The sequence below is a fragment of the Xenopus laevis genome, chromosome 2L, assembly GCF_017654675.1.
Source record: "Xenopus laevis strain J_2021 chromosome 2L, Xenopus_laevis_v10.1, whole genome shotgun sequence".
Lineage (NCBI taxonomy): Eukaryota > Metazoa > Chordata > Amphibia > Anura > Pipidae > Xenopus > Xenopus laevis.
In genome coordinates this window covers 179,645,504-179,781,042 of record NC_054373.1, presented here as the reverse complement: position 1 = coordinate 179,781,042, position 135,539 = coordinate 179,645,504, and the positions used below count along the sequence as shown (strand labels likewise).

The 135,539-nt window shown below is 45.1% G+C and overlaps 5 protein-coding genes across 6 annotated transcripts; 3 read left to right on the top strand and 2 right to left on the bottom strand.

Moving 5' to 3' along the window:
• Positions 1 to 1,640: 1,640 nt before the first annotated feature.
• Positions 1,641 to 5,331, top strand: LOC108706086 (transmembrane O-methyltransferase homolog; the record flags this gene model as incomplete). The annotated part of the gene is made up of 3 exons (XM_041581309.1): positions 1,641 to 1,940; positions 4,524 to 4,709; positions 4,850 to 5,331. Coding segments are annotated over 3 exons (639 nt in total), but the record flags the coding sequence as incomplete, so codon positions are not given.
• Positions 5,332 to 6,639: 1,308 nt separating this feature from the next.
• folr1.L (folate receptor alpha L homeolog) lies at positions 6,640 to 11,346 on the top strand. Of its 2 annotated transcripts, none has more exons than XM_041581000.1 (5): positions 6,640 to 6,858; positions 9,064 to 9,208; positions 9,654 to 9,842; positions 10,158 to 10,293; positions 10,536 to 11,346. In XM_041581000.1, exons 2-5 carry the CDS (start codon positions 9,083 to 9,085, stop codon positions 10,814 to 10,816), a joined length of 732 nt encoding a protein of 243 aa, XP_041436934.1. In that variant the 5' UTR covers positions 6,640 to 6,858; positions 9,064 to 9,082; the 3' UTR covers positions 10,817 to 11,346.
• Positions 11,347 to 18,565: 7,219 nt separating this feature from the next.
• Positions 18,566 to 49,031, top strand: inppl1.L (inositol polyphosphate phosphatase like 1 L homeolog). The gene is made up of 28 exons (XM_018247799.2): positions 18,566 to 19,203; positions 26,693 to 26,756; positions 28,908 to 29,052; positions 29,789 to 29,894; positions 30,424 to 30,564; positions 30,893 to 30,983; positions 31,257 to 31,346; positions 31,872 to 31,970; positions 32,340 to 32,484; positions 33,161 to 33,267; positions 33,414 to 33,516; positions 34,787 to 34,983; positions 35,945 to 36,062; positions 36,323 to 36,419; positions 36,650 to 36,788; positions 37,111 to 37,210; positions 37,946 to 38,034; positions 38,853 to 38,934; positions 39,322 to 39,411; positions 39,506 to 39,619; positions 39,826 to 39,914; positions 40,244 to 40,331; positions 41,141 to 41,296; positions 42,780 to 42,861; positions 43,011 to 43,160; positions 43,541 to 44,267; positions 45,516 to 45,649; positions 46,826 to 49,031. The coding sequence occupies exons 1-28, from the start codon at positions 19,031 to 19,033 to the stop codon at positions 46,914 to 46,916; spliced, it is 3,807 nt and encodes a 1,268-aa protein (XP_018103288.1). The 5' UTR covers positions 18,566 to 19,030; the 3' UTR covers positions 46,917 to 49,031.
• Positions 49,032 to 50,327: 1,296 nt separating this feature from the next.
• Positions 50,328 to 55,700, bottom strand: phox2a.S (paired like homeobox 2A S homeolog). Its single transcript, NM_001090916.1, is given in 3 exon segments — positions 50,328 to 50,840; positions 51,294 to 51,481; positions 55,295 to 55,700. Coding segments are annotated over 3 exon segments (846 nt in total). The 5' UTR covers positions 55,518 to 55,700; the 3' UTR covers positions 50,328 to 50,405.
• Positions 55,701 to 71,721: 16,021 nt separating this feature from the next.
• clpb.L (caseinolytic mitochondrial matrix peptidase chaperone subunit B L homeolog) lies at positions 71,722 to 122,711 on the bottom strand. Its single transcript, XM_041582738.1, has 16 exons — positions 122,292 to 122,711; positions 119,656 to 119,707; positions 118,929 to 119,015; positions 115,202 to 115,305; positions 111,344 to 111,472; positions 104,480 to 104,577; positions 98,139 to 98,253; positions 86,503 to 86,580; positions 84,882 to 84,937; positions 84,282 to 84,326; positions 83,372 to 83,533; positions 81,307 to 81,479; positions 76,860 to 76,917; positions 74,118 to 74,237; positions 72,853 to 72,957; positions 71,722 to 72,422 (listed from the first exon to the last, which is right to left on the bottom strand). Exons 1-16 carry the CDS (start codon positions 122,629 to 122,631, stop codon positions 72,177 to 72,179), a joined length of 1,968 nt encoding a protein of 655 aa, XP_041438672.1. The 5' UTR covers positions 122,632 to 122,711; the 3' UTR covers positions 71,722 to 72,176.
• Between the last annotated feature and the right edge of the window lie 12,828 nt (positions 122,712 to 135,539).

Genomic DNA, 135,539 nt, shown 5'->3' with positions numbered 1-135,539 from the left:
TGCTTCACTAAAAATCTTTGTTCAGAAAACACCCCAGTACTCAGATGTTCCTGGGAAATGAAAGACATACCACTGTTATCTTTTTTGTTGAAAGTGGAGTAAATTATTATGAATGCTCAGAGTGGTTCCCAAACTTTTTCATATGACTGTAATTATAATCTAGAGCTGCTAATAACCCCCCCTGTCCTAGTATGTAGGGGGCAGTGCTAATATGACAGAAGTTGGGGGGCCATGGAGGGGTTGGGGGGATTCCTAGATCATTGCACTTTGTCCCCCTGGGCCCATTCTTTGTGCTGTTGGCCGGAGCTGTGGCCCCTGTGTAATCACAGTGACCCCTGGAATGATTGGGGGATGTTATGGGGGGCTGCGCTAGGGCCACTACAGGGCCAGTAATGTGATTTTCCAGAGCAGGGGTCAGGGTTTGTCAGTGTGATGCACAATATTAAGGGGCGTTCCATACACTCACTTTATACAGTGTGGCCCCTGGTACATTGGCATGACAAGCTAAAACTGTCAGTTGCCCTTTGACTCTGTAGTTAATTTATCACAAGTGCCCATTGGGCAGAGCTGGGGGCCTCCTACAAAGGGCACAGGTGTAATAAGCGTCTTTAATGGGCACAAGATATTTAGGGGTTTAGTTGTGCCCAGTGGCAGCTCCAGACTCCATTACTCCTGAGGGGCAGGTGTTTCGCCCCTTAGAAGCCCCCGTCTCACCCCCAGTACCCAATATACAAAATATAGTGTTGCTTGTGTGTGGGGCAAGAAAATGCAGGATTTGGGGGGGGGGTTGTAATAAATGAACCCCTGGGACTTACACTCTAGAAAATGCACTTATATTTGCTCACACAGTTTGCCCATTTGCAATGAGAGATCTCCCCTCCCAAATTCATATTGGTTTGGTCCTTAAAGGGATACCGTCATGGGAAAAAAAATTTTTCAAAAGCCATCAGTTAATAGTGCTGCTCCAGCAGAATTCTGCACTGAATTCCATTTCTCAAAAGAGCAAACAGATTTTTTTATATTTAATTTTGAAATCTGACATGAGACTAGACATATTGTCAGTTTCCCAGCTGCCCCCAGTCATATGACTTGTGCTCTGATAAACTTCAGTCACTCTTTACTGCTGTACTGCAAGTTGGACTGATATCACCCTCTTTCCGTCCCAGCAGCCTAACAAGAGAACAGTGGGAAGATAACCAGATAGCAGCTCCCTACCACAAGATAACAGCTGCCTGGTAGATCTAAGAACAGCACTCAATAGTAAAATCCAGGTCCCACTGAGACACATTCAGTTACATTGAGTAGGAGAAACAACAGCCTGCCAGAAAGCAGTTCCATCCTAAAGTGCTGGCTCTTTCTGAAAGCACATGACCAGGCAAAATGACCTGAGATGCACCTACACACTAATATTACAACTAAATACACTTGCTGGGTCAGGAATGAAATTTTATATTGTAGAGTGAATTATTTGTAAGTGTAAACAGTGTCATTTAGAAATAAAAATTATGACACAATCCCTTTAACTGTTTTCCTGACCCCCCCCCCCCGGAAAAATTGTCTCCCCCGTCATAGCGTTGGTCTTCACCCCCCTCCTCATCACACTGATAATCCGGAGGCTCCCCCCAAACTTCACTCTGTAATACTTTTCCCCAGGGAAGATTCTGGACCAGCTGATCTATACGAATGTGCCACTCAATGTGCTGGAGCTGGGCACCTACTGTGGCTACTCCACCATCATCATCATTGCCCAGGCCTTACCCCTTGGTGCCCGACTCTACACCATCGACATCAACCCAACAAAAGCAGCAGTGACAGAGAAGGTGATAAGATTGGCTGGATTTGATGATGACACAGTGATGACATTTGATGATGACACTGGGGCTCATTTATCAACACTGGGCAAATTTGCACATGGGCAGTTACCTATAGCAACCAATCAGTGATTAGCTTTTTGAAGCCAGCTGCAAGTAGAACAACGAATGCAGCAATCTGATTGGTTGCCATGGGTTACTGCCCATGGGCAAATTTGCCCAGTGTTGATAAATGACCCCCAGTGAGTGATGCTATTGGCAGCCATGATTGCACAGAGGGAACTTGTGATCCAGTGTTACATCAGAGCTGGTCAGGAGGAATCTGATTTTGATTGACAGTTACATCTATTATATATTTCGGGGGCTCCTTTTCCTATGAGATGTATTAGAGCTGAGGAAATCCTGTCTCTCTACATGTAGGATTGTGCTGGAGTCAGTTATGTGAGTCAACTCTGATACATCTGCTACTGATACTCTGCTGAGTGAAGAGAGACAGATGCTGAGAGGGAAAAGAGCAACTTGATTATTTCAGAAACGAGACAGGATTTTTAACTGAATTTATTTAATGAAGCTGAAATTAAGTACCCATTTGACCCAAGCAAGGTGCATGCAATCGGTAATGGCTAATTAGTAGCCTGCATTAGAGAGGTGTCCACATTTACTTTACATTGACATATTTACCCACACCAATATGGGACTTAGCCTCTAAATGCGAATAAACAATACTAGATAACCAAGGCCATACATATGATATTTGTAATATTTCTAGTAATTTTGGCATGGTGATAATAAATATTGCTTTTTAATATCATATGTATGGCCTTGGTTATCTAGTATTGTTTATTTGCATTTAGAGGCTAAGTCCCATATTGGTGTGGGTAAATATGAAGCTGAAATTAAATTAAATTCTAATTTTTGCTGTCGTTTTACTTTAACTTCCCCTTTTCTGCTGTTAAAAGAGATGAGATCCCCAGATAAACACACCCCTGATTTTATCACTGAAAAACTGACAACTGATATACTCTAGTGTTTGATTTAATGGGCCTGTGCCAATTTGTTAGTGACCCCATCCCCCCAGTGAGCAAAATCCATAACCTTCTGCACAGGCAGCTCTGTGATAATGTACCCCCTACTGTAAATGATAAGGATATTAGAAGTCACTGAGGGGTTGTTCTGTGACCATATAAAGACACAAGGCTGCAGGCTGAGTTATACAAGGAACTCTGAGTATCACTCATGTATTATAAAGGATAATGTACCCCCTACTGTAAATGATAAGGATATTAGAAGTCATTGAGGGGTTGTTCTGTGACCATATAAAGGCACAAGGCTGCAGGCTGAGTTATACAGGGAACTCTCAGTATCACTCATGTATTATAAGGGATAATGTACCCCCTACTGTAAATGATAAGGATATTAGAAGTCACTGAGGGGTTGTTCTGTGACCATATAAAGGCACAAGGCTGCAGGCTGAGTTATACAGGGAACTCTGAGTATCACTCATGTATTACAAGTGTAGAGACCCTGAGATTTGGGTGTATTTATCTCAGGCATTCCCCTTTAGTATTTGGGCACCTAAGGGTCCTTTAGTTAACTCAGGCAGCTATGTCCCTTGCTGGGTCCAAATTAGTTCACGGAGATTGTCCACTAGATGGCACTGTTTGTCAATATAAAAGGGTTTAGCACCATGTGGTCTGGGTCTGTCCTGGGACTTTGCCTCAGGGTGAGGTACTACAGGTCCAGGTCTGCCGGGAAAGTTAGTTAAGTGTAAGATAGTGATAGTGATACAGTAATAGTCGCTCTAGGAGTGAAAGTCAGCACAGGGTAGCTATTGAGCAGATGTGGCTCCAACGAGGAGAAATAGTGGGGTTAGGACCCCGTGGTATTTGAACCACTAGCGCAGGGACTACAGTGGGTGAGTTGAGGACCAGATAGGATACCAAGATCCAAGATCCCAGGCTGAATACAGTGGGTGAGGTGAGGATCAAGTCCGGTGCCAAGATACAAGATCTCAGGCTGAGAAACCCATGCCTTAGTGCAGTGATCCCCAACCAGTAGCTCGCGAGCAACATGTTGCTCACCAACCCCTTGGATGTTGCTCCCAGTGGCCTCAAAGCAGGTGTTTATTTTTGAATTCCAGGCTTGGAGGAAAGTTTTGGTTGTATAAAAACCAGATGTACAGCCAAACAGAGCCTACTGTAGGCTGCCAGTTCATATAGGGGCTACCAAACAGCCAATCACAGCCCTTATTTGACACCCCCATGGACTTTTTCATGCTTGTGTTGCTCTCCAACTCTTTTTTACATTTAAATGTGGCTCACAAAGTAAAAAAGGTTGGGGACCCCTGCCTTAGTGCTTCACCAGAGGGATAGTACCCAGTGAGAGTGGTAACTATTCCCCAAGTCTATTGTTGCTGTAACTTTGATATATATTGAATATTAGCCGTCTGCTGCACCTTGCCTCCCTGGAGGGAATACTACTGTTTGAAGCTACTCTATGATTACTGTGAACATCGAAGTGCTTGTGAACTACAACCTTGCCACTGTTCTCTGTTAATAAACAAGTTATAGTTTACTGCAAAGAAACTGTCTGGCTGAATATCCTGCTGCATTGATCTACTCCAGGTACCGGGAGTTGCAGGGAGTTGCACGGGTACACTGGGGGTCTGGGGCACACTACAAGCAGTGTTAGCCTGGTCACACACAGCCTTAATACACAGCAAAAGTACACTCAAGGGTGTGCTACACAAGGAATAATGTCCCCAAACTGCAGGTGGGACCCTCTGATGAACTGATTTCGCTACAGAAAGTGGACTTTATTTTCATGGATCATGGCAAGTGTTGTTACCTGCGGGACCTGAAGCTGCTGGAGGAACTGGGGCTCCTGCAGGAGGGAAATGTAGTGATAGACGGCACCAGTCATTGGTTTGTTATCTTAAAATGCCTTTATTGGGACATAGGCTCTGACCCCAAACACCCGGCAATGTTTCAGACCTCTCACGGTCTTTCTCAAGCCTGTGAAAATTGCTCCTGCAGGAGGGAACCATCATCCTGGCTGACAATGTCCTGTTCCCTGGGGCCCCCCATTTCCTCCAATACGTCAAGACCTCAGGCAAATACAACTGCAGAATGCACAGAAGGAACCTCGAGTATTTCCGTTATATCCGGGACTCCATGACGGTGCTGACATAAACTAAACTCAAATAAACCCTTTATACACAGGCCGGGCACATGGACTTCCTACTTGTCATTAGACTTGTACCTGAAGGTCCAGGTGGGATCTGGGAGGGGTGATTGTAATGTATGAAAGCTGCCCGACGACCCCCCTCACAGCTGTAATGATGCCATTGTACCCCATTCTGAGCAATGAGCCCCACCCCCAGCCCCTTCTGGGTACCACTAGTTACAGTCAGAGGACATAAAATGAATGGTGGTAATAAAAGGTTTTGTCTCTGATATTAAACTGTGTTTGTGCATCCGGGGTGAGTGTGGGGCAGATCAGAGGCATTATTGCCCCCATAGTGGGAAGCAAAGGTGTATATATATACTGTATGTATATATATATATATATATATATATATATATATATATATATATATATATATATATATATATATATATATAGTGAATAAAGTACCCCCTCTTGTAAAATATAAGGAGTCACTGAGGAGTTCCATGACCATATGAAAGCATGAGGCCGAAGGTCACGGAACTCCGGGGTGACTTCTAATTTCCTCATATTTTACAACAGGGGTATATATATATATATCTCATTGGTACAAGAACTGGGGCAATAATTCCTATCCAGGACAAGGCCCCCCAGGGAAGGTAACCTAATTGTAGGGGGCAACATCATCAATAACTGCCCCTTATTTCTTCATTCTGTAGTTGCCCAGCAGTCTCACGCTGCTAACAGACCACGCCCACTGACCAGGACTCCACCTCCCACACTCTCAGCCAATCCTGTATTATACAAGCCATTCTCTATTAGTACAACTGGACAAACCTCCCACTGTTCCTAATTGCAAAACTGGGCCAATTGAGGCACCGATCTGCCTTGGCCACACACAGTTGCCCCTACTATAATCCCACCCATTTTTGGGTTCTTGACTCAGGACTGTCCTTTGTAATTTCTAATGGGGGAGGTAGTTGCTCAGAAGTCTATGTCTCACAATACATACACACACACACATATATATATGTATATATAGACAAATACAATACTAACGTGCTGACCAAGCGCACGGGGTCCCCTAGGTATTAATGCACCACATGGGCCCTGGGGCCCCTACAGCACCCATTTCATAGTCACAGGGCAGGTGAATCCAAAATGTATCCTGTTATTAAAGGGGTGAGGTATAAACTCTCTGGGATTAATTTACTAACTGCCCTTTAACCTTGGATATAATGTAGAAGGGTCTTGTAAATAAATGCTCACACATTTGTTTTTAGAGGGGGTCAGTGACCCACATTTGAAAGCTGGAAATAGTCAAAAGATAAGGCAAATTATTTAAAAAACTACAACCAAGAAATAATGAAGACCATTTGAAAAGTTGCTTAACTGAAACTTAACTGAAAGGTAAACCAACCCCTTAAATGGATCTAATCTTTCAGGGAGGTTTGTCTGGTTACTACACCATTGCAATACATTGTATATATAGTTGGGAAATTGCCCCTGACCTATTAATTAAACACAAAGTAGAAATTCCGCTTGGCCAAACAGTAATTGAATGAGACAGATGCTGCAGCCTGCACTGATTTCCTTACAGCCATGCACTTTGCCTCTAAATTAATTGCCAATTAAGCATTCAGCGTAAGGATTCCTGTGCATGCAGTTGTTAAAGTGTAAGCTCCTGTATCCCAGCAGGACAACAGATACCCCCCCCCCCAGTGAATTTACTCTCCCTGCTGCAGGCTGCACTGGCATCTGCCCCTGACTTTGCACATTTTACAATGCTGGGAAGATCCAAGTGCAATTTCTCATAGATATTCGTTTAATGATTAAATGTGAGTGTGACCTTTGCCTGTGCTGTGGAGTGTGAGACAAGGTAAGTACCTGCCAGTCATTTATCTGCCTGTTCTGCGCTGGGAGACGTTGCGACTCTCTGAGTTCGTCTCGGTCTTCGTCTGTGGGTTGCGACTCGGTGAGTCCATTCTGTATCATTAATTCAGGGTCTTGCTGAACTACTATACATTAAGCACCTCTAATTCATGGGCCTGATCTGTTATTGGACTACAACTCCCAGTACCCTTGATTTATAATATAATCTCAAATTTGGGCCCTAACCTTAATAGAGCAGGGCCCCTCTTCTCTGCCCTCCCCTCCCCCAGGCACATGGGGTTGTGAGGTTCTGATCACATAGGATTGACCCTTGTGACTCCCTGTACTGCAGGGCTGATGCCAATAGATGCGGAGACGAGCCCTGGGCATTATTGCTTTGGCCTATTTACTTATTAGTCCTTCAGAAAATGCAGTAATTGCCCCTATGCTGCATGGCCACATGGAATTCAGTGTAGTCTGAAACCTGCGTCTCAATGAACTGCCAACAAGCCATGAGGGATGTGGATTTGGGCAACTCTAGTGTCCCCTGTGGCTGCGGTGCTGCCCCAGTCCATTCTGCTACATATTCCCTGGGGGTTCATTACCCGGAATTTCTTTCTAATCTGCTCTTTGTGCCCATCCATCCCCTTTTTATTCCCAACTTTCTCCTCAAATCCCCTTTATTGTGAATTAATAATGTGCCCCCCTAAATGTCACTGAACCTGCTGTTTCCTATTCAGTCTGTGGGGGTCTCTCCCCATAATCCTTGTGCCTCTCACTGGTTCAGTGCAAGTTCCGGGGTCTCCGTGGATTTGTATCAGTTTGAAGGAGGATTTATCAGATATTTCATCCGTTTTTTATTTTGGGTCTAATCACTGGAATATTGGGTTCCTGGGGGTCTTTCTGTAACATGGGGTGATGTAACATGAGGCTCCAGTATTAAATAATGGAGTCCCAGTGCTGTATTTTTGGGTTTGTTGAAACCACACACAGTGTTTAAAGGTGCAATGGACTTAAAAAAGTCTACGTTCCAAAAATCCAGGTCTCCAGGCCAAAAAGTGCAAAAGGATCTCCGGATTCCTGCGCCAAGGCTTGGGGGAGCCCCTTTATCTCTGACCCCCAGCGGCCAAAAGACACCAATGGGGGGCTCTTCTCTGCAAGGCTGGGGGGAGTCCCTTTGGGGCCAGGGTTCAGGGAGGGAAGGAGCCTAATCCCCCCCGGCTTGACCCAGAAGTCTTACACCGCAAAAAATACCTAAGTGATAAAAGGATATATACTATAAATATAAAAAGGTGCAGCAGTGAATTGCCCCAGCCTAGTGGCCACAATTATAAAAAAACTTCTTGTATCCCTTGCCAAAAGTCTGGGGGTTATGAGTGAAATGCAAAAGAAAGTGATGCGGTGGGCTTAAAGTGCCAGTGCTTCATGTGATCTCCCACCAGCGTTCATCTGGCACCCCAGGTTTGCAAGGCCTGGGGCTCTATCTTGAGCTTCATTTCTTGAGCAAGCCTTTGGCCAGAGGATCAAGTGTTTCTCTGCCTCACCAGAGCAGTGGCCCCAACTCACCCCCATAAGCTAGAGAGTGCCCCCTCCAACTGATAAGAACAGATACACTTGATATTAGCCAAACGGCTGAGAAGCGATTTGCAGGGTAACAGATTTCACCTATTTCCAGTAACCCCCGGCGTGTGCCAGGCTCTCCCCCCAGAAAACCATGGGTGACTGTATCTGCCTTTCCTCCTTCTATAAATATGTATAAAATTATCATTATTGTACAGCTATGTAACCAGGTGCCAGGCTGTGCCAGGGGAATCTCAATGCCAAAAACCTCTGAGAGTCACACTGACCTGGTGTAGGGACACTCCTTATTGGCTGGACTCTACCTCCCTGCCTGTAATTGGATGTTTATTGCTGTTACTGGGAAGATTAATAGACAAATATCCCAGAGACACTTGCCCTGCACCCTCTTATATGGGCCCCTATCTCCCCATTGGCACTTGATTAGAAGGCTTGGGCCATGCTGTGCCCAGATTTCCAGTGACAAGGTTATTTATTACTGTGGGATTCTCAACAGTTTATCCTGATGCCACATAATGTTGCAGGCAGTTAGGGTGGCATAGAGTTGCCGCCAATAGTTGCCACTTTTTGCAATTCCTTAGACAATTGCCCATTTCCTATCCTGCCAATTCACTGAGCCTCTCTGTCTAACCAGTGCCATATTGCTTGTAACCATGTTACGGGGGGCCCTCCTGCTGGCCTGGGTGCTGAGTGCAGCCTCTGAGAATTACATGGATGTCTGTTTGGATGGGAAACACCAGAAAGTTGATCCAGGCCCAGAAGATGATTTACATGGGCAGGTAAGTGCTCCTCCGTTTGGCCCAACTAGACTAGAGACACGTGAGCTCAGGGAAGGGGGAAGTGTGTCCGGTATAATGTGCCCAAACACAGCCACATTCACACACGTTGGCTTCTTCCCCCTATGGCCTGGGCACATTCAACCGATTAGCAATTGAATACAAGCAGCTCCCCCAATTCCTGCAGATCCAAAAAACTGGAGAATGAATTTAACTTTTCATGATTTAGTAAATCTTGCCCTAAATATACCGCAATGTACTGAACTAAAAAGCACCTGAGTGAAAGCGCCACCCATAGTATATAATGTGAGGCAGGTGATATCTTCACTACCATGAATTCATTAACCCCCCCTTTCTGGCCCCATCAGTAGCAACACAGCCAGATCCAGTTCCAGTCCCTGTTGGTGCCTTAGTTGGTTTGTCCCATTCTATTGCTCTTGCCCCACAGTGCACCCCCTGGAAGGAGAAATCCTGCTGCTTCACGAATACCAGTCAAGAGGCCCACAAAGACCAGTCATACCTGTACAATTTCAACTGGGACCACTGTGGGATCATGTCTCCTGCCTGCAAGACCCATTTTGTCCAGGACACCTGCTTCTATGAATGTTCCCCAAACCTTGGGCCCTGGATCCAGAAGGTAATTGGAAGGGGGTGATGGTGACAATTCTACTGCTCTTTACTCTTCAATGTCCATTGCCTGGTACCAGTCTGCCCCAACCAGGCCCAATAATGCCCAGACACCCCTACAGTCTACCCAACCTAATTCCCTGTAGGCCCCAGTCCCTTTTGGATCTGCCTAAATTGGGACCACTGAAGGGTGTGTTGTACCCACTGAGGCCTCAGTTGCAGGTGTATCTTCTATTGGCTGTGGCCTGCCAGGTTAGTGACCTACATAGAGTTTTACTGGGGGGGGTTCTATTGGGTGGGCTCCTCACTCACTGTCTCTGCTCAGGTTGATAGCACATGGAGGAAAGAACGGATCCTGGACGTCCCTCTGTGCAAGGAAGACTGTGAAGGTTGGTACAACGACTGCAAGAAGGATTATACCTGCATGGAAAACTGGCACAAAGGCTGGAACTGGACCTCAGGTAAGTGCACCACACTGCCCAACATATCAGCTATATGCTAGAACTGTGCCTCTACTACTGGGGCCGGTAGCGGGGTTCCCTGGGTATCTGGGGTAGGTACATTCTGTGCAGGTACATTCTGGTAAGTATTGGGTGGCATTGACTGTCCAACCAGTGGAGCCCAAGTTTCATGTAGATTGGGTTACCCTGTAGCTCCCATTCTTCCTTATTTCATCTCATAATATTCTTTTGTTCTGTGCCAGGAACCAACCAATGCCCGATTGAAACCAAATGCCGACTGGTCTCTGACGTCTTTCCCAGTGCCAGGGATTTCTGTGAGAAGATCTGGAGCAATTCGTATAAATACACCACGAGTGTACGAGGCAGCGGCGTGTGCATGCAGATCTGGTTCAATGTGACCAATGGGCGTGTCAACCCCAATGTGGCCGTGGCTAAGCGATACGCCGACCGCCTGAATTCTGCCGGGAGCCTCCAGGTTGGCCTCCTACTACTGGTTCCTCTCTGCCTAGCATGGGCAATATAAGCCGGGTCTCATCACTCATGAAGCATCTCCAGCTCTGCCGCCTTGTCCATGCAAGTGAGACTCCAATATGGTGTCCACCCTCCCCATCTCTAGTTCCAAGGAACCTTTTGAGGTTCTAATAGAAACCCAGTGGCAAGGCCAAAGGACCTCCACCTAATGTACTTGTATCACTCCTGAAATACAGACGGCAGCTCCTTCCTGAGGTATCAGACTGTTGCTATGGAGACCCCACCGTAACGCAGCCACTTTCCACTCCAGTAACCCATGGGGACCAGTTAGAACCTTCCATTACTCTGTCTCTGCTAGACCAGTTAAAGCTGAGGTGGAGCAAAACGTAACCCCTTTTAGACCCCCAAAGCCACTTGTTCCCCTGGAAATGTCTCCTTGCGGAGTTGCACTCAATGTAACAACATGGGACCTGCACTGCTGTGACCAGACTCAGTATAACGCACTGTAGCTCAATATCACATGGGGAGGGGGGAGCCTGTTTGTGCCAAACCCAATAAAGTCCAGGGTGGGGAACCATAAAATCTGTATTTGTGTCTCCTTCTCGCCCCCCAACTTCTGAGTCCACGTGTCCTGAATCCAGATATTGGGAATTGGCCTTGTGTGGAATTCTGGGGGGATGGGAAGGAATTGTTCATGTCAATCCAGCACTCCGGCCCGGCACTCAAATGGTTAACTGGCTGGTTGGGTTTAACATGTGGGCAAAGGGGTGCTCCCATAGAGAATAATCGAATTACCCTTCTACATAGTCTTTACCCCAGTGCACTGTGGGGCAGATCTAGTAGATCCAATCAGAGGAGTTGGAGACAACACTGGATCACACAGTGGTGGGGGGGGGGTTGGGCTGGTACCATCAGGCAAGGACTGTACTGAGACATTTTGGGCAGATGCCACAGGCACATAACTTGTAGCCAGTCTGGAGGGGCCAACGGGCATGCACTTATTGTTCTTTACATGCTGCAGGCTTCTTCCCATCCCCAGGCAAAACTCTGCCTCATATTGGAAATAAAAAGAAAACAAAAAAAATTTGGTGCGCAATGACATTTGTTGACCACACCCATTTTTGTGGCCACACCCCCTAATTACCATGTTCATTTTACAAAATTTGGCAGGTTAGGAAATTTTGAACATATTTCTGTGTTTTTTATTTTTTAGTTATTGCAGTTTTGCTAATGAAGGTGAATTGCCCTTTAAGGGCAGATTCGGGGAGATTTAGTCGCCTGTCGACTAATCGCCTCTTTTTCGGGGCGACAAATCTCCCTGAACTGCCTGCTTCCTGCCTTCCATCTTGTAATGAAAAATCGCCTGGGGCAATGCACTCACGGCGCTTCGTTTTCTGAAGTAAGGAAGTTTCCTCATGAGGCAACTTCGGAAATCGAAGTGCCGCGAGTGCCATTGCGGTGGTGTTTTCTCATTATAGCAGGTGAAAGTATTGTTGCTACCTGGCCAATATTTTACCACCAATTTCCCACAGGACTGCAAGAGAACAGCACCGCTATCTGGTTTGTGCTGCAAACACTAACAAACAGCAGCTGCACATGCCTTTGGCTTGGCCCGGGGGCCAAATGATCAGATGTAGGGGGGCAGATAAGGCAAAGTTGAGGCTGTTTATTATGTGCATCGGTAACTTTACACTGTAACACACTGCCATCTAGTGGTGCTTTGCTATATCTGCACCCCTAACTCAATGCATCTACATTTAAAGGGCAAATATTCCTGTGAACTGTGACCAGGGTTTAATCACATACAGCTAAGTCTTTCACTGCACTGGCCTCAAATCAAGGGGCCGTAGTACTGACGGAATTCAGGATTTTGTGTTTTATACTCTGAACTGTTTCTGCTGGAGGGATCCGGACCACTAGCCGGGAGCCTAAACCTGCCAAGCGTCTCCACAGTGGGACCACAGAAGCTGCTGTATATAGGAAGTATCATAGTATCATAGTAACATAGTAACATATTAACACAGTAACATAGTAAGTTTGATTGAAAAAAGACACATTTCCATCAAGTTCAACTGTTTCAACCGTTTCTATAACCTGCCTAATTGCCAGTTGATCCAGGGAAGGCGAAAAACCCTCTGAACCCTCTGAACCCTCTCCAATTTGCCTCGGAAGGGGAAAAAATTGCTTCCCATGACTGTATCTGATCCCATATAAATAGATCTGTTCAAGTTAATATTTAGTATGTTATGAGCAACTTTTCAATTGGTCTTCACTATTTATTTGTTGTAGCTTTTGAATGATTTGCCTTCTTTTTCTGACTTTTACCAGCCTTTAAATGGGGGTCACTGACCCCATCTAAAAAACAAATGCTCTGTAAGGCTACAAATGTATTGTTACTTTTAATTCCTCATCTTTCTATTCAGGACTCTCCTATTCATATTCCAGTCCCTTATTCAAATCAGAGCATGGTTGCTGGGGTAATTTGGACCCTAGCAACCATACTGCTGAAATTGGAATCTGGAGAGCTGCTGAATAAAAAGCTAAATAAGTCAAAAACCACAAATAATAAAAAATGAAAACTACAATTGCAAATTGTCTCAGAATATCACTCTAACAGTTAATTTAAAGGTGAACAGTGGCTCCAACGTTTCAGGGGGAGAGCCCTGACCATTTTTTTAACTTTAATGGGGGACCCTAGCAACCATTGGTTTTTTTTTAACTTGTGGGGGGCTCCCAGTTGGCTGCCAATGTGGCACATTTATATGTTTTTTGCCAGGGCTGTTTTTAATCTCAGTCTGTCCCTGGCTACGATGGTTCTGATTGGAGAAGCTTCTGCATAGGGAATGAGTCCCGGCTGTTATAATCCTTTATCTATGCGGGAGCTGCCACACTGACTGAATCGCCCCTTTTCTCTGGGTGCTTCGGAGACTTTCACTGTGCCCACCCCCTGGCAACCCACACTTTCCGCCGGCAGTTCATAAATAAAAAGCAGAAGTGAAGCAGCTGTGAAATACCAACTATGCCCAAAATAACCTCCTGCAGTGCCACAAATATCACTTCTGCTATTGTCCCCAAATGTGCTGCTGTTCTTTGGTGCCCCATATCAGTTCTATACAGAACAGCCAATCACACTCCTGATTAAGTATCAGTTCTATACAGAACAGCCAATCACACTCCTGATTAAGTATCAGTTCTATACAGAACAGCCAATCACACTCCTGATTAAGTATCAGTTCTATACAGAGCAGTCAACCCCACTCCTGATTAAGTATCAGTTCTATATAGAGCAGCCAATCACACTCCTGATTAAGTATCAGTTCTATATAGAGCAGCCAATCACACTCCTGATTAAGTATCAGTTCTATACAGAGCAGTCATCCCCACTCCTGATTAAGTATCAGTTCTATACAGAACAGCCAATCACACTCCTGATTAAGTTTCAGTTCTATATAGAGCAGCCAATCACACTCATGATTAAGTATCAGTTCTATACATAGCAGCCAATCACACTCCTGATTAAGTATCAGTTCTATATAGAGCAGCGAATCACACGCCTGATTAAGTGTCAGTTCTATATTATGCAGCCAATCACACTGCTGATTAAGTAACAGTTGTATGTAGAGCAGCCAATCACACTCCTGATTAAGTATCAGTTCTATACAGAGCAGCCAATCACACCCCTGATTAAGTATCAGTTCTATATTATGCAGCCAATCACGCTACTGATTAAGTTTCAGTTCCATACAGAACAGCCAATCACACTCCTGATTAAGTATCAGTTCGATATTATCAGAAGCTCAATGACAGTCTATGAGCTGATGGCCAATGCCAGTGTGGGTAGGGTTGCCACCTGGCAGGTATTTTACTGGCCTGGCCGTTAAAGATGATGCTTGATGCCAATGTTATTAATAGGAAAAAAAAGGCAAGAATAGAAGACCGGTATTTTTTTCCAGAAAAGGTGGAAACCCTGAGTGTGGGTGATTCAGTCATTGGCAGCCCCAGTAGCAGTCACTTACTCTTCAGTTTGGGCTCTGACTGATTTGTCTAACAAATCCCTATGCAAAACAGCTGGGGGTTGCCCAAATCTTGTTAAAGGCACAGGTTTAGCCAATTTACACCATTGTGGGGACTAGAATGAAGGACAATCAGATTAAAGATGTAGGGGTTGTTGGTTCTAGATCAATAGCATGGTGATCCAGGGGTGTAACTATAGGGGGAGCACTTGAGAAAGAGCTCAGCTCGAAACATGTCGTGACACAATAAAGCACTTGAGTTTTGCAGTAAAGTTATTGGACCTATTATTAACCACCACCTTTATTGTTTGATTATATTGCTTCACTGGACGGAAGCAGTGGTTATAGGTTTACCTACTGAATCTATCGTTACTTGGTGTTCTATAGGGGGAGCAGACCCAATGGCTATTGTGGGGGTAGTCCTTCCTCATCATCACCCACAGCACTACTCACTGGCTGATTAATTCTGTCCAACAGTCTAGAGATGTGATCGGCGCCCGATGCCTGGCTTGTCTATAGGAATTGTACAATATTGAGATGCCTGTCTCACTGGGTTGTACCCAATTCCCATACAGACTCTGGGCAGCGCAATTGGGCATCAGGTTTCTGAGGGTCCAGTTGGTGCTGAGTCAGTGGGGCTCCAGTTACTCCCCCATAAGTCATGGGACACCCATCATGTGACCCTGAGACTGATTATGCAACATGGTCTGCCTTATATGGGCATAGGGTGCCAGATATCTGTAACACAGGGAGCTGCCAGTGTCACAACCAAACAGTGTGCACATGCCCTCGGGCACGATCTATCAACCTCAGGCAATGAGACCCCAGCATTCCCTTTACAGCTCCCAGCATTCCCTTTTACAGCTATCAGCATTCCCATTACAGCTCCCAGCATTCCCGTTACAGATCCCAGCATTCCCATTACAGCTCCCGCCATTCCCATTACAGCTCCCAGCATTCCCATTACAGCTCCCAGCATTCCCCATTATAGCTCCCAGAATTCATGCTTCATTCTCTGCAGTACACATGGGGTTAACTCCTGTTTTGTGCAAGAAACAGCAACGTCTTCTATCCAGGATACATGGGGTTAAGTTGCTTTGCCCCATCTATAGGCAAATATAATCCCTACAGTCCCTTTCACATGGCTGCACATTGCAACTCCCAGCAACCTGCAGATTCATTAGTTACCATATAGGATGTCTGTATCTGCCTGGCATGCAATGGGTTAAAGGGGAAGACGCTCCTAAAGCCATATGAGTATGAAGTATCTGGCTCCATTATACAGGTATCCCCAGTCTGCAAACACTTGTTGATGTCATTAAAATCAAGGAAGATATATAATTATAAACAGTGCTCAGTGACGTCATCAGTTATAATGTGTGCTTAATGATGTCATCTGTCACATGACATGAGAACGTTTTGTGTCAGAAAAAATTATATATAACCCTCCTCCTGTGACTGAGAGAAGTTGTTTCCTTGGCACGTACATGTGTTACTGGCCCCGCCTGTGTCAACTCATACTCTGCAACAATTGGACAGTGACTCCCAGCATGCTCTGTGTGCCAGTGTTATTAAGGGTTTAGTGGACTAAATGGTAAAAATTTTGGGATCCTAAGGAAATCTGGAAACTCTTCCTATTGATTGTTCTGCATCTCTGGGGGCCAAAGTAACTAAGGGGCATATATTTTGTAACTAAGGGCAGATACAGTGTATCTAAGGGGCAGATACAGTGTAACTAAGGGGCAGATACAGTGTAACTAAGGGGTAGATACAGTGTAATTAAGGGGTAGATACAGTGTAACTAAGGGGCATATTCAGGCATATACTTTGTAACTAAGGGCAGATACATTGTAACTAAGGGGCATATACTTTGTAACTAAGGGCAGATCCAGTGTAACTAAAGGGTAGATACAGTGTAACTAAGGGGCAGATACAGTATAACTAAAGGGTAGATACAGTGTAACTAAGGGGCAGATACAGTGCAACTAAGGGGCAGATACAGTGCAACAAAGGGGCATATTCAGGCATATCCTTTGTAACTAAGGGCAGATACAGTGTAACTAAGGGGTAGATACAGTGTAACTAAGGGGCAGATACAGTGCAACTAAGGGGTAGATACAGTGCAACTAAGGGGCAGATACAGTGCAACTAAGGGGCAGATACAGTGCAACTAAGGGGCATATTCAGGCATATACTTTGTAACTAAGGGCAGATACAGTGTAACTAAGGAGCGTAGGGATACAGTGAACTAAGGGCAGATACAGTGTAACTAAGGGCAGATACAATGTAACTAAGGGGCATATACAGTAACTAAGGGGCAGATGCAGTTTAACTAAGGGGCAGATACAGTGTAACTAAGGGGCATATACTTTGTAACTAAGGGGCATATACATTTTAACTAAGGGGCATATACATTGTAACTAAGGGGCAGATACAGTGCAACTAAGGGGCAGATACAGTGCAACTAAGGGGCATATACAGTGTAACTAAGGGGCAGATACAGTGTAACTAAGGGGCATATAGAGTGTAACTAAGGGGCATACACATTTTAACTAAGGGGCATATACATTGTAACTAAGGGGCAGATACAGTGCAACTAAGGGGCATATACATTGTAACTAAGGGGCAGATACAGTGTAACTAAGGGGCAGATACAGTGTAACTAAGGGGTAGATACAGTGTAACTAAGGGGCATATTCAGGCATATACTTTGTAAAGGGCAGATACAGTGTAACTAAGGGGTAGATACAGTGTAACTAAGGGACAGATACAGTGTAATTAAGGGCAGATACAGTGTAACTAAGGGGTAGATACAGTGTAACTAAGGGACAGATACAGTGTAATTAAGGGCAGATACAGTGTAACTAAGGGGTAGATACAGTGTAACTAAGGGACAGATACAGTGTAATTAAGGGCAGATACAGTGTAACTAAGGGCAGATACAATGTAACTAAGGGGTAGATACAGTGTAACTAAGGGGCATATTCAGGCATATACTTTGTAATTAAGGGCATATACAGTGTAACTAAGAGGCAGATACAGTGTAACTAAGGGACATATACAGTGCAACTAAGGGGCAGATACAGTGTAACTAAGGGGCAGATACAGTGTAACTAGGGGCAGATACAGTGTAACTAAGGGCAGATACAATGTAACTAAGGGGCATATACAGTGTAACTAAGGGGCAGATAGAGTGTAACTAAGGGGCATATACAGTGCAACTAAGGGCAGATACAATAAGGGGAGATACAGTGCAACTAAGGGCCAGATATAGTGTAACTCTCAGAATCCTGTGATTTGGGGAGTTGTAGTTCAGAAACAGGGGACTCTACATGCAGCCTCCTATGAAGCAGGAAGCAAAGTGTGCAATAAAATACCATTCCCACAGCCCATGACGTGTATTAGGGTCGCTCTGTACCCCAGTGTTCCCATTGGTTGATGCTGATTACAAGACAGAGCTCTCTAAGCAGCAGGAAGTGGAGGGTGCATAGGGAAAGACTTCCCCAGCCCGAGGAGTACATGATGAATCGGCTCGGGTTATTCGGTCCCTGTGATCAGCAGGAAGTCAAGGTGCAAGAGAAAAGCCTTCCCCGGGGCTGCGGGATAAACTTTAGGAAAGTTGTGAGTGAGGAGTGTAATGCAGGGGCGGGGGTCGCTGAGTGTAGGGGGTCGCTGAGTCCTGGGCAGAGAGAGGCGTTAGGGAGCAGAAGACTAGCCGAAGGGTCGGGTTGGGCAGAGGGGGGAAGAGGAGGAGGAAGAGGAGAGGAGGAGGAGGAGGAGGAGGGAGGGGAAGTCTCGGGGTTTCCTCTTTCAGTCAAACACCAGAGCCGGAGGAAAGAGACGGAGGAGAGAAGAGCATGAGGCCCCCGGACAAATCCAGACTCCCCCGACCCTGAGACTCAGCGACTCGTCGGCCGGAGGAAACTTCTGGAGACGCTTCTGTCCCGGATCTGTTATTGGCCCCTCCCACTCTAGGGCCACAGTCTGGGCTCCTCCCACTCATTTAATACCCGGGGCCCCACATTCCTGATCTTGTGACTGAGCTGAGGGGAGACCCTGCTGGGCACTGACTCACACGAGCTGCCTGGGGCCCTGAGTGTGGGGCCCTAGAGAGGGAACTGCTGGATGTTGTACAAGGGGCCCAGCTATTGGCACTTTCTCACTCACTTTGTGCCCCACTGGGACTTGGTCACATTGCCCCTGTCTGGGGGGTATTTACATTGGTGCCTCTGGATTTGACCCCAGGAGCTGACATGTCGTCTGGCTGTGGGGGTCCCTCCCTGGTTACTAATATGTCATTCCCCTGGTACCACCGAGATCTGAGCCGGGCAGCAGCCGAGGAGTTATTGGCCAAGGCAGGGAGAGATGGCAGTTTCTTGGTGCGTGACAGTGAGAGTGTTACTGGGGCCTATGCCCTCTGTGTCCTGTGAGTATCACCCCTCTTATATCCTTTTTATATATCATTTTATATCTTATTTTATATATCATTTATTGTATGTTATTTTATAAATATGTTAGTGAGGATATGGCACCAACATACAGTACGGCACAGGCTCACTCACAGCTGCAGGGACTGGGAACCAGTGGCTTTTGTCCAATTTCAACTCCCAGGACCCCCAACCAGTAGCTGTCAGGAGTTGCTGAAAATGCTTACACAACAATAACTAATTCACTACAGATCCCTGGCACAATATAACAGCATTCCTATCTGATCCCCATTGTAAGCAGCAGTCCCTCCTTGCTTTATGGCAGCTGAGATTCTAGCTATCTGGATAACAGAGCATTCTGTCTCAGTAGCTGCACAGATCCTATCTGATCCCTTTTGTAAGCAGCTGAGGTTTTAGCTATCTGTATAACAGAACATTCTGTCCCACTGGCTGCACAGATTATATCTGATCCCCATTGTAAGCAGCACTCCTGCCCTGCTTTATGGCTGAGATTCTAGCTATCTGTATAACAGAACATTCTGTCCCAGTGGCTGCCCAGATCCTATCTGATCTGCATTGTAAGTAGCAGTCCTGCCCTGCTCTATGGCTGAGATTCTGGCTGAGATTCTAGCTATCTGTATAACAGAACATTCTGTCCCAGTGGCTGCACAGATCCTATCTCATCCCCATTGTAAGCAGCAGTCCTGTCCTGCTTTATGGCAGCTGAGATTCTAGCTATCTGTGTAACAGAGCATTCTGTCCCAGTGGCTGTACAGATCCTATCTGATCCCCATTGTAAGCAGCAGTCCTGTCCTGCTTTATGGCAGCTGAGATTCTAGCTATCTGTATAACAGAGCATTCTGTCCCAGTGGCTGCACATATCCTATCTGATACCTATTATAAGCAGCAGTCCTGTCCTGCTTTATGGCAGCTGAGATTCTAGCTATCTATATAACAGAGCATTCTGTCCCAGTGACTGCACAGATCCTATCTGATCCCCATTGTAAGCAGCAGTCCTGTCCTGCTTTATGGCAGCTGAGATTCTAGCTATCTGTATAACAGAACATTCTGTCCCAGTGGCAGTACAGATCCTATCTGATCCCCATTGTAAGCAGCAGTCCTGTCCTGCTTTATGGCAGCTGAGATTCTAGCTATCTGTATAACAGAGCATTCTGTCCCAGTGGCTGCCCAGATCCTATCTGATCTGCATTGTAAGCAGCAGTCCTGTCCTGCTTTATGGCAGCTGAGATTCTAGCTATCTGTATAACAGAACATTCTGTCCCAGTAGCTGCACAGATCCTATCTGATCTGCATTGTAAGCAGCAGTCCTGCCCTGCTCTATGGCTGAGATTCTGGCTTAGATTCTAGCTATCTGTATAAAAGAACATTCTGTCCCAGTGGCTGCATAGATCCTATCTCATCCCCATTGTAAGCAGCAGTCATGCCCTGCTTTATGGCTGAGATTCTAGCTATCTGTATAACAGAGCATTCTGTCCCAGTGGCTGCGCATATCCTATCTGATCCCCATTGGAAGCAGCAGTCCTGTCCTGCTTTATGGCAGCTGAGATTCTAGCTATCTGTATAACCGAGCATTCTGTTCCAGAGACTGCACAGATCCTATCTGATCCCCATTGCGTATTGGAGTAAGGAAGCTAAGCAAGACAAAGGAAACACACACAGTAGGAGTATTGTGTGTGTGTGTGTGTGTGTATATATTTATATTTATATCTATTATTATATATATACTATATATCTATATATATATATATATATATATCTATTATCTATCTATCATCTATCTATCTATCTATATATATATATATATATATTATAATATATATATATATATATATATATATATATGTATATGTGTGAATTGATTTAGTTACAGTTAAAAGAGATAATTATATACATTTTGGGCTGACCATGTTCTGGTGTATGACACTGAGTGTACAGCAGGCCAATATAAAGCAATAAAGTATTGTAGTCTCTCTCCATATGAACCAACCCAGTCTCCTTGTAGCCAGGAATCCTCTCTCCTCACTTCCTTCCCCTGTGTCCCACTTCCTGTCCCCCCCCTGCTTACTGTAAGACTTAGTACAGTGACCCCGGGGCCATGCTCTGACCCCTGTGCTGCTGCTCTTACAGGAAGAGACTGTGCGTCACGGCTGGGAATATGGAACAGACTGATGCCCGTGCCCAGAGCCTGCCAGCCAGTGGGCATTTATATTTATATATATATATATACACTGGGTCTGTACTTCCTTTCAGGTAACTTTTCAGCTGCAAAATAATAAGAAATAAAGGGCAAGTTTCCCTTCAAGTCTATGCCCTGGGGACGTGACATCTGTTCCAGTTATAGGCAGAACAGACAGTGCATATTGGGTTAATGTTGGACTGGAGTCGCACCGAGCCAGTCACAGTGTAGGGACATTTTATATTGCCCTGGGGGCCACATTACTCTCCAGACTGTACCTGTGTCCTATGGGCCCATGTGATGAGTCCGACACTGAGACTGGAACCCAATGAGGCGACGCACAAGATCAGGAAACCCCCCGACTTTATCTGATCAGGTTGGGATGTTCACCTTTTAGTATGTTATAGAATGGCTAATGCTAAGCAACTTTTCAATTGGCCTTCCTTGTTTATTTTTTTTATAGTTTTTTAATTATGTGCCTTCTTCTTCTGAATCTTAGACCTTTCAAATGGGGTGTCACTGACTCCATCTAAAAAAACAAATGCTCTGTAAGACTACAAATGTATTTTATTACTCATCTTTCTATTCAGGCCTCTCCTATTCATATTCCAATCTCTTATTCAAATCAATGCATGGTTGCTAGGGGAATTTGGACCCTAGCAACCAGATGGCTGAAATTGCAAACTGGAGAGCTGCTGAATAAAAAGCTAAATAAGTAAAAAACCACAAATAATAAAAAATGAAAACCAATTGCAAGTTGTCTCAAAATATCCCTCTCTACATTATATTAGTAGTTAATTTAAAGATGAACAACCCCTTTAAATCTCCTGTTGCCACCACCAGTAAAAGTAAATGTAGGAAGGCCGGGATTTTTCCAGAAAAGGTGGCACCCCTAGTGATATTGTTAGTAGGGTCCAGTGGTGACCCTGTACAGGGACATAATATCCGAGAGGAGCTGCCATACGGTATACACTGACATGAGACAGCGCCCCCACATTCCTGTGAGAGCTGATTGTGCCAATTGGGATATTCAGCAGATGAACCCCAGAGTGAAACTGGGGAGGGCAGGCCCCCAAGCAGATTTTTGGTAACTGAAAAGAGAGAATTTCAGATATATGCTTTTGATAAATACGGGACAGAATTCTATGTTCAACATTACCAGAAGGAGCTGCCATTATGGTTGCTGTGCTCCCCTCTAGCAGATCAGTCTCCCATGTATTAGAGGCATCTGTCGATCAAGCGGAGTTTCAAGCACAGGACATTGAGGAGGGGTGTGAGTTGAAACTATGGCCCTCCAGCTCATGCTGAACTACACTTCCCATCATCCTCAGCCACAGCATTGGGGTGAGAATATTGTGAGTGTTTAGAAGTGCCCATGTGCCCCTGGTTAAGTCCTGTGTGGCATGTGAGGGGTTAAGTGTTTGGCAGGGGGGCAGCCTGTTAGTAAATAGCGAGGGGGGCAGTCACTGGAGGGGTTAATGGCGGGTGCCAGAGCCGGAAGCCAGTGGTTGGCGTGGGCTCAGTCCAGAGCTGGTGAGAAGTCAGAGTGAGTCACAGCAGTGCATCTGTGTGCCAGTTAACCCCTTCCTCTACTTGTCACCAGTGTCAGGTTACAGCGGGAGTTACAGTTTCACACCTACAGCAAATGCTAGTGCCAACCCACTGCCCTCTGATGGGCCCAGCACGGAGCTGCTCACTTATGCTGCTATAATACTGCAACTCCCAGCTTGCTCAGCCAGCTGTTCTGCTGTAGAGAGGGCTGCTGGGAGTTGGGCCCTCAGTGCTGGGAGCAGGCAGTGCTCCCTCCCTTCTCTTGTGTATAATGTAAACACAGGGCAAAGTGTACAAAACAGTAGCCAGTCCCAAAGGTTCCTAACCGCAGTGCATGCTGGGAGTTGTTTACAGCACAGCAGTGAGGAGAGGGCTCATTAGATCTGGAGAGTCACATGACTGGGGCAACGACTTGTGACCCTTCCCTTTGTTTCCAGACTCCTGAATGAAATCCAAGCCCGGGAGTCAGGGATAAAGGGGAGTTGTTGGAAAGCGCTGCAGGGAGTTGTTGCACTCGTGCGGCTGCAGAGTCAGTGTGTGATGTAACAGAAGCAGCTGAATAGTGGAGAGGAAATCTGACTCGTGCTACAGTGTTTCAGCAGTCAGAACCAGCAGTGCAGAGAGGGACAGACCAGCACATGGGTATAGAGAAGCTACATAGCGTAGCCATCAAATTGCAGCCCGGGGCCCCCCATCTTAAAATTACGTCACTAGTTATGTATCCAGCTCTTGCTTTAGCAGTGGGGCCCTTGTAAGCAGTAGGGCCCATTAGTTATCCACCTCCTGACATATAAACTCTTCCTAAACTGTCAATAAATATGTGCCGGAGGCTCAGCATGGAGCACCCACTCAATCCATAAAGCAATGGGGCAACAGCAATGTTGTGTGTGGTGTGTTATATATATATATATATATATATATATTATATAATATAATAATATATATATATATATTAATTATTTGTGTGTGATACCTCACCCAGTTGCACGGTTAAAGTTTACATATATTTTCCAGAAAAGAACCAGCAACACCGGGATATTTGTTTCTGAAAAATATCCCGGCGTTGCTGGTTCTTTTCTGGTGTGTGTGTGTGTGTATATATATATATATATATATAATATATATGTTCTCATTGTTTGGTGGACTGGGGGAAGGTATTTCTGGAGACACTGGTCATTTTATTCCTTGGGATAATGTCATATGATCTGCCAGTGGTTTGTATCCATGATTTTCCTTGGGAAGTATCCGGTGAGATAAGTCAGGAGTCGGTGCCTGTTACAATGATTATTTCAGTTAATGAGCAGAAGTTGCGGAGGTGCAGGGAGTACAAAGGGCCCGTGTGTAACAGTGACAGGGGGTTGTTTATCTCGGCCAGAGAACAAACACAACTGTGTGGGCATTTCCAGTGCGTAGGACTCGGGGCACAAATATCACAATTATAATGTAGCCAGTGTTTGTTTTTATTAACTACTTATGTGCTCTGCTTGGGCTTGAACTACAGTTCCCAGCAGCCCTTACCAGCCTGTAATAGACTTGTACAATTAGTAGTGTTTCTCCCCAGTGAGTGACTGCTCATATGGCAGCTCCCTTGTCCCAGACACGCGCCTCTGAGCTTGAATTGAGGAATGTGACGTGCCCGGGCTGGTCGGCTTTGTACTGTTGCACCCGTGTGTGTCTCTCCCTCCTGTCTCACTAGTGCAAACAACTGTCTCATCCGCTTCACTACACTCTCCTTACTTGCCCTTTAAACGAAACATTTGGGATCTGTATAGGATAAACTGACTCTGTCCCTGGGGAGATGCCCCTTGCTGCTCAGGCTTGAGTATCGCTGCCAGCTACCCAACTGCCACCTCCCGTCCAGCCTGGCTGCTCATACCCAAAATATGTTTGTTGTGGGTTAGACGTGTGTTTGTGCAGGTGTGTGACTGGAGCCTGTCATTGTCACCTGTTGGCTGAAACCTCCAGACTGGGCAAATCTCAGCCGACAGTTGGGAGAAACTTGGGATCCAATCAGATCCAGCAGCCCCAGGTGAATTTGGGTACTAGGGGTACTGTAGTCAGGGCCCCAAGAAATGTAAAAATGTGGTGACAGGGTTTGGGTCCAAGGTGACCAGTGAGTTATTAATTGGGGCCCGTTAGTGGGAAGGACCTTGTTAAATTAGCAGAATAGAGCCCCATGACGGATGTTGCAGAAGTCTGTTCTGTTACATGTCTGTGAATCAAACGGCTTCTGCTACATACACATGTCTATGGTTAAGGGATTGAATCCCGAAACACGTAGGATCGCTGCAGGAGTATGCAATAAACCTGCTTCCCTTTTGATCGGAGTTCCGTCCAATTCTTTGGTGTTGATGTGGCTTCTGCTACATAGTTGCCGAAATATAAATTCAGTGAGGAATGAATGGATATTGGGAAGTTGTATCAGGAGTCAGAGGCAGCAGTGCAGAGAAAGGGACAGACACAATGACAGTTACACAGAACTATAAACCCAGTGAGAATGAGGAATGAATGGATATTGGGAAGTTGTATCAGGAGTCAGAGGCAGCAGTGCAGAGAAAGGGACAGACACAATGACAGTTACACAGAACTATAAACCCAGTGAGAATGAGGAATGAATGGATATTGGGAAGTTGTATCAGGAGTCAGAGGCAGCAGTGCAGAGAAAGGGACAGACACAATGACAGTTACACAGAACTATAAACCCAGTGAGAATGAGGAATGAATGGATATTGGGAAGTTGTATCAGGAGTCAGAGGCAGCAGTGCCGAGAAAGGGACAGACACAATGACAGTTACACGGAACTATAAACCCAGTGAGAATGAGAAATGAATGGATATTGGGAAGTTGTATCAGGAGTCAGAGGCAGCAGTGCAGAGAAAGGGACAGACACAATGACAGTTACACAGAACTATAAACCCAGTGAGAATGAGGAATGAATGGATATTGGGAAGTTGTATCAGGAGTCAGAGGCAGCAGTGCAGAGAAAGGGACAGACACAATGACAGTTACACAGAACTATAAACCCAGTGAGAATGAGGAATGAATGGATATTGGGAAGTTGTATCAGGAGTCAGGGGCAGCAGTGCAGAGAAGAGAAAGGTACAGACACAATGACAGTTACACAGAACTATAAACCCAGTGAGAATGAGGAATGAATGGATATTGGGAAGTTGTATCAGGAGTCAGAGGCAGCAGCGCAGAGAAGAGAAAGGGACAGACACAATGACAGTTACACAGGTTTATAAACCCAGTAAGAATGAGGAATGAATGGATATTGGGAAGTTATTAGGTAAAAAAGTCAGTTTTTGGGTGAAGTTCCCCTTTAATGTGCAACAAAGTTACTGAGACACTGTGAGTGAAGAGCCCTATTTAAATAAAGCCTCTCATTCTGTGCCAGTGATACTGCTGCTGCCTGAGGCCTGTTGAGCCCAGTGGCCCGTTTGCCTTCAGAGCTGGCCATTATCAGATGGGAATCTGGACAACGGGCAACTTTGCTGTTACTGGGGCAACATCCAATGAGTAATAGGAATATCTTCCCTATAGAGAGGCCCTAAGGCTGCACACAGCACAATTCAGCAGGTGCCGCGGGGAGGGATTATGAGAGAAGCAGAACCCCAAGTCCTATAGAAACTCTCGTGAGTGGTGGGTACCCCAATTTATATACAGAATTGTCTCTGGTGCAGCAGCTTATAATGTCATAAAGATTCATCAACTCACAGTTTAATCCCTTGTTCCTGTAGGTACCAGAAGCACGTGCACACTTACCGGATCCTGCCCGATGAGGAGGACTATCTGGCTGTACAGGTACTTGCCCTGAATCTCCAGCCTCACACGGAACCCCCAAACCCCCAAACCCACAGTGCCATTATTTATTTGAAACGTGAGTGGAAACAGAAATGTTAAAGAAAGGAATATCTGTAGCTTTAAATGTTTCCTGTACACTGAGACTGCAGCAAAGGAAATCTCACCATCTGTAAGGACAGACAGGTTATGGGATTCCCTACCAAGAGAGAGGGAATGAATGATTCATTGGTGGGGAGGAAAGGAGATCTCACCATCAGCATAGGAAGGGGTTCTTTACTGTAAGGGCAGTCAGGTTATAGGATTCCCTACCAAGAGAGAGGGAATGAATGATTCATTGGTGGGGAGGAAAGGAGATCTCACCATCAGCATAGGAAGGGGTTCTTTACTGTAAGGGCACTCAGGTTATAGGATTCCCTACCAAGAGAGAGGGAATGAATGATTCATTGGTGGGGAGGAAAGGAGGTCTCACCATCAGCATAGGAAGGGGTTCTCAGGTCAGTGCTGGGAGGCTGGTTGGCAGTGGGAAGTGACTGTAGCCAATGGAGCTGAGACTTGTAGTTCATCCTGGAGAAGTGAAGATAATCTGAGTCCCTCCTGCCCCTGTAAGACTGCAGCTAATCAGTAGCAAAACAATTCAGTCCCAGGTTTGTTGTGTAGTTTTTAATCAGTTCAGCTGATAACACACGGGGGTGAGTCTGTGGCAGATGATTTTACATTTTGTACCACAATCATAGTGTCAGTTCCCAGGCCAATGCCTGTCAGTGCAGACCCAGGAGGGAACAGAGGCAGTGAGTTCCCAGTCTGACAGGAGCCTAAACCCAAACACGTATTGTATTTTCTGTTCATTTGCCCACTAGAGGCAGTGTATGAGCTCATGTTACTCACCAGCAGGACAAGCAGCATGGCAGCTCCCCAGCACTCCTGTGTGTTCTCTTCATGCGAAGTCAGTGTCAGTCAGTCTGTCAGTGACATGTGTTTGTGCAGCTGTTGGTGTTGGGGTGGGGCAGCGGAACAGTCAGTTCATGAATGTGTGGGGGGGAGGGGCAGGGGCAGATTGTGAGGGGCAGTAACAGCTGCAGTGTCTGTATCCCCCGAGCATCAGTCTAGACAGTGGGGGCAGCCCAACAACAGGTGTCTGTGTGTCACACAGAACAATGAGTCTTATGTACAGGGACAGCTGGAGCTGCTATTGGCCGACTGTGGGGGTGACTGCGTTCCTGCTGTAATGCCAATCCCCCCAACACAGGCTCTGTACCTGCCATTCATCTCTGCCACTCCCAGCACCCCTGAGAATCCATATCCCAGCACTCCCCGCACTCTGTACTGTAGTATGTAATGTTACTCCCAGTAAGGGATAATGTACCCCCTACTGTAAATGATAAGGATATTAGAAGTCACTGAGCGGTTGTTCTGTGACCATATAAAGGCACAAGGCTGCAGGCTGAGTTATACAGGGAACCCTGAGTATCACTCATGTATTATAAGGGACAATGTACCCCCTACTGTAAATGATAAGGATATTAGAAGTCACTGAGGGGTTGTTCTGTGACCATATAAAGGCATAAGGCTGCAGGCTGAGTTATACAGGGAACTCTGAGTATCACTCATGTATTATAAGGGATAATGTACCCCCTACTGTAAATGATAAGGATATTAGAAGTCACTGAGGGGTTGTTCTGTGACCATATAAAGGCACAAGGCTGCAGGCTGAGTTATACAGGGAACTCTGAGTATCACTCATGTATTATAAGGGATAATGTACCCCCTACTGTAAATGATAAGGATATTAGAAGTCACTGAGGGGTTATGTGACCATATAAAGGCACAAGGCTGCAGGCTGAGTTATACAGGGAACTCTGAGTATCACTCATGTATTATAAGGGATAATGTACCCTCTACTGTAAATGATAAGGATATAATGTGTCATTGAATGGTACAACTTGTGACATCATTACAATTATTAGTCAGTAGGGGTTGTGCCTCCAGGTGATAATACCATTCAGTTGTTGGGGGTCATTGGGTTTGGGAATTGAGGGAATGTAATGCAAGTGTGATAGGGGGGGCTCTAGGTGGGGGGTGGATCAGTAGCGCTGGTGCTGGTGGGATTATCAAGACATATATGAGTGACCGGTGGATCTTGTCTCCCCACAGACCTCTCAGGGGGTGCAGGTGCGACGCTTCAAGACTCTGGGGGATCTCATTGCTCTGTACCTGCAGCCCAACCAGGGAATGGTGAGCCCCCTGCTGTACCCCGTGGAGCGAGAGAAGGAAGTGGCCGAGGACAGAGATTACTCAGGTGCCCCTCCCCCTCTTCTCTCTCTGTGTTCAGTCCTATAGGGGAGATTCACCCTTATATGATCATGTAGCAACTTGCAGACTGGACTCCACACCCTGCACTACCCTCATAATGTAATGTCTGCTCTAAAAGAATCAGTATGGCAGCGCCGCATCCGGAATCCCTGCTGTCGAAGGGAAGCAATGAGGCTTGAAGTAGGGAATGCTGGGAGTTCTAGTTCAGCTGCAGGAGGAATGATGTGTAGATTATAAAGAATTAGAATTATTAGCAGTTTATCAAAGTCGTGTGCAAGAGGCTACAGGAATGTGATGCCGGGGGGGCCCCGCAGCTGACGCTCAGCACTGACTGACTAATAACTGTGTGCAGCCCCCTCAGGGCACGTCCTGTGTTACTCAGAAAAATTGATAAGTGACACATTAGTGACAATCAGCTTCTTATCAATAAATTACCATTTGCTCCTCCCCATTCATTAACACTGATGTGCTGAATATGTCACACTTGTGTGTTAATTATCTGTGGGAGGAGCCAGCTAGAGCAGCAGCGTGACCAATGGTATGAGAGAGGCCCCTCTGCCCCCCTAATTAAAAGTGTAACTGCCCCAGTATGGCAATTAATGCAGTTACAGGGGTAAATATATAATAAATAAATATTGTGGTTTCTGTGCCCTCCTTGACTGTTATTATATTCTGTTATTATGTTTATCACATCATAGAGATTATTTCCCTTTTTCCTCCAGATGGTGAAGATGAGAAGCCGCCTCTCCCCCCGCGCTCGGCATCAGCAAGTTTCAGTTTGGCTCAGAGCCCCCCAGCATGTGCCCAGGATTCCAGTTTCAGTGACAGGTATTGTCTCTGTGCCGTCTCTTACTGGGGCTACTGGGAAGGAGGGGACTAGGGACTGGCACTGCTACTGGGCAGTTTGTTATGGTTGTCCCTTATGTTGGATCACAAATGATTTTTGGGGCAGTGGCTACGGGCTCCACATCTCAGTATCAGCAGCTGATGGTCTTTTCTTTGTACCATTAATAAAGATGAAGGGGTTTTCGGGGGTTCCGGAGTCCCCTTGGAATTGGTTCTGGAACTATTTGCCCCTCTGAAAACCTCCTGCTGGGTGTGAGGTTAAAAGCTGTAGCCCATTTCCTGAGATTTGATTGTGTTGCTGGGCTGCTCTTTTCCCTTTGTTCCTGTCCTGGGTGAGAAGATGCCGGGTCTGAATGGGTCAATGGGATTTTATTTATTTAAAATGCAGAGAGACCTACCTACTCTGCCCCTTGTACCACTGGAAAGAGAGCAGCCCTGGAGCAAAGCTCTGTGCCAGGTTGGAGTTGCAGTTGGTCCCCATGAGCTCATATTCTCTCTCCTGATCTCCCAGTTGCACCAATGGGCTGAGCAGCATCTCGCACGAGTACCTGAAGGGAAGTTACTCACTGGATCTCGAGGCCGTCCGATCCGGAGCCACCAACCTGCCGCACTTAAACAAGACTCTGGTGGTCTCCTGCAAGCGACTGCACGGGTAGGTACCATGGCGCCACAGACCAACACTAGATAAAGAGGTCTCGCTGCCCTCCAGCAGTTTTGGACCGCTGTTATTTGCACCCTTCTAATGACAGTAAGTTTGAGGGTATACTCCAGTCAGGGGTCCTGAGGAAGTAGGTGGGGTTTGCATACTGAGTACATCTGGACAGATAGGGGTGTGGCCATTTTGTGGGATTTTTTTTCCCCTTGTTAACAGGACTCTGGGTGTGCAGGTGGCCAGTGCATTAATGATTGGGACCCCCATGAGCCCTGCCCACATGAGAAAATAATTGATTGTTCCTTGAATTTGTTATTCTGTGCAACAGGGAGGTGGATAAAGTCCTGTCTGGGCTGGAAATTCTCTCCAAGATCTTCGACCAACAAAGTCCCTCCACTGTCTCAAAGATCCTCCAGCAGGTGAGGAACTCCTGGATTGTGTCCCTCTTTCTGGATGATTTAACGTTAATTGCCCCACCCACCTCTTAGGTGTCTCTAACAGTCTAACTAAAGGCGTTAAGATGAGCTAATTGGCCAAACAGCTACCTACCTGCCTCCCTAACAACTTTATGACCATGGGTCCACCTACGGAAAATGAGACTACCTCTGCTGACTTCTGTTCCCTGATGGACCCCAGTATCTGCTTTAAACCCCAGAGTTCTCATGTCCATCTCTTCTATCCTTTTTGAGTAGAGTGCCAGTCAGACGGGGGAGCAGGAGCTGGAGAACCTGGTCATGAAACTGTCTGTCCTGAAGGACTTTCTGTCCAACATTGAGAAGAAGGTGAGTTCCCAGGAGGGATAGTGGGGGCATCTGGGACCTGAGCTCCTTCTAGGATGATGGACCCTAGGACACAAGTATGATGGCACAGGGGGTCTAGAATGGTTGTGCTCTAGTATGATGGACCCTAGGACACAAGTATGATGGCACAGGGGGTCTAGAATAGTTGTGCTCTATTATGATGGACCCTAGGACACAAGTATGGTGGCACAAGGGGTCTAGAATGGTTGTGCTGTAGTATGATGGACCCTAGGACACAAGTATGGTGACACAAGTATGGTGACACAAGGGGTCTAGAATGGTTGTGCTCGAGATGCTGGTGTACAAACCAGGGGCATTGCTCACAAATTAAGTGGTATTGGGGTGTTCCTTAGGGAGTGTAGTGAGAAAGCCAAGGAGTGCATGTTTGTAGCGCTAGTTCTCATTGCTCCTCACTTGTGGCCTGGCAGATATGTGTATGAGGCTGTGATTTATGGGTATAACATTCTGCCTTTGTCTCTCCTCTCTAAATATTGTGCCCCCCGCCAGGCACTGAAAGCTCTGCAGGACATTAGCACCTCTGCACAATCTGCCCCAACCTCCCAGTCCTCCCGGAAGTGCAAGAGTGTCCCGGTGCAGTCATTCGAGGTGAGTCTCACCCCCATCCCCTGTACTCTGCGCCAAACTGAGTGAGCTGTCAGGGATGGGGGGAAAAGTGAGTACACTAGTTAATTGTGAGCAGATATGGAGTGAGTAGATTAGTTTAGGTTAAATTACAAGTACAGTGGGATAGTGAGTACACTATTTAATTGTGAGTAGCGATAGTAAGTACATTAGGCAGGGATGAGTATAGGGGAATAGTGAGTACACTAGTTAATGGTGAGTGGGAATAGTAAGTACATTAGGCAGGGATGTGTATGGGGAATAGTGAGTACACTAGTCATGGGTAAGTATGGGCATATAGTGAGTACACTAATGACCGTTACTATAGAAACCGATGGCCTTGCTTGTCCACAGGTGAAACTAGACATGGCCGACCTGACCAAGATAGTCAAGTCACAGAAGTACTCGCTGAACGTGGATGTGGACGGGGGGAAACTGGTGGTGATGAAGAAGGTGAAGGAGTCTCAAGAGGACTGGAACACATTCACACATGAGAAAAGTGAGGAATTGGTTTTGAGGGCCCCATGTCGAGTGCAGGGGCCACTTCCGCAAACTGCTATACCCCCCACACACACACCTTTCCTACCCAACGCTTCTGCTCCATCCCCTCATTGTGGGACCTGCAGTACTACTTTCCACCTGGTCCCAGGGGCACATTTCTCCCATAGATGGCAATAGAATAGCGCCTCCTCCTATAGACAAGACACATAATACTGTGAGCTGTGAATGAGAGTCACATGGAAATGGCACGGCCATCGTGTTAATGGCTCGCTGAAGAGTTTAAAGGGGATTTTCCTGCACGTTTGTGTAATGTTGGAATTCCATTTCTGGGCAGGGCATTTTATGGTTTATACCTGTAGCTCCCCATTAGCTTAAAGGGCAAGGCAGCAAGGTTCTACAATTGACCTGTTCAGTAACATGTTTATTAAAGGACCAGTAACATCAACTTTTTTTAAAATAAAAATGAGTTCGTATACAACGGAAAAAAAACATGAAGACAAATGAAACTTTGAAATCGTATGTATCATAGGCAGGAACTCTTTGGTGCTACAGGATGGTGTTACAGTGGATGGGTTATTGCAATGCTGATTAGTGGCAGGAGGAGCGTATTTGGGGGCAGAAGCTGATTGGTCTGTTCTGTGCAATTTGCTGATCTTCTCCCTCTTCTGTTCCAGTCCGACAGCTGATAAAGTCCCAGCGGGTGCCCTGCAAGCTTGGCATCGTGTTTGAGAAGGAGAAAGACAAAACTCAACGCAAAGACTTCATCTTTGTCAGCGCCCGGGTAAGAGGCATGACAGTATAAGGGAGCAGTATGGCAGCTCCATCCCATAAATATTACAGAGGGAATGTTCCATCACACTATACTGATGGGGGAGGGAATGGCAGATCCTGTTGAAGTCTCACTGGGCTGTTCCATCTCTTGTACAGAAAAGGGAAGCGTTTTGCCAGTTGCTGCAGCTGATGAAGAACAAACACTCCAATCAGGATGAGCCTGACATGATCTCTGTTTTCATTGGAACCTGGAATATGGGTATGTGGGAAGGGCTTCTGTGTGGGAAGGGCTTCTGTGTGGGAAGGGCTTCTGTGTGGGAGGTCCAGAGACTTTGGGTTCCATTGGGTCAGGGGCTGCTGAGCATCAGGGCAGAGGGGCACCAGAGTTTAACCCTTTCCCTACCTTGTTCTTTCTGCCTAGAGGAGAAAGTGTCTCCCCGTACTTATTGTGTTGGGATGTAAATGGTGAATGGGTGGCGATTGGAGTAGATTGGGGGTGTAACTGAGCTGTATTGGGCTGGGGGTGTAACGGGGCAGGACAGAGCATTATAACTTGCTTGGCACACACATTACCTGTAACTAGTAGCCGGCATGGTACTGACAGGGCTGGTAAAATATATGAAGACCCATCTCCTGCCTCCACAGCTTATACCAAATCCAGTGTTCTGCCTTTGTCCCCTACATCTTATCTCCATGGAAAAATATCTGTTTGTAACAAGTAGGTAGGGGTGGGGAACCCTAAACTCACTATTACCCCACTTTTATGTACCTCAGACCCAGTATATCAGGTGCAATTCCCAGCAGGGCACATGTTGTTACAGGTGATTTTCCTTCTCACTTGGCCCTCACTGTTACTGTTGGAGGAAGGGTCACCGATGCTGTATCTCACGCTGTATCCCAAGCTGTACCCCACGCTGTACCCCTCTCTGTATCTCACGCTGTACCCCACCATGTTCCCCACACAAACTGAAAAAACTTGGGTGCCCGGGGTTCTTTAAAGGCAGATGGAACACTTGATTGATGGATGATTCAGATCAGTACAGATCCAATCAGTAAATGGTTCAGTCTCAATCAGATGGTCCACACTCAGTCTGTGACAGCACTCACAGGTGGGAGTCACTGCTTTGTTCAGACAAATCCCACCACTAGGAAAATGTTACAGGGTCTGTCACTACTGGAATCTCCTGTCCCTATACTGACTGCACTAACACCGCAGACACTTATTAACTATTTGTTGGAGCTTCTGACTGCTCTACTAACTACCCTAACTCCTACACTCACCATTACACATCTATCCCAGCACTCCCTTCTACTTCTGGAACGTCCCGGGCTCCCAACACCTCCTCCTCCTCCAGTCAGTGGGGGTAGCAAAAGAAGCCAAATACTTGGGGTCACATTACTGAGGGAATGTCCCCCCATCCCTGTACAGTAATAAATGAGCCAACACTGACTGACAAGCCTCCTACAGGTTCTTTATGGTTCTGATGCCATGTGACTTGTCATGTGACCTTCTCCCCCTTTGCCCACAGGAAGTGTCCCTCCCCAGAAGAACATCACTTCCTGGTTCTGTTCCAGGGGGCTGGGCAAGACGCTGGATGACATGGCAGTGACCATCCCCCACGACATCTACGTGTTTGGGACGCAGGAGAACTCCATGGGGGACAAGGAGTGGGTAGACTTCCTGCGGGGGGTGCTGAAGGACTGCACTGAGATTGAGTATCGGCCTGTGAGTGTGCACTCATACTTCCTCTCAGCTCTGCTCACTGTCACTGTGTTCATAGTATTTAGGCAAATGTAGTGTGGACTCGCACACCCTACTTGAGAGCAGGTATAGATAAGCCTGGTGCACACGGGTGGAGGCTCGGCCACATCCCAATGCAAGTCTGTGCATTGCACTCCGCTTTAATAAATACTAGAAGTATTCATGCAGTCCCAGGTGCCATTGGGTTTTGTCTATCATAGTATTTAGGGCCAGGGTATTGACTTATTTACCACTCGGCTACCCCATGCAGTTACCCATAGCAACCGGCCAAAACTTATGACCATAAATCTCTGTGGCAGGTTGCTATAGTAACTGTACCAGATGATGCCACTGACAGTTCCCATAGTGAATAATGAAACTATGGATATTGTCTGCTGTATATTTCCTTAAGATTTTGGGGCTCAGACTCCCCCTTGTGACACTGCCTTAAGGAACAACTTGTTGGCCATTGATATTTGCCTTGCAGAGCAGAGTAGCTGTGAGGGTGAGTGAGGGAAGGCAATTCCCTTGCACACCTCATTATTCTTCTACAGGAACTTGCTGGCACGGGTACTGTATTCCCTGGCACACCTGCTTTCTGTACTTCCTCCCGGGCAAACTGATACCTGCACACTTCTCTAATGGCTGACATTGTAGATGAAATCACTCTGGATTATATATGATGACTCACAGAGGAGTCACTTATGGGACAGGAAGCAACAAGTGCACAGTAATTTGCTTCCCCCCAGGATCTTATGCAGCAGCAGTACAAATAATACTACAGGAACATTTTTATGTGGGATATGTCTGTCTCTCTCTCAAGAGAGATGTGCATAGGGTTCCAGATCCAATAATAAAAACAAAGACCAACTGCAATTAGACCATTATGTTGCCCCTTTAAACAGATTTCTGGCTGCTGCATTTCACCTGTGGCTTTTCTCTGTAGGTGGCCATGCAGTCCTTGTGGAACATTAAAATCGTGGTGCTGGTGCGACCGGAACATGAGAACCGGATCAGCCACATCAGCACCTCCAGTGTGAAAACTGGTATCGCCAACACCCTGGGTAAGTGGCCCAATGGGCAGTGACATTTTATCTCAAGAATAATCCTCACCTGTAACATGAGCCCCAGCAGAACCACAGGCTCTTTCCTCTGCTTGTGGGCTGAGTCCCACCAACTTCCTGTTCAGCTAATGTTAACTGATATTATAAGCAGTATGGCCCAAGATAATGGAGTGGATTTACTGTTGTAATGATGGAAACCCCAATGCATATTGGCAGAATAAATGACTTTCATGTAATTGGGTTGGACTTTCTCTCTCCAGGGAATAAAGGTGCAGTGGGGATTTCCTTCATGTTCAATGGGACGTCATTTGGTTTCGTGAATTGTCACCTGACATCAGGGAATGAGAAGACGTCACGGTAGGTTGAAGTTTAGAAACACTGTATGGGACGTAGGGATTGCTGGCCTATTGAGTCAGCCGGGTCGGGAGTAGGGAATAGGGAGCTGTCTCATCAGATCAGGGCTACAATAACAGGTCTCGACCAGTATAACATTGTCCTTCTGTCTGCTTTAAAGTAATACTGAGTATATAATAACATTTATATATATATATATACTCCCTGCATCAATCCCTGCTTCTCTCCCACAGGCGCAACCAGAATTACCTGGATATCCTGCGGCTTCTGTCACTGGGGGACAAGCAGTTGAACTCCTTCGATATCTCCCTGCGCTTCACTCACCTCTTCTGGTTTGGGGACCTCAACTACCGGCTGGACATGGATGTGCAGGTGCCACTTCTGTCTGTCTGTCATTCAGCTGGGGGTGGGGGGTTCTCTTCTGCCCCACAATCAAATAGTGGAAATAGAAGTTTAGAATTAGGTGGGAATAATCTGTTTAAATGTGAGTTATGCCCCAACCATTAGGTTAATGTCCCCTTTAAACATCAGACAGAGGCTGCAGTTCAGCGGTGACCCCTGGTGGCCAGAGTCTTATTTCTTGAACTATACTGGGACCATTGGGACGAGTTTAATGAATAAACCAGACTGAAGCCCCGCCCCCTCTCCTGGCACATTCAGCTTTGCACGACGTGAACCTTTGCTTTATTATTAGGAAATCCTCAATTTCATCAGCCGCAAGGAGTTTGACCCCCTGCTGAAAGTGGACCAACTGAACCTGGAAAAGGAGAAAAACAAGATCTTCCTGCGATTCAGTATGTCCCTCTGTCTGTCTGTCTGTCTGTGGAACTGGACTGTCTCTAGTGCAGATCCTAAAGAGCCACTGCTTTTATATAAAGGGGTTCTACTTGCAGACTCTGCCTTGTTCAGTAATCCATTGGTTTTTTTATCACAGTCTTTATTGTCACTCCCCTTTAGTGTGATAATCCCCTTACAAGGCAGTAAAGGAGTCATGGCAACTAAAAGGGGCCCAGACTGAAGAAGAAGCCCCCTTGGGTTACCCAAAATCCTCAGCCTGTACAGAGAGGCCCCCTGGAGTGACCGTGGCAACACAGATTCCCATAGTAATACTACGCGCTGCCTGTATGTGGTTCTGTTGCACTTTAGGCTGCAGCAACTCTAAAATTAGTTCTGACTCCCTCTCGTCTGTAACTGCCCAGGCAGTGTTTCTGCTGTTTCACCAAAGAGGAACGTTATAATCGGCAGAATCAATATTTACTCTTTTTCTCCAACACCCACCCGTAATATCTGGGCCCTATAATTAGACTTTCCCACATACAGGGGCCACTTCATTCAGGAGACGTAGTAAAGTCAAAGGCTTCTGGGAGTGGCAGTAATTTACATCCACGCTGCTGCTATTTGGGAATAACTGGGATGTTATAGTGATTCGTCCTGTCTCTGCCCCCCCCCCCAACCATCTGGTCTCTTTATCATCAACCCTGAGTTACTGATACATACGATTCATGTGCTGTTTCTCCATTTCATCCCAGATGAGGAAGAGATTGTGTTTCCACCAACGTATCGATACGAAAGGGGATCCCGGGACACATACGTGTGGCACAAGCACAAACCCACCGGGGTAATAATCTCTGTCCGATATCTCTGCACCTCCTGACTCTCCCCCAACTCCCTAATATCTCTGTACCGGCTGACTCTTCCCCGACTCCTTAATATCTCTGTACTATCTGACTCTCCCCCACTCCCTTATATCTCTGCACCACTTGACTCTCCCCCCACTCCCTAATATCTCTGTACTACCTGACTCTCCCCCACTCCCTAGTATCTCTGTACTACCTGACTCTCCTCCCAAGCCCTAATATCTCTGTACTACCTGACTCTCCTCCCAATCCCTAATATCTCTGTACTACCTGACTCTCCTCCCAATCCCTAATATCTCTGTACTACCTGACTCTCTTCCCAATCCCTAATATCTCTGTACTACCTGACTCTCCTCCCAATCCCTAATATCTCTGTACTACCTGACTCTCCTCCCAATCCCTAATATCTCTGTACTACCTGACTCTCCTCCCAATCCCTAATATCTCTGTACTACCTGACTCTCCCCCCACTCCCTAATATCTCTGTACTACCTGACTCTTCCCCGACTCCTTAATATCTCTGTACCAGTTGACCCTTCCCCACTCCCTAATATCTCTGTGCTACCTGACTCTCCCCCCCCCACTCCCTAATATCTCTGTACTACCTGACTCTCCCCCCTCTCCCTAATATCTGTGTACTACCTGACTCTCCCCCCACTCCCTAATATCTCTGTACTACCTGACTCTCCTCCCACTCCCTAATATCTCTGTTCTGGCTGACTCTTCCCCGACTCTTTAATATCTCTGTACCAGCTGACAGTTAGCTGTTGGTTAATTTTGGGGATATCACTTCTTTCAGGTGCGCACAAATGTCCCTTCCTGGTGTGATCGGATCCTGTGGAAATGTTACCCGGAGACCCACATTATCTGCAATTCCTATGGTAATTCTTATTCTCTGACACATTCTTCTTTCTCCTCACCTGTCTGTAGGATATTTGCCTCTCAGATATGGATTTGCAGTGTATCTGAGTTGAGCAGCAGCAACTTACAACGTAGTGGCAGGTCCACTTTACGTTATAAACCATTCTGTTTGCCGCTCTCCTATGCTTCCAGTTATGTTGAACTTGATGGATGTGTGTCCTTTTTCCACCTAACTTACTATGTTACTATGTCTAGGGCCGTCAAATAATTAAAGGGGGTTATTAAAGGGGAACTCCAAACACTCTCTGACACTTGAAACAGAGAAATGGCCTGGTGGGGGCACCAGAGCCAGCCTTTCCTTTGGAGAGTAAATAACACACAGGATTACTATTGGTTTTTCCCTCTAGGCTGCACTGATGACATCATGACCAGCGACCATTCCCCGGTTTTTGCCTCATTTGAGGTTGGAGTGACATCACAGTTTGTGTCTAAGAAAGGTAATATGGGAGCAAAGAGTCTGACGTGTCTTCCCCAATTGCACAGCCAGCACATAGTGACTGAGGTTTGTTTAATTGCCCGTGTCCCTCCCAGGTCTCCTTAAGCCGTCAGACCAGGCCTGCATCGAGTTTGAGAGCATCGAGGCCATTGTGAAGACGGCTAGTAGGACCAAGTTCTTCATTGAGTTTTACTCCGGTTGCCTGGAAGGTGAGTGTCTGCGCATGACTGACTGTACTGGGCATTACCCTTCATACAGAACCCCCACTTTCTGGTTTGTTTTGGAGGAACCCTTATTCTTTTATAATATTGATCTCTCCCCTGGGGATAATTTAAGCCCCTCGGTGGGGTGGGAGGAAGTAAAGGAGGTCCCAGTAGTGGGTCTGAAGCTCAGTGATGGGTTCCTTGTGTTTCAGAGTTCAGGAAGAGCAGTGAGAACGACAGTCAGAGTATCGACAATGTCAACTTCCTGAAGGTGCAATGGTCCTCGCGGCAACTGCCAACAGTAAGTTCCTGAGTTGTTGGTCTTGGCCCCTGGGGGCAGTTGGTGGGCTGGGATAGGCTGTTCCAATGATGTGGCTATTGTAGGGAACCCCATCTGGCAGCTTGGTTGTCTCTTAGAGGATTTTGGGAACTGGAGTTTTAAAAAAAAAATACAAGGAAGTGACAAAGTGCACCTTTAGTATTCCAAAAAGTGGGGCATGAGTGGGGCCCCAGATGTGTTTGTACTTAACAATATTTGGCTGCCAGGGGCTCCTATAACCCTCTGCTGGGGGAGCTGAACCTGAATGTGGGGCAGGAGGATTCTCACCCTTGTTCTTTCTTTATCGGCAGCTGAACCCTATAGTCTCAGAGATTGAGTATCTGCAAGATCAGCACTTGCTTCTCACTGTTAAATCCATGGATGGGTATGAATCTTACGGTAAGTACCCAAGGGGCCAATGAGCCCCAGCATTCTTCTTTTTTACTGTCTGTAGGTTATCTGGCACCTTCCAAATGCCTGTTGTATGGTGTCTGCCCTCTCCCAGTTACCCTCTGTAGGATATCTGCCCTCTCCCAGTTCCCCTCTGTAGGATATCTGCCCTCTCCCAGTTCTCTTCTGTAGGATATCTGCCCTCTCCCAGTTCCCCTCTGTAGGATATCTGCCCTCTCCCAGTTCTCTTCTGTAGGATATCTGCTCTCTCCCAGTTCCCCTCTGTCAGATATCTGCCCTCTCCCAGTTCTCTTCTGTAGGATATCTGCCCTCTCCCAGTTCCCCTCTGTACGATATCTGCTCTCTCCCAGTTCTCTTCTGTAGGATATCTGCTCTCTCCCAGTTCCCCTCTGTAGGATATCTGCCCTCTCCCAGTTCTCTTCTGTAGGATATTTGCCCTCTTCCAGTTCCCCCTCTGTAGAATATCTGCCCTCTCCCAGTTCCCCTCTGTAGGATATCTGCCCTCTCCCAGTTCCCCTCTGTAGAATATCTGCCCTCTCCCAGTTCTCTTCTGTAGGATATTTGCCCTCTCCCAGTTCCCCTCTGTAGAATATCTGCCCTCTCCCAGTTCCCCTCTGCAGTATTTGGAGAGGGTAGATATCCTACAGACTGTGCCAGAGAGTATCATGGGGGAATATCATTATAGTTACATCTTGTTATGTCCATTAAACAAGCAGAGAAAGGAAAGTAAAGAGGCAGGTATAGTGGCCCCTATAATGGCCCCGGGTGCAGGATACTGACTGGCTACTTGTTGCTAGGTGAGTGCGTCATAGCACTGAAGTCCATGATCGGTAGCACGGCGCAGCAGTTTCTGACCTCCTTGTCTCACCGTGGAGAGGAGACGGGCAACATCCGCGGGTCAATGAAGGTGCGGGTGCCAACTGAACGAATGGGCACAAGAGAGAGGCTTTATGGTAAGGTGGGCAGGGGAAGGTGCTATGGTTTCTCCTTTGTTTATGGGATGTTAAGCCTAAAGCGCATCCTATATGAAGTACTTATTTCCTTCAATTGTAACTGCAATAAAAATGCAGTTTATTATCCCTGAAGATAATGAATTCTCCCTCTGCGGGGTGAGCCAGTCCTGCTGCCAGGGCTGAGAGCACCTCAGTGATGATGTTACAGCTGCTTTGGGGCAGTGGATGGCTTGAGAGTTTGGTGGAGATTTTTAAGTGGGGTGGGGGGGGCAGTAAGTAATTCTGTGAACTTCAGAAAAGCTAATTTTAGTGCTTTGAGGGCCACACAGAACAGAAATGGTTGTCATTTAAACTGATATTAAATCATTACTGTTAAATTATTCCTTTAAAAGAGAACTAAATAAGTAGCTAGAAATGTTGTACATGATGCTTTGTGATTCTGTACCAGCCCAAGGCAACCACAGCCCTTTAGCAGTAAAGATCTGTGTCTCCAAAGATGCCCCAGTAGCTCCCCATCTTCTTTTCAACTGATTCACTGCACATGCTCTGTGCTGCTGTCACTTACTGAGCTTAGAGACCCACTCACAATATACAGTACACATAGAATAGAAATGTCACATGTGAGTGTCACAGACACTTTCCAAGATGGTGACCCCCTGTGACAAGTTTGAAGTCCTGGATCATTGCTGCTATTGACAAGCTGAAAAGTTAGCCTTGTGCAATAAGTTCACTATATAAAATATACCATTTTTAGCCCTATTCATTTTTAGGGTTTAGTTCTCCTTTAAGAAGTAAATGTAGAAGCCCTAAGAATCACCCTATGTGGCTTAATATAGAAAAGTCAATAGGAACGAAGGAAAATGCATTTAAAAACTACAAGTCTGTTGGGACAGAAGTTGCATTTAATGAATATAAACACTATAATTAATGTTGTAAATCAGCAATCCAGAAGGCCAATTAAAGGAAATGAGGAGCTCATTGCGGCTGAGGATAAGACTATTTCCAAAAAGAGTGTGGGGTTTTGGATTTTGCCAAAGCGTTTGATACTGTGCCCCACAAACGACTGCTTTCTAAACTAAGGTCTGTTGGGCTTAATGAAGTCGTTTGCACGTGGATAGGAAACTGGCTACAGGATCGGGTACAGAGGGTGGTTGTTAATGGGACATTCTCTACTTGGAGTAAGGTACTTAGTGGGGTCCCTTAGGGCTCGGTATTGGGTCCACTTTTATTTAACTTATTTATTAATGACTTAGGGGAGGGTGTTGTAAGTAATGTATAAGGTTGATCGCTATGTCATCTCGGTGGTGTTGCCAGCGACTCAGTGAGGGTCTCATGGGGGTAAGTCTCATGTGGGTAAGTTATGTGGGTAAGTGGGTAAGTCTCATGTGGGTAAGTTATGTGGGTAAGTGGGTAAGTCTCATGTGGGTAAGTTATGTGGGTAAGTCTCATGTGGGTAAGTGGACTCTCTCCTGTGTCTCTGCAGAATGGATCAGTATTGATAAGGATGAGACGGGAGCAGTTAAAGGGAAACCGCCCTGTGCGCGGCCCAATCACGAGTACACAAGGTAATGTATCTCTCACATCTCTCTGTATTTACCCCTCTGTCCTGCGTCTCTCCATCCTGCTCTATGGGATTGCTTGGCAGTTGCCCCTGCTTCGGCCTCTATGTATCTGGATAACCTGATGCCAGGGCCTCATTCTCATGATATTTCAGGTCTGCTAGTCGGAGACATCTCCCGGTGGAGGTGCCCAACCCCAGCCTGGTGAAGCTGTTTGAGGAACCAGAGAAAGGTTTGACCCATGGCACTTCCCGTTCATCGGCCGCTCTTCCAAATACCACCAAGGAGGAGACTGCAGCGCTGCGGTGAGTTAATCCCTCATAGTCGGCCTGGCATACGTGCTTCTGCTCTTTATCATAGAAATCATTTTATATTTATTTATAGCAACTCTGGACTGGGACTCAAACTAAGCCCTGGCATTTCAGACACACAGAGGCCCAAACAGCCCCCCACCAGACCAACCACAAAGCAGATTAACCCCTTAAGTGCCCCAGAGCTTTGACTCTTCACTACTGACACACAAAAGTACCATGGACTGGATTACACTTCCCATTATTCCCATCTCTTCCAGGTTGCTAGGCTGAGTGTGGCCCTAGCAACCACATAGTTTAAATACCAGATGTAAGGGCTGCAGCACAATTCAGTAATGATAATAAATACTAATGATATTAACCCTTCATTGCAGGCCTAAGGGGGATTCCCAGTCAGAAGGTGATGTGGGAATGAAAAACAGCTTTAATAACCCCGCCTACTATGTCCTGGAGGGGGTCCCACACCACATGTTGCCCCCTGACGGTCAAACGCAGGCAGTTGCCCCCCACAAGAACAAAGTGCCAATCACTGTGTCTGCTCCGCATGCAGAAAAACGTCGCCAGCAGTTGTACGTTTCCCCCCGGGGGGAGGAGATTTCTTCTGATGAGGAATGTGGCACCCTGAATCTGCCACCCCCAGACTTCCCTCCCCCACCTCTGCCCAAATCTGCAGAGCTGGAGATGATGGATAACCCGTTCTACATGAGCGCCTCCGAGCTGCACCCCCGACATGGGCAGGATGGCAGTCAGAAGCCTGGCGCTGGCAAAGCAAGAGTGGGGGTGACTTTTAGTGAACCTCAAGATGCCAAGCCCCCCACTAAATCCCAACCCAGGCCCCCAATAGCAGCCCCACAGTCCTACCTGTCCGAGCACCCTGCCCAGTCTCATGGCACCCAGGATGACCGCTCCTGCTCGGTGCTGCAAATGGCCCGGACCCTCAGTGAGGTGGATTACTCCGGGGGCAAAGCTGATCCTGTGGTGCGAGAAGTGCAGGGCAGAGTCAAAATGGACTTACCCCCCCGCTGTATGGACTATGGACGCCAGCTCTCCTTCCCCCAGCGCTGCATCCGAGAGAGCATCCAGGAAGACCTGGCAGAAGAGGTAGGAAGGTTGGAGGGGAATCATTTGCCACTAAATTATTATTAACGTGTGTGTGTGTTTATGTGTATATGTATGTGTGTGTATGTGTGTGTGTGTATATATATATATATATGATATATTATATATATATATATAAGTCCATCCAGTGTATGCACTCTTACCAGATATTCCAAACAATTTAGGGTGCGTGGGTCAATATTGTTCAGATAAGATAATCAAAGGACTCGCACTCCAATTCCTTTTTCGTGAATAAACGTGTTAATTTATTTTTAGTCGCATTTTTCCAACGTTTCGGCCCACATTAGGGCCTTTATCATCTTCCTGATGACGGCTTCAAGTCCAGGAGCAATATATATATATATATATATGCTCCTAGACTTGAGCCGTCATCAGGAAGATGACTATTTATATCTTTCCGATGAGCCGAAACCTTGAATAAACCAATCTTTTTTTCATCACAAAAGACCTATGAGTACGGACTTTTTTTGTTCTATTGATATGCATTCATATTCCTGCACCTAGGCAATCCTTTTGTTCTCTGAGTGCACCTATCCAGCCAATCATCTTGAGCTCCGTAGTCTATTAGTTGTGTTCTCTGCACTTTTCCTTCTGACTCCTGAACCACTTTCCAATCCTGAATCCAATCTCTCCCAGTACTTGCCCAGCTCTGATTCGCTGTACTTCCTGCTCCTGGGCTGCTCTCTTTCCCATGGTCAGACAGGAACCTCTCCCACTGTGGGTCACATATGGTACAGTGGGTGTGTAGGTATTTATTGTTATATAACATGTCTCTAATGGTGACTGCCTGACACCAGCTGGGCTCCTGTTCCCTGAGGTGCTGGGAGCTGCATTTAATGAATATAAACACTATGATAAATGTTTGTAAAACAGCAATCCAGAAGGCAAAGATAGGAAATGAAGAGTGCATTGTGGCAGAGGCTAAGACTAACCCCAAAAAAGACACAGTTTGAGAGTGGAATACAGGAGGGAATACAGGGATATGGAAGATAGCTCAAAGTACAAGTCAGGAAGCAATTTTTTCCCCCTCTGAGGCAAATTGGAGTGTCTTCAGATGGGGTTTTTTGCCTTCCTCTGAATCAACTGGCAGTTAGGCAGGTTATATATAGACTGAAGGTTGAACTTGATAGACGGGTGTCTTTTTTTCAACCTAACTTACTATGTTACTATGAGTTGTCTGATGCTGGAGTTGAACCTGGGTTTACTGATCTCTGTTGTTTCCCCATACAGGCCATGTATCAGGGTGGGCGGAGCTCATCCAGTTTGCACGAGTCCAGTGTAGGGGAGTGGCTACGAGCGATTGGACTAGAGAAATATGAGGAGGGGCTAATACAGAATGGCTGGGACGATCTAGAGTTTCTCAGGTACAGTGTGTGTGTTAGTGTGTGTGGTCTGGTCACAATTACACCCCCCACACACACTCATGTGGCCCAGTCTCTCATTACCCTTGCACACACACATTACACTAGTGCAACTGCACCCCAAACACCAACACCCACAACATTCACTCAAAAAGCTCTCTACCGTATCTCTCATACTCCTCACCCACTGGCAATGAGAGATGAAAGGGTTAATATAATTGAAACACACTCTACCTACCAGCAGTCCAGTGGTTAATCAGCATGCAGAGAGTTAAGGCACACCGTATATTTTCAATATTATACATATGTGTATATCATTATGTGTAACAGTGCAGTTGTACAGTAACACAATGACAAATACACAAAACCTTAAGTCTCACCCAAAGACAAAGAATTCCCTGGTCCTGAAGGGGTAACAAATGGGATGAACTCCCCAATGTTTGGGTCCTGCAAAGTTAATCCAAATCCTTAGCCACAAGAGCTGACTATTTTTCACTGATTTCAGGGGCTCCTGGTAACAGGGGTGTGGCCTAGCAGGACTGACAGTTTTTATAACACCTGCAAGTAGAGACTGGGCCAAGAATATAAAGCCCAGAAGTCCTTACAGAAACATGGGAGAGAAATGATATTTATTGCTCATGTTTCCCCCCCTCAAATCCTGCCTACTTGTTCCCACAAAGCTGGGACCAGACCCGGTCATGTATGTAATATTGTATTGAACCCATGAGCCGTTTTTATTCAGTTGCTACAACAGGTCTGGATTCTGAGTGTGTTTGTTATAGTATCACCTCCAAATCATCTATGACGAGTCCCCCTAATGGGCTTCCACTCCCCCACATGGCACGGCTCTTATCAGCCAGGGCTTACAAGCAGTGACCCGTTTATACATGGCTCATTCCTGTTATCCTTAATAAGCTCCCTATATAAACTGCTGCCCCGAGTGTCCTAACCCCACCCACGGCCTGAGTCACAGACTTCCGGCCACTAACATTTTGGACTTTTGCTTGTGTGTGTGAATACTTAGTGCTGCCACTAGAGGGAGCTATAACCTCACACCGTAATCCCTGCTGTATGGCGGCCTGTGTGCAGCCCAAGTTTGGGCCAAACTAAACTTGCCACATGCCCACTCAGAACTGATACTGGCCACTGATTTTCTTACCTCTCTCTCTTTCCTTCCAGTGATATAGTGGAGGAAGACCTGGAGGAGGCTGGGGTTCTGGATCCCACCCACAAGAAGATCATACTGGACAGCCTGCAGGCCAGCAAGTAGCCCACTCAGAACTTTCCCAGCCGTGGCCTTAGCACCAATTCCGTGGCCTTACCGTGTACTTTGTGTGGCCTTACCGTGTACTCTGCATTCGCCTTGCCACCGATTCTGTGGCCTTACCATGTACTCTGCGTGGCCTTGCCGTGTACTCTGTGTGGCCTTACCGTGTACTCTGCGTGGCCTTCCTCAGTGTTTACACAAGTTCTTTGCACAACTCGGGGAGTTTCTGGACTTTGTGTGGTCTCAGCCCCGGGGCCCTCCATGTTTCTCCTCCTCCTGATGATTTGGGGGGGGGGGGGTTAGGGGTCACCTGAGCATTTCAGAACCAGGAGGAGGGGCACATGGGATCGGGTCTCGGCACTGATTTTGTGGAATTATTTAGCTGAGGGAGAATTTGTGGAATTGCAGCATTAACCCTGCCCAGTCTGGAGACCAAGATGGCTGATTTAGGGAACAGGAGCCCCAGGGTTCTGTACAAGAAGGATAAAACCCCAAATCAGAGCGAGATATAAAGTATCAAGCTCAGACCTGTCTACTCCCTGCAGCTGCTGCGTAACTCCCTGCTGTGCTGTAAATAATGACACCTGGTTCTCCCATGTTCCCCAGGGCCCATCCATATATTTATGTGGGTGACTACTCCCTGCAGGCTCTTCTTGACACGCCCATCCCCTGTATCCCAATCACTGTTTGGTCAGAGACCCTAATATTCCTGTGTCCCCCAGCACCAGCGACACAATTTTATTTTTTTAAAGGGAAACTACTTTGGGTAAGATCTGAGCTCACACTAAGACTTTAACTTGCTTCCTCACCTATTTACTCTGTGCTGCTCTCTTTCCCATGGTCAGGGTGCAGAACAGATTCTTCATCCTGGTGTATTGATGTGGATGTTCAGAGTAAAGGGGTGTGCTGCTGGCCACAGAGAAATCACTGCTGTGGGAAAACATTACAGGCAAGTGCAAGTTCTGCTGCTTGGCCATGGGAAAGAGAGCAGCCCAGACCCAAGAAGAAGAGAGAAGTGAGAGCTGTACTTAAGTAAGGACTGGGAATAGGTTGGATTCACTTAACCCCAGAGGGAAGATTTATAAAGGGGCTAATGTGGGTGGGTCCAGGACATTCTTTTATGGCTCCCCAAGGTGAGCGACAAACCCCGGTTGCTTTACTGCCCCATATAGACGAAGTGTGACGGCATCAGAATGCCTGACTTCTAGGCGAATCAGATTCATTTGCTCCCTGCAGTACGGCCAGTGAAAGTAGGAGGATTGCTGTGGTGGCCTGTGACTTGGTGCCAGTACAATGGGGGATTGGGTGGGGAGACCCCTCTGTCAATAAGGGGCCGGGTAAATACACAAACCAAACTCAAGCAATAAAATCCTGGAAAAGGGAATTGTGTTCAAAGGTGAGACAATGCAGATATTCCCCAGGGACAGTAGGTGGCGCCACAGACACTCAGGCTCAGCACTCAGCTTTTATGTGCGTCGCTCCGTTATCCCAATGAAAGGAAACGTCTGATTGGTTGAAACTGGTGCTGCAAAATGGCATCTCAGTTATGGAATTTTGCACAGTGAGCCCAAATGCGTGTGTAAACCATTCTATGGGCCAGAGATAGGGGCGGGGATACATTATAATCAGGGAATTGCTGTATTTCTTGTGCTCCAGACCCCGCCTGGTGCAGATACGCTACACGTATGTTCCTCACACACTGCTGGTATATTTACCTGTGTCATTGGCGTGTATTCCTACATGTCTGTAAGGCACCTGCACCCACTGCACTGCCCCTGTGTAACTTATATGTATATTTATTGCAGCACTCACCTTGATAAAGGGACACCCAATGCTCTTTATGGCCTGTAGGGGGAGCTGTACCTGCCAGTGAGTATGAGGGTGGGTTTTTATATCTTTCTATAGGCTTGCTTTGTAGCCACTGCCCAGGGGGCACTTTATGTACATGATATTACACGTCTGTGCCTATAGGCTGGTCTCAGCCAAGTTCACTCATTTCCTAGTGGCCTTTTCCATTTCAATAGGGCCCCTCCGAAGGTTTTTGGGGGGGCACCAAACTCAATGAACGTTATGTATTGAGGAATGTGTGTATCCTGACAATAAAATCCTATGCTGAGATGTGTCCTGCCCTCTTATTGGCTGCCGGGTATTTGCATTTGTTGTTATCTCTTGTCCCAGAACATCAATTTGTCAACCCTACTCGTCCAGTGGGCCCAGGAATTTCACACGACGGCTCCTTGATCCTGTGCTGGAATTCTGAGGCTGTATCTAGAGACTGCCATAAAGCAACACTGGGCTACTGTGCATTTGGCAGACAGGAAGCAGCAGCAGGAAGTGACTCGGAAGCCATCTTTCCTTTAACCCTCATTTTCTGTTCTGTAAAGGGAAATTAGTGAGACAGTTGCACAGTACACGTGTGTTTATGAGACAGCTGTGTTTAATCATGAATGTTCCTATACATATCATGAGTACATTCATTACACCATCTGACTTTAATCGTCTTGTTTTGCATCACATTTCAGACTCTGATAAGAAGAGAATTTACACACCACAAACAGAGATATTTCTCACTTATTTGTGATTACGGATCAAGTTCGTGTTTCCTTTTCCTCAGGCTATGGAGGCGGCCATTTTGTGAGATTATTCTCAGTACCTTGGGTTACAGGGGGGGCCATCTTGCGAGAGCTGTTTCATTACCTCAGGCTATGGAGGTGGCCATTTTGTGAAGGTTTTCTCAGTGCCTCAGATTACATAGGGGCCATTTTGTGATGGCAGCCTTTATACTATATTTTGTGAGAGCAGATTCAATAGCTCAGGCTGTGCTGGTGGCCATTTTCAACGAGCAATCGCTACACCTCAGGCTGTGCTGGCGTCCATTTTGAGAGAGGAATCTCTACACCTCAGGCCTGTAATTTGTAATCTGTCACTGAGGGAGAAGAAGCTCTCATACATCCTGTATAGTCAGTGCTTCCCAAACAGAAATATATATATTTAAAATAAAACAAGTTAAATACAATAAATATTAAATAAAGTAAAAGTAACGAAAGCAAAGTGAGTTGTGTGGCCTGTTGACAGGAAGTATATATAGAGGGAACAGCAACAGGAAGAGGCAGGATTATGAGGATGAAGGGATGGGATTGGTTGAGAGGAAGAAAACAAGGGCTGGAATAGGCAGAGCAGGGGGGCCAGTAAACATGGCACCTCTGTGTAAAGTTCTTTATATTTTGTCACAGTCATAAAACATTTGGTCCTTCTTCTGAGTCAAGTCTATTGTACCTCAAGGGTGTCCCTCGCGTTCCCTAAAGCCCCAGCTCCCTGATGCTTACAGTCATCTCAGCCAGGACACCTCAGGCCATGGGAATGAGCCAAACAAGTCCACAGCTTCCCAAGCAAAATGGCGTCATGGTGGGACAGTTACTGATTCTTACTGGCTGCTGCCATATGTCTCTGTTCTTTCCTTGCTTGGGATGTACCTGACGGGCACAGTAGGGCTTAAAACAGATTTGCCTTCAGGGTATTGGGCTTTCTATGAAATGTGGAGAGGACACCAGCAAATGGGCCAGGCACTGCGTCGGCTGGTTGCCAGGCTTTGAGGAGCTCAGCTGTGCTGGTGCTGCTGCTACTTGGGACTCCAGGCCAGACTGGGCCCTTGAGGGTCTGCACCGTGTGGGTTGGCACAAGGCCTGAAGCTGCACCAGGGCTGGGGCTCAAGCTTCCCCCAGGGCTATTGAGGTTGCCCGCGGTGGGCAGAGAAGCAGTACTGTCTGGGGTTGGACTGCAGTTGGACTCCTTGGATTCATCGTCTTCTGAAGAGGAACGTCCATCGGACTTCTTATTGCCAGATCCTCCATTGTTGGAACTTCCACCCTTGGAGTTGGTTGCCCTCTCCTGCTTGCGGAACTTGGCCCGTCGATTCTGGAACCAGACCTGGTATTTCAATGAAAAGCAAGAGAGATGGGGACATTAGAATGGGCCAGTGAAAGAGAAATAGGGGCCCAAGTGGATCATTATCCCCTAATGACATGGGATAAGTGGGGATCTCTGTGCCAGGAGTGGGTCATTATCCCCCAATAACACAGGATGAGTGGGTATATCTGTGGCAGGAGTGGGTCATTATCTTCTAATTACATAGGATATGTGGGTATCTCTGTGCCAGGAGTGGGTCTTTATCCCCTAATTACACGGGATGAGTGGGTATATCTGTGCCAGGAGTGGGTCTTTATCCCTTTATTACACAGGATATGTGGGTATCTCTGTGCCAGGAGTGGGTCTTTATCCCCTAATTACACGGGATGAGTGGGTATCTCTGTGCCAGGAGTGGGTCTTTATCCACCAATAACACAGGATGAGTGGGTATGTCAGCAGTAACGGGTCAGATACCTGGACACGGGCCTCCGTCAGGTCGATCTTGAGTGCCAGCTCCTCTCGGGTGTAGATGTCGGGGTAGTGAGTCTCGGCAAATACCCTCTCAAGCTCTTTGAGTTGGGAGCTGGTGAAGGTGGTCCGGATCCTCCTCTGCTTCCTCTTCTCGTTAATGCCTGATGGGTCTGAGAAGAACTTGTAGGGAACTGGCGGGTAGAAAGAAAATATGGGAATATTGGTTATTGTCAGGGAACCCGGCTCAGTGTAACTCCCAGCACCCCACAATGGGAAGAAACAAACATCTTGGGGGGCCAGAATCTGATCTGAGGGTGGCACCCCTGGGAGGAGTAATCATTTAGTTCAGCTGGAGGCCCAGGGCTTTTCATGACCCCCCCTTAGTTTAGGAGCATCACCCCACTGTATGACATCATCAGTCCTTATATAGCGACAGCCAATGATGTGACACCAAACAGGGGGCTTACCTAAAGGCAATTTAATCAGTCTGGCTCAATCTATGTGCTTCTGTGAGTTGTATAATCTCATATAGAGAATGTTCTGGCCAGTACAGAGAATTTTATAATAAATTTATATTTATTCCTTAGCAATGCTCATTGGTCTTTCTACAGTCAATTAAAGGGCAAGTAACACCAAATGCATATGGCTCAATTGCCTGCCAGTTATTCCCAACAGTACCTCTCTATACAACTTCCCAATATCCATTCATTCCTCATTCTCACTGGGTTTATAGTTCTGTGTAACTGTCATTGTGTCTGTCCCTTTCTCTGCACTGCTGCCTCTGACTCCTGATACAACTTCCCAATATCCATTCATTCCTCATTCTCACTGGGTTTATAGTTCTGTGTAACTGTCATTGTGTCTGTCCCTTTCTCTGCACTGCTGCTCTGACTCCTGATACAACTTCCCAATATCCATTCATTCCTCATTTCACGGTTTATAGTTCTGTGTAACTTCATTGTGTCTGTCCCTTTCTCTGCACTGCTGCCTCTGATTCCTGATACAACTTCCCAATATCCATTCATTCCTCATTCTCACTGGGTTTATAGTTCTGTGTAACTGTCATTGTGTCTGTCCCTTTCTCTGCACTGCTGCTTCTGACTCCTGATACAACTTCCCAATATCCATTCATTCCTCATTCTCACTGGGTTAATAGTTCTGTGTAACTGTCATTGTGTCTGTCCCTTTCTCTGCACTGCTGCCTCTGACTCCTGATACAACTTCCCAATATCCATTCATTCCTCATTCTCACTGGGTTTATAGTTCTGTGTAACTGTCATTGTATGTCATTGTGAATGGATATTGGGAAGTTGTATTTTCTTTCAGGTGCAGTTCCCCTTTACAGGCTGCTGCTCTGGGGTATGAAGGTAACATTGGGGTGAGTAACATGCGCCTCTCTGCAGCCCCCACTTTCCCATTAGAACTCTGCTATTAAAGGGGAACTGTCACTGTGAAACAATAACATACTCCAGGGTCAGTGGATCAGTCAGAGATCTTTCTGATGTTCCTGTTCTGAGTCCCCCTCTCGTTTTGCTGCTGTTAATCCAGGACTCACGCTGCACAGCAGGAATAATAGACCTGTGGGTTTCTGCCTCTCATTAGCGTGGGGGTCTGTGGGAAATGTACTGAGGGTTTGTAGCTCTGGGAGAACATGTGTGACTGCAACTCCCACTTCTAATAAACAACTCTGCCTGCGCAACTCTGATCTACTGAGTGATTTCTACTGAGCGTTTCCAGGACGTTTCCTCACAGAATAATCGCTGCAGTTATTGCCAAGGTCTGGTCCCTAGGGGCCCCGCCCTGTCTGGCCCCACTGTGTCCTGCTGGGACCCCTTATTCTATCCTGCCCTTTATTGGGCCCCTTATTCTATCCTGCCCTCTATTCTGCTGCTCAGGATTTACTCCTAGTTGCTGAGACTGACACAAGACACACACACTTCAGCTTCTGCCCATATTTGTCCAAATAACTGTCTCTGCCACCCAAAAAATGAAAAATCACTAAATCTGGTTCTGGGGAAAAAAATCTCCATTTTCTGTTTCTACTGCTGATTTAGGAAATGGGTCCCCATCAATAAGGCAAATGGGAAGCGCTAAATGCAGCCCCCAATCACTAGTTATTGCTCAGCCCAGGGAAACCAGTGTACCCACATATAGACAGGTCAGAGCAAAACTGAGGCGACAGAACCACACTAGACATAACTCAGAATAATTACCTCAAACTACACTCACAACACACCTCAGACACTCATCACAACCAACTCACAACAAAACTCAACTACACTAAACCACACAACCACTACACTCAGACCCACTACACTCACAACCACTACACTCAGACCGACTACACTCACAACCACTACATTAAGAACCACTACACTCAGACCCACTACAATCAGAACCACTACACTTACAACCACTACACTCACAACTACAACACTCAGAACCACTACATTAAGGACCACTACACTCAGACCCACTACACTCACAACCACTACACTCAGACCCACTACACTCAGAACCACTACACACACATTTACAGGAGAGTCGCAACCTGTGGCGTTGTGGGAGTTGTTGTTCAACATCAAAAAGGGTCACAATTTTGAGGCGTCTATATCCAGGGCCTCCCTTTACTTTCCCTTGTACAGCCCCCCAGTGACACTTGCCTGACTCTGTACCAGGTGTTGGGGGAAATGCCACAGAGCAGCCCCCAAGGGACAGACAGGCAGTTGGCTGGGGGTCAGATACAGACAAGTTTCCCTGATACCTGAATGTCGCTCTCATCAGCCAAATTCCCCCATCACACCCTTGCGTAAATACGGACACTGCTCTTACAAATGAAAGATGTGGCCCTAAAGTAAGACACCCACAAACAGGTAACGAGAACAGACTAACTATCATGGTAAGTAAGAGGGGTTAGTCAAACTAGAGGAAACGAGATTTCACCATCAGTAAAATTCATTTTTTATGATAGTCAGAGAATTGAGTGAGGCTTTATATAAATATTATATATACATCATATTGTTCTACATTTGAATGATTTTGTCTGTCTATTCCTTTGTGCTGGTTGCATACACGGTGGGTTATGATTACTGATACAATGTAAACGAAAGCAGCTGACTTTTGCTCTAATATTTGAAGAGTCGGAACCAACAGTGCAGGAAGTGACAGATGGACAGGCAATAGCAATGGCAGTTTTACATAATTATACACACAGTAAGAAAGAGGAATGAATGGACAGTGAGACATTTCTTAAATGATATTTACATTTTGTAAGGCAAATGTGTATTTTTGGGTTTACATTCCTGACATTGGGGTTTGTTTCTCCCCATCTGGATCAGTCTGTAGCCACCTGGAAACTCTATTAGCAGTGGACTTGTTTTTTTCCCCAACATTCCATCACTGGGCTACCGGCTCTGCACCTGTGGCCCCAAGAATGAAAGAGCCGTGGGTACCGTCCTGCTGTGCAATGTGGGGGTACCAGGACCCAGCGTGTGCTCTGTATCTTCTACCTGTTCCACCACCAGGTGTATTATCAACAATATGGGGATATATATATTTATATGTTACTGACTCCGATTCTCAAATAGAAATATATTTGTGTATTCACTTCAAATAGATTGAGACATAAACAAATAGATGACAGTATTATATAATATTATATAATATATATATATATATATTAAATAAATAATAGTATAATATATATATAGATGATAATAATATGAACTATGATAGATAGAGAGATGATAGATAGATAGATAGATAGATAGAGATAGAAAGAGAGATAGACACATAGAGAGAGATAGAGTGATAAAGAAAGAGAGAGAAAGATATATAGATGATAAATAAATATGACATATGACTGATAGAGAGAGAGAGAGAAGTAAAGAAATAAAAGAGTAAAAGAAAAGGTAGAAGAGAAGGAGAAGAAAGAAAGAAAGAAAGAAAGAAAGAAAGAAAGAAAGAAAGAAAGAAAGGAGACTGTCCCAGGTGTGTGTCGGTACCTGTAGAGTAAGGAGAAGGCTGATGGTCTCTGAGGGCCCCCAGGGTGCAGTTGGCAGTAGTGAGTGGGGGGCAGGCCGGGTTGGCCCCAAAGCTGCTCCTGATGGGATTGTACTGGAAGCTGTTGGGCTGACTGCACGAGCTGAAATCCGCATAGGCGGAGGCTTCCATGGCCGCCATACACGAGTCATACGAGTTGAGGTAAGAATAATCCATTTTGTACATAGAGGAACAACTGAGCTTTGCTCTGGAGGGAAAGGAGCAAGAAATTCGGGGGCGCAGGAGCTTCACAACTTGGATTGCCACAAAGTCAACTGGGGAGCGCGGAGCGGAGTTACGCGGATACGTCCTACAGCTGCGGATCTTGTCTTATGGCGATTGGTTCTCTGTGTCCTCTCTGCTCCTCTCAGCTCTGTGTCCCCTCTGCTCTCTCTGTGCCCGGGCTCGGGGTTATAATGTTGCTGCCGGGGAATGTGACAATAACAAGGCGGTGGTCTCTTTACATGACAATAAGAACAAAGTCTATTGGGGGCGTGGCAGAAAGTGCCGGGCTCCTCCCACGCATGTATCAATATTAACCCCTTCGGACACAGATCGAGCTGTCAGCCCCCCCCCACGTGTTCCTGAACCCCTTTTTCATTTTACTGCACTTTTATTTCTCCTGTTTATTCCATTAGCTCCAATGTCCCCCCGACCTGGGACCGACTTATAATAAATGTAGAATTACTTGTCTGGATAAAGGATCTGCCACAATCACTTGGAAGAATCCGTCATGGAATGAAAACAAAAATATCAGGAAATAATTTAATTTCTGCCGCTGCGACTCTTTATTCAATTGTCGCGGCAGATTTTCCCATTAAACGAAACAATTTAATAAGAGCAAATCGTTGGTTTTTTTTGCCAAAGAAATAAAGGAATTCGAGGCTTTCGGAATGAAGAAAAAACCCGAGACTTTTATCTGCGGATCCAATTGGATCGGGTAAAATAAATCCGATATGAGAAATAATTTCACTTTCTTTTCACTTTTCATTTCCTCACAGTTGAAATTCCTTTAGGGAAATTTTTGGCTGGAAACTGTATTCAAACACTTCCCCGTCAACGAATTAAAAACATAAATTGGAACAAACCAAATCGACTCTTTTATTTCACAAACGATTTTATCCAGTCGAGTCAATTTACAAGATATTTCCTCCGCGCAACAATCGCAAACAGACGCAGAACGAGCGCTGATCTGATTCTGGACATTTTATTGCAGCAATTTTTGGATTTGTTTTAATAGGAATTAAATATTCGATTTTCCCTGGGGAGGGGGAGTTTGTGCAACTGATTGTTACGATCTCACCGATCTGGGCAATACAATGAAATTACTTACAATAATACGAATGAATAATGAGAGATTTGGGGGGAATATAATGTGTGTGGATTCTGGGCACTGTGCTGGGATATAAAGGAATAAATAAGGGGGTGTCACACACAGGAGACTGAACGACTGGAAGAGAAAAACAGATATAAGAGAAACACAAACAGACAAATAAATAAAAGCAACAGGGAAAAGCTCTTTGTTCTCTCTCCTCCTCTGTCTCTATGTATCATAAATATTTATTTATCTGTCTCTCTATTGGATTTATCTCTCATCTCTACCCTGACTTTCTCCACAAATAATTCTAATCATTATTATACAAATAACCGTTTAGGAGAATGGGCAAAGTAGCCTAGCCACAAGAGCTTACACTCTGCAGGGAAGATACATTCATGAAATACCGCTGGGGTGTATTTAGGGAACTTGCCTGAGGAGCTTACTCTTTTTTTCTCTATAGAGAGGAGTCAGAAACATTGGGGGGGGTGGAGATGAGAATTACACAAAGGAATGAGGGGTGACAGGCTGAACAAATATTTTGCAATTGGAAACAATGAAATATTATGAGCTGCATTTGATATTGGGCCCAAGGGGCTGATTGGGTCACAGAATAATTTGTAGGCAGGGGTAATATATATTCTTTTTAGTTATATCAATGCAGGAAAAAAAATAGAATGATACATTTTGAGAGGTAGACAGATAGATAGACAGACAGATAGAAAGAGAGCGCGAGAGACAAAGATAGACAGACAGACAGACAGTAAGAAAGATACACAATAAACAGACAGAAAGATAAATAGATTTATAGAGAAAGAAAGAAGGAAAGATGGAACGATAGAAAAAATAAAGAGAGAAGGAAAAATAGAGAGAAGAAAGATAGATTGAGAGAGAGAAAGATTGTGAGAAAGAGAGAAAGAAAGATAGATGATATATTGTGAGACAGAAAAAGAGAGAGAAAAAGAAAAAAAGAAAGAAAGAAAGAAAGAGAAAGAAAGAAAGAAATATACAGAGGTCTAGAGTGATAGAGAGAAAGAAAAATAGATACATAAAGAAAGATAGATATAGAGAAAGAGAGATAAAGTTAGATAGACAGTCAGGTGATAGATAGATAGATGATAGATAGATAGATAGATAGATAGATAGATAGATAATAGATAGATAGATAAAGAATGATAGATAGAGAGAAATAAAGAAATATAGTGAGAGATCTAGTGAGAGAGAACGAGAGAAAGAAAAATAGAGAGAAAAAGAGAGATAGATATAGAGAAAAAGAGAGATAGATAAAGCTAGATAGATTGATGGAGAGGAAAATAGATTGAGAGACAGATAGATAGATAAAGAAATAGATAGAGAGAGATCTAGAGAGAGGGGGAAGAAAAATAGATGGAGAGAAAGAAAGAGATTGAGAGAGAGAGCAAAAGAGAGAAAAAGATAGAGAGAGAGACAGATTGATAGAGAGAGAAAGAAAGAAAGATTGAGAGAGAAAGAGAGAGAGAGAGAGAGAGAGAGAGAGAGAGAGAGAGAGAGAGAAAAAGATAGAGAGAAAGATAGACAAACAGAAAGAAAGATAAATGATTGATAGAAAAAAGAGAGAGATAGAGGGAAGGACAGGCAGACACAGAATGATAGAAAGATATAAAGTGGCAGATAGTTAATAGATAGTAGAGATGAATATATATATATATATATATATATATATATATATACACACACACACAGTGGAAGGTACTGGGGTTACTGGATTAAAACCGTCACGGAGGCCCCATATTTCCACATTTGGGAATATCCTAAAAAATCTGTTGCAAATACACTGTGTTCCCACTCACTACAGTCACTTCCCACCCATTCTCCCTTTCCACCCCCTGATCCCAAGGGGGATCTTAACAAAAATAATGAAAAAAATATAATTCTGCACCATTTTCCAATAGCCCTTAATTCCCACATTTCCATTGATTTTATAGAGTAAATGTCTTTTCTATTGAAAGCAGTGTCTGTCTGTCTGTTATATTGTTTGCACTGCTGGTTCTGACTCCTGAAACAAACCTGTAAACTGGATGATTAACTCACCTGGAGGAGAAGTGACTATAAACCCAGCCAGAACAAGGAAAGAATTAATATTGAGAAGTTGCTTAGAATTCTATTTTATCTCTTTAGGTTTGGGTTTACATCCCCTTTAACCCTGTGGGCCGATCCAGCAAATGGTTAATGAGTGTCTATGCTGCTCAAATAATTGGAACAGACAGAAATTCACAGTAAATAGTTTAATAGAGAAAATTCCAGAGTGGAATGAGCAGGAAAAAGCCAAGCGCAGGAGCTGCCATGTGGGTGCTGCTCATATCATTTACTGGTTAATGGTCCCATTAACTCCTATTGAAAGCAAATCTTTCATTCATTGTGTGTCTGGCAGCCTCCCCTCCTCACTAATTTAATCACCCCTCCCCTCCTAGACCTGAGGCTGTATGGGCTGTACCACTGGGACACAGGTGGGGGAGGCCTGCCATAACTTCCACTGCAGTCAGTACAGTAGGGGGATATTGTCAGTTCTAGGGTTAACCCCTTATTTTCTGCAGATGGGGCTCTGGGTCTGATCAGTAAGGTGTATTGTAATGGAGCGACAGGATCATGGGAACAGCAGCATGGAGCTGTCAGTTAATGAAGAGAGTTGTAGTTCAGTGCAGGGTGGATGGTTCATTTCCCCAGTACCTGGGTGTAGTGCAGGAATGGGAAGGTGGCATATACAGATCTGGGGGGTCTCGACTCTCAGCCACATCTGGGTGGGTTCAGTCTCTCTTGCAGGGACACAGTAATAATTTATTTTATTAAGGAGATGATTGTGTGGAGATGTCAATGTTATATACAGTATAACAGTTTAATAATATAAATATAACAGTATAATAATATAATTATAACAGTATAACAATATAAAAATAACAGTATAATAATATAAATATAACAGTATAATAATATAATAATAATAATAGTATAATAATATAATTAAAACAGTATAATAATATAAATTAACAGTATAATAATATAAATATAACAGTATAATAATATAATAATAACGTTATAATAATATAAATATAATGGTATAATAATATAATTATAACAGTATAATAATATAAATATAACAGTATAATAATATAATTATAACTGTATAATAATATAAATATAACGGTATAATAATATAATTATAACGGTATAATAATATAAATATAAAAGTATAATAATATAAATATAACAATATAATAATATAACAGAATAATAATGCTTTTGTGGAGGTTACACCGGCCCCTAGTTCCCAGTCTCGGAGTCTGTCCTGTTGTCTATTCCCTGGGGGTGATCCATTATCTGAATCAATAAATCTCCTTATCTGCTGGAGAAGCACCTGGAGCAGGTGATGTGGACTGTGGAACCAGACCGGTGGCGCCTCTGGGCTCAGAGCAGCTGATTCTCTTCCAGGACCCAAACCCCATGGCAGCTCCTGTATGAAGTAACTCAGGTTCCTATTGGGCTGCACCCCCACTGCTCTGTGGCTCTATAAGTGGCCCCTATACATTCTAACTTTCCGACTTCTCTGTGGCTCTATAAGTGGCCCCTATAAATTGTAACCAGCCCAGCTGCTCCGTGGCTCTATAAGTGGCCCCTATAAATTCTAACCAGTCCGACTTCTCTGTGGCTCTATAAGTGGCCCCTATACATTGTAACCAGTCCGACTTCTCTGCGGCTCTATAAGTGGCTAGGGTTGTCACCTGGCCGGTATTTTACCGGCTTGGTCGGTAAAAATAATGGTTGATCCCAATGTTATTAATACGGAATAAAGATCAATATATAGGAAGGCCAGTGATCCCAATGTTATTAATAGGGAAAAAAGATAAATATATAGGAAGGTCAGTGAAATGATCCCAATGTTATTAATAGGGAATAAAGATAAATATATAGGAAGGCCAGTGATATGATCCCAATGTTATTAATAGGGAATAAAGATAAATATATAGGAAGGTCAGTGATCCCAATGTTATTAATAGGGAATAAAGATAAATATATAGGAAGGTCAGTGATCCCAATGTTATTAATAGGGAATAAAGATAAATATATAGGAAGGTCAGTGATCCCAATGTTATTAATAGGGAATAAAGATAAATATATAGGAAGGCCAGTGATATGATCCCAATGTTATTAATAGGGAATAAAGATAAATATACAGGAAGGCCAGTGATATGATCCCAGTGTTATTAATAGGGAATAAAGATAAATATATAGGAAGGCCAGTGAAATGATCCCAATGTTATTAATAGGGAATAAAGATAAATATATAGGAAGGCCAGTGATCCCAATGTTATTAATAGGGAATAAAGATAAATATACAGGAAGGCCAGTGATCCCAGTGTTATTAATAGGGAATAAAGATAAATATATAGGAAGGCCAGTGAAATGATCCCAATGTTATTAATAGGGAATAAAGATAAATATATAGGAAGGCCAGTGATCCCAATGTTATTAATAGGGAATAAAGATAAATGTATAGGAAGGCCAGTGATATGATCCCAATGTTATTAATAGGGAATAAAGATAAATATATAGGAAGGTCAGTGATATGATCCCAATGTTATTAATAGGGAATAAAGATAAATATATAGGAAGGCCAGTGATCCCAGTGTTATTAATAGGGAATAAAGATAAATATATAGGAAGGTCAGTGATCCCAATGTTATTAATAGGGAATAAAGATAAATATATAGGAAGGCCAGTGAAATGATCCCAATGTTATTAATAGGGAATAAAGATAAATATATAGGAAGGCTGGTATTTTTTTTCAGAAAAGGTGGAAACCCTATAAGTGGCCCCTATAAATTGTAGCCAGCCTGGCTGCTCTGTGGCTCTATAAGTGGCACCTATACATTCTAACCAGCCTGGCTGCTGGATATGCTCCCTCACACACAACATTCTCACGGGTCTTGTCTCATTACAGTGGGCTGGACTCACTTGCCAGTCTACATGTAAAAAAACAATATGGCAGCTCCCACTTGTTTATATAAATACAAATATACAGAGAAAGACTGTTCTCTGCTCAGAGTATTTAATACCCAATAAACAGAGAATGTTTCCTTTAAGCAGATCCCTGTAATTATCGGAATCCCTAACCTCCCCTTTAAGTGACTGCTCTTTCCCAGCCTCCGGCCCTGCCATTCACTCATTAAGGGGCATATGTTTTCCATTCGATTTATCTGCGTCGCCCCATTAATGCAGAAATAGTCTCGTTAAAACCCCACAGAGTGGCCATGAATGGAAGGGCCCAAGTTAAAGCAGCTCCATTCAGGGACATCAGAGGGGGAATTATGCGGATTAAGAAGATAAACACTTTCACTAAGGAGGATTTAAAAGTCTAATTGCCCCAAACAGTTTCTTTGCCTTTGTGAGTCCTCGGCCAATGCAGCTCTCCCAGCCCAGCGGGGCCCTTTGCTTTCATCCCACCTCAAATGTTCCCCTTTTGTCTGATGTTGTGTCTCGTGTTGGGGAAACTGAAAGAATGTGGGGGCAGAAACTGGGAGGAAAAGGAGCCCAAGAAATACCTGCAAAGGGCGACATACCAGGGAGAGAGTCAAACACTGCCGGAGAGACATGGGAAACCCTAAAAACCAAGAGCAGAGCAGCTTCAAGTTGAAAAGTATTCCCTGGTTTTAATCCATAGTTCCCTGAAAAAGAGTTAATACGAGTAATAACCCTGTGTCCCATGCTAAAAAAGCATCCAACCCTTCCTTGAAACTATCTAATATATCTGTTTGTGAGAAAAGAAAGAAAGAAAGGGAAGGAAAAAAGAAAGAAAGAAAGAAAGAAAGGGAAGGAAAAAAGAAGAAAGAAAGAAAGAAAGGAAGGGAAGGAAAAAGAAAGAAAGAAAGAAAGGGAAGGAAAAAAGAAAGAAAGAAAGAAAGAACGGGAAGGAAAAAGAAAGAAAGAAGAAAGAAAGAAAGAAAGAAAGGAAGGAAGGAAGAAGAGAAGAAAGAAAGAAAGAAAGAAAGAAAGAAGAAAGAAAGGAAGGAAGGAAGGAAGGAAGAAGAAAGAAAGAAAGAAAGAAAGAAAGAAAGAAGAAAGAAGAAGGAAGGAAGGAAGGAAGGAAGGAAGGAAGGAAGGAAGGAAGGAAGAAAGGAAGGAAGGAAGGAAGGAAGGGAGGGAGGAAGGAAGGAAGGAAGAAAGAAAGAAAGAAAGAAAGAAAGAAGAAGAGAAAGAAAGAAAGAAAGAAAGAAAAGAAAGGGAAGGAAAAAAGAAAAAAAAGAAAGAAAGAAAGAAAGAAAGGGAAGGAAGGAAAAGAAAAGAAAGAAAGAAAGAAAGAAAAAAGAAAAGAAAGAAAGGAAGGAAGGAAGGAGGAAGGAAGAAAGAAGAAGAAAGAAAGAAAGAAAGAAGAAAGAAAGGAAGGAAGGAAGGAAGGAGGAAGGAAGGAAGGAAGGAAGGAAGGAAGAAAGAAAGGAAGGAAGGAAGGAAGGAAGGAAGGAAGGGAGGTAGGGAGGAAGGAAGGAAGGAAGAAAGAAAGAAAGAAGAAAGAAAGAAAGAAAGAAAGAAAGAAAGAAGGGAAGGAAAAAAAAGAAAGAAAGAAAGAAAGAAAGGGAAGGAAGGAAAAAAGAAAGAAAGAAAGAAAGAAGAAAAAAAGAAAGAAAGAAAGGAAGGAAGGAAGGAAGGAGAAGAAAGAAAAGAAGAAAGAAAGAAAGAAAGAAAAGAAGAAAGAAAGAAAGGAAGGAAGGAAGGAAGGAAGGAAGGAAGGAAGGAAGGAAGGAAGGAAGGAAGAAAGGAAGGAAGGAAGGAAGGAAGGAAGGAAGGGAGGGAGGGAGGGAGGAGGAAGGAAGAAAGAAAGAAAAGAAAGAAAGAAAGAAAGAAAGAAAGAAAGAAAGGGAAAGGAAAAAAGAAAGAAGAAAGAAAGAAAGAAAGGGAAGGAAGGAAAAAAGAAAGAAAGAAAGAAAGAAAGAAAGAAAAAAGAAAAGAAAGAAAGGAAGGAAGGAAGGAAGGAAGAAAGAAAGAAAGAAAGAAAGAAAGAAAGAAGAAAGAAAGAAAGAAAGAAAGAAAGAAAGGAAGAAAGGAAGGAAGGAAGGAAGGAAGGAAGAAAGAAAGAAAAGAAAGAAAGAAAGAAAGAAAGAAAGAAAGAAGAAAGGAAAAAAGAAAGAAAGAAAGAAAGAAAGAAAGAAAGGAAGGAAGGAAGAAAAAAAGAAAGAAAGAAAGAAAGAAAGAAAGAAAGAAAGAAAGAAAGAAAGAAAGAAAGAAAGAAAGAAAGAAAGAAAGAAAGAAAGAAAGAAAGAAAGAGAAAGAAGAGGATAGGAAACAGAATGAAATAAGGCAGAGAGCGAGAAATAGAGAAGAGCATCAGAAGAAGAGAAGAACAGAAGAAAGACACAAAGGTGGATTAAAATACAGAGAGGGAGAGAGTGAGTGAGATATATATTATAGAGAGAGAGAGAGAGAGAGAGAGAGAGAGAGGATCAAACGTAAGACAGAGACACACACAAAAGAGAGGAAAGGAATATATATATAGATAGAAGAATGAAGCAGCAACACGATCTTTGCAAAAGTGTATATTACAGATATAGCATCATACAGCGACGTTTCGGGCAGCTATATGCCCTTTATCAAGCCATAATTATGGCTTGATAAAGGGCATATAGCCTGCCCGAAACGTCGGCTGTATTTGATGCTATATCTGTAATATACACTTTTGCAAAGAATCGTGTGCTGCTTCATTCTTCTATCTGGATATTTCTAGTGGGGACGTGACGGGGTCCCCCATAGGAGCGTGCACCGAGATCAACGCTGACTACACTGAGAGTGCTGGGGCACATTTCGATACTATATATATAGATATATATATATCTATAGAGAGAGAGAGAGAGAGAGAGAGAGAGAGAGAGAGAGAGAGAGAGAGAGAGAGAGAGAGGAGCAGAAGGCACTCTGTGTGCTGGTGGCACGTTGCTGGATAGGGGTTAGGACTGTGACCCCTTGGTGTGTGTATTTTGGGGGCCCATCTCCAGTTCACAGTGACCTGCTGCTCTCAGGGTTCATGTGTCAGGAGGTGCAGGGACATTTGGAAGGGCCCCTCTCCCCCAGCTGTCGGCCCAGGGCTTGTGCCTTTGCAGCGGAGCAGGTTGCTAAACAAGTTAATTAGATCAGGGGATGGGAAATGTCTGGTGAATGAGAGGAACCCAACTGTCAGCCTGCTGGACTTGTGAAGTGCAGGAAACTTAATTCAATTACTTTCCTTCTCCCTCTCCTTAAACTAATTAGCCCACAATCTGCCACAAGAGCTTCTCCTGCATGAGAGTGTGGGGGGCTGCCCTGTCACTAACTTGGCCCTGTGAGTAATGTACAGCCTGTGGCTCCTTCCTAGTCACCCAGTAACATATACTGTAGCGTAGTACAGCTTTAGGCATTATGTGTATTATATGTGCATGTGTGTCAGACCCAGAGATCTGTAATTATCTGCACTGTCCCCTACTCTGTGTCCAATGCCCTGACTCCCTGTGGCACCGACACACCAAAATAATAACATTAATCCTTTTTCCTCATAACACAAATAAACACTCACCCCAAATCCCCCCCCTAACTGACCTTCAGACTGGACCCCCTTAACTCATAACAAGGTTACAGATATATAGAAACATTGGGGTGTCACCCTGCTATAGTTCCAGGGGTACCCAGGGTACAAATAATCACACACCCAAAATCTCCCCCTAACTGACCTTCAGACGGGGCCCCCTTAGCTCATAACAAGGTTACAGATATATAGAAACATTGGGGTAACAGTCACCCTGCTATAGTTCCAGGGGTACCCAGGGTACAAATAAACACTCACCCCAAATCTCCCCCTAACTGCCCTTCAGATTGGGCCCCCTTAGCTCATAACAAGGTTACAGATATATAGAAACATTGGGGTGTCACCCTGTTATAGTTCCAGGGGTACCCAGGGTACAAATAATCACTCACCCCAAATCTCCCCCTAACTGACCTTCAGACTGGGCCCCCTTAGCTCATAACAAGGTTACAGATATATAGAAACATTGGGGTAACAGTCACCCTGCTATAGTTCCAGGGGTACCCAGGGTACAAATAAGCACTCACCCCAAATCTCCCCCTAACTGGCCTTCAGGCTGGGCTGGGCAAGATGGAGAAAGTAACTGAAGCCATTAAGAGGTTTCTCAATTACAACTTCAAGACCCATTCTAAGTTAAAATCTATGAGAGGATTCTGGGAGTTGTAGTCTAACAAGATCCTGATGAGTACTGGGCTGGGGTCACAGAGAGCGGGTGAAGATTTCATTAAGGAGCTCGTTAGCAGTTTGTACCTTTCTATTTCGCTCTTTATTCTCATTAGTGTCACAAGCGCTCGGCTTCCCATTATCTCAGCAATTTATTGTATCAAACCCAAAAATATTGCAAATCCGATAGAAACGTGATTAGTGGGATGAATCAGATGCTAATTGGATGGGGCCGGTGCGTGTGAGGGGGCCGGTGCCTCTGGGGTCAGAGAGAGCAGCTGTCTGTACAGATCAATATCACATTGGCCTTGCTAACAGGTTCTAGATTGCAAGCTTTTCTGCACAGACCTGTCACAGCCTGGTAACTCCCATGTATAATACACTGGGACCCCCTGGGCTGGACTTGCCTCCAAGTCAGGACTTTGTCCCAGGCCACAGACACTGGTTTAGGTATAGTAACATAATAACATAGTAACACATAGTAACACAATAACACAGTAACATAGTAACACAATAACACAGTAACAGTAACATAATAACATAGTAACACAGTAACACAATAACACAGTAACATAGTAACACAATAACACAGTAACATAGTAACACAATAACACAGTAACAGTAACAAAGTAACACAGTGACAGAGTAACATAGTAACACAATAACACAGTAACACAGTAACATAGTAACATAGTAACACAATAACACAGTAACACAGTAACACAGTAACATAGTAACATAGTAACATAGTAACATAGTAACATAGTAACAGTAACATAGTAACGCAGTAACATAGTAACATAGTAAACAGTAACATAGTAACGCAGTAACTCAGTAACGTAGTAACACAGTAACATAGTAACATAGTAACATAGTAATGCAGTAACACAGTAACATAGTAACATAGTAACGCAGTAACGCAGTAACTCAGTAACATAGTAACGCAGTAACTCAGTAACGCAGTAACACAGTAACATAGTAACAGAGTAACATAGTAACAGAGTAACATAGTAACACAATAACATAGTAACAAAGTAACACAGTAACGTAGTAACATAGTAACACAATAACACAGTAACACAGCAACATAGTAACACAGTAACAAAGTAACACAGTAACGAAGTAACACAGTAAAGCAGTAACACAGTAACACAATAACATAGTAACACAACACAGTAACACAGTAACACAGTAACACAATAACACAGTAACACAGTAACACAAGACAATAACATAGTAACAAAGTAACACAGTAACAAAGTAACTAAGGCTGAAGACAAATTAACCCTTTTGTTCCAGGCAAGTGTAGTCTCACTTTGCCTCTTGTACGGCCCTACTGTCCTGCTTTATGGCTGATGACAAATGTTTTCATAAATGGGGAAATTAGAAAACAAAGGATAAAGTGTGTCCAACACACATGACCCAAATTTCCCAATATTCTCATTTAAAAATAGACATTTTCCATTCTAAATTAGTAGTATTTTAGCCTATCTCCCTCTTCAGGGTCAGACTGGGCCAGCAGGACACAGGGGAACAAACCCACTGAGCCCCAGCACTCATGGGCCCCCCACCCATGCCCACCCCCTGCTAGGAAATGTGGGTGCTACTCCTCCCCCACCCTAATCACAGCCACAAGAAAGAAGTCCAATGTGCACAGATGGGATTGGCATCGGGTTTAATGTGTGAAGGAACAATTTCAATGGTGGGCCCCTGAAATGGTAGTGCGGGTGGGCCCAGGCACCCCAGTCTGACATAGTCCCTTTTGTTTCCCTTGGAATGAGATAATGAGCTCTATATAAACAACCTTGTACCCCAGCTGCTGTTTATGTCTAGAGCTTTCAGATAAGGAGGAGTTAATTGCACAAGGTGTATATGAGGAAATGTTCATGACTTGTCTTCTCCTCCCTCCACAATTGCTCTGAAGAACCAGGAAGCAGAACCCAGTGTCAAATGAAAGTGATTTCAATCTCACTGTTCTGCAACATTAGCAGAAAGCAAGGACTTAGTTCAAGCACATCACAGTATGTACAATGGGAGTCACTCATTTAGCTAAAAACAAGAGCATGTTAACCCTTTCTGACTTGATATAGGGCAAGTGCTTCTCTTTAGCAGGGTCTGAACATTTCAATGGACTAATTATGACTGGCCAATAAACACATGATATGGAATATAAAACCCTGGGAAATGTTCTATAATAGGAATAAAATAGGGAGATAAAGGGGAAATCATCTTGTTGGTCTCCCTGAATCTGAGTTCAAATCTACAGCAGATTGTGGAAACTTTGGGCTGAGTGAGACGGTGTCAGAACCCCTACACCCCAGTTCTTGCAGCCCCCCAGCACATAGGGACAAATGAGAGCAGATAAATAAGGAGCAGCCAGGAGGGGTGAGAGGATTGTGACATCAGTTCAGAGCAATAAGTCAGACTGCAGCAGTCGCATCCGTGTAGCAGCAGCCTAGAGATTTACTCTCACTCTCTCCCTTCAATCACTTGCTGCAAATAAACTCACAGTTACATATTCAGCCCATGGGGGGGTCTCTCTCTGCTTCTCCTTTAATTCGCTCTGTAAATCACAGACGCCGGGTCATTCCTCCCCAAGAAGCTTCTAACACTCTCTCTCTCTCTATACTGTATACATATATATATTTCTCTATGTATATAGTATAGAGTCTCTCTCTTTCTCTCTCTCTATATATACATATATTTATCTATATATACAGTATATAGTATCTCTCTCTCTCTCTCTCTATATATATATATTTATCTATATATACAGTATATAGTCTCTCTCTATTCCTCTGTATATACAGTATATAGTGTCTCTCTCTCTCTATATATATTTCTCTATGTATACAGTATATAGTCTCTCTCTTTCTCTATATATATATATTTATCTATATGTACAGTATATACTCTCTCTCTCTCTATATTATATATATATATCTATATATACAGTATATAGTCTCTCTCTCTCTATTTCTCTGTATATACAGTATATAGTGTCTCTCTCTATATGTATATATTTCTCTATATATACAGTAGTCTCTCTCTCTCTCTATATATATACAGTATATAGTCTCTCTCTCTCTGTATATACAGTATATACAGTATATAGTCTCTATTTTCTCTGTATATACAGTATAGTGTCTCTCTCTATATATATATATTTCTCTATATATACAGTATATAGTCTCTCTCTATATATATATTTCGCTGTATATACAGTATATAGTCTCTCTCTATATATTTTCTCTATATATACAGTAGTCTCTCTCTCTCTCTATTTCTCTATATCTCTATATCTACAGTATATTGACTCTCTCTCGCTCTATATATATATATATATATATATAACGTTGGCTTAATAAACCTACTTTTTCATTCAACAAATAATACTTTTTTCTCATTCTTATGAAAATCCTGTGAGTGCCAGTACTTTGAACTTTGTATCTATAATTTCCACTAGAGCACCCAGGTCATTTTGCTATTTTTGAGGTGTGAAACCTGGGCCGCCTTCTTCTTTATATATATATACATATACAGGCACAATTACTATGGATCGAATATCGAGGGTTAATTAACCCTCAAAGTAAAATCTTTCGACTTCGAATATCGAAGGATTTACCGCAAATACTTCAATCGACCGATCGAAGGAAAAATCGTTCGATCAAACTATTAAATCCATCGATCAAAGTATTTTCCTTTGATCAAAAAAAGCTTAGAAACCTTATGGGGAAGGTCCCCATAGGCTAACATTGATGCTCGGTAGGTTTAAAGTGGCGAAGTAGATAGTCAAAGTTTTTTTCAAAGAGACAGTACTTTGACAATGGAATGGTCGAATAATCGAACGATTTTTAGTTCAAATCATTCGATTTGAAGTCGTAGTCAAAGGTCGAAGTACCCAAAGAAAAACTTCGAAATTCGAATTTTTTTTTATTCGAATCCTTCACTCGAGCTTAGTAGATGTGCCCCACAGTGTCTGTTATTCGCTGTACTTTCTGTTTTCCCCCTTTAAAAATAAACTGCCCTCACCCCCTGTAATAACTATGGGGAACATTTACAGTGCTGCACTGCCACAATCTGGGAGTGAGGGAGACAAACCTTTCATACTTGATACCGATGTACATTTGCCTGAAGCAACTGCTCTGTCACTGTAGGTTGTGACTCCAGACTCCATTCTGAGAGGGGGAACTGTTATCAATTGACCCCAATTAACCCTTGCTTCCATGTCTAATACAGAAGAGACAAAATGATGATCCAACTCAACATGTGCTTAGTGATGTCATCACTTATAATTGGGGTTTAGTGATGTCAGCTGATGTCACATGACTCTTTTGGGGCCCCTGAATAAAAAAAAATTCACACCTATTTAAATATAATTGAATATAATGATCAGTCAGTGAACCCCCTGCCCCCCCCATACCCCCTTGGCCCCAGCCTATTACCCCACTGACTGCACCTTTTAGTTGTTGACCGTGGGAAGTCAGATCAGTAAGTGGGGGGCACATCAGTGGTTGGGGTGTACGTTACCCCCTTCATTGGACCTCAAATATTGGACCTTGAGTCAAAAATGACTAATATCCCTCTATTTGTGTTTGTAAGTCACCCTCCCATTTAGACTGTAAGCTCTTTAGGGCAGGGACCTCCATCCTTTTGCCTCCTTGACAATAATAACTGGAACTGTATAATTTGTATAGTAACTACACTTTATATTTATGTGTATTGTATTTTGTACTTATTTGTATTTATTATTGCAATGACCCCTTGTTTATTCTACTAATTTATTGTTCTGCTGTACAGTGTCTTGTCCTCAAGGAGCGTTATACAAATTAATATATACATACAATATACACACATACACTGTACATACATACATACATACAAAATACACATACAATATACACACATACATACACTATACACACATACATACAATATACACATACACTATACACACATACATACAATATACACACTTACACTATACATACATACATACACTATACATACATACACTATACACACATACATACAATATACACACTTACAATATACTTACAATATACACACATACACTATACACACATACACTATACACACACACACTATACATACATACAATATACACTATACACACTTACACTATACACACACACATACAATATACACACATACAGTACATACAATATACACACATACACACAATATACATACATACAATACACACACAAACATACATAGACATACAATATCCATAGAAACATACATATATACAGTACATACACACACAATATACATACACACATACATATATATATATATATATATATATATACACACACACACACACACACACACACAGTTCATACAATATCACCTCCCCTGCAGGAATACTATGGGAGCTCCTCACTTTGGCCAATAAGCCATTTATTAATTGGGCAGTTGGGCAGGTGCAGGGGCTTGTGGGTAGTGAAGTCTAATCCAGAGGCAGAGGAGGTGCAGGATCCATGTCTCCGGCTGCCTTTGCTCTAATCTAATTACCCCCCTCCCCTATGAGGGGCAGCAGATAATTGAATTGCTCTTGTCACAAGCTGCTCTTTATTGTTTGTGGGGAGGAGGAGCTGCCGCATTTATTTGCTCTGGCCCAGGGGCCCCGTGTTGTTTGTACAGGGGCCCTCACTGGAGTGTGAGCCTCATGGACAAAAGGCTGTACCTCATTTGTGCGACTGCAACTCCCAACATCCCCTGCAACAAGCAGCTCCATCGTGACTCGTGGAATGTGCTGCTGGTTTGTTCATATAATGTGCCCCAACGGCAATGAATGTGGAAACTGAAGCTATAAATGAGCTTTTACTGTGGAATCTACAACTCCCAGCAGGATGCGTTGCAATTGGCCGAGCATTGGATCAGAGTACAGAGGGGGCACTGGGAGTAGGTGAATACACACAATACACTGCTTTATACACAGGGAAGCAGATCTCTACTCTACTCCAGACTGGTTGCTAGGGTGATGTATCATAGCTAGACAATAAAAACTGCCAGTGTCCCATTCCACCTGCTGATTGGTTGTGCACCCCAGCTCAGGAGCAGTAGGGAAAGTATTTGGGGAGTCCAATGTATCAGTACTGATCAGCACCTCCATATTGGGCCGGCAGGTTGATGGTTGGTTCAACCAGGATATAAACCTATAAGTCAGTTCACTTGTCACAAAGTCCATGTTTATTTCTGCCCTTATGTTGCCCCAGTATTGGACTTATAAAGTCCTTATAAAGTCATATTATACCCCCAGTGCTCAGGAGAAGGACAAGTCTTCTGGAGTGAGGGGCTCCTGGATGTCCAGCCTCCGGCCCGTCTTCCCCTGTTCCACTAACTCCAGTCGTATCCGAGTCCCTTTCCTCTCTTCCCCCTCCACATTCCCATCCTTGTCCTTCATCAGGCGCCTGTCGGAATCCTCCACCGTTATCCTTAGTGTACAGCCATGTGGCAGTAGGTCCTGTTCATATGCAGCCGCCAGTTGGTTCACCACCCGCCTCTCCACCTGCACGAGATACAGGGAAATATAACGTCTCCCATCAGCATAGGAAGGGGTTCTTTACTGTAAGGGCAGTCAGGTTATGGGATTCCCTACCAAGAGAGGGGGAATGAGTGATTCATTGGTGGGGAGGAAAGGAGATTTCTCCATCAGCATAGGAAGGGGTTCTTTACTGTAAGGGCAGTCAGGTTATGGGATTCCCTACCAAGAGAGAGGGAATGAGTGATTTATTGGTGGGGAGGAAAGGAGATTTCACCATCAGCATAGGAAGGGGTTCTTTACTGTAAGGACAGTTAGGTTATGGGATTCCCTACCAAGAGAGGGGGAATGAGTGATTCATTGGTGGGGAGGAAAGGAGATCTCACCATCAGCATAGGAAGGGGTTCTTTACTGTAAGGGCATTTGGGGAATGAATATAACAAGACCCCTGTGGTACCTCATGTTTGATGGATCGGGCCCCGTAGTGGATGTTGTAGCCATCTGCCAGTACATCAATCACTTCCCGGTCCCACATCAGGTTGATACTGTGTCTCTGTTTGGCCTGGACACAAATACACAGATTGTTATAGTGAGGGGTAAATATCCAGCAATTACCACCCCTGGGGCAGTACATCAGCAGGAATTACCCTCTGGTTGCTAGGCTATGTGACCTAGGGAACCATAAAGCAGACTGATTATGCAGCTAGAGCTTCTTATCTATTAGATTTTCTCCCATTCCTCTTTCAGCCATCCAAACATATTTCTGGTTGCTACGGCCAGTGTCTCCCTAGCAACCACATCAAATTCCAGTCTGAAGATCAGCAGAAGAAAATCATTCACTGTCTTTCACTTATTCTGTTGGTAACGATAACGAGGAGGAGAGTTGGAAGCGGCAGTGTATGGGGAAAAACAAATCCCAGGGAATGGGAGCAAGAAGTGTGGCCCTATGTATAAATACTCGGGCCCCAAAGGGAAAGGCCTATAAGGTGGGCACCATCAGTCACTGAGAGCCTGGCATCGAACCCGCCATTCCTGATCCCATATAAGCAGAGGGGGGCCGTACTGTTTGGCCATATTATTACATGAAATGTGCCGAGGGTCCCCTAAGGGCCCCATCAGGGGAATACGGACCACACACAGGGACTCTCGGGGTTAAGTGCCCTAATTATGGCTGCCCTTCCAATTACAGGCTGCTGCTGCCCAACTCAATGTTGTGTCTGTTACTTCCTGGGCACTGAGTACAAGGGCCCATTCTTCGGGCCCCGGCTGTCTCTCCCAGAATCCTGTTCTGCTGAATAATGATCAGTGCCCCAGTAATTACCACTTGTCTTCCCAATTAACTCATTAGTCCTATTTACAGGCCTGAGCCACCCAGGAGCCAAACAATAACCTTTATACTGGGCCACGCGTCTGTCTGTCTGTCTCACGCTGTACAGGGAAAGTCACTGGGTATCAGACAGGGGCAGATGTTTCTGGGCAACAGGGGGAACTGCTGGTGCCAAAACCCAACGCCCAGGGCAAAGGAGCCATTCATTTAACTGTAACATCTTCTGTCTTGTTGCTGAGGACACTGATCCTAGCAACCATTTGCCTGAATGAACAGATAAGGAATGAGGACAATCTGAACAAATAAACAGCTGCTTTCTGGTTGTTGGGGATACTGACCCTAGCAACAGGGGGGGTACTACATGTTTCCCATGGGGTGGGGGGCAGATCTGTTACCTTTTTGGCCCAGGAGTTCAGCTCTTTCCTGACCAACTGCGAGAGCTCCGAGCGGCAGAAGGGCAGAAAGTAGACTATTTCATTGATCCGGCCAAGGAATTCGTCTCTTCTGAAATGAGCCTGTGGAGACGGGACACAGGGGTGAGGAGGGTGCTGGGAGTTGCAGATGACAGCCAGGGAGTTGTATAAAATACATTCAACCTGCGGGGCCCCAGCTGGTTCCTTTGGTAGTTTTAGTTGAACAATAGTGGGAGGGACACAGGTTGGGGTCCCATTCAGTCGGGTCCGCTGAGGATCATGGGTAATATCACCCACAGGCACATTGACTGAATAGGAGCCCTACCCACAGAATCAGTTTGCTCTTACCAGAGCCCCCGCATCTTCCCTTTATCACTGGGCTCTAATTATATCAGGGGCCACTCTGGACTCCTCAGAGCCACTCCCAGGGGAGATGACATCACTAGCCAGATGCCTCCAAACCTAATTACCCCTCACGCAGGGCAGGTCTGGATTTACTCAATGGGAATTATGGGAACAATCCACTTGCACTGGGAATGCACTGCCTCCTGCTCAGCGAGAGATATAAGGGCAAGGACCAGCTCATATGTCCGTATATATCAGGATTACCGGATGAGTACTATCAGGATTACGGGAATGGGTACTATCAGGATTACGGGATGGGTACTATCAGGATTACGGGATGAGTACTATCAGGATTACGGGATGGGTACTATCAGTATTATGGGATGGGTACTTTCAGGATTACGGGATGGTTTACTATCCAGGATATCACGGGGATGAGGTACTATCAGGACTACCGGGCATGAGTTACCTATTCAGGATTACGGGATGGGGTAACTATGCCAGTATATACGGGATGGGTACTATCAGGATTACTGGGATGCGTACTATCAGGATTATACGGGCATGGGTACTATCAGGATTAGATGATGGGTACTTTTTGGAGGTAACTTCAGGATTACAGGATGCGGTACTATCAGGATTACAGGGATGATTCCTATCAGGGATTACTGGGGTGACTTCGGATTTACGGGTCGGATGTCATATCATTGTATTCTATTGTGTGTACTACCAGGATTTACGGGATGCGTACTATCATGGGATTACGGGATGGGGCTACTATCAGGATTAGATGATAGCGGTACTTTTAGTATATTTGGATGACGGACCTCTATCAGGATCTACGGGATGGGTACTTCAGGATTACCTGGCGATTGCAGTTCCTATCAGGATTACGCTTGATGGCCGGTGACTACTCTAGTATATTTGGGCTCCACGACTTTTCTGGTATGGGTTACTTCAGATACGGGATGGGTTACTATCAAGGATCTTACGGGTATTGAGTTACTATCTAGAGTTACCCGGGATAATGTGGGTACTATCAGTATTACTCGGGGAATGCGGTTATTGCTGCAGGTACCTATCAGGGATAGACGCGGACTGGTACGTGAACTACCAGGATACCTGGGATGGCGTACTATACGGTGCATGGATACTATCAGATTCGGTGTTCAATGTGCGGACTATGCATCGCATTATGCTACTTCAGGGATGATGCTGCTGTAACTTTTTACGTTGATATACTGAGGAACTGACCACTCTCAGGTACCATTCCAGGATTACGGGTATGACTGTATACTATCACGGGATTACTGGGAGAGATGCGACAGGTACATCGAGGATACTAGGATATGCACGGTCACTATCAGGACATTACGGGATTGTTACTATCATGATTTACGCGATGCGGGTACTAATCTAGTAATGATGGCGGCATGCAACTGGTCACTATCAGGGATTAAGGAATGGATACTACTCCAGGATTACGGGATGGATACTATTCAGGATTTACGGGGATGGGGCTTATAGCTATCAGGATACGGGTTTCATGATGGACTCTATCAGGATTTACCAGGGCTGACGGTTCAGCTATAATTTTCTATGGGATTGGGTACTATCAGGACTCTGATGGCGATGGTTACCATGGGGATTTATGGAGCAATGTGTTTACTATCAGGATTACGGGCATGAAAGGTACTATAGCGTGATTACGGGGTGCACGGTCCCTTACCAGTATTATGGGCATGGGTCTATCCCGGATTACGGGCCATGGGTGTACCCATCAGGATTACAGGATGGGTACTGATGCAGGATTACCGGGGTGCGCGGTTCTATGAGGTTCCGAGGCTCCCTCATGGTCACAATACATTATGAGTTTCACTGGTTCTTCTATAGTCTCTGTATCCAGAACACTGGGCTAATAGGCTAATAAGTGCCCCATAGGACACAAATATCCACCTCAGACTCAGAGGTTCTGGCCACTAAATGAAAATAAATGTTGGTGCCGGTTGCACAAGGCAAATCAATTGGTGCCTATGAAATGCCCATTAATTGGCTGCTCTGCCGGGTCCATTAAGCAGGGAGCTCTCCATCAGGAAACTGAATTAATTGCGGATACAGAGATTCTTGTGCCAAATCAGATTTAGGTCTCGAGTCACATGAGCTCTGGGATCCGTCCAGTACCCCCGGCACAAACACAGCGACCTCGCCAATGAGCTGACACTTACTGGAGTCCATGGCACCAACACATACAGTATCCCAGTGTGCCAGCTCTGTGTAATATGCTTCTTACTGGTACTGACCCACTCACCTACTAGTCCTGCATGTAAAGGATACTCGCCCATAAGCAGTAATATCAAGGAGTAAGAGTTTTGTTCGTACCTTTAATATGGGTCGGATGACATTTTCTTTGAATTGCTTGGAAATAGTGATCTTCTCACTCGCCGTCATTGTCATCTGCAGAAGAAACAACCGCTCCAGTTTTGTATGCATCTGTGGGACAGTACCTAGGGTCTGATGGGGACAGTGACTATAGGGTCTGTGGGACAGTTACTATGGGTTCTGCTGTGGTTCAGTACTATGGAGTCTGTGGTAGTCTCTCTACTTATGGCGTTCGCTCGGACAGTACTCACTGGGCTGTGGGAACAATTACTACGGGTCTTATGGACAGTACTATGGGACTGTGGAGACAGTACTCATGGGTCTGTGGGGTCAAGTATATGGGCTCTGTGGGGGTCAGTACTATGGGTATTGTGGGTCAGTACTCTATGGGTTTCTGTTGCCAGTACATGGGTCCTGTGGGACAGTACTAGGGCTCTGGTGGGACAGTACTATGGCGTCTGTGGACAGTACATGGGTCTTGGGACAGGTACTATGGGTCTGTGGGACAGTAACTATGATGATGTGGGTCCCATGGTACTATGGGTTTCTGGGGAAAGTATAGGGCGTCTGTGGGTACAGCTACTATGGGTTTCTGTGGGTCCAGTATAATGGTTCGGTGGGTCAGTACTATGAGTATGTGGGTCAGTACTATGGGTCTGTGGGACACACTATGGGTCTGTGGGACAGAAATATGGGTCTGTGGGACAGGTAACTATGGTCTGTGGACAGAAAATATGGGTCTGTGGGACATACTATTGGGTCTGTGGCCAGTACTATGGGTATGCTGGGACAGTAGTACTGGGTATGGGACCAGTACTTGGGTCTGTGGGGACAGTACTATTGGGTCGTGTGGGACAGCTACTATGGCGTCTGTGGGACGAGTACTCGAATGGGTTCTGTGGCGACAGTATACTGGGTCTGTGGTACAGCTATGGCTGGTCAGTGGGTCAGTACTATGAGTTATGTGGGTCTAGTTACTATGGGTCGGGTGGGACACACTTGGGTCTGGTTGGTTACCAGTACTTATGGGTCTGTGGGACAGTTACTTATGGTCGTTGTGGGGAAGTACTAAGGGTCTGTGGACCAGTACTATGGGTCTGTGAGACAGTCTATGGGGTCTGTTCGTCAGAGTACTATGGGTCTGTGTCATACATATGGTCTGTGAGCAGTCAGTAGTATGTGTATGTGAGTCATTAGGTAATTGGTATGTGATCAGTACTATAGGTCCTGTGTGTCAGTACTATGGGTCTGCGTGTCAGTACTTATGAGTCATGTGGTCAGTAACTTCGGGATCTGGTGGGACACACTATGGGTCTGTGGCAGACAGTACTATGGGTCTGTGGACAGTTATCTATCAGGATTAACGGTGATGGGTACTATCAGGATTACGGCGTATGGGTACTATCAGGATACGAGCGTGTCAACTGTTTACTATAATTTTTATGGGATTGGTACTATCAGGATTATGGATGGGTACTAGTTAGGGATTATGGGATGGGTACTATCAGGATTACGGCGATGGGTCACTATCAGATTACGGGTTGTTGGGTACTTACTAGTATTAATAGGTGGGGTACTATCAGGATACGGGATGAAGTACCATCAGGATGTACAGGGATGGGTCTATCAGGATTACGGGGGGAGGGCGTGATACTACTGAGTCGGGAGCTCCCATGCACAATGATTATAGTCACTGGTTCTTCTTATAGTCTCTGATCCCAGAAACACTGGCTAATAGCTTAATATGCCCCATAGGACACAAATATTCCACCTGCCAGACTCGAGGTTCTGCGCCACTACATGAAATAATAAATGGTGTCAGTACTATGAGTATGTGGGGCAGGTACTATGGGTCTGTTGCGGACACACTAGGGTCTGTTGGGACAAGAAACTATGGGTCTGTGGGACGAGTTACTATGTGGATTCTGGGGACAGCAAAATATGGTTGGGGTTCTGTGGGACTAGTACTATGGGTCGTGGGCCCTGTATCGATGGTATGTGGGGGCGACAGTGATGGCGTATGTGGCGACAGTACTATGGGTCTGTGGGACACGTACTTATTGGCTCTGTGGACAGTATTATGGGTCTGTGGCGTGACAGTCACTATGGGGTCTTGTGCGGACATCTATGGGTCTGTGGGACCAGACAAATATGGGTCTGGTGGGACATACTATGGGGTCTGTGGGGCAGTACTAAGGGTCTCGTGGGTCAGTAGTATGGGTGTGGAACAGTACTATGGGCTCCTGTGGGACAGTACTATGACTGTGGGACATACTACTCGGGTCTGTGGGACGCATACTAGGGTCTGTGGGACCAGTACTATGGTGCTCTGATTGGGACCAGACTATGGGTCTGTGGCAGGCAATACTAGGCGCTGTGGGTCAGAAAGTCATGGGTATGTGGGACATATCTTATGGGTCTGTGGGACAAGTACTATGGGTCGTGTATGGGACAGTTACTAGTGGTCTGTGGACATACTAAGGGTCTGTGGGACCTAGTACTATGGGTCTGTAGAGACAGTTACTAGGTCTGTTCGTTCCGAGTACTATGGTCTGTGGGTCAGTACATATGGGTCTGTTGGGTCAGTAGTATGTGTATGTGGTCATTAGTCATGGGTTAATGTGATTCACGTACTATGGGTCTGTGTCGTCATACATGGGTCTGTGTGTCATCACTATGAGTATGTGGGTCATACTTATTGGTCTGTGACAACTATGGGTCTGGTGGGACAGTACTTGTGGTCCTGCTGGTTCAGTACGTCTTATGGGTCTGCTGGGGACAGTACTACTGGGTCTTGGGACAGTACATGAGTTGTGGTCCAGTACCTTGGTCTGTGGACACACTATGGGTTCTGCTGGGACAGTATCTTATGGGTCTGTGGGACAAGTACTATGGGGTCTGGGGACAGTCTATGGGTCTGTGGACCAGTTACTATGGCGCGTTCTGTGGGAAGTACTATGAGGCTCTGCTGGGACAGTATCTACTGGTTCGTGTGAACAGTACTATGGGTCTGTGGGGCAGTACTAAGGTCTGTGGGTTCCCAAGTCCATGGGTTATGTGGGACAAGTACGTATGCGGTCTGTTGGGACAGGACTGATGGGTCTGTGGGACAGTACATATGGGTCTGTGGTACAGTACTATGGGTGCTGTGGGCCAGTGTACTAAGGGTCTGGGGGACAGTTACATGGTCTGTGGCCGACAGTTACTCATGGGTCTGTGCTGAGCGGCCCGGTACTAGAGGGTGCTTGTGAGGATCTGTAGTAATGGTATGCTTGGGACCATTACTATGGTCTTCGTGGGACCAAGTACTATGGGCTGTGGGACCAGTACTAAGGGTCTTGTGGACAGTTACTGAGGGTATCTGCTGAGGACAGTACTTGCGGTCTGCTTCGTCAGTACTATGGGTCTGTGGGTTCCAAAGTCTAGTGGTTCTGTGTTGGCCCAAGTAGTATGGTGTATGTGACGACGGTACTCATAGTATGGGTATGTGATCCAGTACTATGGGTGCTGTGCTGTCTCGACTATGGGTCTGTGCTTGTCACGTACTATGAGCTTATTGGGTCAGTCTATGGGATCTGTCCGTGACGGACACACTATGGGTCTGTTGGCACAGTACTATTGGGTCTGTGGGAACAGTACTATGCGGTCGTCGTAGGCGAGACCCAGTACTATGTCGGTCGGCTTGAGGTCACAGTTACTATGAGTATACGTGGTCATGTACTATGGGTCATGTGTGGGACACACTCATGGGGTTCTGTCGAGGACAAGTACTATGGGTCTGGGGGAACAGAACTATGGGTCTGTGAGGACAGAAATTGGGTCTGTGGGACAGTAGCTATGGATTCTGTGGGGACAGTACTATGGGTCTGTGGGACAGGTACTATGGGTCCTGTGTAGCAGTACTAAGGGTCTGTGGGTCAGTGTCATGAGCTTATGGTGGCACAGTTCTATGGGTTTCTGGCCCTGGGCAGTTACTTATGCGTGCTGGTGGGACCAGTACGATGGGTCTGTGGACAGTATCTAAGGGTCTGTGGCACAGTACTATGGGCTGCTGAATCAGATTACTATGGGGCTGTTGCGTCAAGTCGACTATCGCGGCTCTGTTCGGTCGTAGTACACTATGGGTCTGTGGGTCAGTAGTATGTGTTGTGGGTCATTAGTATGGGTATGTGATTCAGTACTATGGGTCTGTGTGTCAGTAACTATGGGTCTGTGGGACAGTACTATGGGTCTGTGGGACAGTACAATGGGTATGTGGGGTCAGTACTATGGGTATTGTGGGTCAGTAATATGGGTCTGTGGGTCAGTAATATGGGTCATTACTATGGGTCTGTGGGTCAGTAATATGGATCTGTGGGTCAGTAATATGGGTCATTACTATGGGTCTGTGGGACAGTACTAGGGGTCTTTGCGACAGCTGGAGGTCAGACTGGTGGTTGGGCAGTACCAGCTCAGGTTCTTACCCAGGTTCTGTGCCAGTCTCTTGTTGTTCATGTCGTGGGCCTCGTGACGGAGTTGCAGGGAATGCTGCGCTATCTCCTCACTCCCAGCGTTACACGTCATGATAAAGATGGCATCTGTACACTCGATGGTCTTTCCTTTGCCATCGGTCAGTCGGCCCTAGTGGGAAACCCACAGCTACTTACTGTACTCTTTGTACTTCTTGAACTTACTGTACTCGCTGTTATTGTACCTTCTGTACTCGCTGTTATTGTACTTACTGTACTCGCTGTAAATGTACTTACTGTACTTGCTGACCTTACTGTACTCACTGAACTTACTGTACTCGCTGTTACTGTAATTATTGTACTTACTGTACTTGCTGTTCTTACTGTACTCGCTGTTGTTACTGTACTCAGTGAATTTACTGTACTCACTGAACTTACTGTACTCGCTGTTACTGTACTTACTGAACTTACTGTACTCGCTGTTGTTACTGTACTTACTGAACTTACTGTACTCGCTGTTGTTACTGTACTTACTGAACTTACTGTACTCGCTGTTGTTACTGTACTTACTGAACTTACTGTACTCGCTGTTGTTACTGTACTTACTGAAATTACTGTACTCACTGTACAGTTGTACTGGCGGATACAATAGACTCATTAAACAACTGGAAACATTTAAGAAGAGCCATAAGTTTAGGATTCAGGTGACTAAGGGTTAATAGAAAAGTGAGTCCCAAAATAAGGTGAGGGCTGCAAGGAGTTGCGGCAGTGGATAAAAATAATCTGATAGAGGAGGCGGGTCCCCAGGCGGGGGGGGGTGACAGATTGGGAGGCGCAGGAAGGAATATTTCGTGGGGGCCGGGGGAGCGGCGTTTATTGTCCTGTCGAGTAGAAATTGATTTCACATTTGGCGCTGTGAGATGATCTATGCACGACGCGTGATTTTATTAATCCTGGGAAGGAGGGGGGGGGGCAGGAGAAAGGAATAAAGTTTTATTACAGGCGGGGGGGAGAGGGGGCCAGAGTGGCCCCTGAGGAGCGATAGGGAAAACTCATATTGTGCTGCTCTCTCTGGCTCAGGCACGAGAATAGTGACACTGTCTGCCCTCCACTCACACTCTCCACTCACACTCACTCACTCGGCTGCCATATTGCACAGAGGGGTCATTATCTGTAACTGGAAACAATTTAGGGTTAATGCCCATCAGCCCCTTTTACAATAAAGGACACGGTGTAGTTCTCTAGTTCTGCAATGTCACAACCACTGGATATACAATCTACAGCACTCAAAGGGTTAAAGGGGAACTTACACTTTTGTTAATGCAAATTAGGGGCGGGAAAGGAAAAAGTGGAAAGAATTATTCTTTTGTGACGTGATTTCCTACAGGCCCATAATTTACATATGCAAATTAAGATTCGGTTTGGCCAGGCACAAGAATTCGGCCGAATCCTGCTGAAAAAGGTTGAATCCTGCCCAAATCCAAAACCGAACCATGGATTTGGTGCATCCGTGGTTATATTACCCCAACTTGCAGTACAGCAGTAAAGAGTGACTGAAGTTTATCAGAGCACAAATCACATGACTGGGGGCAGCTGGGAAACTGACAATATGTCTAGCCCCATGTCAGATTTCAAAATTAAATATAAAAAAAACCTGTTTGCTCTTTTGAGAAACAGATTTCAGTGCAGAAGTCTGCTGGAGCAGCACTATTAACTGATGCTTTTTGAATTTTTTTTTCCTCATGACAGTATCCCTTTAAGAGAAAACATATATTGTAAGAGCCGCCCACCTAATTAAAGTAAGAGCCAATCCTGGTAGACTCCAGACTCGCAAGTTATGGCTTCTGACATTTTCCTTCCTTAGAAAATAATAGAACAGCGCCACCAGCAGACCAAACACTCCAACTACGATACAGTTGCCACTTCCACTCATTTCATCAGCAAGGGGACAAATAAATATACTTCCCCTTTAAATAAGGCCACATAAGAGAGTGGATAAAAATAAAAGAGGCCACACAAGAGAGTGGATATAAGTGTGGCTGTATGATGAAGGCGGGGCCATACCTCATCAAAGAGCTGTAACATGATGGTCAGTACGTCCGGGTGGGCTTTGTCCACTTCATCAAACAGAACCACGGCATTGGGGCACTGCTTTAGCTTCTTGGTCAGCTGACCCCCCTCTTCATGCCCCACATATCCCGGGGGGGAACCAATGAACTTGGAGACCTGATAAACAAGCAGGAAGTGAGGGAGGCCCACATCTGATACCCACTCCTGTAACCCATAGCAACCGCCAGCGAGGCCGATGCATTGAGTATAATGATTCTGATTGGCTGCTGTTTATAATAAGTCCATACAAAAACAGGACTGGCACACTGGAGCACTGGCACGTGGATCTCCTCTGGGATTTATCAGACAAAGAGTAGAATATCCCTGTGCAAGTACTTCCATGTGCCGGTCCTGTTTTTGTTCCCTCCCAATCACTGGAGCATCAGTTTAGCAGCACAGGGTGCCCATTATTGTTCATAATAAGTCACATGATCAGATATTAACTTAAGAGTGAACATTGCTGTTACAATTAAAATGTATTTGGTTGCCAAGGTCACTGACCATAGCAACCAGGCAGCAGTTTCAATTCCAGCAAATAGAACAATAATGACCAATGAGGCAAGTTGCTTAGACTGAAGGGGATTCACATTAAGATGCTGATTGGTTGGACCAATGATTGGGTCACAATAGAAGCCCATGCCGGTCCTTTGGGAGGGGGCAAAATAAATGGACCAGGGAGATTTTCAAACCTGCCAGATCTGTGGCCTCCGAGCCAGTCATCAGCCAATGGCAGGCTTGTTTTAGACTGATCCTGATTGGCTGCTGTGAGTGACTCTCTGTCATGTGACTGTAAGAAACATTTGGGTAACTTCCCCTTTATCTGTGCAGTGAGAGACACACACGGGGGGACTGCACCCCGACTTACCTCGTGCTTTTCCTGAAACTCCGACATATCCATGCGGATAAAACCCTAGAAGGGAGCGAGACAGAATCAGGTCAGCTTTGGGGAGTTGCAGGCTATCCCTACTGTACATGCTAAATATATGAATAATGGCACAATATAGTGATATACAGGTATAGGATCCCTTATCCAGAAACCCGATATCCAGAAAGCTCCGAATTACGGAAAGGCTGTCTCCCATAGACTCCGTTTTATCCAAATAATCCAAATTTTTCAAAAAGAATTCCTTTTTCTCTGTAATAATAAAACAGTAGCTTGTACTTGATCCCAACTAAGATATAATTAATCCTTATTGGAGGCAAAACCAGCCTATTGGGTTTATTTAATGTTTAAATGAATTTCTAGTAGACTTAAGACATGAAGACCCAAATTACAGAAAGATCCGTTATCCGGAAAACCCCAGGTCCCGAGCATTCTGGATAACAGGTCCCATACCTGTATATCATTTGTACTTTAATTGGTGACATTTCCTCTCCTGTGACCCCTCTGACAACAGGAGGTGAGTGTAGAGTAAATAGCAGCTCTGCACTAAAACTGCCCCAAATGTACAAACAGGACACTCACCTTTTTAACATCCTTGTGCAGGTACCGCGCCGTCTGCTTGGCCAGTTCTGTTTTACCTTCACACACACAGACACACAACATGGAGACACATTAGTGACCCTTTGATCTCTACACTGCCCCCCACAGGTGCTACATCCACCATACCCCCCTCATCTCACTATACTGCCCCTGTAAGCCCTATGCTATGTCCTCCTCATATCAGTATAATAATAATAATAATTTGACTCCCAAGCAGGTGAAAATGGGGACGACTGGCCAATGGCCTGGAAAATGTTGGACATAAGTGACAAGTGAGGACAATGAGGTCCCTGTACCTATTATGTATATAGTGTATATTGTGTATATTATATATCATGTATATCATGTATGTTATGTATATTATGTATATTATATCATGTATATTATGTATATTGTGCATATTGTGTATTTTGGTTATTGTGCGTAGTGTGTATATTATGTATATTAAATTGTATATATTGTGTATATTGTGTATATTATATGATGTATATTATGTATATTATGTATATTGTGCATATTGTGTACAGTGTATAGTATGTATATTATATCGTGTATGTTATGTATGTTATGTATATTATGTATATTGTGTAAATTGTGTAAATCGTGTATATTGTGTATATCGTGTATATTGTGTATATTGTGTATATTGTGTATATTGTGTATATTGTGTATATTATGTATATTATGTATATCGTGTATATTGTGTATATTGTGGATATTGTGGATATTGTGTATATTATGTATATCATATTGTGTATATTGTACGTATTATGTATATTGTGTATATTATGTATATTAAATTGTGTATTTTGTGTATTTTGTGTATATTGTGTATATTATGTATATGATATCATGTATATTATGAATATTGTGTATAATGTGCATATTGTGTATATTATATCATGTATGTTATATATATTATGTATATTGTGTATGTTATGTATATTCTATTGTGTATATTGTTTATACTGTATTCTGTATATTATGTACATTGTGTATATTGTGTGTATTGTGTATATTGTGTATATTGTGTATATTGTGTATATTGTGTATATTGTGTATATTATGTATTTGGAAATAGGGAGTCACAGAGGAATTGCCTATCTTGGCTCTCCACATGTTGCTGGACTACAACTCCCAGCAAGTTCTAACCCTTGATTATATATTGTAGAATGTGTGAGTTGTAGTTCAGAAACATCTAGGGACCCAAAGCAGGACTGAAGAGCTAAGATTGAGTTGGGCTAATCACTAAGCATTTGGCCATATCAGAATAAGGACACAGTGGTGGGGTAAATATAGAAAGATATATAATACACAAGGGCCATGAGTATCTTTATAAACGGTGCTTAGTTATGTCATTCCTGTCACATGACTCACTGTAATTTGTGTGTAACGTACCCCTTGTTGTAATCAATGGCATTTGATATGAACTATAAAATATCCTCATATTATTTACTATGTATCGTGTCATTGACAGTATTTGTAATGATGTCATACTGCTACCGTGACATCACCGGTAGATCAGTGAGGGGGGAGTGAGTGATGTCACTTATTACTAAATCAGTAACTTTAGTGTCCCCCCCAAAGCCGCCAGGTGCATCACCTATGCCAGAGGATCCGAGGAAGAGGAAGACGAGGGGGTGCTCTTCATCATACCAGCCGTTCTCCTTCCTGCGGATGGCTGCCCCCCGACACATGAGGACATATGGAGAGAAGAGAGAGGAGATATAAATCAATGTCATAGAGGCAGCTGCAATTATCACTAAGTATACACAATGTCTCACTGCTCTGCTCTCACTCACAGTCTCGCTGCCATTACACGGGCTATAAGTGGATTAGTAGCCAGAGCCCGGGGGGGCTAATCAGGTTATCATGGAACCCACAGGCCGGCTCACATCCACCCTTCCTGGATCTGCACTCAGCGTTGCCAGGGAGATGGGAGACGGACACAGAGCCGAGGGCGTGGGGGGGGCCTCTGGGGTCACGGCGAGACGCTTGTTAGCAGAGATTTAGGGGGGCTCTGTCGGCTGCTTGACTTACTGCAGATCTGGGGTGTCAAGGTTACGGTGACCTTGAAAGGAGAGGGTTCCCTTACTGTACTGGGGGGCATGAGAACTAGGGGTCTGTTTCACTACAAGGTTAGTAAGTTTAACTAGTCTATGTGCCAGTGCAAATACTCTATGTGCCAGTGCAACTGCTCTATGTGCCAGTGCAACTGCTCTATGTGCCAGTGCAACTAGTCTATGTGCCAGTGCAACTAGTCTATGTGCCAGTGCAACTAGTCTATGTGCCAGTGCAACTGCTCTATGTGCCAGTGCAGCTACTCTATGTGCCAGTGCAGCTACTCTATGTGCCAGTGCAGCTACTCTATGTGCCAGTGCAGCTACTCTATGTGCCAGTGCAGCTACTCTATGTGCCAGTGCAACTAGTCTATGTGCCAGTGCAACTGCTCTATGTGCCAATGCAACTGCTCTATGTGCCAGTGCAACTGCTCTATGTGCCAGTGCAACTGCTCTATGTGCCAGTGCAACTGCTCTATGTGCCAGTGCAACTGCTCTATGTGCCAGTGCAACTAGTCTATGTGCCAGTGCAACTAGTCTATGTGCCAGTGCAACTAGTCTATGTGCCAGTGCAACTAGTCTATGTGCCAGTGCAACTAGTCTATGTGCCAGTGCAACTAGTCTATGTGCCAGTGCAACTAGTCTATGTGCCAGTGCAACTAGTCTATGTGCCAGTGCAACTAGTCTATGTGCCAGTGCAACTGCTCTATGTGCCAGTGCAACTAGTCTATGTGCCAGTGCAACTGCTCTATGTGCCAGTGCAACTGCTCTATGTGCCAGTGCAACTGCTCTATGTGCCAGTGCAACTAGTCTATGTGCCAGTGCAACTGCTCTATGTGCCAGTGCAACTGCTCTATGTGCCAGTGCAACTAGTCTATGTGCCAGTGCAACTAGTCTATGTGCCAGTGCAACTGCTCTATGTGCCAGTGCTACTAGTCTATGTGCCAGTGCAGCTTCTCTGTGCCAGTGCAGCTTCTCTGTGCCAGTGCAGCTTCTCTGTGCCAGTGCAACTAGTCTATGTGCCAGTGCAATTGCTCTATGTGCCAGTGCAACTAGTCTATGTGCCAGTGCAACTAGTCTATGTGCCAGTGCAACTAGTCTATGTGCCAGTGCAACTAGTCTATGTGCCAGTGCAACTACTCTATGTGCCAGTGCAACTACTCTATGTGCCAGTATGATCTCTCTCCCTTCTGAAAGAAAGATAACTTAGTGAAGGTAACTAACCGTTTAACAGTGGAATCATCAGACACACACACAGACACAACATAATTCTACCTCTATCAGTATTAGCCTTTTGCCATCAAAGTCGCCCAATATAAATTTTCCATCTTGAAACATTAACTGGCATGATATGTATAGGGATGCACCAAATCCACTATTTTGGATTCGGTCAAACCCCTGAATCCTTCACAAAAGATTTGGCCGAATACCGAACCGAATCCAAACCCTAATTTGCATATGCTTTGATTTGGATCCTCCCATTGTCTGATCCTTTGGAACGGCCTGCCATGGGGTTCAGCAGATTCCCCAAGAGTTCATGGGGCCCCCACAGGGGTACAGACTCAATCCAGGGCCTTTTCCGAGGTGCTTGCCCAGACTTCTTAAGTCAGTTTTTGTTGCCACGGTTACCACGTTATAGTCGGTTTGTTGCAGTTTTTGTGAGAGATACAACTGCACTTCTCATTGTGACCTCAAACTCAATGTCCTTTTCCTTCCTTTTCCCACTGTGCGCTGGTTTATTTTGGGGACAGACAAAGGTTCAGATGTATATGGGGGGCCCTGGGGGCCGAGCAGATTCTATTGAGCGGATAAATTCTCTGTATTGTTTTACACAAATCAATAGCTCTGCAGTTATCAGACCTTGTGCCGCTGAAATTGCTTTCCTACACATTGTGAGGGGAATTACTGCTCCTTTATCAACTCTATTTATTTCAGGCTGGAAATGTGGCACAGAGATGCCACCTGGACTACTGGCCCTATGGGGCCACTCAGCTACTCTGTGTTTCCAGAAGCCACTGCAATTAAAGGCATATCCCCAATCATTTCTCTTTCTAACTGGTGTCACTAAGCAGCCTCATTACTGTGGGTTTTATTTTAAATCTGGAAAATTATGGATTTCTGTCTATACTTCCTTTGCATGGGGAAGTGTATTTTCTGGTACTTGTGTGATTGTTTCTACTTTCTTTGCACAGGAGAGTGTATTTCCTGGTACTCATGTGACGGTCTCTACTTCCTTTGCACGGGGGAGTGTATTTCTTGGTACTCATGTGACTGTCTCTACTTCCTTTGCATGTGGAAGTTTATTTCCTGGTACTCGTGTGTTTGTCTCTACTTCCTTTGCACGGGGGAGTGTATTTCCTGGTACTCATGCGACTGTCTCTACTTCCTTTGCACAAAGGGGGTGTATTCCGTGTTACTTGTGTAATTGTTTCTACTTTCTTTGCACAGGAGAGTGTATTTCCTGGTACTCATGTGACTGTCTCTATTTCCTTTGCATGGGGGAGTGTATTTCCTGGAACTCGTGTGACTGTCTCTATTTCCTTTGTAAGGGGAAGTGTATTTCCTGCTACTTATGTGACTGTCTCTACTTCCTTTGCATGTGGAAGTGTATTTCCTGGTACTCATGTGTTTGTCTCTAATTCCTTTGCACGGGGAGTGTATTTTCTGGTACTCGTGTGATTGTTTTTACTTTCTTTGCACAGGAGAGTGTATTTCCTGCTACTTATGTGACTGTCTCTACTTCCTTTGCACGGGGAAGTGTATTTCCTGGTACTCGTGTGACTGTCTCTACTTCCTTTGCACGGGGGAGTGTATTTTCTGGTACTTGTGTGATTGTTTCTACTTTCTTTGCACAGGAGAGTGTATTTCCTGGTACTCATGTGACGGTCTCTTCTTCCTTTGCACCGGGGAGTGTATTTATTGGTACTCATGTGACTGTCTCTACTTCCTTTGCATGTGGAAGTGTATTTCCTGGTACTCGTGTGTTTGTCTCTACTTCCTTTGCACGGGGGAGTGTATTTTCTGGTACTCGTGTGATTGTTTCTACTTTCTTTGCACAGGAGAGTGTTTTTCCTGCTACTTATGTGACTGTCTCTACCTCCTTTGCACAGGGGGAGTGTATTTCCTGGTACTCATGTGACTGTCTCTACTTCCTTTGCACGGGGGAGTGTATTTCCTGGTACTCATGCGACTGTCTCTACTTCCTTTGCACAAAGGGGGTGTATTCTGTGTTACTTGTGTGATTGTTTCTACTTTCTTTGCACAGGAGAGTGTATTTCCTGGTACTCATGTGACTGTCTCTATTTCCTTTGTAAGGGGAAGTGTATTTCCTGCTACTTATGTGACTGTCTCTACTTCCTTTGCATGTGGAAGTGTATTTCCTGGTACTCATGTGTTTGTCTCTACTTCCTTTGCACGGGGGAGTGTATTTTCTGGTACTCGTGTGATTTTTTTTACTTTCTTTGCACATGAGAGTGTATTTCCTGCTACTTATGTGACTGTCTCTACTTCCTTTGCACAGGGAAGTGTATTTCCTGACTGTCTCTACTTCCTTTGCATGGAGGAAGTGTATTTCCGGGTACTCGTGTGACTGTCTCTACTTCCTTTGCATGGGGGAGTGTATTCCTGGTACTCATGTGACTATCTCTACTTCCTTTGCATGGGTGAGTGTATTTCCTGGTACTCATGTGATTGTTTCTACTTTCTTTGCACAGGAGAGTGTATTTCCTGCTACTTATGTGACTGTCTCTACTTCCTTTACACAGGGGAGTGTATTTCCTGGTACTCATGTGACTGTCTCTACTTCCTTTGCATGGGGGAGTGTATTTCCTGGTACTCATGTGATTGTTTCTACTTTCTTTGCACAGCAGAGTGTATTTCCTGCTACTTATGTGACCGTCTCTACATCCTTTGCATGGAGGAAGTGTATTTCCTGGTACTCGTGTGACTGTCTCTGCTTCCTTTGTACGGGGAGTGTATTCCCTGGTACTCGTGTGACTGTCTCTACTTTGATTTCATTTGTCTCTACCTTAATTAATCCACATACTGTCTAAACTTCCTGTACTTAATGTACAAGGATACAGTGTAACAGTGTTGTTCATTAATTTAAAGGATAAGGATAAAGTACAGAGGTACAGTGTTACATGGTGTTGTTCTGGGGGTGCAGGGAATTAAAGGCAGGGGTACAGTGTTACAGGGTGTTGTTCTGGGGGTGCATGGAATTAAAGGCAGGGGTACAGTGTTACAGAGTGTTGTTCTGGGGGTGCAGGGAATTAAAGGCAGGGGTACAGGGTGTTGTTCTTGGGGTTCAGGGAATTAAAGGCAAGGGTACATTGATACAGAGTTGTTCTGGGGGTGCAGGGAATTACAGGCAGGGGTACAGTGTTACATGGTGTTGTTCTGGGGGTGCATGGAATTAAAGGCAGGGGTACAGTGTTACAGCGTGTTGTTCTTGGGGTGCAGGGAATTAAAGGCAGGGATACAGTGTTACAGAGTGTTGTTCTGGGGGAGCAGGGAATTAAAGGCCGGGGTACAGGGTATTCTTTGGGTGCAGGGAATTAAAGGCAGGGGTACAGTGTTACAGAGTGTTGTTCCGGGGGTGCAGGAAATTAAAAGCAGGGGTACAGGGTGTTATTCTTGGGGTGGAGGGAATTAAAGGCAAGGGTACAGTGATACAGAGTTGTTCTGGGGGTGCAGGGAATTAAAGGCAGGGGTACAGGGTGTTGTTCTGGAGTTGCAGGGAATGACAGGTAGGGGTACAGTGCTACAGGGTGTTGTTCTGGGGGTACAGGGAATTAAAGGCAGGGGTACAGTGTTACAGAGTGTTGTTCTGGTGGTGCAGGGAATTAAAGGCAGGGGTACAGGGTGTTGTTATGGGGGTGCAGGGAATTAAAGGCAGGGGTACAGGATGTTGTTCTGGGGGTGCAGAGAATTAAAAGCAGGGGTACAGAGTGTTGTTCTGGGGGGTGCAGGGAATTAAAGGCAGGGGTACAGTGTTACAGGGTGTTGTTCTGGGGGGGCAGGGAATTAAAGGCAGGGGTACACGGTGTTGTTCTGGGGGTGCAGGGAATTAAAGGCAGGGGTACAGGGTGTTGTTCTGGGGGTGCAGAGAATTAAAGGCAGGGGTACAGGGTGTTCTGGGGGTGCAGGGAATTAAAGGCAGGGGTACAGTGTTACATGGTGTTGTTCTGGGGTGCATGGAATTAAAGGCAGGGGTACAGTGTTACATGGTGTTGTTCTGGGGGTGCAGGGAATTAAAGGCAGGGGTACAGTGTTACAGAGTGTTGTTCCGGGGGTGCAGGGAATTAAAGGCAGGGGTACAGGGTGTTGTTCTTGGGGTTCAGGGAATTAAAGGCAAGGGTACAGTGATACAGAGTTGTTCTGGGGGTGCAGGGAGGGATATAAAGGCAGGGTACAGGTTGTTCTGGGGGGTAGGGAATTAAAGCAGGGTACAGGATTTACCTGGGGGTGCAGGAATTAAAGGCAGGGGTACAGAGTGTTGTTTTTGGGGTGCAGGGAATTAAAGGCAGGGTACCAGAGTGTGTTCTGGGGGTTGCAGGGACATAAGATGGCAGGTACAGGGTGTTGTTCTGGGGTTGGGCCCCCCCCCCCAGGCGAATTAAAACGGCAGGGTTAAGAGGTTGTTCTGGGGGTTCAGGAATTAAAGCCAGGGTACAGTGCTACAGGTGTGTTGTTCTGGGTGCATGGAATTTAAAGCAGGAGGTACAGTTTACAGAGTGTTGTTGGTGTGCAGTGAATTAAAGCAGGGTACAGGCATGTGTGTTCTGGGGGTCTGCAGGAATTAAAGCAAGGGTACAGAGGTGTTCTGGGGTGCATGCAGGAATTAAAGCTGTGCTTACAGGGGTTGTTTTTGGGGTCGAATAATACGCCCATACAGAGTTGTTAGGAGCAGGGAATTAAAGGCAGGGTCAGTACAGAGTATTAGTTCTGGGTGCAAGGGAATTAAAGGCAGGGGACAGTGTTACAGAAGCGTTGTTCTGTGTGCAGGGATTAAGGCAGGTACAGGAGTGTTCTGGGCGGTGCAGGAATTAAAGCAGGGACAGGAGTGTTTGTTGCTGGGTGCAGGAATTAAGGCAAGGGTACCAGGTGTTACAGGGTGCTGTTCTGGGGGTGCAGGAAATTAAAGCAAAGGGGTTCCAGTGTTACAGAGTATTGTTTCTGGGGGGTGCAGGGAATAAAGGCAGGTACAGTGTTACAGAGTGTTGTTCTGGGTGTGCAGGGAATTAAAGGCAGGGGTACAGGATGTTGTTCTGGGGGTGCAGGGAATTAAAGGCAGGGGTACGGGGTGTTCTGGGGGTGCAGGGAATTAAAGGCAGGGGTACAGTATTACAGGGTGTTGTTCTGGGGGTGCAGGGAATAAAAGGCAAGGGTACAGTGATACAGAGTTGTTCTGGGGTTGCAGGGAATTAAAGGCAGGGGTACAGTGTGTTGTTCTTGGGGTGCAGGGAATTAAAGGCAGGGGTACAGTGTTACATGGTGTTGTTCTGGAGGTGCAGGGAATTAAAGGCAGGGGTACAGTGTTACAGAGTGTTGTTCTGGAGGTGCAGGGAATTAAAGGCAGGGGTACAGTGTTACAGAGCATTGTTCTGGGGTACAGGGAATTAAAGGCAGGGGTACAGGGTGTTGTTCTGTGGGTGCAGAGAATTAAAGGCAGGGGTACAGGGTGTTGTTCTGGGGGTGCAGAGAATTAAAGGCAGGGGTTCAGGGTGTTGTTCTGTGGGTGCAGGGAATTAAAGGCAGGGGTTCAGTGCTACAGGGTGTTGTTCTGGGGGTGCAGGGAATTAAAGGCAATTGCTTTTGAAGGAGAAAGGAAGGAGGTGTGTGGTTGTTCCTGTACCTGGGAGAGTTCATGTTTATGGTGGGGGGGGGGTCCCATCTGCTGTTGAGGCTGAAGTTGCAGTCGGTTGGGTGGGTGCAGATGTCACACTGTTATGTACTAAACAGGAAAGTGGAAATGGATCCCTTACTGGGGAGGTCTCAACCTGTCACCTGACAGTTAAACAATCTGAAGGCATCCTGCCCCCTGGCTCCCCCCCTACTGACCCTGAGGTTTAGTTCAGCCACATGAGAAGCATTTTTAGGAAGGAGACTCTGCTCATTTGTATGCGAAGCCCAGGGGATGATGGGAAGGAGTGGAGTATTATCCATTACTATGGGCAACAGGGTTAATTGCCCCACCCTGGGTATTTAGTCCTAATTAATGCCCATAGCTGCCCCTTGTCCAATGTCAGGAATACGGGGGGGGGGGGTTCCAGTATCAGAGCAACTAATGAGAAACTTCCCTTTCACTTAACAGAGACAGAGGCAGAAGCAGCAGTGACAGCTCCAATCTGCTGAGAGAAGAGACAGCCCGGGGCTGAGAGGGAGCGTTTCCCATAATTCAATCAGGAAACCAATAGAGAGAGCAGCTGTAATGTGCAGAGACACCCCTGTGTCACCCACTGACACTCACTATTCATCAACTGTCATCAATTAGCTGGGGAGGGGCCTGCAGGCCTGTTCTGCACCGGGGCTCTCGCTCCTCTGGGCTCTAACACTGGCACTGAAATATCCCATAATCCTCTGCTGTACTCACCAACCTGTACACCAGCTGCACCCGCCCATTCAACTATACACCCACTATATACAATCTATACACAGTACAGAGACACCCAGTAGTCTATACACAGTACAGAGACACCCAGTAGTCTATACACAGTACAGAGACACCCAGTAGTCTATACACAGTACAGAGGGGTCCAGTAGTCTATACACAGTACAGAGACACCCAGTAGTCTATAAACAGTACAGAGGGGTCCAGTAGTCTATACACATTACAGAGACAGCCAGTAGTCTATACACAGTACAGAGACACCCAGTAGTCTATACACAGTACAGAGACACCCAGTAGTCTATACACAGTACAGAGACAGCCAGTAGTCTATACACAGTACAGAGACAGCCAGTAGTCTATACACAGTACAGAGACAGCCAGTAGTCTATACACAGTACAGAGGCACCCAGTAGTCTATACACAGTACAGAGGCACCCAGTAGTCTATACACAGTACAGAGGGGCCCAGTAGTCTATACACAGTACAGAGACGCCCAGTAATCTATACACAGCACAGAGACACCAAGTAGTCTATACACAGTACAGAGACACCCAGTAGTCGATACACAGTACAGAGACACCCAGTAGTCTATACACAGTAGAGAGACACCCAGTAGTCTATACACAGTACAGAGGGGCCCAGTAGTCTATACACAGTACAGAGGGGCCCAGTAGTCTATACACAGTACAGAGACACCCAGTAGTCTATACACAGTACAGAGGGGCCCAGTAGTCTATACACAGTACAGAGGGGCCCAGTAGTCTATACACAGTACAGAGGGGCCCAGTAGTCTATACACAGTACAGAGGGGCCCAGTAGTCTATACACAGTACAGAGACACACAGTAGTCTATACACAGTACAGAGATGCCCAGTAGTCTATACACAGTACAGAGACACCCAGTAGTCTATACACAGTACAGAGACACCCAGTAGTCTATACACAGTACAGAGACAACCAGTAGTCTATACACAGTACAGAGACGCCCAGTAATCTATACACAGCACAGAGACACCCAGTAGTCTTTACACAGTACAGAGACACCCAGTAGTCTATACACAGTACAGAGACACCCAGTAGTCTATACACAGTACAGAGGGGTCCAGTAGTCTATACACAGTACAGAGACACCCAGTAGTTTATACACAGTACAGAAGGGGCCCAGTAGTCGATACACAGTACAGAGGGGCCCAGTAGTCTATACACAGTACAGAGGGGCCCAGTAGTCTATACACAGTCCAGAGACACCCAGTAGTCTATACACAGTACAGAGGGGTCCAGTAGTCTATACACAGTACAGAGACACCCAGTAGTTTATACACAGTACAGAAGGGGCCCAGTAGTCGATACACAGTACAGAGGGGCCCAGTAGTCTATACACAGTACAGAGACACCCAGTAGTCTATACAAAGTACAGAGACACCCAGTAGTCTTTACACAGTACAGAGGGGCCCAGTAGTCTATACACAGTACAGAGGGGCACAGTAGTCTATACACAGTACAGAGGGGCCCAGTAGTCTATACACAGTACAGAGGGGCCCAGAAGTCTATACACAGCACAGAGATGCCCAGTAATCTATACACAGTACAGAGATGCCCAGTAATCTATACACAGTACAGAGATGCCCAGTAGTCTATACACAGTACAGAGATGCCCAGTAGTCTATACACAGTACAGAGACACCCAGTAGTCTATACACAGTACAGAGACACCCAGTAGTCGATACACAGTACAGAGACACCCAGTAGTCGATACACAGTACAGAGACACCCAGTAGTCTATACACAGAACATAGATGCCCAGTAGTCTATACACAGTACATAGATGCCCAGTAGTCTATACACAGTACAGAGACACCCAGTAGTCTATACACAGTACAGAGACACCCAGTAGTCTATACACAGTACAGAGACACCCAGTAGTCGATACACAGTACAGAGACACCCAGTAGTCGATACACAGTACAGAGACACCCAGTAGTCTATACACAGAACATAGATGCCCAGTAGTCTATACACAGTACATAGATGCCCAGTAGTCTATACACAGTACAGAGACACCCAGTAGTCTATACACAGTACAGAGACACCCAGTAGTCTATACACAGTCCAGAGGCACTCGGTAGTCTATACACAGTACAGAGGGATGCAATAGTCTATATACAATACAGAGGCACCACAATAACATACAACAGCTTATTGTCAAATCCCTCTCAGCAATATTCCTTGTATTACGTGTCGGCTGTCTGAGCATTAATCTTCTTTCCAGCAGTATATTAGATAGAGAGGGTGCAGAGACTCGCATGGGCCAGAGGAATTGGATGATATATTATACTGCACACATTTATTAATGTACTGTAGGAAAGTATTATTTGTGTGCATAGGAACATGTGTCACGTGTGTGGGTGCAGCAGGCTGTATGTGTAAATAAATCTCATGGGAACACTCGTTGCCCAGACCACAACTCTATTCTTTCCAAAGAAAAGGCTACATTGTTGTGATAAGGAGACAATAGAACATAAACCCACACATCGGCTATATGATAATGTGCAAGTTCTTGCTGCCCCTGCTGTCCTGTTGCACAGCTACCAATCAGCAGTTCTGCCCTGAGCAGAGATCATCATTATTAACTTGTAATTAGAACTGATACCAGAGGTAAAGGATAGGAGTATTGGGGAACACAAGCTGATACCAGGAGCAAGATTGCACCCCTTAGTGCCCTCTGAAACGCAGCCTTTTTTGTACTTTTCTCACCGTGTTTCACTTTGCAAATGTGTCTCTCACCAACACTGGACAGAAGCAGTACTACACGTTATAAAGCTATCAATATTATCTTGCACTTCTGACAATGTGTAAAAGTTTCCCTTAATGCAAATGGTCAGTTTCTCTGCAGCCCTGTGTGAAAATTGTCATGCAAGGCATTACTTCCCCTTTAAAGGACATGTAAACCCCCCTCCACAAGAATGTAATCAGTGAACAGCCTCTTTGAAATCTTTAGAAAACTGCTACTCTGGTTAAAAGGTTAACAGCAAGGCTACAGCATCCCCTTAATTGCTTAGAATTCCTTCCCTTCCACTAACCCACACTGTCCCCTCCCTCAGTAATTTACTTTGGCTGTTGGCTACTGAGCATGCTCAATTCTTCTCAGCTCAGATTACTAAACACACCCTCCAGTCTAACAGCCAATGAAGAGATAGCATTGCTGGTTCCCATAGAAACTCTAGCTGTCTGATCCTATTTTTCGCCTAACCACCTCTCCTGAGCTCAGTTTAACCATTACACTGCTCAACCCCAGCAGAACTTTTTATCAAAATATTTTGTGCCTGTGTAACCTGCATTCTGCATTGCATGAACTTTTCAGCACACATGTCTCAATGTTACTGATGATGTCAGAGGGAAAATGGCCGGCGGGTGAAAGCTGCTGTTTTAGGAAAATGTGCTGGCGCTGGAAAATGGAGGAGGTATATGCAGTACAAATGATGTAGCTTGGGTGGGAAAGATATGCCCAACTTATATACATGTAGGAAAATGTAGGCTTTACATGTCCTTTAAATGTCTCTGACCTACCGGCTGCTACTGTAGTGATTGCACTCTCCTGGCCCACAATGTGCTCCTTCAGCCGCTGCTCCAGCGGGAACCTCCTCCTCTCCTCCAAATCCCGTCTCCTCTGCTCCTCTTGGAACTGCCGGGAAAAAAGATTCAATTCAACCTCAATGGGAAGTAGCCAAGAACTGAGCCCAAGTAGCCAAATTTCCCTCCCCCGTGTATCTTCCATCTTCCCAATGTCACCTATAAGGTACAAATAAACAGCCGGTGATTCAGTAAATGCCACGGCAGGAGCTCTACCCCATACCCCACACTACTACTAAGGCCTCGCTAGACTTCAGTGCTGTAAACAACAGAAATGCTGATTATTTCATGGAGTCTCCAGGTTGTTGTGTTGCCCATAGGGTTTATGCCCATTTACAAGTCACTGGCTCCCACAACAAAATCTATTTACTGTTTTAGGACCCCACAACACCACAAGGAATGAATGTATCTGTAGCACAACCCATGAGACTGGGGCAGGCTTAAGGATATCACTTGGTGCAGAACTACATGTCCTATTATCCCCCTAGGACCAAGCTGCTGGGGAAGGGGGGGAACATCAACAGTTTCCCATCAACCTCTGGGACAGACGCCCATACTAGAAATTGCTACTAACAAAAGTTACTGTGTGATAAAACATGCCATGCGCTTTAAAGGGTAAATGTGCCTATTTTTCTGACAAAACTATCTCTGCCATAAAATGTGGTCTGCATGTAATCCATATTGGGGGCGCTGCTCTATTGAAGCCTATGAAACAGAAACAGGTGAAATGTGGTACTGCATGTGACATTCTGATGTTTAAATCACAATAATATTTAAATAGGCTTCTCCCGAATAAGCCACATCCCTAATCTGCTTTATCCACAACACAACAAGTGACACTTACCCTTTAAAGGGAACATATGCACAGCGATGGGAGTGGATTTTGAAAAATGTTTGCTAAAGCCCATCCTAGTGTGCCCTTAGTGAGTATCAGGGATGGGAATCTTCCCATGTGGGTGGTGTTTCCCTTGGTCACATATATTATAGGTAGTGCCACAGTGTGTGGGTGCTGGATGGTGCCACAGTGTGTGGGTGCTGGATGGTGCCACAGTGTGTGGGTGCTGGATGGTGCCACAGTGTGTGGGTGCTGGGTGGTGCCACAGTGTGTGGGTGCTGGGTGGTGACAGTGTGTGGGTGCTGGGTGGTGCCACTGTGTATGGGTGCTGGGTGGTGCCACTGTGTATGGGTGCTGGGTGGTGCCACCATTTGTGGGTGGTGCCACATTGTGTTGGTGCTGGGTGGTGCCACTGTGTGTGTGTGCTGGGTGGTGCTACTGTGTGTGGATGCTGGGTGGTGCCACGGTGTGTGGGTGCTGGGTGCTACAGGCAGGATCAGGGACGTCACAATGTTTAATGTTTTGAAAACATTTGGAACAAAAGCTTCCCGGCACACAATGGTAGATGGTTTACACTGAGAGTCTATGGCAGGGATCCCCAACCTTTTGAACCCATGAGCAACATTCACAAGTAAAAGTAGTTGGGAGCAAAACTAGTGTGACTCATGTTCCTAAGGTGCCAAATAAGGGCTGTGATTGGCCATTTAGTAGCCCCTATGTGGATTGTCAACCTACATTGAAGCTCTGTTTGGCAGTGCACCTGGTTTTTATACAACTGGACTTACTTAGCAAGTCCAGTTGTTTATTTTTGAATTACTTGTATTAGATATACAACCAAAACTTGCCTCCAAGCCTGGAATTCAAAAATAAGCACCTGCTTTGAGGCCACTGAGAGCAACATCCAAGGGGTTGGAGAGCAACATGTTACTCACGAGCTACTGGTTGGGGATCACTGGTCTATGGTATAAGTCACACACAGCAGGGAGTGTATGGGCAGCTACAGGGGAGACAAGTGAAACAAACAGTGTGTGTGGCTGTCGGGGAGGCATGTAAATAAAATGGATGGGCCTGGGCTGTATTATATACTCCTGCCAATTCATTCTCAGTCTGTGATTAAAATGAGCCATAAATCGGCAGGAATCCCGCGTGGGTTTAGCGGCAGAATCAGTCGCCCGTCCCCTCCGGCTGCCTCTCCATCACACGCCCGACTCTGCAGCTTTATGACTTCATAAGCAGATCCATCTCCCGGCCGACACCTCATACATCTCCTCCGCTACAAACACGGGAAGCTCTTCTGGGGCTACACAGGGGCCCCCCATGCTCAGCCAACGGGGGGGGGGAGAATATTTCTGTACTGAACACATTCCCTTGCACTTCTGTTTCCCAAACACATCACTTTATTTGTATAACTGCCCGACACCCACGGGCCCAGACTAGTCATGTGTGAGATGTGGCTAATGCCTGAGGGGCTGCTGTAGGAGACACTCACTATTGGGGGGGCTCCTGTAAGAGACACTCACTATTTATTGGGGGGATGCTGTAAGAGACACTAACTATTTATTGGGGGGCTGCTGTAGGAGACACTCGCTATTTATTGGGGGGGCTGCTGTAGGAGATACTCACTATTTATTGGGGGGCTGCTGTAGGAGACACTCACTATTTATTGGGGGGGCTGCTGTAGGAGACACTCACTATTTATTGGGGGGGCTGCTGTAGGAGACACTCACTATTTATTGGGGGGCTGCTGTAAGATGCTTTGACTCCCAGTCACATCAGCAGCCACGAGTCACAAGCAGATACATATAAGCAGGGAGCCGCCGTGTGACTGCAGACTGGTGACTTAATTAATTAAAGGGATAATTCAGCTATTAGCAATGTAAATAAGGTCCCTCCTCTCAGCGCTTCATCTTCCTGCAGGAAACTTGCAGTGATACAATATATCGGATGGGACAGTCATAGTCAATGGAGGGACAGGAATATAGAGAGTAACAACTATCCCCACACTGTGTCCTGTATTTATCTTTATTCCCTATTAATAACATTGGGATCATATCACTGGCCTTCCTATATATTTATTTTTATTCCCTATTAATAACATTGGGATCATATCACTGACCTACCTATATATTTATTTTTATTCCCTATTAATAACATTGGAATCAACCATCATTTTTACCGGACAGGTAACAACCCTAAATGAGAGGCGAATCTGAACTGGTTCCATAGGGATAAAGGGAAACCTGATTGTTCTGCTCAGTGACAGCCTCAAAGCCCTTCCATCAAGTGTGTCCCTTGACTTTCACCCCTTTTACTTCTCATACAGTTCCCTTTGTGCTTGAACAGGAAGTTATGGTGCTCAAGTGACTGTGTCTACTTCCTGTGCAAGGGGGAAAGTATTCCCTGGTACTGGGGTGCATGGGGGAGAGTATTCCCTGGTACTGGGGTCAGGTCTGGACTGAGATTCAAAATAGGCCCTGGCATTTCAGCTACACAGAGGCCCAATCAGCACATCACCAACCCACTAAATAGTGCCGGTCTATGGCAACTTACAGCAGCCCCTCAGGCATTTGCCAGAACCCATAGATTGCCAGTCCGGGCCTGAATGGGGTGCATGGGGGAGAGTATTCCCTGGTACTGGGGTGCATAGGGGAGAGTATTCCCTGGTACTGGGGTGCATGGGGGAGAATATTCCCTGGTACTGGGATGCACGGGGGAGAGTATTCTCTGGTACTGGGGTGCACGGGGGAGAGTATTCTCTGGTACTGGGGTGGCACGGGGGAGAGTATTCCCTGGTACTGGGGTGCATGGGGGAGAGTATTCCCTGGTACTGGGGTGCATGGGGGAGAGTATTCCCTGGTACTGGGGTGCATGGGGGAGAGTATTCCCTGGTACTGGGGTGCATGGGGGAGAGTATTCCCTGGTACTGGGGTACACGGGGGAGAGTTTTCCCTGGTGCTGGGGTGCAAGGGGGAAAGTATTCCCTGGTACTGGGGTGCATGGGGGGGGAGTATACCCTGGTACTGAGGTGCACGGGGGAGAGTATTCCCTGGTACTGGGGTGCATGGGGGAGAGTATTCCCTGGTACTGGGGTACACGGGGGAGAGTTTTCCCTGGTGCTGGGGTGCAAGGGGAAAGTATTCCCTGGTACTGGGGTGCATGGGGGGGAGTATTCCCTGGTACTGGGGTGATGGGGGAGAGTATTCCCTGGTACTGGGGTGCATGGGGGAGAGTATTCCCTGGTGCTGGGGTGCAAGGGGGAAAGTATTCCCTGGTACTGGGATGCATGGGGGGGAGTATACCCTGGTACTGGGGTGCACGGGGGAGAGTATTCCCTGGTACTGGGATGCACGGGGGAGAGTATTCTCTGGTACTGGGGTGCACGGGGGAGAGTATTCCCTGGTACTGGGGTGCATGGGGGAGAGTATTCCCTGGTACTGGGGTGCATGGGGGAGAGTATTCCCTGGTACTGGGGTGCATGGGGGAGAGTATTCCCTGGTACTGGGGTGCATGGGGGAGAGTATTCCCTGGTACTGGGGTACACAGGGGAGAGCATTCCCTGGTGCTGGGGTGCAAGGGGGAAGTATTCCCTGGTACTGGGGTGCATGGGGGGGGAGTATACCCTGGTACTGGGGTGCACGGGGAGAGTATTCCCTGGTACTGGGGTGCACGGGGGAGAGTATTCCCTGGTACTGGGGTGCATGGGGGAGAGTATTCCCTGGTACTGGGGTGCATGGGGGAGAGTATTCCCTGGTACTGGGGTGCATGGGGGAGAGTATTCCCTGGTACTGGATTGCATGGGGGAGAGTATTCCCTGGTACTGGAGTGCATGGGGGAGAGTATTCCCTGGTACTGGGGTGCATGGGGGAGAGTATTCCCTGGTACTGGAGTGCATGGGGGAGAGTATTCCCTGGTACTGGGGTGCATGGGGGAGTGACACATTTATACATGGTGCAATGGAAGTCGCCAGTTCTCCCAAATACTGGATATGAAATCCTGCTCCCTGGGTCCTTGGTTTATGGGAGAAACAAAAAGCTTTGCATAATGTGAGGGGTGAAGGAATGAGGGGTGAAACATTATAAAAAGACTGATGATATTGTGCTGCGCCCCTGCTCATTTTTAGAGTCCCCCCGTCACTGCTCAGTTACTTGTCTGTACAGTAGTTACACTCCTGGGGGCACATTTACTTTGCTCGAGTGAAGGAACAGAATAAAACAAAACTTAGAATTTCAAATGTTTTTTTTGGCTACTTCGACCATCGAATTGGCTACTTCGACCTTCGACTAAGACTTTGAATCGAACAATTCGAACTAAAATTTGTTCGAATATTCGACCATTCGATAGTCTCTTTAAAAAAAAAAGTACTGTCTCTTTAAAAAAAAACTTCAACCCTCTACTTCGCCACCTAAAACCTACCGAACCGCAATGTTAGCCTATGGGGAAGGTCCCAAAAGGCTTTGCTATATTTTTTTGATCGTAGAAAAATCGTTGATTAAAATCCTTTGAATCGTTTGATTCGAAGGATTTAATCGTTCGATCAAACGATTTTGCGTTCGATCAAACTAATTGCGGTAAATCCTTCGACTTCGATATTCGAAGTCGAAGGATTTACATTTGGCAGTCGAATATCGAGGGTTAATTAACCCTCGATATTCTACCATATGTAAATCTGCCCCCTGATGTCACCCCAAAAACAAGCAAAAAGATCTGTACAGAAGAGGCTTGTGCCAACCTGGAGCCACGAAGGAACCGGCACAAACATCAGCACAGGCCTGGGGGAGGCAGGTACTAATTTAATTTAATTTCGTATATATTTGGAAACCCAATAAACAAATACAAATAGAAAGAGAAAGGCATCACAAAACACTTGTTATTTCACAACAATCATTCTGTGAAGCTCAACTTCCCCTTTAATTTAATTCTAACAATATAAATAGTTTTATACGAATGAAAAGAAATTGCGCTTAGGACTTTCCCTGTAATCAGCGGAGCCTGAGGAGTCCCAGACTAAAGGGGAAGTAAAGCCGACGAGTAAATAGACGAGGCCCAGGGATAAAAGGCTTCGCACAAGTGATTTCCTGGTGTCGCACTATTTGCTTTTGTCACTTGAATGAGAAGCAGCGGCCGTGCAGCCTCACGTGTGTGTTCATTGGAGCCTTGGGGCATAAATATTCATGGGGCATAATCCCAGAGCAGCGCATTTCCTACACCCACGGTCACCCTTTTATGTATAGGGCCTTGTTTACTAAACTGTGCCCCAACATATACCTGTACCCCGTGTCCCTGAGCCAGTGCAATGCCCCTGTATCATGTGACACAATGTTGGGGTAACTACTCTATAGCTGGCACTGCCCCCCAATGAGCAGCTGTATGTGAAGCAACAGGCCTGTGTGGGGGTTTTGGGGTTCATGCTGGGACTGTTGTATATTATAAAGCAGGATCTTACCCGACTCTCCCAGCCTTTCAGCAGCTTCTTCAGTTCCCCCTCGCGTGCGTAGTCTATGGGGGTATGTCCCATGTCATTCTTCTGCATGGGGTTCCCTCCTACAGGGAGAGAGAAGGGCCAAACAACTGAGCTGGTGCATATTAAAGGGCAACTTAATTATACCTAAATATGTTGCCTGCGTATTTGTGCTGCTGTACACTCTCTAACTTGCAGCAGCCCTACACATGCTGTGCCCGTCACGTTAAACCAGACCCCCGGTGTGTGGGTGGTGAGTAGTGCAGCAAAGTGTCAGTTCAAGTGCAAGTTCTTAAAGGGGTGATTCAACTTTAAGTTAACTTTTAGTATGTTATAAAATGGCTTATTCTAAGCAACTTTTCAACTGGTCTTCATTTTTTCTTTTTTTTAGTTTTTGAATTGTTTGCTTTCTTCTTCTGAGGCTTTTTTTTTTTTTAGGGGTCACTGACCCCATCTAAAAACAAATGCTCTGTAAGGCTACACATTTATTGTTATTGCTACTTTTTATTCCTCATATTTCTATTTAGGCCTCTCCTATTCATATTCCAGTCTTTTGACCCTAGCAACCCATTTGCTGAACTTGCAAACTGGAGAGCTGCTGAATAAAACACAAAATAATTCAAAAACCACAAATCGTGGGTCCATTTTTTGGAAGCTGTGCCCGCAACCTGCAATCCGCAACCCAAGCCAAAACCAAAACCAAGCCAAAACACGCATTCTTACCCACTTAGACACGCTACCCAACCCGGAAGTACCATATCCGCAACCCGGACCCGCGACCAGATGACCATCAAGAATTAGGAAGTGCTGTCATTGTAAACGGGAAGTGACATCATCGGAAGTAGGCGTGATCAGGAAAAGGAGTAAAAATCTCTATTGAGAAAACCCACGGCCCTGCCGCGACCCGCAAACCTGCAGAACCGCGTCTATACCCGCACCTGGAACTTCTACCCGCAGGGTACCGCAGGTTTTTGCAGGTAACCAACCCACTGCAGGACTCCACAAATAATAAAAACCAATTGCAAATTGTCTCAGTATATCCCTCTCTACATCATACTAACAGTTAATTTAAAGGTGAACAAGACCTTTAAGGGAGCATGGGCATCAGCTAGCACCTACAGTATAAGCAGGGACCAGAGGTGAAACACATAGCTGCTGTGTGTAGCAGAGAGTATGGCAGTCATACACACAGGAACGTGACACAATTACATTATATGAATTCTGCATGTCTGATTGGAAACCATTACAGCCCGTGTGTAGTTGCCCAGCAGTGACAGGCCTGTGAGTGGGTCGAGGCTGCTATAAAGGAATAACTGCAGCTGTGTGGCACATGAAGGGTTACATCTCTGCCAGTGACCTGAGGAGGCCCATCTGCCCGGCCAATAAAGTTCATTGATCATGAGCAGAGCGGGGCCCCTGACAGGAGTAATGGCACAAGAGCTTCTCCCCGGCCTGATGACAGCCCCGGGGCCACACATCCATTGTCTCCGTTACAAACGACACTTCTGTAGCTCAGATCAATATGCCGGTGCAATATTAGTGCAATATTACCTTCATCCCCCTGTTAATGCTCTGACGACTTGACTAATTGCACCAATAATTGATACAAGCTGAATCCGAAGAGCTGATCGATTGGCCGGAGCAGCAGCAACAGCCGCTTATTAACCCTTCATATCAGTGGCACCTCATGGGCAACAAGCAGCTTAATACTGGCAAGTCTGTGGCCAACTGTCCTACAACTCCCAGCATCCCCAACAGCTCCCATAACGACAAGCCCAACGTTTGGCTCCTCTCACCCAAAATCATCCCTCCAGCACCTTGACCATACTGTGCCCAAACACTTCTATGAGTCCCAGGAGGAGGTGCAGCTGAAGTGCCCTTCAACTGTTGTTAAACTACAACTCTCAGAACTCTTATAATCGAGCTCTTCCATTCCCTTTATCAGCTTAGTCACTTGTTCTCTGTACTTTCTCTATTTCATTACTGTCCCTTCTATATTTATATATGGTGATCATATCCCCCTTCTATATTTATATATAGTGATCATATCCCCTTATATATTTATATATAGTGATCATATCCCCCTTATATTTTTATATATAGTGATCATATCCCCTTCTATATTTATATATAGTGATCATATCCCCCCTTATATATTTAGATATAGTGATCCCCCTTATATATTTATATATCGTGATCATATCCCCTTATATATTTATAGATAGTGATCATATCCCCCTTATATATTTATAGATAGTGATCATATCCCCTTCTAGATCCCTTCCATTCCCTTTATCAGCTTAGTCGCTGTTCTCTGTACTTTCTCTATTTCATTACTGTCCCTTATATATTTATTATTTATCTATATTTTCATACAGTCCCAGGCAGAGCAGTAGGTAGAGTTGGTAGTGTGGGTATGTGGGGAGGGTACAAGGTTATTGTGCAGGTAGGAGAGGACTGGGGATAGAAAGTAATTTCCATGCACAGTCAGTTCTCAGTCAGTAGTACAGTTCAGGAGACCACTGAATGGAAGTATAGTGGGTTCCAGTGAAACACAGTGACAGTAGGTGGGTGGGTGGGTAGGTAGGTGGGTGGGTGCTGAATGTATAACCCCAGAGATAACAGTGTAGGGAGGTCACACAGACAATGACTTGACTGAGGGATCTTTAGGGTAGAACTCCACGGTGCGGCGACGTGTCAGATGTTCTGAAGATACAGGAAGTGAAGGAGAAATCGCAGGTAAGAACTACATTTATCCGACTGGCGATTACCAGCGATTTCTCCTTCACTTCCTGTAACTTCAGAACATCTGACACGTCGCATGCGTTTTGTCGCATGGCGATGTGTTGGCTCGAGACGCACCGTAAAGTTCTACCCTTATACCTGTGACGGGGGGGGCTCCAGGAATTTATTGGGTCTCACAGAAGTTTATAAAGTTCAATATGGAGGAGAGGCTGTTTCTATGGATATCTGTCCTCACAATCAGAGAATTCAGCAGAGAAACAATGGGCTTTTGATGGCAGGGGAGGGGTTAATGGGAGGCAATAGGAGGCTATTGTGCTTGTGCCGAGAGGAGTCCAACCTTAGGACCCCTATAATAGAGGCTCATTATTCAGCAGCACCCAGTGAGGAGGCAGGGGGAGGCCGGGGGGCACCTGTGTATCCCCCCCAGACAGTATCAGCCAGACTTGCCATATAATGTTTGATAAATGGAGGCAACGAGTGGAGTCTCAGCTGGAGAGAAGGTCACTCATCGGGGAAATATGTTTGTGTCGCTGCTATTGGAAAAAGTTTATCCTGTGACAGCCCCACATTACTCAAATGTTATTAACTCTCTCCTCTCAGCCATTTGTCTTGGGCTTTTTTTTACTGCTCGGAACCTGTCAGTCCCGGGAGTCCAACTCTTACATCAGTCTAATGTAAGACTGGGGGGTTCCACTCCTTCTGCTCCAATATAAATGCACCTGAAATACTTGCACAGGTACCTTAGGTATGGCCCCTAACAGGCATGCTGGGAGTTGTAGGTCTACAGGAGTATCACTGGGAGGAAATCTTGCAGTTGCCAGTGAGTTGCTGGGAGTTGTAGTTCTACAGGGCTATCACTGGGAGGAAATCTTTCAGTTGCCAGTGAGTTGCTGGGAGTTGTAGTTCTACAGGGCTATCACTGGGAGGAAATCTTGCAGTTGCCAGTGAGTTGCTGGGAGTTGTAGTTCTACAGGGGTATCACTGGGAAGAAATCTTGCAGTTGCCAGTGAGTTGTAGTTCTACAGGGGTCTCACTCGGAGGAAATCTTGCAGTTGCCAGTGAGTTGCTGGGAGTTGTAGTTCTACAGGGCTATCACTGGGAGGAATATTGCAGTTGCCAGTAAGTTGCTGGGAGTTGTAGTTCTACAGGGGTATCATTGGGAGGAAATCTTTCAGTTGCCAGTGGGTTGCTGGGAGTTGTAGTCCAACAAGAGCTGGACAGCAGCACAAGAGACATCTGTTTAATTCAATGAACTGGGCAGGTGCCTCTCATGTGCCAGTGCTACTAATGCCCTCGGCCAGGCTCTTCCGTTTCTGCATAGACGGGCCCCACACACTCATGTTTGGGGGACTCACTTGGGAAGCAATATCATAGAGCAGTGGCACAAGACTTCACCCCCTAATTGCCCGAGGCCAGTTGTATTATAAGATGAATAGAAATACTCAGTGTCCCCAAGAATAAATCCTCCCTGAGCCCAATTTTGCCGTCAGAATTGTAATACCTCTAAACACATTGAGTGGCTTAGCATCGTATAATAACTTCTTATAATGATCACCCACACAATGAAAAGGAGTTTTATTGCATAGATGACCCTTCCTTTGCTTATGATTAAAGCTCCTCTCCTCCAGTGACAAGCAATGGCCACCGACTCACTCGCTGTTACTGAAGGATTCACTGAGCACAAATGACATTTTCTGCTTGGGCCCTTAACATGGATGGGGCCCTTTCAATTTGTCCTCCACGTAGGGATGATTAAGGCCATAGTTGGGGGGGGCAATATAATAAATGGGAAGTGAGTTACAGAGATAAATATATATATATATATATAGTGCTGATAACTGGAAAGGTCAAGTTCCCAGATGACTGATATCGGGGGGGGGGGGGACTGCTGTGATTATAAAGGTCCCAGGGGCTCCGGAGTCATCAGTAATAAAAGTGAGAGGCTGGGGGGGCAGTGAAACACTTGTACCCCCACTTCTATGACTTTGCCGCTTACGAGGGGTCGGGACGGGGCAATAAAACTTCTATCGATTCTCTTTGTGGCGTAGCAGTAAATTTAAGGGCAGATGATTAAAGTAATATAACGACTCCACTCGGCCAGTCCCGGGCCCAGACACTTCTTATTGCACCATTAACCCTTCCCTGCACACACAGTGACTTAACCCTTCTGTGTCTCACGACTCCCACAAGAGGGGGATGGATATAGGGAAGCCACCAAGCGGCTCCGCAGATTTCTAGGACATCATCATATTCATATCCACTTACCCCCTAAGCACATGGAAAGGCTGCATGGGCCCCAGAGTAGGTACAAGCAGCAAATAGTGTCCCTGTGTATCTGATGCACAGACCAGTGTCCCACGCAGAGATTACTAGTTGTACCACTGAGCCCACCTGCCACTCCAAGGGCCCCAAGGGTCTGCTGTGTATTGAAAACTGCAACTGCCCATGGCTTTAAATATAGTCAGGCCCTAAATACAGTCGGGCCCTAAAGTGGGCAGTAGGACACGGTTACATTACAACTGCCTAACCTGCGACTCATAACTTTTTGTTACACTACAACTCCCAGCACCCACTTAGGTTCATAGGTTAGTCCTGCTGTACATAAATAAAGGCACCAATGTAGGGTTAATATTCCATGGGCTTCACTATGAAATGACCCCGGCTGTGTCTCTGGCACAGAACTGGTTAAATCGCTTCTTGCTGGTGACACTTCCGCTGACCACTGCCCCCAGGACAGGTCAAAAGGGTTAATGATCGGGACAGCGCAGCGCTGAATAGGGACTTGTTTAACTGAACGGCTAATGGTCTGTGCCCCGAGGAAGGTGGAAGTGCCTGGGGGAGACACAGAGAGGCAGGTGCAAATCAGCTCAGAACAATAACCTGGGACTCACCCCCGCAACACTTCTTATTGGAGATCAGACCCCCTGCAGGGAAAGTGCAAATGATACTCTGACATGTAACAAGGGTTAAGTGTGTGTCCTGCAGCCAAAATATTGTGCATTTCATTGGTTAAGCACTTAACCCCTTGCAACCCCCAAAGTGGCTACATTACAGCAAATGCACAGAATATAAACACATGATAATATAGTGAATAAAGTTCCCCCTCTTGTAAATTATAAGGATATTATAAGTTACCGAGGAATTTCATGACCATGTTTTTATACAGGTCATGGAACTCCAAGGTAATTTCTAATATCCTCATATTTCGCTACAGAGGGTACTTTATCATAATACACACGTTTCAGTGAGTCATGTGACAGAAATTACATCAGAACTCACAGTTTATAACTGATGACATCAGAACTCACCGTTTATAAGGATATCATTTACAAGATATTCATGGCTTTTGTGTAATATATTATATACTGTATATACACTCATAGCAAACAATGTTTCCTTATGTTAAAATATAAAGTAACTTTGGGATCCACAAACAAACTCAGTGACTTCGAATATCCTTATCATTTACAGTAGGGGGTACATTATCCCTTATAATACATGAGTTATGTATAGTGAATAAAGTTCCCCCAATTGTAAAATATATATAGTGAATAAAGTACCCCCTCTTGTAAAATATAAGGATATTATAAGTTACCGAGGAGTTTCATGACCATATAAAAACACAAGGCCGAAGGCCGAGTGTTTTTATACAGGTCATGGAACTTCGAGGTAACTTCTAATATCCTCATATTTTGCAACTGGGGGTACTTTATTTATTATAATACACAAGTTTCAGTGAGTCATGTGACGGAAATGACATCAGAACTCACCATTTATAACTGATGACATCACAACTCACCGTTTATAAGGATATACAGTAATTTACAGGATATTCATATTTGTGTATTATAAGGATATAATAAGATACTGAGGAATTCCATGAACATATGAAAGCACAAGGCTATAAGTTCCAACTTACTGCAGACCAGTAATCCATAGGAGCCAATCAGATGTGAGCTTTCAGTCTAACAGCTACAGGCCAGTAACAGGTACCAGCTGATTGGTTGCTATGGGTTAGTGCAATAATAAAGGCAGGGCACCAAGGAAATATGAATTGGTCGGACTGGAGGGGTAAGTGCAGTTTGTACCTGGGGGGTCACTTACCTCCCTCCAGCAACTCCCTGACTGTCCCATAGTCATCGGCCAACACAGCGTAATGGAGAGCGGTGCAGCCCCGGAAACTGGTCCTGTTGTTGAGTCGGTCACTGAATTGGTCCTCGCGGGTAACCAGCACTGCAGGGAGACACAGAGAATGGGACCGGGGAAGAGTCACCCACCACTCACCCACACCACCACTCGCCCACACCCACCACTCGCCCACACCCACCACTCACCCACCTCTCGCCCACACCCACCTCTCGCTCACACCCACCTCTCACCCACACCTACCTCTCGTCCACACCTACGACTCACCCACCACTCACCCACACCTACCACTCACACCCACCACTCAACCCCACACCTACTACTCACCTACGACTCACCCACACCCACCACTCGCCCACACCCACATCTCACCCACATCTCGCCCACATCTCACCCACACCTACAACTCGCCCACACCTACAACTCGCCCACACGTACGACTCAAACATACCTAACACTCACCCACACCCACCTTTCACCCTCACCTATGACTCACCCACCCCTACGACTCACCCACACCCACCTCTCGCCCACACCCACCACTCGCCCACAACCACCACTCGCCCACAACCACCACTCACCCACCCACAGACACACTAGTGCTGCTCCCATGCCCATTGGAGAGAAATGAAATACCCAGGGCACTACTGATGCTGCTGCTCCTCTAGCATTAAGGTTAATTGGTTGGTCCAAAGGAATCAATATGGCAGCTCCAGCGCACACAGAGAAGTAAATAGCCCGGTCACACACTGACCATTACCCTTATGCCTCCCAAATGTGAGAGAGCGGTCCAATCCTTTTCTGTGTGTAACTTAAGAGTGGCTGGTTTGGGATCCAATACAGGAACAATGTGTCAGCTCCAAGTGCCGCCCCAGATTCACTCCATTCAGCCATTTGTTATAGTAGTCCCTGATGGACAAGAACATTAACTGGCGATTAGAGGAGCCCAGAGACTAGTGTCCTGCCCCCCGTGCTGGTACCTGAGACTCATTCACTCACAGTGATCTTCTCTGCCCCCGGACTGTAACCACCAACCCACCACTTACCCCTGCACCTGCTGCAGCAATTTAACTCACATACAGTCACATCAGAAGGGGTTAATAGGATTGCAGATTTGTATCTGGCAGTGAAAGGCAGGTCGGTATCTCACAGTGAAAAGGGTTAATAGAACGGCAGATCAGTATCTGGCAGTAGGAAGAGTTAAAATATACAGAGCCTCTGAATCTTAATATTGCCAGAGATAAAATAAGGCCAGATCTGTTACTGTCAGTTGGAGGCTGGCAGAAATAAGGGTTAATAGAAGGGTGGATGTCTGATGTGGAAGCATCTGTAACTGGCCGTATAAAGGGTTAATACAAGGGCTGGCAGTGGGAAGGGGTTAATACAAGGGCTGGCAGTGGGAATGGGTTAATACAAGGACTGGCAGTGGGAAGGGGTTAATACAAAGACTGGCAGTGGGAAGGGGTTAATACAAGGACTGCCAGTTGGTGGAATGGCAGGGTGGGGTGGTGCAGGCGGGTCCCTGGGTGTCAGGGAAGATGAATGGGTGCCAGTAGCAGGAGAGCAGTAAAGAGATTAGCGGTGGATTATGATTGGTCGGTGTGACAGCTCAGTGATCATCTGTACGGAATGCCGGAGAGGGACATTAGGAAGAAAAACTCGATAAAGCGTCAGGGGCAGCCGCACCGCTCATCCATCAGCCGCAGCAGCGCATCCATTTCCAGCCCCCGCTATTAAATATATACAGAGTGCGCTGAGGGGCAATAATTCTGGGCTCAAGAGCTAGCAATCATGTCTCTCACTGTGGCCCAATGGCAGATACAGGTTTTACAGGAAATACTGCTTGACCCACGGATCTACTGCAGCAATAAATGCGGGGGCACAGGGAGGGCAATATTGGGGTCATGCCCTGCTGCTGCCAACCTGCCCCCCCTGACTTGGGAATTCACTCCCTCCACCCCTCCACCCGACTGGGGAAACTGCCCTTCTGCAGTGAATTAGGGAAAGGGAATCAACAACATCACTTCACAGTAACCCAGACAGACAGGGAGGGAATTGGACTCACTACAAATCCATATTTTCCTTTTTTACACTATTCCCACTGGGGAGTTACAGCTCTGTATAAACAAACCCCACCTTTGTCTGTGTCCCATGCTTACAGATAAGGAGAAGTTAATTAGGGGACTGGTTATGTCAATCATTAATTAAAGTACTTGCAATGTCACTGTTATGCACTGACTGAGGCAAGAACAAACAAAACCTAGGGGTATTATCGTATATTATTACGCTCTAGAGCAGCAGAGCTTACAATCTATGTTATCCATTACAGTCAGTTTGAACCTGAAGCCAAATAAGATAACCATTAAACAGGCAGATAAAAGGTTCCACATTAACCCGTTAATTGCAAATCACCCCTTCCTCCTGCCAGCCATTCTATTAACCCCTTCCCACTGCCACTGTATAAACCCTTTAAGCAGTTGGCTACAGCATAACAATTGCTAGAGCGATTTTAACCCTTTGTCTGGGGTTGTGTCAGCCCCCCCTTCGTTGGTTCATTGCCCCCCGGATCCCTGGTGCCAGTTCTGCAATAAAGACTTGATGTTCCGACAGCGATGAGAATATTCAGCAATAAAACAAATGCGCACGGGCGGCTGCGACTCCTGAGCACCATTTCCATAATAATAATAATAATGAGCCTCGGCACTGGCAGAGCTTTAACCCTACAGCAGCTAAACTGCACCCTCTCCTGCCCAGAACCACATTCTGTTCCTGTGAGATCTGGGTCAGCGCAGGACACTGCTCAATTGGGGCCATTAATGGGAATCTGCTCAGGGGTCACCCCCGGGGGTACCCGGGGGTCACCCCCCCCTGAGCCAAAACCCAATTCTGATGTCACTGCTGGAAACCCAAAGCCAAGTGCCTGTGGCCCTAACGAAGGGCCAATCAAAGAGAAGCTCACGGAGCATTCCATAAATATTCATGGGAGGGGTGAGAGGCAATAAAGGGAGACGCTAACAGCCCGGCCAATTGTGAGGATTGATTTGTGGATAAGGAAATTAATTAGCACTCGTTACCTCGTTATATTATGAGCCCAGAGGGAGCAGAACATGGGAGAATTAAAGGGCACTGCACATCTCCACTCTCCCTTTCACACACAGACTAAAGGGCAACTCTGCCTCCAAAATATTATTGCACAATGAAGATGTGACTCCCAGCAACTCCCCAATATCCAATTATTCCTCCTTGTGTCTGTCTGTCCCTTTCTCTTCTCTGCACTGCTGCCTCTGCCTCCTGATAAAACTTCCCAATATCCATTCATTCCTCGTTCTCACTGGGTTTATAGTTCTGTGTAACTGTCATTGGGTCTGTCCCTTTCTCTGCACTGCTGCCTCTGACTCCTGATACAACTTCAAAATATCCATTCATTCCTCATTCTCACTGGGTTTATAGTTCTGTGTAACAGTCATTGTGTCTGTCCCTTTCTCTGCACTGCTGCCCCTGACTCCTGATACAACTTCCCAATATCCATTTATTCCTCATTCTCACTGGGTTTATAGTTCTGTGTAACTGTCATTGTGTCTGTCCCTTTCTCTGCACTGCTGCCTCTGACTCCTGATACAACTTCAAAATATCCATTCATTCCTCATTCTCACTGGGTTTATAGTTCTGTGTAACTGTCATTGTGTCTGTCCCTTTCTCTGCACTGCTGCCTCTGACTCCTGATACAACTTCCCAATATCCATTCATTCCTCATTCTCACTGGGTTTATAGTTCTGTGTAACTGTCATTGTGTTACCCAATTGAAGCTGTTCTCACCTTCTAATGAGTGCAGTCCCTTCTCCTTGGAAGTCTCATACACGTTAGAGAACTCATCCCCAAGGTTTGGATCAGCGCCGGCCCGTAGCAAGGATTTCACAATACTGGGAGAAGAGACAGATGATCAGGCTGTGACTCCCCAATTCCCTGTGCCCCTACTTCCCGCTCCCCAATCCCCCTCACATATAAATGTAGAAAACAAGGAGAGAAATATGTTGCAGGAAGGCTCTGGGCACACAGTGAGAGAACTCTTACAGCTGCTGTTGACTACAACTCCCATGATGCACTGAGAGCCTGGGGTTGCAATTGGGGGGCAGCCGATGAAGTAGAAATGGGGGGATTGATTTATTGACTCCTGGGCCAGGTGACATTCATAGCAATAAGGAGACAATGGGGAGGGGTCACGTTTGAGTTGTGCTTAAAGGGCCGGTGCATTAGTGGGAGGGGTGTGTGGAAGGAGACACAGGGGCAGCTGAGCTCACTCATCCCTTTAATTGGAGACCCCCGAGGGAAGCGCAACCCCTTCATATGGGCCCCACCTGCAATTAACCAATCACAGCTGGAGGCAGATCAAACACTTTTAGCCCAGACTGCAGGGGGCAACAATAACTTTGGCTGGAATTCTAATAGAGGAGCCCCCAGAGATGACTAAGGCTCTGATCCCCCTTATTCCCCTCTTTGCTGGGAAGGGGCTGAAACAGTAACTTTAGGCAACACGAAGCCTCCAGCACTTGCTGAACTACAACTCACTGAACCCTCCGACAGCTGAAGCTGCTCCCAGTGCCCACTAACTGCAAGGCCTCTGGGGATTCCTGGCCAATACCATAAAATTCTATAAATACACCCGTGGGTCCAAAGGCTTGTGCAACGTGGGACTTACCGGCCATTAATACCCCAGCAAGGCCTGTGGCACCAGTATTGCCCCCCCATTGCTCTTCTGTGGGGGCCCTTCACTTAACAGGCCACATTGGTGGTTCCTCCCTCATGCACAGTAACTAATGTGAAAATGACAGGGCCCCTGGGCAGTATATTTTTAGGGTTCAGCTTTAAGAGCAGTGCCCCCCCACTCCTTGTAAAGACTCCCAGCATTCCCCTACATCCTCCCCTATTCCCAGGTAGGTGTCCCAGTAACAGAAATAGCATAAGTAACAGAGGTAATAGAAGTAACAGAAATAGACACAACAGAAGTAACAGAGGTAACAAGTAACAGAGGTAACAGAAGTAACAGAGGTAACAGAAGTAACAGGCACAACCGAAGTAACAGAGGTAACAAGTAACAGAGGTAACAGAAGTAACAGAGGTAACTGAAGTAAGTGACACAACAGAAGTAACAGAAGTAACAGGGGTAACAGGGGTAAAAGAAGTAACGATAAACCAAACATACAACGTGATACCCCCCAGAACCCACCCATTGGACCCCCCAGCACAGAAGTCCAGTAGAGATGCCCCCGGTCCCTGCAGGAATGGCCCCTAAGTAGCCGGGAGTTTCTCAGAGTTGAGATCAGAAGCCCCCCCATTGCCCCTCCATTCAGTGCAGTTCTGCTCTGCTGCTCAGGTGGAAAAGTCAACAACCTTCCCACTACAGTGAGACCCCCATTGTCCTCCGCTCTCATCAGGGGCCACAGTAACAGGCGGGGGCCACAGGAGCGGAACCGTCTCAGGGACATGAAAGTTAAACAAACAAGGGGCTCCCAAAAGCCTCTTATCCCCCCACCTTGAAGGACTCGCAGCATTGAGCTTGTCCCAGGGTCTCATCAAAGGGGGGGCCACACACGAACTGACACACGGGGGCAAGGAAATCCCTCCATTGTCCCCCCCTAATCCTGTCTTGTTCCAACTCATTTGGGACCTTTTTTGTCTCTTATGAACTTGAGAGTCGGCCGAGTGGGGGCTCCAAGGTGATCAGGGGGGGGCACATCTGAGGAGATTGTTCTGCGCTCGCTCCTAAAATTGGATTTGTCTCTAAACAAACAACTGAATCTGATTGGGGGACAGCAAATATTTACAGGTCCCCCTTGTGCCCCTCACACATTGGATCAGCCTGAGAACTGGGACATGAGAATCACAAAGACCCCCTTTATATTTACTGATACACGAGGGGTCCCCCAAATCTCTGACACCAACAATGCCCGGCACTCACCCCACAACTGCACCTCACTGACTACTGAACCCCCCACATATCTCCTGCCCTTCCCTGTCTGCTACATTATAACCTCATATCACTTCATTATAAGGGATAATGTACCCCCTGCTGTAAATGATAAGGATATTAGAAGTCACTGAGGGGTTGTTCTGTGACCATATAAAGACACAAGGCTGCAGGCTGAGTTATACAGGGAACTCTGAGTATCACTCATGTATTATAAGGGATAATGTACCCCCTACTGTAAATAAGGATATTAGAAGTCACTGAGGGGTTGTGACCATATAAAGGCACAAGGCTGCAGGCTATAAATGATAAGGATATTAGAAGTCACTGAGGGGTTGTTCTGTGACCATATGAAGACACAAGGCTGCAGGCTGAGTTATACAGGGAACTCTGAGTATCACTTATGTATTATAAGGCATAATGTACCCCCTACTGTAAATGATAAGGATATTAGAAGTCACTGAGGGGTTGTTCTGTGACCATATAAAGGCACAAGGCTGCAGGCTGAGTTATACAGGGAACTCTGAGTATCACTCATGTATTATAAGGGATAATGTACCCCCTACTGTAAATGATAAGGATATTAGAAGTCACTGAGGGGTTGTTCTGTGACCATATAAAGGCACAAGGCTGCAGGCTGAGTTATACAGGGAACTCTGAGTATCACTCATGTATTATAAGGGATAATCTACCACCTACTGTAAATTATAAGGATATTAGAAGTCACTGAGGGGGGACATATTATTAGGAAAGAGGAGATACATAGGTCTGTGTGAGCACCGTGAGTTTTCCTGAATCTGCAGAATGAAGGGTATTTGGGGGGGATTGAGGGGCTACAGATACACAGGGATTTAGTTATTTAGAAATTTAACGTGTGAATTTTGAAGGGACTCCTGTATTTGAGTGAAGAGTTGGGGTTGGTGGGTGAGTTGGGTGTGTGACTAATTCAGTACGAGCTGTAATTGGGGGGGAGGTTCAGTTTGTGGGAGGCCATAATTTGGGGCATTGCAGAGATCCAGTCTTGGGGAACAAACACACACATTGATTTTGTCACGTCCCTTGCTGGGATCAAACGGTTCATTCTTGTAACGTTTCTCAGATGTAAGATGCTGATTGGATGGGAGCTGAACTGGATATGTGAGGGGGTGATCACTAGAACCCCCCCAATATATAAAGGAACAGGAGTGTGGGCTTGTGCCCCCCCAGCTCAGCTATGGCACCACTTTTATACTATTTCTCATTTGCTTTGGGCCATCTCCTACAGCCAGTGACCTTAGCAACCAGACAGCACATACAATGCTGATACACAACACACTATATATTACACAACACACTATAAATTACACAACACACTATATGTTACACAACACACTATATGTTACACAACACACTATATGATACACAACACACTATATGATACAAAACACACTATATGATACACAACACACTATATGATACACAACACACTATATGATACACAACACACTATATGATACACAACACACTATATGTTACACAACACACTATATGATACACAACACACTATATGTTACACAACAATTAATACCCATCGCTTACCTCTGTTCTCGGCCCATCGCTGCCACCATCAGGGGGGTCCAGCCCAGTTGGTGTCGGGAATTGGGATCCACATTGTTTGCCAGGAGCCTGTGAGTAACAAACACAATCATTCCCACGGGACCCCCAATACACCCCTCACCCCCAAATACCAGCCCAGGGCATGCTGGGAGTTGTGTCTCACCTATTTTACAGTCCCAGCAGCCCGGCTCCACAATAAAAGGTGAGTGGGGGTCTCCCCCGGGGCAGGTGTTGGTCTGATCTCCAGCACAAAATACCCCGGGGGCATCTGAATACTCAGGTAAAAGTCTCCAGGTGAAACTTATTTAATGGGGGGGGGGATTAACCCTTTCACTGTTGCACAGACCCAGCACAGCTAATTTCAGTAAAATTCATCCACTTTGTGTAAATAGTTACAGGGAGTCACATCTGCATATTTGTTTTTTTCACTCATGCAGCTTTATTGGCTCCTGTGGGACACGGACTGATGGGAATGTGATAGGGACATTAGATTGTAAGCTCACTGGGGCAGGGACTGATGGGAATATGATAGGGAACTAAGATTGTAAACTCACTAGGGCAGGGACTGATGCTGAGGCAGGCATATATAGGGGCATATAGAAAAGATAGGAAAGACCCTGGGAGGTGCCACACATGTGCTTATATGACAGTAACATCTGAGGAGTCTTTTCATTGGTCGCCAAGCACTGAGCCGGACACTGTCTCTCACCTGTCCACCTCTTGGGCACTGCCATCCCGTGCGGCTAAAAGAAGCTCCTCCCCTGTGGAATAAAGAGACAATTGAGTAAGTTACTGGGGCATCACATGATTTTACTGGGTTTTATTTATCTGTGTTTTGTAAATGTGCTGTGGCTTTGTTTGTTCTGCCTCTGCTCAGCCTTCTTATGTCTCCCACAGTCACCTCCAGTATGAACTAGAGACAGTCACATGAGTACCACAAAATACACTCTGATGGAAGTTGCAGGGTAGGGCTGATGGGAGTTGCAAGGTAAAGCTGATGGGAGTTGCAAGGTAAAGCTGATGGGAGTTGCAAGGTAAAGCTGATGGGAGTTGCAAGGTAAAGCTGATGGGAGTTGCAAGGTAAAGCTGATGGTAGTTGCAGGGTAAAGCTGATGGGAGTTGCAGGGTAAAGCTGATGGGAGTTGCAGGGTAAAGCTGATGAGAGTTGCAGGGTAAGGCTGATGGGAGTTGCAGAGTAAGGCTGAATGGGAGTTGCAGCTGCAGGGTAAGGCTGATTGGGAGTTGCAGGGTAAGGCTGATGGGAGTTGCAGGGTAAGTGAATGGGAGTTGCAGGTAGGCTGATGGGAGTTGCAGGGTAAGGCTGATGGGAGTTGCAGGGTAAGGCTGATGGGAGTTGCAGGGTAAGGCTGATGGGAGTTGCAGGGTAAGGCTGATGGGAGTTGCAGGGTAAGGCTGATGGGAGTTGCAGGGTAAGGCTGATGGGAGTTGCAGGGTAAGGCTGATGGGAGTTGCAGGGATAAGGAAGGCTGATGGGAGTTGCAGGCTAAGGCTGATGGCTGATGGAGTTACAAGGGTTGCAGGGTGGCTGATGGGAGTTGCAGGTAAGGCTGATGACAGGAAGGCTGAGCTGATGGAAGTTGCAGAGTAAGGCTATGGGAGCTGAGTTGCAGGGTAAGGTGATGGGAGTTGCAGGGGGTTAAGGCTGATGGGAGAGTTGCAAGGCTGATGGGAGAAAGGCTGATGGGAGTTGCAGAGGTAAGGCTGATGGGAGGTTGCAGGGTAAGGCTGATGGGAGTTTGCAGGCAAGCTGATGGGAGTTGCAGGTAAGGCTGATGGGATTGCAGGGAAGGCTGATGGGAGTTGCAGGGGTAAAGGCTGATGGAGTTGCAGGGTAAGGCTGATGGGAGTTGCAGGCTAAGCATGATGGAGTTGCAGGGTAAGGCTGATGGGAGTTGCAGGAGTAAGGCTGATGGAGTTGGCAGTTGATGGCGCATAAAGGCTGATGGAAGGGTAAGGCTGATGGCGAGTTGGAAGGCTGATGGGAGTTGATGATGGAAGTTGCAGATAAGCTGATGGGAGTGCAGAGTAAAGCTGATGGGAGTTGCAGGGTATGATGGGAGCTGAGGAAAGCTGATAGGAGTTTGCAGGTTAGGGGGTTAGCTGAGTTGCAGGGAGTGTGGGCAGATGGCAGGCTGTGGTTGCTCAGGATGAGAGTTGAGAGGAAAGCTCATGGGGCTGATGGGAGTTGCAGGGCAAGGACTGATGGGAGTTGCAGGGCAAGGCTGATGGGAGTTGCAGGCCTGATGGGAGTTGCCAGGGCACAGTTGCAGGGCAAGGCTGATGGGAGTTGCAGGGCAAGGGATATGGGAGTTGCATGGCAAATGAGTTCAGGGTAAGGCTGAAGTTGAACCAGCTGATGGGAGTTGCCAGATTTGATGGAGTTGCATGGGCTGAAAGTTAAGGCCATCAGGCCCACTTGCTGGTTAATTAGTAGCCCAGTGAGTAACAGTCATGGTGCAGTTATTACTTACCTCCCAACATTTTGGAAGTAAAAAGATGGGCAAAAAAAAATTTCCGCACATAGAACAGCGACATTTTTAACCACGCCCATTTCTGTGACCACACCCCCTAATTACCATGTTCATTTTACAAAATCTGGCAGGTTATGAAAGTTTGAAAATATTTCTCCTTATCTAAACTGTGTTTTTGTGTCTCAACATTGTCACAAAGTATCTTATTTGCACCTGTTAGCTGTTCTGTCCTCTCTGCTAAAAGCCAATTCAGTGAGAAACTTGTTTCTTTTTCTGGCTGTTCAGTGCAGAGAAAAGAGGGACTTTCCAGTACAAACGAGGGACTGCGGGTTGAGCTGTCAGAAGAGTTGGGAGGTTTGTACAGTGCTCACCTGTCACATGACTCACCTTGAGCCCCTCCCCCATTGCGCTTTATGTTTCTGTCAGTGAGTAAAGGACAGACAGAGGCATCATGGGAAATAGAGAGACTTGCCCCGCCCTGCAGCTCTCACACCTGTAACTGCCGGTGTTCAGCGCACAGTATTATATAATATCATTATAATACACAAAAGCCATGAATATCCTGTAAATGATATCCTTATAAACGGTGAGTTCTGATGTCATCAGTTATAAACGGTGAGTAGTGATGTCATTTCTGTCACATGACTCACTGATATTTGTGTATTATAATAAATAAAGTACCCCCAGTTGTAAAATATGAGGATATTAGAAGTTACCTCGGAGTTCCATGACCTGTATAAAAACACTCGGCCTTCGGCCTCGTACTTTTATATGGTCATGAAACTCCTCGGTAACTTATAATATCCTTATATTTTACAAGAGGGGGTACTTTATTCACTATATTATTATTCACCTTTCGACTTGTTGCTCCGGCTGTAACAATGGACCAATAGCGCCGCTGTGAGGACTGAGATTCCCCTTCTGCACCTCGTCTCCTTCCCACTGTCACTCTGGCGCCACCCGCCGGTCCCTTCCCGGTACTGCACAGCGACTCCTGTATTAGCGCACACGTGACTTGCTGTTTCAAAACGCCATCTGGTGTCCGTGAGGCGGTACTGCACAATGGCGGCTGCGTCACAGGTTTTTCTTCTCTGCACGTGACCAAGTGCTACTGTCGCTCTAGCGGAGCTCAGCCCCGGGCGAAAAAAGTGTAGCCGAGTAATAGCGACTGCGCTTATTCCAGAGCGCAACATAACGGCGCTATCGGCTCCCTGACAGCCAGTATCTCACCTCCGGCAACTAATGATGACGTAATCTGACACAGCCGCCGCCCAGTGACTGTCACGTGGGAATTTAAAGGTCAATTAACGAAAAATGAATCGTCACTTTATTAAAGTTTCTAAATATAGTGTAGTAAAAGTTTTTTTACAAATTTTGAAATGTTTCAGTTATTCTAGTAGGACAATAGTTTAGTACTATAGTGTTACCATATTTATTCTAGTACTACAGTAGTAGGACAATAGTTTAGTATTATAGTATTACCATATTTATTTTAGTACTGCAGTAGTAGGACAATAGTTTAGTATTATAGTATTACCATATTTATTCTAGTGTTACAGTAGTAGGACAATAGTTTAGTATTATAGTAGTAGTAGGACAATAGTTTAGTATTATAGTGTTACCATATTTATCCTAGTACTACAGTAGTAGGATAATAGTTTAGTATAGTATTACCATATTTATTCTAGTATGACAGCAGTAGGACAATAGTTTAGTATTATAGTATTACCATATTTATTCTAGTGTTATAGTAGTAGGACAATAGTTTAGTATTATAGTGTTACCATATTTATTCTAGTATTACAGCAGTAGGACAATAGTTTAGTATTATAGTATTACCATATTTATTCTAGTATTACAGCAGTAGTACAATAGTTTAGTATTATAGTATTACCATATTTATTCTAGTATTACAGCAGTAGTACAATAGTTATAGTATACTATAGTATTACCATATTTATTTAGTGTTACATGTAGCCTAGGACAATAGTTTAAGTATTATAGGTGTTACCATATTATTCTAGTGTTACAGTCAGTAGGGAACAATAGTTTTAGGTATATTTATGTATTACCAATTATTATTCTAGGTGTTTCACAGTAGTAGGACAATAGTTTAGTATTATAGTGTTACCATATTTATTCTAGTACAATAGTTTAGTATTATAGTATTACCATATTTATTCTAGTGTTACAGTAGTAGGACAATAGTTTAGTATTATAGTGTTACCATATTTATTCTAGTATTACATTAGTAGGACAATAGTTTAGTATTAGAGTGTTACTATATTTATTCTAGTAGGACAGTTCCCATTTAAAGGCCGGGACAAGAAACCCCACAATGAGCTGGAGACAAGCCTTGGGGTGAGAGGTTGTGTTGGGTTTGACATCCCCTGTCGTGCAGATTTTGGGGCAGTTATTTGGTGACACCTGTAGTAGTGCAGGGTTACTGGGCCTGCTGGGGGTTGTCGCTAGCGATGGGCAAATCGGATGAGTTTTTGTTTTTCTGAAAATTAAGAAACAGCAAACACGTTAAAGTCAATGGGATTTTTTTGTGCAACATGTTCTTATTCCACATGTGGCAGTTTTTTCCTGCAGTGACATTTTTCATTCATCGGTGGTTGGCTCGGTCTCCACTGAGGGGCCCTGGAGTTGTGCACGGTTGAGATTCCCAGGTGATGCACTTTTTTCCCAACATGCAACAGGACAAACATCTTCCCAGAAACATTATCCACAGATGTTCCTGCCGTATTAATTCTATATCCTCTCATGATACAACTTCCCAGTGAATTGTTCGTGTTCCCTCCGCAGTTTAGTACTGACACTGACTCACACGTGAATAGGACTGAGGCGATTACCACAGTTGCACCAACTTCATCTAAATTAAACTGGTTTTGCATCTGTGATTCATTTCTGTAAGTTACTTACTGTACTCTTTGCACTTACGGTTGCCACCTGGCGGGTATTTTACTGGCCTGGCCGGTAAAAACGATGGTTGATCCCAATGTTATTAATAGGGAAAAAAGATAAATATATAGGAAGTCAGTGAGGATGATAATGTTATTAATAGAATAAAGATCAATATATAGAAGGTCAGTGATCCCAATGTTATTAATAGGGAATAAAAAGATAAATATTATAGGAAGGCAGTGATCCCAATGTTATTAATAGGGAATAAAGATAAATATTATAGGAAGGCCAGTGATCCCATGTTATTAATAGGGATAAAGATAAATATATAGGAAGGCAAGTGATATGATCCCAATGTTATTAATAGGAATAAAGATAAATATATAGGAAGGTCAGTGATATGATCCCAATGTTATTAATAGGGAATAAAGATAAAATATATAGGAAGGTCAGTGATATGATCCAATGTTTAATAGGGAATAAAGATTAAATATATAGGAAGGTCAGTGAATCCAATGTTATTAATAGAATAAAGATAAATATATAGGAAGGTCAGTGATCCCAATGTTATTAATAGGGAATAAAGATAAATATATAGGGAAGGTCAGTGATCCCAATGTTATAATAGGGAATAAAGATAAATATATAGGAAGTCAGTGATCCAATGTTATTAATAGGGAATAAAGATAAATACTATAGGAAGGTCAGTGATCCCAATGTTATTAATAGGGAATAAAGATAAAATATATAGGAAAGTGATGATCCCAATGTTATTAATGGGAATAAAGATAAATATATAGAAGGCCAGATGATCCCCAATGTTATTAAATAGGGAATAAAGATAAATATATAGGAAGGCATGATCCCAATGGTATTAATAGCGGAATAAAATAAAATATATAGAAGGCCAGTGATCCCAATGTTATCCCCAAAATGATCCCAAATTAATAGGGATAGGAAGCCATAAATGATCCCAATGTTATTAATAGGGAATAAAGATAAATATATAGAAGCCAGTGAAATTATCCCAATGTTATAAATAGGGAAAAAAGATAAATATATAGGAAGGCCGGTATTTTTATCAAGAAAAGTGGCAACCCTATTTGCACTTATTATTATTAATTCTCATGGGCCTCCATGTTGCAGCTATTTTCTAGTTTGCTGCGGGCGGGTGCAGCACTGCACATCTTCTGGGATTGTGGATTTGCACAGGTCCTGCTTGATGCCCTGGAACATGAACTCAAAGACTGTATCAAGGAACTTAATACTCACCACGTGATGTTGTACGGATTATTTCAGGCCACTCATATAGAAGGGTCAATTCTTGAAGCCTGAACTGTATGAACTCTATTTAGGATGTTTTGTGGTTTTCTAGGAACCGTCTTGTTGTATGGAGGGAGAGGAAAAGAGACTGCCGCAGACTCCACTACCCCACTTACCCTCCCCCACCCCCTAAAGAAAAAACACATTTAGGGACAATAAATAAAACAAAGTTCATTCCTCTGTATCGACTGCCCCATTGCAATGACCTACTGAAAGGGGAGTTTATCTTGCACCCACAAAGGGTAAAAGCTGTAGTTACTAATCTTTTCCCACATGTAAGATGTTGCTCCAAGCTGTATCACTGATCCCAAGAGCTGATGATTAAGAAGGCAGGGCTGCAGGATTTGTGGTCTGGTTAATGTAAAACCCCAAGGCCTCAATGAGTGTCAGAACCTGAACTGTTATTTACAAAACCTCTTACACTTTATTTTTCCTTCTTGCAGAGACTAATCCAGTAGGAAGACACACAGACATTGAGTGCAACTGGTCAGCACAGTATAGTGAATAGCAATTCAATTTCTACAGGCAGATACACTGGGCATTTCCGATTTTTTCATTGGCTACTGAGTCACTAATCCCCCGCCCTCTGATAATTAATGGGAGGAGTTTGGCAACTTGATGCAAATAGGTCTCCACGCATGACTCATTAGCCATCATCATCATCACATAGGTAGTTAATTTGTTGGATTATTTGATTATATACAATGGCTGGGTAGGTGGAATGAATTTAATTGTAATTAATCTATATACATGTAGTTCATACATTTTTGAGTGGGAATTATCTTAGACATTAACAGAATTTCATAGTACCACTGGAATTGGTTTCACACTTAGAATAAGGGAATTATATTTGGACTAAAATGGATTAACAAGGGTTTCTTTCTCTCTATATAGCATAATGCTTAATTTACACTGACGTAAGTCAGACCCCGTATTTAATCAACAATAGAAAAGTCATATATTGCAGGTCATTCAATCTGCAACACCATCATCTTCATCGGGTATTTATGTAACATTGGTGCAGAACAAACAGGGTTTTACACTGATGTAAATAACAGGGGCTGTAGAATTACAATAGAGATGGAGGGTGCTGCTCACAAGAGCTAAAAATACAAAAGATGGATTGCACACTGTAAATCAAAAATAAAGTGTTTATTACATCAAAAATCTAAAGAAACAGCTTGATAAAAGGCCGGTCAATGTGAAACAAACGCTTCTCCCATTTAGTTTATTCTGTAACATTGTTGCACTTTATTCTGTTCTGCCACTAGAGGGCAGGAAATACCAAAATAAAAGCCAGCTTCCGCCCCCTGGCCGCCATCGCTTACCCCCATGAGTTCCATATTGGGTACCTCTCCCCCTTCTGATGTCCCTGGACCGAAGTGGCCTTATGTGTGTCTTCGGGAAGTGACAAGGCATGGGCCATGCGTGCCGCCAGCACTGTAAGCCACAAACACCTCCCCAGGCACCGTGCAATAAGACACCGATGTCAGCCTCCAAGATGGCGCCGGCGCATCTGCGCATGCACGAACCCGGAAGTGGTGCTCGAGGCTTGGAACTCAGGTAGCGTCTTTTCTCCCCCTGTTGGCTGCTGATCCGGGAAACTGTTTCTGTGCCATTTGTGCTGTCAGGCGGGTACTACTGTGAGTATATGTTCCCTGACTATTGATGTGAAACCCGCAGGAATCCCGCAGGCAAATGTTAATCTACTATGTATCTTTTAGGTTGGATTACTACATCTGCTGGGGTGATCCCTATCTACATAATGAGATCTAGAAGGTCTCACTCGGGCTCAAGGGGGTGAGTGTTTCATTTGAGAGGTAAATTCACAACAGAGAGGACAAAGGAGCAGTAGTTTTTAAAAAAATAAAATATATATATATACAAATCAACAAAAATAAACCACACTCACAGGACTTGGTAAGGTGCAAAAAAGCAGTGGTTTTATTCCGACGTTTCGGCTCCTATACTCGAGCCTTCTTCAGGAAGTGAACATCAATACAAGCAACAACTCGGGATTTAAAGGCCAACTTGGTGCCAAAACTAGGCGTGTGACGTCATTGGCCTGTGCCTACGTGTATAGTGAGGAATATGTAGACAGTCCCTATAAGCTACATAGGGTGCATATCCGCAGCATCACCCACTGAGACCCAATATTGTCTCAACAGTGCTTGTGTGCAGCCACTGCTGTGTGCCGATCTGTGAAAAAAAGCATAAAACGTGTCTGTTCAGTGACATCTAGGGGCCGATTCACAAAGGGTCGAATATCGAGGGTTAATTAACCCTCGATATTCGACTGGGAATTAAAATCCTTCGACTTCGAATATCGAAGTCGAAGGATTTTAGCGCAAATAGTGCGATCGAAGGATTATTCCTTCAATCGAAGGATTTTCCCCATAGGCTAACATTGAGTTCGGTAGCTTTTAGATGGGCAAACTAGGGGGTCGAAGTTTTTTCTTAAAGAGACAGTACTTAGACTATCGAATGGTCGAACGATTTTTAGTTCGAATAGTTTGATTCAAAGTCGTAGGTCGTAGTAGCCCAAAAAATTCGAAGTTTTTTTACTTAGAATACTTCACTCGAAGTTAGTGAATCGGCCCCTAAAACTCTTACCCCGAGGTCTATTTCACAGCGCAGGATGGTGTTCTCCCTTTGTTGCCTGTTTGGCCGTACACATACCACAGTGGTTAGCCAGAGCATCCCATACTCAAACCACAACTCTGCCTTGCTCTGCGCTGAACATCAACTCTCACTTGCCCCGTGTCATTAACCAGATCATAAGCCACACCTACACACTATCAGTGTGGATCCTGTGTCATTCGTGTAGTCCGCAACTAGACATCTCACTGTGTGCGTCCATCTGTCAATCAAGCCTTCCCGGTCAAGCGCCTATTCACAAATGGGCTACAATGTCCAGGCAGGGTGCTGTGAACCACCCTGTCCACAATCGTCAGGGCGCATAACAGAGGACTTGACTAGTGAGTCATATAGTATGCCATAGTTAGACTGACCCATGTCTGGCACACATGGAAGCAGAGGCGCTAGCATTAAGCCTTTGATCCATACCTTCTATTGGGGTGTTCCAGCCAATGGGTACGTGTTGTTGCCTGGGGCCCTCCTTCAATCCTTGCTGTTTTTCCAATAACTCAGGGCCATTCTACTTCATAATGAATGAAGAAAATACTGGATCTTGTTCTATGAAAACACAGTAACCAAAATAGTTATACTGTTACCTAAGGTCATTAAAGCATATGCATAGCTACAAGAGTTTCTGATTTTGAGAACAAACAAACACACGTTTGTATAAAAGTATCAGATAAATAGAAAACAGTGTCTTGGTATTGGTTGATCTGCTTCCCCTGTAGCCAAGGCTGTCCTGATTGCCCTGCGATGATTGTTCATCTGCTCACGGTAGGTGGTGGAAGCTTTCCCTATATAATGTAACCCACCATGCCATGTACACAACATGATCGGTCGGTGGCAGATTTTATACTTCATACCTGTTCTCGGGTGTGTGAAGTGGGTACCTTGCAACATCCCTCCACATGTTAGACAATTCACACATTTGTAGCATCCTGGTTTTAAAGGTCTGTCCAACCAAGTGCCACTCTTACTGGAGTCTTTTTTCAAATCTTTCACCACTAGCAAGTCACTCAGATTTCAACCTCTTCGATATGCTACTAGAGGTTCTTTTTTGCCAAAAAAAAGGTAAGTTGGTATCAGTGTTGATGATTTCCCATCTATCCTTCAAGGCTTTCTTGACCTGAAGGTCCGTTCTGTAAGAAAAATCAAATCCGGTTGTTTTTTCCGGGATGTCGTCTGTTTCTGCAGTAGTTCATCCTGGGAATGTAGACATGCTCTATTTAACTGTTCATTAATAAGACTGTCCGAATAGCCCCTGTCTGGCAAGCAAAGCTAGTTGCAGTTCAGCTATGTCCCTGCTGGGGTTGTTTCTAATCACTTGCAGGAACTGAGAATACAGAACCCCCCGGGACATATGTGGAGGATGATGGGAATGTGCTTGTATAAGGCTGTTTCTGTCCGTTGATTTTCTGTATAATGTGGTCCCTACTGTGTCATCTTGCACAAAAATACTAACATCTAAATAGTTAATCTGTTGTGTGTCGTATGTCATAGTGAGCCTAATGGGTGAATTTAGCCTATCAAGTGCCCCATGGAACTCAATCAGCTCATCCTCAGTGCCATCCCAAAAGAGTAGCAAGTCATCGAAATAGCGTTTGTAAAAGATAATCATATCTCTACCCAATGGGAGTAAATTTTGTGTTTCATACTGTTGCATGAAGACATTGGCAAATGAGGGGGCTACATTCGAACCCATTGCTGTCCCAGATATCTGGAAAAAGAAAGCATTTTCGAAAGAAAAATAATTGTGGGACAGTACTAGGTCTTGTAGAGCTATCAAAAATTAGATCGGTGTTGGACCATGATATGTGCCCACAAGTGCATCCCTGCATGCCGCTATACCCTCTTCGTGTGAAATGACTGTATGTAAGCTTGATACATCCATTGTTACTAGTAGATACCCTGGTGGAACAGTAAGATATTTCAAAAGGGATAATAGATGTGTAGTGTCTTTTACAGAAGACTTCATATTCTGTACCAAAGGTTGTAAGGTCTAGGTACTGGGCAGCAAGTTGAAACAGGGATCCTATGGCTGAACTTATAGGGGGCGCCCTGGGGGACTGTCCAAACATTTGTGAATCTTTGGCAGAGTATATATGAATGGAGTCCTCGGGTAATCAGTCATTAAAAATTGGCCTGTGGTTTCATCAATCCACCCAACAGACAGCGCAGCCTTAATCAGGGAATCCAAAGTGTTCTTATATGAGTTAGTGGGATCACCTCTTAGACTAGTGTAAGTTTTAGTGTCTGCTAGTTGTTTCCTCAATTCTTTCACATATTATGCTTTGTCCAACAGGACAATGGCACCCCCTTTGTCTGCTTGTCGTATTATCAAAGAGTCATCTGCTTTCAAAGTCTTAAGGGCTTCCCTCTCACTACTCGAGAGGTTTGAATATGATCTGGCTTTACTAAGGTGTATGCCCCTAGAGTCTTAAGCAAGGAGCTGAGTGAATATAGAAATGGAGGAAGCAGTATTTTGGGGGTCAAAAGTACTCTTAGACTTAAAAGGAGTGGGTTTGACAGATTCTTTATCTTTATAATAATCCTGTAATTTCAAATGTCTTTTCAGTATGTGTATGTCCTCAAATGGTGTAGAATAATTTGTGGGTACACATTTTAATCCCCTGTTAAGAAGTCTAGATTCGCCCATGGAAAGAGTATGTTCGGATGAATTAACAACTATGTTCTCCTCCTCCTCCCCCTTCTCCGTGGTTTTCCTATGGTGTTTGATGCCTCCCCTCATTGTTTCTCTCCTCCCCTTTCTGTGGCTATAGATATCGTGGGGGGAGATTGGGTTGCCCTTACAAAAGACTGTCTGGGGGTATTACGACTACCGGGGTCAGTCAGTCGAATCTCCTGAGCTATCTACCATAGAGAGTGATAACGGTTTGCGTCTGTAAGTGGATTTCTTTCTAGTCTCATCTGGTAATCCAACATTTTATTCACAGATCGGCACACAGCAGTGGCTGCACACAAGCACTGTTGAGACAATATTGGGTCTCAGTGGGTGATGCTTTGGATATGCACAATTGTACTTTGATTCTCATGGCATGTCTGTTGTGCTCTCCCCATAAAAATATTCTGCCATGGTACCCTTGAGTTATTATATCAATAACGAAATTATTCCAACACCAGCGTGCTAGTAATGAAAGATTATCCAAAACCCTAAATGCCCCTTTCAATCTAGTGTACGGTCTTGTTATTAATAAGCCACGTATCCCGATATATTTTATAATACACAAACCCATCAGTGTAAAAGCTTTAAACCCTCTGCGTGTTTATTCAACAGGTTATTGCTTTTCCTCTGGGGTTCAAATAAAATGATAATTAGAAATGTATCCGAATACCTCTCGTTATGTGCAAAGTGAATGCCAATGTATGTATATAAGGCATTTCTTTTGTACACCTGTCACCTTGAGAACTTTTTATTAATAAACAAATTTATGATTTTTTAAGACCTGAAAGTGTGGATCTCTTCTATACACATATACACACATATACACACATATACAGACACACATACATACACACACCCACACATACACACACACATAGGTTTCTGCTGAGGATGTTCCAGTAATGTGGTGTTTTTCTCTTAATAGGAGAAAAAAGAGACCGGACTGTGCTTCATGTTCTGATTATGCTCTTCCGGATAAGAGACTATTGTGCTAAATGCCTACATGATGCCTCTGGAGTTGGTCCATCACCGATGTCTGATATGATGAATAGGATGAAGGAAACAATTGATCAGTCTATGTCTGATAATGTGCTCAAAAATCTTCTGCCGGCGATAAAAGTAGTCCTGGCAGGGTTACCCCTTCAAGAGCAGACATTTCAGAGGAATCAGGTGAATCGGAAGGGGAAATTTCAGATGAGGAATCAGTTGAAGAGGGGGAATCTACTTTCAACACGGACATGATTGAACCCCTTATTAAAGGGATACTGTCATGAGAAAAAATTTTTTTTTTCCAAAATGAATCAGTTAATAGTGCTGCTCCAGCAGAAATCTGCACTGAAATCCATTTCTCAAAAAAGCAAACAGATTTTTTTATATTCAATTTTGAAATCTGACATGGGGCTAGACATATTGTCAGTTTCCCAGCTGCCCCAAGTCATGTGACTTGTGCTCTGATAAACTTCAATCACTCTTTAGGGTAGGGACACACTGGGCGATTTGGGGAGTTTTAGTCGCCTGGCGACTAATCGCCGTGACTTTTCTCCCCGAATGCCTCCCCTCGCTCTGCGCCTGGCTAAAATGAAAAATCGCCTGCGCTAATCACACGCGGCGATTCGTTTTCCGAAGTCGCCCGAAGTTTCCTCGTGAGGCAACTTCGGGCGATTTCGGAAAACTAATCGCCACGTGTGATTAGCGCAGGCGATATTTCATTTTAGCCAGGCGCAGAGCGAGGGGAGGCATTCGGGGAGAAAAGTCGCGGCGATTAGTCGCCAGGAGAACTAAAACTCCCCAAATCGCCCAGTGTGTCCCTACCCTTACTGCTGTACTGCAAGTTGGAGTGATATCACCCCTCCCCCCCCCAGCAGCCTAACAAAAGAACAATGGGAAGGTGCCCAGATAGCAGCTCCCTAACACAAGATAACAGCTGCCTGGTAGATCTAAGAACAGCACTCAATAGTAAAAACCCATGTCCCACTGAGACACATTCAGTTACATTGAGAAGGAAAAACAGCAGCCTGCCAGAAAGTATTTCTCTCCTAAAGTGCAGGCACAAGTCACATGACCAGGGGCAGCTGGGAAATCGACAAAATGTCTAGCCCCATGTCAGATTTCAAAATTGAATATAAAAAAAATCTGTTTGCTCTTTTGAGAAATGGATTTCAGTGCAGAATTCTGCTGGAGTAGCACTATTAACTGATGTGTTTTGAAAAAAAAACGTTTTCCGATGACAGGATCCCTTTAAGGCTGTGAGAAAGATCCTGGATCTGAAAGAGCAGGGGAAATACCGTTAAGCAGAATAACATTTTAAATCCTCTTCTAAAGAGAGTCCTACTATTCAGTCGGAATGGGATAATCCGGAGAGGAGGGAAGTGGTTCCAAGAAAACCGAAAAAATTGCTTCCATTTTGGACGTGGCAAAGTCCTGGGAAAACTCTGCCAAGTTTGAGACGGCCATTACCAGAGTGGCCAGAAAAACGACCCTTCCTGTGGATGAGGGAGTATCCCTGAAGCATTTCATGGAGAGTAGGCAAGATGGGGCCCATAAGAGGGTTAATGTGGCAGGTGGAGCGGCCTGTAAATCTGCTATTGCTATAATAATACCGTAAATTGCCAATGAGTCTGGCACAAAAGCCTTTTTGGAATCTATCAAGTTAGCGGCTAAATCCATGGGCCTCTTGGTGGTGGCTAGAAGGGGATTATGGTTGAGACAATGGCAAGCTGACTATCAATCTAAACATAACTTATGTGGCCTTCTGTTCAAGGGAAATTTCTTATTCGGATCGGAGTTAGATCAAACAATTTCAAAGGCATTGGTTGGTAAACCCTTGTTTCTCCCACAAGAGAGTAGGGATAAGAGAAACTCTGCTAGAAATTTCAGAGGAAATTATAGAGATGCCAGACAGTACAAGCCTGGAAAGTCTCTCTAGACAATGGAAACAGACGGACAAAGGCAGTAAACCTCATACGCACAGTGCCCTTGAGTCAGCCAGATTGGGTGGTGTTGACCACAGATGCCAGCAAGTGGGGCTGGGGGGCTCACACACTGGGGCTCGAAGTTCAGGGCAGATGGTCCCCATTGGAAATCTCCAGATCTTCCAATTGGAAAGAATAGAAGGCGATATTCCTGGGACTATTAACATTCAGACAGCTTTTTCTAAACAAATCGGTGCTATTAAAGTCAGACAACATGACTTTGGTCAGATATCTGAACAGGCAAAAAGTCTATTAGACTTGACAATGGTTATTTTTGCATGGACAGAGAAGAATTTGGAAGTACTGAAAGCTGAATACATTCCATGAATACAGAATGTGATAACAGACAGGTTAAGCAGAATTGTCTCCCAATGCGAGGAATGGAAACTAAAACAATCTGCCTTCAACATGATTCTGGCAAAATGGGGTCCGTTTTGTCTCGACCTTATGGCATCAAGGACAAATGTGAAATTGTCGAAATATGTCTCCTGGACAACAGACCAGGATGCTTGGATGGTGGACGCATTTTCAATTCAGTGGAAGTTCCGTAGAGCGTATGTATTCCCTCCTCTGCCCTTGATTCCAAGAGTTCTGAGGAAAGTAAAGAAAGATCTTACGGAGGTAGTCCTAGTGGCACCTTGGTTTTCTCAGATCCTGCTTCTCTCAAATGATTCCCTGTTTAGACTTCCCCCTTGGGAGGATCTGATGACGTAGGGAGGCATGATCCATCCTCATCCAGACAAGTGGGCCTTAACGGATGTGACTCTTGAAAGGTTAAACCTTTTATCTTCAGGTCTCTCGGAAGCTTCTATTTCTACTTTGATAGCAGCTAGAAAACCTAACACCTTACAAAAATATTCCACCACTTGAGAAAAATTCAATGAGTGGTGTAGGGAAGCAAGAGTCGACCTGCTCAAGGTTTTGGAAGTTCATGTAGTGGAGTTCCTACACAAGGGGCTGGAATTGAAACTCAGCATCTCTAGTCTCTGGGCAATGTTACGGCAATATCGCATTTTTCTATAGTGCCATGGTCTCACAACGTCTTTATTAAAATGTTTTTTCAAGGGGAAAAAAAAACTTGCACCAGTCATTAAACCCCAAGTCCCTCATTGGGACTTAAAGGGTGGTTCACCTTCAAGTTGACTTTTAGTATGTTATAAAACGGCCAATTCTAAGCAACTTTCCAAATGATCATTATTTATCATTTATGATTTGCCTTCTTCTTCTTCTGAATCTTTCCAGCTTTCAAATGGGGGTCACTGACCCCATCTAAAAACAAATGCTCAATAAGGCTACAAATTTATTGTTACTGCTACTTTTTATTACTCAGCTTTCTATTCAGGCCTCTCCTATTCATATTTCAGTCTCTTATTCAAATTAATGCATGGTTGCTGGGGTAATTTGGCCCCTAGCAACCAATGGGCAGAATTAAAAAATAGAGAGCTGCTGAATAAAATGCTAAATAACTCAAAAACTACAAATATTAAAAAATGAAACCAAATTGCATCATACTAAAAGGTAATTAAACGGTGAACAACCCATTTAAGTCTGGTGTTGAATGCACTTACCAGAGAACCCT

What these genes read in the sequence shown, in the direction of transcription:
- folr1.L (XM_041581000.1), top strand. Translation starts at nt 9,083, where the DNA reads ATGTTACGGGGGGCCCTCCTGCTGGCCTGGGTGCTGAGTGCAGCCTCT. An exon ending in TTGGGCCCTGGATCCAGAAG is followed by an intron (nt 9,843 to 10,157) that starts GTAATTGGAAGG and finishes GTCTCTGCTCAG; the next exon opens with GTTGATAGCACATGGAGGAA. An exon ending in AGGCTGGAACTGGACCTCAG is followed by an intron (nt 10,294 to 10,535) that starts GTAAGTGCACCA and finishes GTTCTGTGCCAG; the next exon opens with GAACCAACCAATGCCCGATT.
- inppl1.L (XM_018247799.2), top strand. Translation starts at nt 19,031, where the DNA reads ATGTCGTCTGGCTGTGGGGGTCCCTCCCTGGTTACTAATATGTCATTC. An exon ending in TCCTGCAAGCGACTGCACGG is followed by an intron (nt 30,565 to 30,892) that starts GTAGGTACCATG and finishes TCTGTGCAACAG; the next exon opens with GGAGGTGGATAAAGTCCTGT. An exon ending in CATTGGAACCTGGAATATGG is followed by an intron (nt 33,517 to 34,786) that starts GTATGTGGGAAG and finishes CTTTGCCCACAG; the next exon opens with GAAGTGTCCCTCCCCAGAAG.
- clpb.L (XM_041582738.1), bottom strand. Translation starts at nt 122,631, where the DNA reads ATGTTGCGCTCTGGAATAAGCGCAGTCGCTATTACTCGGCTACACTTT. An exon ending in GCGATGGGCCGAGAACAGAG is followed by an intron (nt 115,306 to 118,928) that starts GTAAGCGATGGG and finishes CTCTTCTCCCAG; the next exon opens with TATTGTGAAATCCTTGCTAC. An exon ending in CTGGGTAAGAACCTGAGCTG is followed by an intron (nt 76,918 to 81,306) that starts GTACTGCCCAAC and finishes AATGACGGCGAG; the next exon opens with TGAGAAGATCACTATTTCCA.